Here is a 144179-nt window from a genome sequence, read left to right as displayed (position 1 = left end):
ATTGTCTAACAACAATTTGAATAAGAGGTCGATACGTGACCTCTTTGACCTAAACTTTGACCTTTATGGAAAATTCATATTTTCCAGTCTGTTAGTCCTCTATTTTATTCTCCATGCACTGTTAGAGTGATAAATTAGTTTCAGAACATAGCTCCCTACCATCACGAACAAAAACCATGCAATTTTTGGTCGAGGAATTAAAATTAGAGACATTTTTTCTGAGAGGATTATTTGCCAATGCTTAACAGCATTGATTAAATTCGGATCACTGTACAAATTGTGGACCGATTTTCAAAATTCAGACTTTTTTAGAAACCTTAGATTCATTGGCGAAATATATATTTCCAGATTTTTGAAATTCGACCACACCCCCTCGAAATTAAGGTCACAAGTTCAAAAACTGGATACAAATAAAATTGATACTTACAATGTAATTCCGTAGCAAAAAAATCCTATTACGTGTAGAAAAAATACTTGAACTCCCAGGATACTTAACCGATCTTCGAAATTTTTCGAATTTTCTTAAATATGGGTTGCGACCTATCATTTTTCTCAGCTCGGTGAGCTGATTCCGATTGAATAATTACAATTTAGGAACCACACCCCCAATGGGTGTGGTCCTTAGCGCCTTTTTAGTTTTGATAAAATCATGTCATGTGATATGTCATTTTTCTCAGTTCGATTAAGGGATCACCGCTAACTATTGGTCGGGTGTCAACATGCGTGTTAGTTACTGACTAGTGACCAATAACATTCTCAGAAAGTTTGGTGACTGTGGGCTAATAAGTGGAAAAAGTCATTTTTCATTCATATCCGTCGTATGTATATTACATGACATGGTTTCGTTAAAATCGACAATTTGCTTAGAGCCACACCCACTGGGGGTGTGGTGTCAATATTTTAATGATTCCGTCGAGATCCCCCCGTCGAGCTGAAAAAAATGATATATCATATGACATGGTTTCAGCAAAATCCAAAAGTCGCCGAGGACCACCCCCACAGGGGGTGTGGCAGGTGACTGTTAAAAATTTCCTCGTATAATATATGCTTTAGGTTATTGTTGCACACCAAAATCAAATTTTAATTTCTTCAATTTCGGCTTAAATATATTTTTGGCCAAAATTTATTAAATATGGCCCACTGTGGAATGCGGTGGATTCCTATTTTCTGAGTGACTATGGTCCGTCCAGAAAGTATTGAGCATCGGCCAATGTTAATTATACTCAAAGGCTAAATGGCCGACCTCTCCATAAGCTATAACATGTAAGGTTTCGAAATTAATTGCACGGTCATTTCTTCTTGGATTTTCAAAATGGCACCCGTTTTGGAAACCTTAGACCCTTGGGGAAAATATATATTTCCAGATTTTTCAAATTCGTCCCCACCTCCTCGAGCTCAAGGTCACAATGTCAAAAAACAAGTGACACTTCTCTATTGGATTGTAAAATTCTACGACGGGATTCGACGGACCAGGGCGTAAATTCTTTGCAGCAGTAGTCCGGTTATCATATTCAGTGACTAATAGACCACACCCACTGCTTTGGAGTCATTGTGGGGGTGGTCAAATGTCAAATCAGCAAACTTAATGTAGCAAAAAATTTCCCCCCACCGTAGTTTCCGAAATTCAGCGTCTCTAATACACGTAATCTTACCAAGGCCCCCTGTGTGAACGATATTCCATTGCCGTACACCCAATGGCGACAGGTGGTGTGGTTATCGGCGCTTCTGCCAATACATTACAAATGTACCCCATGCGACATATCATTTTTCTCAGGACGGTAAGGAGATTTCAGTGGCATATTTCAAATTTTAAAATACCACACCCCCTGTGGGTGTGGCTATCGGTATCCAGTCAATCTACCTAAACCTGGTCATGTGACATATCAATTTTCTCAGCTCGCCAAGGGGATTTAAGTGACGTAGTTCAATTTTTAAAAAATTTAAAAAAAAATTCGTGTCACCACGAAAAACGTTCTGTCAAGGCTCTATGGGTGTGACCACGAAAAACGTTCCGTCATAACTCTAAAGGGTGTGACCACGAAAAACGTTCAGTCACGACTCTGAAGGGTGTGACCACGAAAAACGTTCAGTCACGACTCTAAAGGGTGTGACCACCAAAAACGTTCAGTCACGACTCTAAAGGGTGTGACAGCAAAAAACGTTCAGTCACGACGCTAAAGGGTGTGACCACGAAAAACGTTAAGTCACGACTCTAAAGGCTGTGACCACGAAAAACGTTCGGTCACGACTCTTAAGTGTGCCATTGTTCTAACGTTTTAGAAACGTTTACGCATAAAAAGCAAAAGCCCGCCATCTAGCGCTGAAAAACAGCCAACATCCGCTAGGTGGCGCTGGTAGGTAATTAAAATTAGTAAGGCACAGGTCAAGTGTCACCTATACCGTGGGGCACAGAGGTCAAATGTCAAGTCAAGTGGGTGTGTCCAGGTGCAGTTCAAATGTCAAGTCTAATGGGTGTGCCCAGATCACAGGTCAAAGGTCAAGTCTAGTGGGTGTGCCCAGGTCACAGGTCAAATATCAAGTCAAGTGGGTGTGCCCAGGTCACAGGTCAAATGTCAAGTCTAGTGGGTGAGCCCGTTCATTTTATCAAGTCTCGGCAGATCTAAATGGTGTGTTTCGCTGGTCTCGTGTTCGTCAACGTTATGGAAACTTTTCGACACTTTAGCGAAAAACGCCCTCTAGAAACGAACAACATAGTGCCCAAACTGCCGCTAGGTGACATTAGCTTGACAATGTAAGACACGTGTGTAATCAAGCGCCAAGTTCAACTGGTAACACACAGACACACACACACACACCACTGCACAATTCTTGGTTCTGATTCGAGATAGGCTCAACAAGGAAGAACACGTTCATTTCATTAAATATTTTGTTTATATTGTTTAAGTGGGTGATAACCACAGCCACTTCGGATATGGTTTTCAAATCTGATTCATCCTGTACAATTTCAATTTACACTCAAATTGAGATGCGACAAATGTTATTAGGGGTTCCAGTCCCGGGATTTTTCGGGATTTTATTCCCGGGAATTCCCGGGAAACGGGATCCCGAAATCCCGGGATTTCGGGATTTTTCAATTTGTCATTCAGAATTGAAAATTACTTATAATTTAAAATTTTAATAGCAGTTTTAAATAATTATCGGCTATATGATTAGTAAGAAAAAGCTTCGATGATCATAACCAATCAAAATTGATCCTGAACTCGAAAATATAAATTTTAAACAATATTAGTGGCCACATTTAATGTACTCGTACGTTTATCCAAATTTCATAATTTGCAAGTAACATTTATAATACAAGATGGAAGTTAAAATTTTCTAATCTCGATGTCAGATTATAACTTGAAGGAACAAATAAACCTTATTTTCGGTATAATTATAGAATCTGAAATCAGTTATGATCAAAAATGCTAAGATGTTAGAAGTGATTTCGAATTTTAGTCGATGAATTTAAGGCTGTATGAAAGGCTTTTTGAACGTGGTAGCTCATATACATATGTACTTATTTAAACTTGAAATTTTTGAATTACCAACCTCCATGTCCAATTGAAGTTTTTCAATATTAATGTTAATGCAGGTTAGGCCAATTAATATTGATATTTGATAAACGTAAATTTATGCATTTCGGATTAACATGCTGACAAATCCTTGATTAATTATTTAAGCTTTCTGGAATGAAATTATTAAACTCTTTCTTCACACCTCTCCAAAATAGTGAATTTTAACTAAATTGGGCTTCCACAATACATCGAATTTTTAAATTTGCCATAGTAGGCAAAACAATATAATTACTAATTTGTATTGCTACAGTACATAAATATGTATGTATTTTCAAAATATTATTTTGTGTAGGCCAGAAAATAGCATACCTTAAGTACTTCTGCAGGCACAGATCCCAAAAACACAGAAGTAGGTATTATAAATAGTGCTCGGCACGAGACGAGACGAGACGTGATTGCCTTGTCTCGTCTCGTCTCGAAAGTGACTCGAGACGAAGTAATCGAGACGAGACGAGATGACGATTTTGTCATCTCGTCTCGTCTCGGTCGAGACGAGACGAGATGTCTCGACATTCATCCATGTTTTTCAAAATATCTTTTGTATTCTTCAGATAATTACAAAATACAAATACACAAACTGCAAATATTTAGAATATTAATAATTGGCCTTGTATTCCTTATATAGTAAACTACATACTAGTAGTTTACACAAAAAAATAAAGGATAAATCTTAATCGTAAGCTAGTAACGGGACGACAAAATTTTACGACGCTTCCATTGAGTCATTTCACGTCAATTTGCGTTAGTACGTAAACACGTAAACTTACTAACCTTACGAGCTTACGACAAAACGTACCAATATCTCTTGTATATGATTTTTACCCAGTAAGTCAAATTTTTGGTTCGTAAGCTGATCTTCGCAGGCTTATGAACGTAGTTACGAGCTTACGAAGGCTAACATGAAATACCTGAATGACTCGTAACCGTCATAGCTTATGTTACTACATATACATAGAATACTTGGGATATGGATACGAAGGAATCGTTACCCGCAGTATATACAATTTATAATTGGAGTTATATAGTTAGTGTCATATTTGAGTGTCTTTTACGTAAAAATCAGGATATTTGCAAACTGGTTAAAGTTTTGATCATAATTATTCGTTTTATCTATTGTCTCTAAAAAAATTTTTGAAGGATACTGCATTTCCCAAAGCTGCTCGCTCATTGCAGAAGCCTAGAGGACGGAGAATTTGCTGCTAAATTTCTGCATTTTGATGTATCGAGACGTCTCGTCTCGACCGAGATTTGTCGAGACGAGATGCCGTCGATCTCGTCTCGTCCCGAAATCTTTCGAGACGAAAAAGTTGGTCTCGTCTCGTCTCGTATCTCGTCTCGTCTCGTATCTCGTCTCGTCTCGAAATTTTCGAGATAGTCTCGTCTCGCGCCGAGCACTAATTATAAATATGCTCAGTCTCGGTACTTTTGAGAGCCATGTACCTTTTTGTACACCCAAATTTGACTTGACCCAAGTTATAAGGTAATATTTAAATTTCGGGAAAAATTCCCGGGATTTTTCACGGCTAAAACCGGGATTCCCGATTCCCGGGATTTTAAAAATCGTCCGGGATTGAGATCCCTAAATGTTATGTAATGCATTTTTTCCTCAAAGTGGAATTGGATGATATCCTTAAAGTCGAAGATGTATTAAGAGCAGGGTTTCGATTGGTAAAAACCAAATTGACCAGGGCAGCGGGAAAAAGTGGGAAAAAGGCATATTTACCACCCACCCAAAATGGGTGGGAAATGGGAAAAATGGAAGAAATTGGAAAGACTCTGGTTTTGGGGCAATGCGAAACAACTTCTTTAAAACTTAAGATTTTCAAAATTTGACTTCATATTCGTATTCTCCATCAAATTCCGAGAAATTAGTTGGTAATACGGTTAAATTCGAACAATCTCTAAAATTGACATGTATTCATATGGGAAAATTGAAAAAATAATTAAAACTGATCAAAAGGGCCTGTATTACATATCAAAATTTTCAGAAATTTGTGGAGTTCACGAATATGAAGTCCAATTCCGGAAATATTGATTGTCAAAGAAGTTAGCTTTCCCATAACTAAATACATGGGCAGCCATATTTCCCATTTTGGACGGAAAAAACCGTTTTTCCCGGTTTTTACCACTTTTTCCCACCTGCCGTGGTAAAAAATCGTTTTTGACGGGAAAAACGAAACCCTGATTAAGAGACACACCGATTGTGGGTGTTGTATCCAAATACAAGTTTTACGGCCGTCGAGCTGTGAAAAATAGCATCACACGACATCGATTCGTTCAAATGAACAAACCACTGGGAAACACACCCAATGGGAAGGAGTGAACTTAAATGTTGATTAGTTAGCGGTGATCCCTTAATCGAACTGAGAAAAATGACATATCACATGACATGATTTTATCAAAACTAAAAAGGCGCTAAGGACCACACCCATTGGGGGTGTGGTTCCTAAATTGTAATTATTCAATCGGAATCAGCTCACCGAGCTGAGAAAAATGATAGGTCGCAACCCATATTTAAGAAAATTCGAAAAATTTCGAAGATCGGTTAAGTATCCTGGGAGTTCAAGTATTTTTTCTACACGTAATAGGATTTTTTTGCTACGGAATTACATTGTAAGTATCAATTTTATTTGTATCCAGTTTTTGAACTTGTGACCTTAATTTCGAGGGGGTGTGGTCGAATTTCAAAAATCTGGAAATATATATTTCGCCAATGAATCTAAGGTTTCTAAAAAAGTCTGAATTTTGAAAATCGGTCCACAATTTGTACAGTGATCCGAATTTAATCAATGCTGTTAAGCATTGGCAAATAATCCTCTCAGAAAAAATGTCTCTAATTTTAATTCCTCGACCAAAAATTGCATGGTTTTTGTTCGTGATGGTAGGGAGCTATGTTCTGAAACTAATTTATCACTCTAACAGTGCATGGAGAATAAAATAGAGGACTAACAGACTGGAAAATATGAATTTTCCATAAAGGTCAAAGTTTAGGTCAAAGAGGTCACGTATCGACCTCTTATTCAAATTGTTGTTAGACAATATTATGAGGATAAAAAATATCGAAACCCCATGTCAATACGACCTTTGGTTGGCTCACAACGCAGGGATATGTGTAACCGTCCCAAAACGTCCTTTTTCGTCCCTAAGAGGTACCATTGATATGCGGATTTTTTTGAGACGCATTTTTTGCATTGTAATACCGTACTACACTTGCTGAAATCAAAAATTATCAAATTAAAAATACAAATGTTTGGAGGTGGCGATAGCAGAAAAAAATATTTACTTTTCAAAAAAGTAAATACTTTTTTGAAAAGTAAATGCACTTTAAATTCTACGTTAGGTAAACTGTACTAATCGTTATTGAGGCACAGATGCGAAAAATTCAGCAAGTTTTGGACGCCGGAAAATGTTGGGTTGTCCAGCGGAATCAGGACTTTGCAGTGCAGTGCGTTTTCGCGAATTTGCGGCGCTCAAAACTTGCTGAATTTTTTTCATGTGCATCTTATCTCATTCGTTGGTGACGCAGTAAATGTTTATGTATGTATGTGTATAAAGAGTTGTACATGCAAATTGGCATGGTCAAAAATTAATCTGGGCTGAAAATGGTTTACATCTCCATTTTTAACGTTAAAATTCAGAATGCATTTACTTTTCCCAAGGGTAACATGATTTTCAAGATTGTATGTCTACACATAAGCTTTTTCACCATAGCCATTAATTTTCTCAGGGTTATGTGGAAAAAACCAATTAAAGTTGTGTGTAAATACTTATCCAAATAAGTAAAAATTCAAAAAAAATATTGCTACCTTAACCTTCTTTAGGTAAATACATCACAAGACCTTATTCTAATTAGATTTAAGTATTTAATTTAAATTTTGCAAAATCGTAAATAAATAAATAAGAGAACAAAATTCCAGTTAACTTGAACTACTTACCGACACACCTATTGATTAATGTTAAATATGTATTAGCAGTTATTTTTTAAATTAGTAAATAATTTAATTATTAATTACGCATTAATTAACACGAAGAAGCCAATGAGTTTTCAGCTCAATGTTACTAACATTTCCTAGCACTAAACAAATTTAATTTTAGTTGCATACCTACATGCATATGTATGGACTTACATACACATGTCAATAATGAGTGATGGGCACAAAAATATTTCCAAATACATATCTCACAATTTTGGGTCACTATAAAAACAACCTAAATAAGTATATGGTAGGATGGGTAATCTATTTATAACTACTTCGTAAACGGGCTACACATGACACGCAGTTAACCTTTCATAGATATGTAAATTCATAAATATGCATGGGTTACAATTCACGTTAAAGACGGCCTGTATTTATTTTTTGTCTACTTAAGGGACACGTTTTAGAAAAAGGTTGTCTTGCTTGCTCACTCACCTTGCCAAAACTCCTACAAAGCCCTACCCAAGAATATATGTATTCATTATCCATGGTTTATGTAAACGTCATGCTACAATGGAAAATTTTTCAATGTGAAAAATTCGTAAATTTCCATTTAGTTACCGGAATTTTATCTCTAAACTTCAACATTTTAATATTCTTGTAATCAGTGTTAAACCAGTTTTGATACTAATTAATAAAACTCTCAATCTCAAATCTTGTACCTAATGGAGATTTAGGGGCTTTTCCCATAGGAAAAAATTGCCATTGTAGCGTGTGACAGTTAAACCACCCCGTATTTATGTACGTTTAATTTTGATAGAATAATTTTATTACCAAGAAAATTTAGGTTAAAAAGGGCTGAATTATTTTTACCCACTTTTTGTCGTTCACAACAGCATGATTTCATGGATACTTGTACGTTGGGTAAAGGAAGGTGTTCAACTATGCACTAAAAATAAAGGGCTGAATAGACATAAAAACAATAATATTTAATCAAACCATTTCAGTTGTTTTTGCAACATTCGAAACGCTAGGAAGAATTTCTTAGCTAATATTCATTTCACATACTGTTTGGAATGTATTATTCTTGAAGAAGAATCTTTCTGAAAATATATGTATAAATTTTAGAAAAATTGCGAATATGAAATTTTGGAATTTCTGATAATTTAACAAGTTTATATTCTCACAATGTGGAAACGTTTAGTAATCACAGTCCTCCTTTTAAACTTTTTCGTAACGGTGATAGGAAAACAGCATTATTTGGGTATGTAACTTTTCTCAATGTGTAAACAATTCGGTTTAAAATTTGTACGAAATTTTCTAAATTTAAAATTGTGAAATTTTCAAAAAAAGATGGAGACAATTCTCGCAGTCCTTGGTAACTTGTAAAATCCGTGCGTTTTGTAAACAATAATTTTACAAGCTTCTACACAATAAACTTACATCCTTGAACGGGACAAAGTTAAACAAATTTGTAAAATTTGTACAATTTTGTAAAAAGTTGTAAGTTTACAGCATTTACAATGTTACCAAGGACTTCGTGAATTGCCTCAATGTTTGAAGATGATTAATTTTCATAATTTAAAATTTCAAAAATTGCCTCAGTTTCTCCATATATATTAGTAAATAATTTTTCTCTACAGTGAAGTTAATCGAAGGTCTGGACCATAATTCGCTACGGAAAACGACACCCGCATCCAGCCCGATGTCGGTCCAACTTTTACGCAAGGTTATTCACCCAACCCCCATCTCCAGGGAAGTTTCGCTCTCATTCTCAACAAAGAAGGTCATGGTTGCGCTATATTATATGATTTGGTTGCACGGAGGTGCGGTGTTGGTCGCTTGGTATGGGTAATTTTGGCGCTCACCACAAGTCTAGTTATTACGTATGTACTGTTAAAAATCTATTAAGTGTTTAGAAGGAAGATAAGCAAATAAATGTGTTAGCATATTTTGAAAATATTTTTAAACTCATATTTTTGTACATGTATGTGCATAGCTCTCTAGCCATTTTTTCAATCAACAATTTCTTTTTCCGTCATATTTTCTGCTGGTGTGAAACAATGGTTTCCGATTTGACAAAATTATCCGTTGTCAGAAAAAGGTATTTATAAAAGTAATCCCAGCTTACAATGCAAGTCTTTTACGTGTACAACTCATAAGTCAAGTAAGTCATTCTGAAGAGATATGTTTTAGAATTTTTGGATTCGCCCTAAAATTCGAAAATTTCCAGGATTTTTAAAATGCGAGGTTTTGGATGAAAAATGTTTAAAAATTCGCGCCTCGTGCTCAAATTAGCAGATTAGGAAAAATGAAAAAATACAGGTATGCTTATTTTTTGTGGTGAACAAAATAAAATTTGTCCCTACCAGATCTGAGTTGTACACGTAAAAGACTTGCATCGTTAGTAAGGATGAATACACATATGAATGTATACGGCTTAAAAAATTGGATATGTTGGTGAATTTTTGCATGTATGCATTTTTTTTTAATCGTGACTAATAAATATGTATATATGTATTATGTATTATTATATATGTATATACGTATCGGCATTTGTCGTGTAGTAAGCTCTTCGAACCTAATTAGTAACTTGTAGGGAAAATAGTGCTTCGTCAATTGTCACCCATATCTCACTCCTATTCCTCAACAGAAAATTCAAATAAAATCTTTTGCAAACACGGGCGAGATTTTTTCTGGAACAAGTGAAATGACTGTTTCAACTTCTGGGGGCTGTGGGGGAGGCATTTCTAAAAGTAGTGAGTTGAATTTTTTGCACACAACTATCTGAGGATAACATGCTCCTCTGTTCAAAATTTTGACCCGCTACGACAAACCGTTCCGGGGTTGTTCAACGACAAATTCGTTTACACTTACGTAAAGCCCCCTTTTGTACATGCTTAAAATTCCCTTCTGAATGCAAAAAGTTAACTAGATACCTCCTAAAACTCCTTTTTATACTCTACGTTTTATACTCGGACCACTACTATTAGGTATTTGAAGTTGTGCATGGAACTTGGTTTGAACATGGGCAAAATGAGACTCAACTCAATGTTATTGTAGGAGACCCAACTTGACTTTCAATGATTGAGGCATTATGAGATTATTCGTTTTTACATGAATAGTGCGCCCTCTATTGCTACTGTTATGCGATTTATCACGTCATCAATCATCATTGCGTGTGTTAAAACAGTTGGCGGCCGTGCCAGAGGAAGATGCGTTTATCCTTTTTCCAACTCGTGTAAGTGAATCCCTGCGTGCCTTTGTCCCACTGAGCGGGACATTTCGAATACAATTGAAGAATCCCGGCTTTCGTGGTTAAAGCGGAAATCACGTGGTCTACGGACATTGTAAGGTTTGAACTTTCCGACTGACTGAGACTATATTTATGTGTATATTGGGTTGGTCTATTTTATGGGAAACGTACACTTAAAAATTTGGTAGAGTTAAATATATAAATACTCCGCACTGGTATTAATTTGGTAATAACTCCTTACCGAATGGGTGGTAGTTTGGTTCTGAATGGTAAATTTTACATTACCACCGCACTATATTAACCGGTCAGAAATGAGTTAATACCAGCTTTATGAGAGTGTAAGGTTTTAGGGTATATATGCACGACTTTGTTAATTAGAGTTTTCCGTAATTTGGAAAAATTTAATTTTTTGTCTAGGTATTTATTGTGCTTGAGTATATTTTTAGTGCTTCTTTGCTTAGTTATAAATAAATAATTGACCTTATTAATGTTTACTCCATACGTACGTAAGCACAATTGCTTAGGGTAGTACTGTAGAGTAATTTCTTTACGGTTTGAAAATAGGGTCATACATATATACATATACCTAGTCGGGTAAGAAATTCTTTGATAAACGTTTTTTACTGCAGAAAAATAACGGGTAAGAATTTTTAATTAAAATTTTCCACACGGATGCATAATATACCTGTGTATAGTATAAAAATACTAAATATCCAAATTTCCTCTTCTGGAGCACACACACTTACAAAATCTGATGGTAAACTGATCGCCTGGATTACGCACACTTTCCTGTGGAAACTTATCCCAAGCCTTGCGTAAACTTAACAAGGAAAATTAAAGAATTTGCACTAAGCAAAAATCATTCATACCCCTGGCAAATAGAAAACGTCGAAGATCTCATCCCCCTAAGTCTTTGATGGTTTGGATTTGAATTAATCTCCTGGAAAAAGCGAAACCCCGTTTTTCTCTAGAAAGGGTTACAGCGCAAGCCAAGAATTACATTACCAAAGTTGCAAAACTTAGTGTAAAACCTTTGAAGTCCGGTCTATTGAAAAATAGAAACTGAATTTCTTAAAAGGTAACGGCTCAGCCATATTGTGCAAAAATTGTCGAAAATTGACTCTGAGCTCATTTCATCGATTTTATTTGGTCACAAAAATTCCATTGGTAATAGCAGACCTTAATCATCTGGATTATGACTTGCGGCTTAAAATTGAGACCATAGCCTGCTCTAAAACTTCCACTCGTGCAGAAGTTCTCAAATTTTGTTTCTCAACGCTTGTGACCATTTTCCGGTACAAACCGCGCGTGCTCCAAGCGACCGGCCGTCCATCAGATTTCTCTAGCGTGCGTGCTCCAAGAAAGGAAATTTGGAAAGGTAGTATTTTTATATTATACACAGGTATATTATCCATCCATATGGAAAATTTTAATTACAAATTATTACCCGTTACTTTTCTGCAGTAAAAAACGTTTATCAAAGAATTTCCTACCCGACTAGGTACATGTACTTACATAACATAATATGTATGTAGGACAAACTGTTCATGGTTGTATGTATGTATGTACATAGTGGGGTCATAAGTTCTCGTGAATGCATTTCCGGTAATAAATCCCAAAGTATTAGAGCTATCTGTTCGAAATTTTTATGGATTAACAAGGTATTAATATTGTTTAGAAATGATAACTTCTTTGTCAAGATTTCGTCCACGGGCAATTAGACAAGACATAACTCGTGACGGCCACAGGTTGATCATGGTACGCGCCAATTTTCGTGCAAAAAGTATTTCAGACTTTTCACCGTTGGCAAAAAATTTAATAGAAAAAAAGGCCAGATATTTGTTGTACAGAAGTCTGACATCCGTTTAAGTATGCGGAAGTCAATACGAAGTCATCACCGTGGTGTGCATGGGAGCAAGTTGGCTGGAGAAATGAAATCTCTGTTTTTTACCGCAAAGGGTACAAGTTGAAGCCAAGAATTATTTTCAGAGTGTCCTAAAGCCAAACGTTAATAACCTGAACCCTGGACCCTCCGAAAATCGCCATTGGACCTTTCAACAAGACTCTGCTCATGCGCAAGGTGCAAAATTGTCCAAAACTGGCTTCAGACGAATTTTCATGACTTTTTTTCATCCGTAGAACGGTGCTCAGTATCTGCAGACCTTAATCCCCTAAATTATGACTGGTGGTCAAAATTATAGGTACAAGTATGCTCTAAATTTCACCCAAGTGTGGAAGGGCTCAGGTCGCACTTACTGAAGATCTGGCGCTTTTCCCTGGAAATCCGTGCGTGCCGCGATCGAGCAGTTTTCGCCACGACTTATGTCTTGTGTACAAGCCCATGGAGGAAATTGTGAAAACGAAGTTATGATTTCTAAACAAGATTAATACCTTGTTCATCCACAAAAATTTCTATCAGATAGCTCTAATACTTTGGGCTTTATCACCGGAAATGCATTCACGGGAACTTATGGTCGGACTGTGTATGTATGTATTTATGCGAATAAAAATGGAGAGAAATATTATTGCCTTATGTGTCTTAATACTTCTTTGCCGTATTTATTAACATTAGATATGTACATATATACATATTAACTCGTGACAAAATGGGACTTGTTCTAATTAAATTGAAGTATTTAATCTAAATCGTGTCAATTCATAAATAATTAAGTGAACAAATATACAATTAATTTGAACTATTTTTCCACTCACCAATTGGTTAAGGTTACTAGCAGTTTTTTTAAATTTGTAAATAAGTTAATTGTTAATTACGTATTAATTACGTAATGGAAAGAAGCCAATCAGTTTTAAGCTCAATGTTACTACATAGGTACATCAAACTCCATACCACCCTACGTATTTGTTAAATTTTAATAAAAAATTGGCTAATAAGTTATTTAGTTAGCTACATATGTCAGTATGTATTTACGATAATGAGTGATGGCACAAAATATTTCCAATTGTCTCACAATTTTGGATCACCATGAAAAAAGCAACCTAAATATTTGGATGGATGGGAAACATATTTGTACATATTTATATACGTATACACATGTACATATGTTAAAGGGTTAAGAATGAAACACAGCTAACCTTTAATTCGTAAATATCTATGGGTTACAGTTCACGCTACAAATGACATGCATTCATATGTATCTCTAGTTTTTGTATATTTACTTAAAGGTTATACGTTCTACAAAAAGGTTGTCCTGCTTGATCACTCGTAACACCAAAATTGGACAAATTCGTTAATTTCCACTAGTTAGCGAAATTCTCTCTCTGAAATTCAACATTTCAAAAATTTTGTCACACCATGATTTTGTATATACAAATAATTCTATTACCTGGACAGCTTAGGGTTAAAAAGGGTTGAATTATTTTTACACATTTTTTGTCGTCCACAAAGCCTTGATTTCTTTGAAACTTGTGCATACGTTGGGTAGGAAGATGTTCAACTTATGCACATACATATGTACTACATATAAATGTTTCAATATGCGTAAAAACAATAATATTTAATCTAAACCATTTCAGTTGTCTAGCAACATTCGAAACGCAAGGAAGAATTTCTTAGCTAATATTCATTTCCAATGGTTTTTTGGAATATATTATTCCCGAAGAAAAAATATTTTGCTGAAAATATATGTACGTTTTCGATAAATTGCGTGTACGAAATTTTCGAATTTCTGTTAATTTTATAAATAAGTTAGTAATCTCACAATGTGGAAACGATTACTAATCACAGTCCTCATTTTAAACTTTTTTGTAACGGTGATAGGAAAACAGCACTATTTGGGTATGTAACTTTCCTCAAGGTGTATACATTTCGCTTTAAAATATTTAAATACTCAGTTTTTGAGATTTTAAAATTTGAACATTATTAGTTTTCAAAAACAACGAAACAATTCACGCAGTTCTTGGTAACTTGTAAAATCCGTACGTTTTGTATGTAAAATAATTTTACACACTTTTACAAAATAAAGAGACGCCCTTCACTTCAACAAATTTACAAAAATTTGAAAAATAATTTATTTTCGAAATATTTGCAAAAGTTTACAGAATTTACAATGTTACCAAGGACGGCGCAAATTGCCCCAATGTTTGAAGATACATAATTGATTTTCATAATTTCAAAAACTGCCTCAGTTTCTCTACATTAGTAAATCATTTTTTTCTACAGTGAAGCTAAACGAAGGTCTGGATCATAATTCGCTACGGAAAACGACACCCGCATCCAGCCCGATGTCGGTCCAACTTTTACGCAAGGTTATTCACCCAACCCCCATCTCCAGGGAAGCGTCGCTCTCATTCTCAACAAAGAAGGTCGTGGTTGCGCTATATTATATGATTTGTGTTGGTCGCTTGGTATGGGTAATTTTGGCCCTCACCACAAGTTAAATTATTAAGTATGTACTGTTAAAAATCTATTAAAAATAAACCGTTGTAACGTTAGAAATAGCTCGCCCTGAGACATAATTTGAAGATAACTTCGCACCGAAGGTGCAAAACAATCGGACAAATTAGATACATAATTTTGACACAATTTTGCACCAATGGTGCACAACAATTGCCACAAATACATGTATGCATCATATTTATGTATTTATATAATTTGGCACCAATGGTGAAAAATAAGCGGACAAAATAGACCCATAAATTTGACATAATTTCTACTTTTTCTTTCCCTTGCGTGGGAACGTATTCCTACCGGTTATTCTGCACTTTTGGTGCGTATTGCATCAATTCCCCCAATTGCTTGGCACCATTTTGTGTCATCGCTTATTCGGGACGAATGGAGCCATTAATATCCTACAAAATGGACATGGTCCTATTTAATTAGCATCAATTGATGCAAAAAACTCATTAACAGACAGACGGACAGACGGACAGACAGACGGACAGGAGGGACAAATCGTAGTAACGTTAGAAGTAGCTCACCCTGTAATAATGATTTGGTTATAACTTGCCCCAATGGTGCAGAAAAATCCAACAAAGTGGATCAATAATTTTTATGCAATGTTGCACCAATGCTGGTGCAGAAAAATTAAACAAAATAGATCAATAATTATTATGCATCGAGAAGAGTCCAAAAATTGTGCATCACTGGTGCAGAATTACCTACCAACGATCAACGATAATTTTGAAAAATTTATGTCAAAATTGTATGATCATTTCTCCCGGATATTCTGCACTATTGGTGCGTTATGCGTCCCTGCCTCCAATTATTTCGCATCATTTTGTGTTCCCGATTGTTAGATATCAATGGTCCTATTAACTTGTTAAAAAATTTGATTCGGTTTGTTTAGTACCAATGGTGCGCCTAACGTATCCAATAATGGTCAAGGGGCTGTTTAATTAGCATCAATTGATGCAAAAAACTAGTTAACAGACGGACAGACAGACGGACAGACGGACAAGAGGAATTCAATAGCTCTCATGCTACGCAGGGCGAGCTAATAAGCTAAGGATAAGTACTAACAATACATATGGATTCATAGATATATATTTTTTTCTAAATTTCGTCTTACTAAACCCTTAGAAAATTACTTCCTACCTTTCAAATATCCAAGTTCGTCAGTCAAGCAATTCTATGTATTTACTTACTCTCAAATTAAACCAGCGTGCCAGTTAATTTATGCATACACTTGTATGTACATATGCATAATTTGCATATATGTATATGTATACATACTTAACATGGAAAGACGGTAAAGTGTCGAATGAACAATGTGCGATTTATGCAAATGAACTGGCCGGCCAGTTCAGTTTGAGAGTACATAAAAATATATCGAAAGATAATTATAAATGTTAAGTGGAAATTTGCCAATACCAAGTCGTACATTAAATATTAATCTAGACTTGTGCTTACGTACGTACATATTTATAAATACGTATATTAATCCAGATATTCGCTACTTATATAGAAGTAACCATACGGCACATAAAATCCCACATTTCCCAATTCCTCTCCACTACATATGTATTTAGACTTTCCCCATCGTAACACAATTTTTATCAGGTATTCACGTACCTAAAACCTTGCAAAATGTTCCTAAAACTGGCATACCACATTTTAACTCTTTACATCCTCTCCGTTTCCAGTTTAGGAAACTTGAACTTACAAAGTTTAAGGTCACCCCATTGCGATTTTTGGGTACTCCACTGTGGCCTAGAATCACCTTCTTTTCATCCCACGGTACCCCTGAGGCCCTCCCTTTTAGTAAATCTTGCTGCCTGGGCGGAACTAGGTTTTGATCTTTTAGATCTCCAACAAGCCATTTCAGTCGTTAAGATGCGTCCCAATGCGAAATGTGTCATTACGCTGATTCATTGTTCCCCCTTCGTAGAGGAAACGTTCACCCTTCAGAAATTTAAATTCGAGCTTGTCCGCTATTTAAAAGTTCCATTGCTCTACTATAGCTCTTACGGGATCAGAGTCTACACAGAGCACGGAAATATGTACACCGTTCTCCTAACCACTCTCGGTAGGCGGGAATTCATTCAAGTTTTCCCGCCTCAGCAAAACCTTATATATCGAAATAAGAAGTCGTTCGCCATTATTTTGCAAAAGCCTCTATCCAAAATTGAACTTTGCATACAAATCGATTCCATGGTGCCAAATGTACGTAGCATGAAATGTTTTCTTGTCAATACAGAGGGAGGCTTCGATATATTCGTGTTTCTTCAAAAGTACGGAACACCCCCTAAATATTGGGTATTTTCGACTTTTAGTACACAAGAGCCAGATATTTTGACCGCAAAATCAGAAACTTTCGACTATTCGATGGAAAACTTGGTAAAGCAAACATTTTTAAAGTTTAATACCTCGGTTGCCTTCGATTTGTCGAGGATAGATCCCGCTATTTTTGAAAACTACCAAATCGCCAACATAAAAGCTGGTCCTGCATTTGAAACGCTATCCGACTCCACTGTTATAATCACATCATTCAACGGATTCCAATTTCTGACCTGTTATTCCGAAAGTTTCCTAACTTTCAAGTTTTACATTACCCCGTTTTCACCCGCATTATGGGCCACGCTCTTAATTTTTGTTATCCTCCTTGTTTTCATCGTCTATTTTTACTTAATCTATGCAAATTTGTGGGCAACATTTTTTTTCGCCGTGGTTATACGTACTGGCGACAATGTTTGACGAAGCGACCAAAATCCAAAACACCTTAGACGCGAGCACCTTTATCCGATTAGTGCTCGGAAGTTGGTCCTTGATGTCAGTCGTGTTAACGAATTGTTACAACGGATTAGTAATTTCTGAACTGAACGCGCCATTTGAAACGACAAAGTGGGAAACGTTTAAAGACGTGTCCTGTTTAGAGCGGGACGTTCAAAATTTAAATGCTGCCACGGTCGTAGAACATCTTGTTATGGAGGGAGATTTAAATTCAAATCCTTCATTTTCACGAAATCGACATTTAACCGATATTATGTCATCATACGAAAAACTTCGAAGATCTTACCACCCTAGACGCAGGCGAGATGAGCCGTTAAACACTGATAAGGTTGATAAGAAATGTTTCGCTATATACTCACCTCCGATAACAGAGGCGCGCTCGGTATATATACAATTCGAATTTATCCGTTTTCTTATAAACGAATTTGACGAAATTACTTTGAGTTTGAAAAATAATGCCAACTTACTCCCGCCATTTTTAGTCTTGCTTGACCTCCTTCATCCGAAACGAAGACATAAACCGGAGGCTATCACGTGGCGGAAGAAATACAACTCGACCACGTTGCAGGAATTGATTGAGCGGGAAGTTGTAAAGTGTGAAAAATCTTTATTTATCACGAGATCGGACGAAATTTTGGCAGAGTTGGATTTCCTAACGAAAAATTACCCCGGGATCAGGGTTCGGAAAAACCCGGGGTTTTACTCTAAAAACAACTACCCCGGGGTTTTACTGGGTTTTACTGGGTTTTGGGGTTTTACTGGGTTTTACTGGGTTTTACTGTATACTGGGCTTTAAACACTCAAAACCGATAATTTTTACGTAATTTATGTATTTATTAATTTCATGAAAAATAAAGTCACAAAAAATCACATAGTTTCGAAAAATGCTTCCTAATATGTAAACATTCTTAGTAATACTTATAACGGTGGGGAATGAGAGAAAGTTTCTATTCCGAGAGGTCAATATCTTTACCTTCTAATCTACCACAATTAAGTGTTCGATATATCATGCAAAGTTTACTTGCTTTTTCAATTTCTATCCTATTTCTTGTTTTTGAAATTATTATTCCCATTGTGCTGAAACACCGTTCCATCCCACGTGTAGATGCCGGCAGCATCATCAGTTCTTTTGCCAATTTAGCAAATCCAATTGGCAATTTATTTTCCATCTGCGACCCCATTATATCCCACCACTGAGAAGAAGTCAGAGCAAGTTCTCCCCGAAGTATCTCTTTGTTCATTAATCGTTTCACAAAATAATTTGAATCGCCTGCCTCAAGTTTCAACTGAACAGACTCGTATAATGGATTTTTCTTTGCCAGCCACACTTGCCCCCGTTCACGAAAGATAGTAGGTAACCCTTCGCCTAGAATATATACAAATCAAATGTTTAATATATTTTACTTTTTAATTTAACACAAGTATATTGCCTCGGTAATACGGATCGAGTAGATATGCAGCGCAAACAACGGGAGGGAGGGCTTTATCCATCCGTTCCTCAAATTTGCAGTTTGGAATATCGCTAAGTCCACAGTTTTTCGAGATCTTGACCCAGTGTCTAACAGCGTAGGACACATTTGCTTTCTCGTGTTGAAGCTGTAAATTTAAGGGCTAATTTTTATTCACTATTTAAAATGAAAATACTTAGAAATGATAATTATGACTACCTTTGTAATCGCGCATGTTACCGGTGCCATCTTCTTCATTAAGTCTGTGACCCGTTGATAAAAGTAGAGATCTGTCAGAATGTCAGAAATTTCGGGCGGTGTTTTTGCCTTAACATCCTTAGCAGTGTCCAGATAAATCGTGTGATTCTTTGCGAAATTTTCTAAGCAGGAATATTGAGTGTTCCAGCGAGTTTCGTTCGGCAGAACAGTCTGCAATCCTCCCAATTTTCTTAGGGTCTCCCTCGGAAAAGTGAAATCACGAAAAAAGCGTTGAACGGCTTTTACTTTATCCATTATATCATTCCCTGCTATTTCCTTCCCCACGAGATTTACCCAATGGGTGTGACAACCATATGTCGACAAATCAGAATTGGCTGAAAGAATGGATCGCATCGAGTTCATAGTTGTGCAATTATCCGTCACAACTGCACCAATTTCACAGCCAAATTTTTCTTCTGCTTCTTCGATAGCGTCTTTGGCTAGATTAGCACAATATTCAGCGTCCTTGACTTCATTTGTAGTGGAGATTGCATTAACAAAAATAGAATCTCGACCTTCCACATTAATGCAATGTGAAATAACTGGAGCCTGCTTTAGTCCACTCCAGCCATCTTGCATAAGGGTTGCAAATTTTGATTGTGCTTTTTCCTTTGCAGTACTAACGATTTCATTATAAACTTTATCCAGCAACGGTCCTCCTAAAGTTTTGGAGGATGGTGGTTTGTATGATGGATTCAGCATTCGAAGTGCTTTAATAACTTCGGGGTGTTCGATAACGGAAAAAGGTATGTTGCATGCAAAAAACGCTTTTGAAATTTGGGTATCCATTTTATCCTTGAATTTTTCGAGCCCCCGAAACAGCTGAGGAAGTGATGTCTGAGAGTTCGTTTGCTTTACTGCAATAACTTGAATATCCCTTTGTGAGGTGTTAGCAACAGAAGGGGTGAGGAACGTCTTTTTCGATGGAGATTTCATATGGCAAATCGATACATGTGTCCGTAATCTCTCGACCTTATCCCATCCAAATTTCTCTCCACAGTCTTTACATGTAGCGCTCCGTTTCTGTCCGGACTTGGTGATCAGGAATGAATCCCAGATTTTGTCCTCCTTTGGGCGACCACCCCGACCCTAAGTTCAAATTCATAAGAAATTTGAGTCTCATCTTAAGAAACCTTATATAGTATACATGTGAGAGTAAATAATACACTATCACCTTGGTGCCTGGCTTTGGTTTTTTTGTTTTGGGCTCATCAATATCGTCGAAATCATCAACTTGTTCATAACTTGGATCTTTGTGAGTATCATCCGGTGAGGTACTACTTTTATCACAAATGTCTCTAGTCTGTTTTGATCTTGTAATATAATTGAAACGAAGATACTTTTACAAATTCTGGATTACACATAAATAGATATGTAATTCAAAATTTTTAAATTTATTTACCAGGTGTAGTAGGATTGTCTTGATTAACAGAAATTTTGAAATCTCCATTCTCGAATGTAGAAGCCTGACCATCGGAACTATCTTGGCTATCCACCAAAACCAAAGCTGGAAAGGGTTCGTGCGAAGTTGACTCCTCAGTTGTCAAATTATCTGTTAAAAAATATGCAAGTTATGTATTTTGTATTTATTTACTAAATAATAATTTGACTAACAATAATAAGTGTTAATCTCACCGAGTTCGTCCAGTATTTGTGAATTAGTTAATGGCGACAATCTTGACTTCGCTTGTTTTCGACAGTATGCACGTTTACCAGCCATTTTATTTTAACTACCAAGGTCCAAATGCTTAGATTCAAATGTTTATTTGCTTATTTTTTAAACACCTACGTCTTGCAAAAATGATTGCTTATATTTTTAGGTCTACGATATAGTAGAGGCAAATTGTGAAGCCGTGTGAAGAATGTGGATTTCCAAGAATCTCACTGATGATGAATATCGAGGCAGATTTGAGTTAAAAATTAACGCGTACTGCTACTCACTTGATTTAGTCTCTTTTACAGTAAAACCCGAGTAAAACCCAGTAAAACCCCTATAACATAGTAAAACCCGTTGGGTTTTACTCATTTACGACCCAGTAAAACCCAGTAAAACCCCAAAACCCCAACCCAGTAAACCCCGGGGTCGGAATACCCTGCCCGGGATTAAATTTCAATTGGGGAAAGAAATCATGAAACCGGTCCCGTTCGGGGTTAAGTTTATGTTTGGGGGGAAATCGAAAATGCCGAGATATTTTAAGTTTCTGATAGAGTCGGGAATTTGGGGGAAATTGGAGATAATGAGGGTGCAAGGGGTAAATAGAGATAGAAAACCTGCAATCTCTATGGTCACAGATGAAATAACGATAATGGGAATGCGGAGTGGAATAGCGACGATATTTGTGCTTTGTGGCGTTATAATTTTGGGAGGAATTGTCGTTGCTGGTTTGGAATTCAGTTTATTGAAGATTGAAATATTTTGCATTATATTTCAAAAACATTTGAGAGGGGGGAAAGTTGTAGATATGACTTGACGAGCATGAGCAATTACCAGTACGAATATTTGTACAGGTTACGATGTGCATAGCTTGGTTAGGGGACGAACAAGTCGACTCTATGCATGCATATTGCCAATTTATTAAGTGTGTACTCCACAGTGACAAAACTAAGTTTTAATTACCGAACCAGAGAAGATTTAACTATGAAAATTTTATTGTGTAGTGTCATATTAAATATCGTATCGAAATTAAAAGTGTGTTTTCCATTTTCGAAAAGTTAGCAGAGTTTTAAGGATCTGAGGATGGTGGAAAGACCAAACACAAATGCTAAAGTGTGCACTTATTTATGTCAATACAGATAGTGGCCGGGGGTTACTACCAATGGAGGTCTCTCAACGTATGCTCACAGATTTAGACCAAATTAGTGTCAATAATAATAGTAATTATATTTGTTATTTATTGACACTAGTTTGGTCTAAATCTGTGAGCCTACGTTGGGGGACCTCCATTGCCAGTATGTACATTGGAAGTTACCGCACGGCTATGCTTTGAATAAGGCTAAATACTGTGTATATATACGGACAAAGCTACTATTACGTTTTTACGGTATGTCTGAAAAAATGGTTCTCTGCATCTCCCAGTTTTGAGAAAGAAGCCCTTTGTTCTTCTCCATGATAAAGTTAAGGGATACTTTTGGGTCACCTTTTTCTAGTGAGGGGACGTCCATAAATTATGTACATATCTTACGCAAAAATCGCGAATTTCTAAACTCCTCTCCCCCTTTAACGATATCATTGTAGCCTTGGGGTGGATACCCCCCTCCTCCCCCGCCTCGCGTTGCATAATTAATAGATGGTCCCTGAAATGAACAAGGGCTCCTTTCCCTTAAATATAAAGGAAAACAGGGAACAAAATATATTTAGGAAGTTCAACCTTGTACAACCGTCCTTGGCTCAAACTACAAAAGGATTTATTTTATACCACAGAAAATATGTATTATTCCAACCAAAATTAATAACTTCGCCAATCATGACTTGTGCAACCAATTGATTTATTTTACAACAATTTTAATTAAAATTTCCAACGAAATAATTTAATTTTTAACCCGAACCAGGGCGTATGTAATTGTGATGTCCGTCCGTCTGTCTCTCTGTCTTTCAATAATTGTCGAACAAGTTGACCAATTGACTTGAAATTTTTACCATGTATGTATATTGGATAAAGTTAGGAAACGAGTTCTAAGATGGGCCAAATCGGTCAAGTGGTTGATCGGTGGGGGTCATCGAAGTGGGTGGGGTATTATGCACCAAAAATTCAAAATCGCAGAAAGCTGAAATTTGGTACAGAGCTTGCAAATGACTCCTACTGGACGAATGTGAATTCAAATTAGATAAATTATTGCCTGAAGGGACCCGAGGGGTTGACCCATATCGATTTTTAAAAATCGTCACATCGAGCCTAAACTTGACATTGAGCTTGCTAATGGCTTGCAATGAAAGAGGAGATATTGGAGTTTCAAAAAAAATCTTCTGGAACGACCGTATGGGGTGACCTCCACCGATTTTCAGAAATTAACATCGAAAGTCGAAATTTGGACCAGAGATCCTTCCTGCTTTCTCACGAAATAATATGAAGTCAAGTATGAACAAAAATTGGCCAGATAGGCATTAGGGGGTGACCCCTGCCGATTTCTAAAAGTTTATATACCTAATCAGTTGAAATTTAGAATGGAGTCGAAAAATAACTTATGATTAGCATATGGGAGAGTTGAATTTCTGAATTTTTATAGGGGCACCCTCCACTGGTCATGGGAAGTAGTCAAGGGAGGGGACAGTAAATCTTTTTAGAATTTGGAACGCAGTATTTATGTAATACGAATAATTGAGGGGCCGTCCATAAATTACGTAACGCAAGAGGGGGGGAGGGGGGGGTCATGGGAAGCGCGTTACGAATTGTTATGAAGGGGGTGGGGGGTATAAAAAATTTGTTACGTAACACATACACATTTTATAAACTCGACTAAAATACGATACGCCGAGCAGAGCATATTGAATTCATGTCATCCAAAAGGTTTCAGTGCATGCATGTAAATATACATTTTTCATTAGTTTTCCAGGTGTAAATTGAGAAAAGGTTGCATTACAGCGGAGAGTTTTAGGGCAGAACCGGTAAAGGAAGCGGGGGGGGGGGGGTAACGAGTCCATCGTTCATTCTGTTCTGTTACCAAGAAATATACCAAAATTGTTTTTTATTTTTACATAGATATGTACAACCAGATCAATTCATTTGCTTCATTTTGAAATATTTAAGTGCAAAGTTGTCACAAATTTTCTAACTCAATCCAAAAAAGTTTGCGGTCAAACTTTGACATTGAATATCTCAAAATGGAGTAACCGAAATGATCTGGTTGTATAAGTAAAAATAAACTGGATTTTTGGCTTTATTTTGTGGTAACAGAATGAGCGATACCCCCCTTTCCTTTCATCGGTGCCGCCCCAAAATTCCCCACAATGCATTGCGAGTGCAAAGTAAATCACCTGCGGTGAAATCAAATTTATGTTACGTTACGAAGGGGGAGGGGGGTAGTTGAGAAGCGTTACGATGCCGTTACGAGGGGGGAGGGGGGGTCTAAAAAATGACAATTTTTGCGTTACGTAATTTATGGACGGCCCCTGATGATAATTAGTTCCAAGTAGTAGCACACAATTTTATAGAACAGTGGTGATAAACATGGGTTTACTAAGCAATCGCAGTTCGAGCTAAGCAAAGCTGTAATAGATTTCGTAATTGAAATCGTAATTTCCTAATTGCAAAGTGGGCTAATAGGATATGTGTGTAAAACATCTATGATTTGGGTGGATGCTTTTACATTTTCGTTGGAAAGAAAAATTAAACCCGTTGCACATTGCATTATTGGCGATATCATGAATTTTGGTTGGATAAAACTGTATTTTCGTTGGATTGTTTAATTGGCACCCAACTACAAAAGACAAGTTCCTTCAGGGTCCAAGCTGCCTTTTTCTTTTCCACCCTCACCTTCATTCGTTGTCCTACTTGCTAAGGGGCCACATACATATATATAAAAACATATTGAGAATTTTTCCTCTCCAAATTCTACTGGAAATTTTACTGGCGTGAAAATGTGACAAAATCGGATGGAGAAGGTCATCCCTAAACAGTGTTTTTACAAAATAATCATTCTCGTAATTATCTTGACCAACACGATTGGTCTAAAAATCTATAACGGTCACGATGACGGGGACATGAGCTCGATAGAGAAAACGATTTACGAGTCGGTCCGCCTCTGCGCTTATCTACTGGTGATTACTGTGAACGCTGTTATTTTCCTGGCTGTCTACGCGTACCAGGTTTACGAGAAGAATGCAAGTGAACTTTGGGAAGAATTGGAGATGGAGGAAATCCGCGACCTCAAGAATAAGTCAGCTAAGGCCCCCACACATTTAAAGGGTCAATCCCAGGATAAGAATGCTACCCTACCATCGTCCTCAGCTATTCCTAGCCCGACAAAATCTACTCCTGCACAAGGTGATAGCTTTAAAAGTTTAACGAATTATAAAATTTACTTTTAAATATGCAACTAATCTTTTAACAGATGGAGAATTTTGCAACGGTCCGATAAATTCGCCATCTTACATTTCACTCCTTCGCAGTGTAGGAATGAGAAATAACGGTATAGTGCAAAAATTTGGTGACCCCGGTCTCCATCGAAGGAAACATTTCCCGGTATAGCCCCAGACGTACTCCTTTGTACTACGGGACCACCATATCAATGCACCCGTCAAATCTCACTCATACTTTTCTTCCCCACAGCAGGGCTGAGCCATACCCAGTAAGTAAAACTAACTAGGAATTGTGCAGACACATATATATACAGTAGGTTCTCAAAAGTATCGGTGTTCCATTTTGGCCTTGGTACGATGTACTATATTTAAGGATCACCAAAATTTGAAAAATTTGAAAAAAACTCAAGATTTAATTTTCTCTGTCCTTCTCCTTAAAATCGTTATTTTTCTCTGCCTATCTCTATAAACTCGTTTTTTTCTCTTTCCAGACATCAAGATATGGTTGGTGCCAGCATCCCTACGATATTATGGGAACCGTCAAAATTTGTAAAGTGGCAACAAGGCTACTTTTCTCCGCGGTTGAATGGGCACGAAATATTCCATTCTTTTCGGGTAGGCCTGCACTACCAAAATATCCGGAAATTACTTTGAATACATAAAATCATCGCTAGCTATTTAATGACGATGATAATTTATCTAGATTTGCAGGTTACAGACCAAGTGGCTCTCCTGGGGCTAGTTTGGCCGGAATTATTTGTCCTTAACGCATCCCACTGTTCTATTTCACTTGATTTCACCACCCTGGTAGCTGCGGCCGGGTCACATGCAGCGTAAGTTCTTTTTACACTTTAAATTAATTTCTACGTGGCCCAAAATTACCACATTGTTAGCAATCCAGTATTAAAATAATACCAAGCGGTATTCACAATAATTCACATACGACTCTATCAACGGGGTATTGATACAATTGTATGTGAGGCGGTGCAGTCATACATACTTGGCTAGGCATTAATATTTTACCATATCGGTATCAAATTTTTATAAACCGATAAAATTTTAATACGAAGCCGTAGCAACAATAATACCGATACTTCAATACCGGTCTGACTACATAAGATTTCAAACAGTACGCATTAAGTATTTATAGCTTTATACATTCTCGTCGAAAATGCATTCAATATGAATTACGAAGTAGTTTATTAGTTGATCAATTATGCAGGGCCATGGCTGACCGTGTCGTCCATGTAAGTTTACACTCCAGAAATTTACGTATTTTCAATGATATACATATTTACATAAGAGTTTATGTTATGCGTTACATTTTTTTCAGTTACCGGACCACATCAGAATCCTTAAGGAGCAAGTTGATAAACTTAAAGCCCTTGCTCTTGATTCTGGTAAGCCTTTTACACAATTATTTCACTTATCCAGTGATATTTCGATATTTTATGCAGATTTGTAATATAAGTAAAATATACATATTTATTATTTGTACTCGCCATAATTCCCAAGTTCATTCACAGATAAAAGAAAGTAAATACTGTGTTTTTTTTGTTACAGGGGGACATGTTTGTCTCAAAACTATCGTATTGTTCACTTCAGGCAAGCTTAAAGAATTTCGTTGTTATTGCGGAATCATTTGTGCACAAATATATGCAAATGTATGAAAATTAGCAATTGAAAATTACACATGGTATCCATTTAAGCTTTTGCGGATCTATGTGCTTTTTATTTAGGCTAATAAACATTTTGTTTTTACAATTTTACCAGACGCATGTGGACTTTCGGATCAAAGTCATGTAGAAAAACTTCAGGAAAAGGCACAGTGTGCATTAGAAGATCACTGCGGACGTAAATACGGTAGCATGCAGCCTACACGATTCGGAAAGCTGACTGCCATTACTAAGGACCGTATCACCACAGGTTTGTATCAGATACTTTTGTACACTAAAAATAACGTCACTTTTTAAAAGTGAATGCAGTCTTAATTTTATATCTAGTGAACTATGCCAAATCCGGAGTTAGCTTTATACTTTCCCAAGATAAAGTTGCTCTGGATTTAGTACACACATATTTATAATTACTTAATATAGAATTCAGAGCGCATTAAAGTTTGAAAATGATAAATTATTTTTAAGATTGTATGCACACATCCCGGGTGAAAATCGTATGTCGAATTCGACATAATTTTACACAAGTGGCCGGTATAATGGTTCGTACAGAAAGGGTATGAGCGATGCTGCATAAAAGTTCTGACAGATATAAATATTCTGCAGAAAGGTTTCGTTTAGCACCATTATGCATAATTCTGCATATTTTGTGCACAAATTTTTTCGTGATAAATTTTTCTGTGCAGAAAAATTTTACGCACATAAAACCCATCCAATTCTCTGCATAAAACCCAGCCAAATTTCTGTATAAAATCGCTTACACTTTTCACCCGGGATGTCTTTTTTAAGGGTCAGATCAAAGCAATTATTTGCAATAAAAAATAAAAATAAGCTGAGGTTAGCAACAACTTAATTTTTAGCCCGAGTGGGAACTTTTGTGCCCGTTTTATTTATTTTACCTACATACATAACAACCAAGAGGTTTAGTCCGTTGGGGCTGCTCAATGCACCCCCAGTATGACTAATTTCTACTTTCAGATATGTCTGTTTGGTACTTGGGGGTTATGACTATCGCGAGTAATCACTGGAATAATTGGAATATGCAGCCTTTTCCTTCATATGCATTTTAAAACTGAAAAATACATTTGAATTCGAATAATTTTGACATTTTCTTGGTTAGTGAGTGTATCACGAGTAATTTCGAAAAGTTACTGATTACTCGTGGTACCTACACTCATAATGTGTCTAATAAAATTTATACTAATTTTAAAAAGTGTTACATGAGCGCAGGTTGAAGCGCCCAGTAGGACAAGATTTTATGCAGAAAATGCATTGATATTTTGTATGTTTTTTGTTGCTAAGAATGCCTTGATCTGACCCTTAAGAAAAGTAGACAAATGAAGTCGTATTATTCATAAAAACAATATAAGGGACCGTCCATAAATTATGGTACGCGAGAGGGGGGAGGGGGGATCCAAGGTTCAAATGATATCGTGCACATGTGACACATGTTAAAGGCTGGAGGGGTGAGGAGAGTCTAGAAATTCGCGATTTTTACATTACATAATTTATGGATGTGTCCTACAGTCTAAAGTAATTATTAATAATAAATAATTGTATGTATATTTTAGGTGATCGAGAAACTCTTCTTTGCGAGGTAATTCTAGTCTTGATGACATTTATGTACATGCATGCACGTGGAAATATACATATCAATATATGCAAATAGCTCCATGGAGGTACATACATATGTAAATTATAAAATTATTTAGGATTGTTGGAACAACATCGATTGAGGCGATAATCAAAGACATGCTTATTTCGGGAGAAAGCTTCAGTTGGGCTAGGGTAAGTTTTGTTTGTATTGTTTCGCCTGCCTAATTTTACGTACATAAATACGTACGTATGTTTATACATACTATCCTCTTAGATACTTAGGCGTGCATCCTCATTTGAATGCCTACATATGTTTGTTAAATATTTATGTGCTTTGCAGATTTCTAAGCTATGACCGAAATTTACGTCCCATATTGTCCTCGTCCACGTTGCCCAGTACGATGAAGACTATAAATGACAAGTTCTCTACAAACCCTCTGATATATATTGCTCATTAATCAATTATCATGATACGATCAATCACAGCCATTACTTATTTCATGGAAAATTCGCCCATATTTTTCAAAACACGAACATAAGTAGTTCTTTTGTGCAGTCTTGCGTGAAACTAACAATTTTACTGCATAATTGTAAGTAATTATTCGATACCAATTTGTAATAGAATGATAATCATACACATACAGATACATAATTATGCACCTTACCTATTTATAAATTTCTAAAGTCTACCCCGTGCGGAGCTAGACTCGTTGTTGAATAAATGAAGTTATCTTTGCTTATTTAAATATTGTTGGTTTATAATTTTTCGAAACAATTTTTTTTACACAATACCTAGGCATGCTGAAATATTATGTACATAAAAAATTATAAACTCTAATGCCAAAGTCACTCAAGCGCATAGATATGCCAAGTTTATTATTTCCCATTACTTTTCAACATGCGTACATAATTCCTCACATTTGCTAACTTTTAGATCAAAATGCGACCTACATATGTTTTTTTCATAGTACGCAAAAACCATCGATTTTTTACCTTTAAATAAAAAAACGATAATGTTTCTTCCGCTTCCAGCTACCCCTGCGGTTTATCCATTGAGAATACATTTTCCAATTGAATTATATGTACCCTATTTGGGCCAAGAAACGCAGCAATCTGGTAAACTATGAATGGGCACTTAATAAATCTGGCATTGGGTCGAAATTAATTTATCCACACAAGTGTGTTTGGCTTGTGTTACTTTCGTACAGAAAAAAACTCGGTTATCCTGCAATTTATTCGCAATTTTCTAAGATTATGAGTATAGCGCAAGAAAAAAATGTAAACTATGCTAAATTTATTGACACCGTTATCGCTGCTTGTACATACATCTGTTAAGTTTATTTTTATTAAATATTCTGGCCTGCATCTTGCTCTAGCAAAGGTTTACATATTTAATTAAGTGCATATGTATTATATACATTTAAGTGATGAAACGCATTTGGCTAATACCAATAGACCAAGTATGCACCATATATATATATATTATCATGAAAGCTATGCTTCTATGAAGCAGATGATAAGGGCACTGCATTTTTCAAAAGGCAAAGTATGAGAGAAAATTATGTATCAAGCTAGCGGGTAACAAACCGACAACTTTACGTTTAGATCACTACCGCCGACTACCGGCCACCGGGTTTACCACTTTGCCCAGAATGCTAAAGCAAGGGCATCATTCTTACACTTGGCTGACGCATATTTATTAGGCTATACAACTATTACTATTATATATTATTAATAACACTAATACCTGCATATAATTCGACCTAAGAAACATACATATCTATGTATGTACAATATAATTCCAGTGAGCATTTCAAAGCATTTCAAGCTAATGCTGAAATTAACATATATCATATCAGCCGATAATAGTTTAATCATCTGTCCGACTTGTTGCGAAAAGGGTATATGTATTAGATATAGGTTCTTCGAATCTTTAAACACTTAAAATATTGAAAATAAAATCCCACGCTAACTCTTCTATTAAGAATGCATCGGACTTCAAACACGAATGCAGGTAAACTAATTGGTACTGCGGCACCCCAAACAACGAAAAAAGTTGAAAAGGCTCCTCCAAGTCCAATGTGATCCCCCTCTTCAACATCCTTGAATTTTTTTACATTTTCAGGGGCCGCAGGTTTCCTTAATAAGCTTTTTCGAATAACTAATTCTTTCTCGATACGACCTTGAATACCTGTCTCAACCAGGGACTTATAATAATATGGTAGTCTTGAGTTTCCTGCAGATCGGAATGCAACTCCATAGGGAGATTCACTTAACACTTGTGTCCCTTTGTAAAATTTATGCCATGGATAGTTCTTCGAGAGGAAATTGTATTCCACTTCTAGGTTATCTGAACGAGCAACGAAAACGGTCTTTACACATTCAACCACTTCCTTCTCCACATTTCGTCGGAAATGATCCACATTCTTATTTTTTCTGAAATTATAATTCCTTGGGAAATGAGAATGAATTGGTAGAAATAAGTTCAGTGCCAGATTAAACTCTTTCATTAGATAGGTACTGTCAAGCCTATTAATGCTATCCCTCGTTAAAGCTGAGTTATGTAGATAGGCTAGAAATTCAGGATTATCATCAACCAAATCAAACTGCGTTAATGGAGATAGCGAGTAAAGGTTGAAGCAGTTAACACGGTTGTAAGGATTGTCTCTTTGGTTAAATACAGGCCCCAATAAATATGAATCATACCACCTTAATTGGCCTATTATACTCCTAGTGTCTTTGAGTTGATGATCGTAAATCTAAGCGTACATACTATCCGTTTCATTTAAAGATAACCTACTGCAATCCAGATCATTGAAAATCTTGGGTTCAAAAGTTGGGAGTGGAGCATTAAGTGAAGAAATCATTAATCCATTATAGCAATTTGTAAAAATTACAGATATTAAACACCAAGACCCAAACGTAGGACGGAAATACGTATTTCTCTCAATTTTTGGGGGGACGTGACCCACCTCTTCAAATATGGTGGCCAAATCCAAAAGATGAAAATCCATGCACAAAAGGTGGTATCAGACAAATATGTATACATCCATGTTAAAGCAAGCAGTAGAACCAAAGTGGTCAAAAGTGTTACCCACAATTCGGGTTGAAAGGGGACAATATAAATTTCGAATGTTTGGTAACGCTCCCGTTACCAAACACTCCCATGTGACATACTGAAACCCAGTACTACTAGTTATAACTGTAACTAATGGATTCGTGTTGTCAATCCAATCAATACTTCCCATGAGTATAAACACTTCGGTGCCAAGCTTATAACCGACCTCTAAGTGGGGCATCTGTGATTCATTTATCCCAAAAACGGTGTTTTGTGTTGTCACGTTCGCTCTTAACAATTCCAATTGCATCCAGTGCTCCATGGTGTAGCTCTCGTTACGATCGAAAGAATTTATTATTGTATTTGTTGGAGGTACTTCGCATTTATTTCCCCAGAGGCTAATCATCGTGGTAAAACACCATTGGCTGGGCCAAGTAGCCAAGATTTCAATCCGTCGATCCCAGTCAATAATTCGACGACACTGTGCCCAAGTGGAGTTTTTAATGATTGCTTGTGGCATTCCACAAATCTCATTCATATGATTGTCCTTGGCCAGGTAAGACAAGACAAGGGTGTAAGAGTTGTGCAGTGGTGGTAGCGAAAAGAATGGAATTAAGCGACGCACTTCGTCCATCTGCTTGGTTGAGATAACTACTACAAACATGACATCACCATACTGATAAAACCGTTTTTCTATTTCATTTGGCACCCCGTAAGTTACCAATAGTGAATCAATTTCAGTTGACATATGGAACAAATGGTAGCCTACTGCGATTTTAATCCACGATCCTAAATCTAAAGGGTTGTCTGAATAATTTACACGGTTTGGTTCAATTAATAATTTTGGGAGAAAGAGACTCAGTTTATGTTGTGGGCCTCGGAATGACAAGGAATTAATAGCTACAGATGATAAATTGTATAGTCTTGTATTTAAATATGATGGGACCCGAATCACCTTTGTGGGAATGTTGTGATTTCCAAAATCCAATCCGTCGTGCAGGATTTGCAGGTCACAATTGGTTACATTTTTAAGAAGGTAAGTCACACGTGCCGCGCCAAGTGCCATAGAATTCGACTTTCCAATTACTGATGATATCAATATTGTCAGCAATATGGCTTTTGTTAACATTTCGAGCTGATTTTAGATTTATATTGTATCAAAGCACAACACATTTAAAGTGCCTATTTTGCACTGCAGCAAGCAAGAACATAAAGCCGGACTTTGCGAGCGTGACTTTATTAGTTGAATGGAATTTTAAATATCAAACTCGTGTATGGCGTGTCAAACTATGTAGCGACAATATTTTAGAAGTAGTTTATCGTCCATGCACAATACATTCATTGATGACCCTGACATGATACATACTTCAATTAATTGGTTACACCCTTTACTCATGAAAGGTAAGGCAGAAGTTATGACTTGACTATTGCAGTAATGTATTATATCTGCGATGTCTACTTGTGAGTTTTCAGCTGTGGGAATAAACTCCTTACCGACTGACAAAAATATTTGTGATGAAATTAAAGACGACGTCCGCGTCCTTGGTCGTTGAAAAAATGGGCTACATAAATATATAGTGAGCCATTGAATTGTTCAATATAAACAAATTGAATAAAAATCGTCCAAAAAATTCTACGCTCAACAATGCAACAATATGCAACATTGTTGTTCATCAGCCAAAATTTAATAAAATAGGAATCCATATTGTCTCCTGCTGTGAAATTTTTTTACCTGAGATTAATATAATTGCACTATTTTATATGTGCTTAGCTGTACAATTAGCAGATGATAAGTCTTCATAAATATGTATTCATGCATTCATAGGTTTTATATCACTCTCTGTATGGAATAATTTAATGTACAAAATCCTCTAAACTATTAGCAATAATTTAGCACGTAACATTTGTAAAAAATGTAAATGTTGAGAACCTAAAAAACTAGAGCTCTGCCTACTTCCTACATAAATACTTATATTTAGCAGTTACGTAATGGATTGCATTTTTTTAATTTGCAATGCACACAGTTGCATATTTAATCCTAATCTGTCAGGTTTCAGCTACATTGGTTTATGTATGGATGTACATGTAAATACAGTCAGGTGCAAATCTTTAGAGCCACCCTTATTTTCGTCATAAGTTTTGAACGCGTCATCATAAAATTACCAAATTGGGCAATAATGTGTGCAACACCATTCTACAGAAGTGCCAAGAGCCACAAAGTCGAAATACACCGCATACAACTTTTTTCTTACTAAATGCAAAAAATAGGGGGTGCAAAACTTTAGAGCCACCTAGTTTCTATTTCGAATTTATCCTCTGTTTTTTGGTCTGAGAAGGAATTTAATGATTTTGCATTTTTAACTAGTATAGCACGAGTTTCTAAGCCGATCGGCGTGCATTTTGCGATAACTAAATTTTTTTCCGCATTCATGCGAGCATTGGAAGATAATAATGACCATTTCAATATGAAGCTATCGGGATATCGGGTTTGAAGTTATCTAGCACTTTGTCCCACCAGATTTAGTAGAAAATAGATCAAAGTTGTTAGTTTAGGCAAAATTCGCTAACATTGATTGAGGATACTGGTAAAATAGTTGGGGATGGATGCGGTCTAAGCTTGAACCACGGGGATAATTTTTTAATTTGAACGCAGCAATCAACAAGATCGTCTCGCGAGTACAAATTTCAACTTTCTCAATCTAAGAGGATTGCTAGAGGAGTTTCAGAACTAACCCCTTCACTCGAATTAACGAAATCAAGGAAATAAACCTCCAGTAATTAACATGGACGAACCAACGATTTGGAGTGCGCTAATGGGTATAGGGTATCGTCCACCCTGCACTTTACAAAAATATGAAATCATTCCGAATGAATGCTTTCGACAATCTTCTTCCATTTTATCACGATTTTGGTGAGACCCAATTGGTAACTCGTAAAACAAAGCGCTGGAGGATTATGTACTGATTTGAGTGTCGCCGGCTATGCATATGACAAGGAAGGTGAAGCTTTCTTGTGGTACGATGGACCCAGAAGGTGGTCACCAATTATGCCAAGATCAGACTGTGAAGAATCAAGCCAGAATGAGCGAAGGAGACTCGTTTCGCAAGAATGTGGGCCAATATTCTTCATCTAAGAGCAACGAAAAAAAGTTTCGATGACAATAAGGCCCATCTACGGGACAGTCTGAGATCGTCAGCTGACCTCAATTCTGTCCAAATGTATTGTAGGGTATTGAGAAAAAAATATAAACAAAGTTTAACCTAAACCGACACGGATCACAACTTGAAACAAGAATTTTTTTTAAGTTTATAGCGAAAGAAGGGAAAAAATGTGCTGACTTCATCCTGAATAGAATCTGTGGATTAACTTCGAAGAATGGAAGTGTATCGGAGTTCTAGATATCAAAACTGCGTGTTCTAATTGGTCATAAACTGAACAATTGTATTTAATACCAAATTTTCCGGGTGGCTCTAAAGTTTTGCACCCCCTATTTTTTAGATTTAGTAAGAAAAAAATTGTGTGCGGTCCATTTCGACTTCGTGGCTCCTGTCACTTGTGTAGGATAGTGTTGCACACATTATTGCCCAATTTGGTAATTTTATTCTGACGCGATCAAAATTTATGACCAAAATAAGGGTGGCTCTAAAGATTTGCACCTGACTGTATGTGTGTGTTCACATAAATATAAACTACCCATTTGCACATTGTGTATGTATGTATGTATTTACAGAGTGGGCAATTTACTGATCATCTGTGTCAATATTTGCGTAATGACCAAGAAATATGGCGATATTATGCCTAAAATGGTGAATTAGGGTAAGTGCTTCGTCTAAATTTTTTATGCACGTAAGCTGTTCAATTCTTTTTTTTTGCTGATAACATTTAATTTGTTTACATAATTTCCTAAGTACTTAATTTATTAAATGAAATTCAATCTAATCATTCGCCACTCGTTCAATTCCACAAGTGTCTTTTGAGACTAGTGGAATAGAAATCGCCTCAACACTCCAGCTGCTACCAGGGCAAAAAAATGAAGGCTTTATGGGTAACCCCTCCAGACCTACCCCGATTTTTCAACGTTCGACGACTTATTTACCATACGGCTAACCTAAATATTTTAGTTTCTCAAATATTCGGCTATTTTCCCGTCTCGGTAAAATCCACGTCTCACATCCCCCAAATAATCTCCATTGTTATCTCTGTCACCTCTTTAATGTTAGCGTTGTGGGCCTTAATGTCCACTCGTGTGGACACGTCTCACCCATCCGGGACCTTCAAATCTGTCGCAACTGCATGGATGACGTTCATATTTATCATGCAAAGTATTTCTCGGCTAAGTTTACTCGTGCATGGACGAAAATTAAGGGACCTTCTCGATTCTTCCATTTCAACCGTGGAACAGATCATACAATTCCAGGGTTTTCCCGATTTTCCCCAATTTTGCGCAAAATTGCGAAATCGTTCCGTCAAATTAGTTTCTTTCTATGCTCTTTCCGCCATAGTGATTTCGTTACTGCAGCTGCGAAATATATTATGGACCGAAAGTAATAGACGGAGAAATATATTGAGCGACATATTGATGTCGATTATGACGCATGTCAGTCTCTTTTCGTTTTTGAGCTTGGAATTTTTCTGTCAAATCTATAATTACTGCTTGACCTGCGTTACAGCAAGTATTGGAAAGGGCACATTTTCCAAGAAAAACTTGGCGCTTGAGAAATTTAACGATATCAACGTCGTTTTGGACTGTTTCAACGCATTAGCGGATCAAGTTCAACAGTTTAATGCAATTTATGAGGGGAAAATGGTGGTAGATGTCTTCTATTATTTTACCTTATGTATTTTCCGAGGGTACTTTGCAACTCAGCTTGGCTCAGAGTGTTGTAGTGTCACGTCCCTGGTGTACTTTGTAATTCATTTGATGTCGATTTGCATAATGGGATATGGCGTTTGGTCAATCGCATCCTTGTCGACGAAGTTGGGGGAGGGAAGTGGTAGATTTTTTCGGGAATTGGCTAATATTTCGACTGTAGGTGTACTGGATAAAGGTATAATGTTGAAGGTAAGCCAATTATTTAAATTGTCAAAAGAAAGGTTGCGTCAAGTTTAGAATTGATACAATCCTGTATCAAAATGTAGCTCCAGTTAATGACGACACACTTCACCGGAAATCCATTGCAAATAAAGACACGATTGTTTGCGTTCAATTTGTATCTGCCAGTCTCGGTAATTTCTCAATTTTAAGAATGGTTTTATTTTGAAAAAGTTAAATTACTGAGACAAGTATTTATTTGTGTATACATGTATTTTCAGATCATGGGAGCTGTAACAACTTATCTAGTAATAATTGTGCAGTTTCAACAAAGCGAAAAAGTCTAAAGTTCCTTTTATACTAAGAAATGTGTAAACTGACGTGAAAACTACGTGTTTAATTAAATTACGTTTTGAGTCCCTAAATTAAATTTCATTAGGAGACAAATTAACTAGAATCTAGTTAGAATATAATTTTTGCAAGCTCTCTTGAGGCCACCCAATTTAATAACTAGAAATAACGTCGTATCAGTTTTGGTTAGTGAAAACCTGAACTGCATTTACTAAATACTTATGTACTTATCCTTTGTATGCATGATACTATGAACTTGTAGATTTCGAGCTAAAAATTACAATAGCATCATCACACAGATCACATATAGATATTTAAAATTTTATTGGGGTCTTATTTTTGCTTCCTGTTATAAAGTACCAACTTTGTAAAGTAGGTATTCTAGAATTACCTTTTTAGGCATGTACTTCTTATTACTATTTACGTCGTCCAGTTTTGCTGCAAAACTGCGGAAACTGTACGGTGCCCAAATTAAGCAAAAGTAATCAAATAGGCATAGTATGAATCTAACAGTATAATACGTTCAGCAATACATACGTGTATATATTGTCTATTGGTGCGTCAAAACAGGCTCGAACATGTATCAGGTTGTCGTTAAATTTATCTATATATGTAGAAATTTTATGTATATCAAACATACAAATATAAAATTATCCCAGTCCAGGTATTCTTAAGCAATAACCCGGTTAACATGAAACTGGTGGATCTTCTTGTCTCAAGCTAATTTCGTGCGTCATTCCAGATTCTCGATAAAAATATACTTTCTGTATGAAACCTTTCCTGCATAATATTTAATGAGAAAGTATTTCTGATTAATTTTATCGACCCGACAATTGCAAGTTTTTCCATGCCAGAATATATGTACTTGCACTTTTCCATTCGCTGTGTGGACATTATTGAAAAACGCTCCGGCATACGTGACTTCTAGTTTCTCTGAGTATGGGTCGAAATTAGGATTTTTTTGATAATGCCCCATCCAATGGGATGGAAAGCGGGAATGCCTCTGTTACAAATCCTGAAGAGGAAACGTTCCTGTTAAACTGTGGCATTTGAACATGTTCCTCTTCGTGGACGTAATGTCAGGTGGGGTAATTTTGTACAATTTCCTTCAAATTATGCGCTCCACTTCGAAGAATCCTTACGCGTCGTTGCCATAGTCACTAATCTTGGGGTTTCTTGGGGTCACGTTATACTACGGGATTGTGAACCTTGTTATAATCACGTTATACGGAAGGGATGCTGTCAACGGGTTTAATGAAGCTGTTAAACTTGAGGGCCAGCTGGTAGCAAGGATGCCCGGGGGTAAGTCGAGACCTGCATACAGAGGGCATTTTCTTTGTATAGCCGAGTCAGTAACCTTAATATTGTGGGCGAAGTATTCATCTGTGAATGTTTTTGATGTTTTCCACGTGTTCCCAACCGTTTTCTGATACACAACGTCGCCGTCGTTTCGAACCGCTAACTTTAAGGCACATTTGTTGGGTCACTTTCGTCCACTTTTCATCCAAAACTATGCAAAGCCTAATTTTGTAAATTCCAGAAAGCAGCGCGACCACCGAGTCTCACGCAAAACTCGCATCCATTTACAGTCACAATAAATCTTAATTTTTTCGTAGTAAGCACTTGTATCAACTTTCGTTACAAAATTCCTGAGGAATATAGAATGTTGTTAAAATCGTACACACGCCGGTGTAGTGTTACTTTGGATAGACATTTGGATAAATTACCTAGGATGTGATATCTAGTATCTTCCTAACTTTGAAAATTTTCAATTTGTTCACTCATCGTAGTCGATTGCCAATTCCATACCACTTCCAATGCCAAGTCATTCGTTTAGGTACAGGAAATCTCTCGTACCAAGCCCACATTATCTACATATGTACAAATCTTTATTGCACATATGTATATATGTATGAACAAATCCCAAAACCAGAATAATGTGAATTTATTTTCCTCAATTTCCTATTTTGTTATAAGTAAAATACCAAGCGAATACAAAATTATGTGCAAATTAGTTTAAAATCTCTCAAATATGGTTACCTTTGCCCCCCAAAAACTATGGTTAACAAAAACTATAGTACATAACTTGGTTTAATTAATTGTTGTTGCCTATTTCGCATACAGCGATAGCGACACTTAAAACATTATTGGCTGTAATTCTCTTAGATGCCCGATAATGTCTCAAAAAGACTATACGAGATATGTTTTCAATTAATTGCACTACGCTGGTTCGGCATTCTATGATAAATATTGGAATAGTTACACCAATCAAACTACCCACAAGAATAAACACGGTTGGCCACGTTCCCCTAAGGGTTGCAATATTTGTTGGGCTGAAATCCTTATCTTTTTCCATTGCAATGGCTGGGGTGCGATTTCGATTTTGGTTGCTTAAATCCTGTTTTATTGTGCGAGTCAAAATCCCTGTCTCCGTTAAGCGCTTAAAACTTTTAACAACTCGCGATCTCCAAGCGTGTCGGAACGACATACCACTTGTAGAACTTTGCGCTCCTGGGGTACTCATGAAAAATTGTATGTCGGGATAATTTTTTAATAAAAATTCATATTCAGATTTAATATCGGAAGATTTTCCTATGAACACTGTCTTTTCGCATTGCACAACGTCTCTTTCAATTTGTCCACGTAAAACTGAGTAAGTTAAGTGTTCGGTCAAATAGCTGAATCCAGTCGGATAGAACGAATGCTTTGAAGAGAAAAGGTTCAATTCCCTAAACAATGGGTGGTAGCCAGGGAGCTCGAATAGCCGATCGCCAGGTTTAGCAAAACTCCCAAAAATTCTGGCAGAAACCGGTCCTGATTACTTGGGTCAAATGCCGAGAGAAGTCGGTAACATGCAGTATCCAGGTTGGTCGTGTTAATATCAGCTTTTTCTGTTAAAACCGAGTTCAACGGCACTAATGTGGAAAGACTAGATATCTCTGATAAGAAGGAAAAAAACTCAAATGCCCAAATCATCGATTCAGCTTTAATTTGTTCTTTAGTTGACTCAGAAAGATTAATTTCCTTTGCATTGCCATATTTCTGCACGATTTTAAATGTACTGTTGCAATCTAACTGGTTAAAAGATTCTGGGTGAAATTGCCTCCTTGGTGAATTTAATTCAGATATCATAATTCCGTTGTAACCATTCGTCAGAACTACTGACATGATGCCCCATGTTCCTAGCAAGATACGGAAAAAGGTGTGTTTTTCAATTCTACTAGGCATGAAGCCTGTTTCCTCGAAGAGCGAGCCTAAAACATAAATCCATGTTGAGAAAGATTGCTGCTTTAAAAGACTAAAGGAACTTTGAACCAATGTCCCCAACACGATAATTGCACTCACGGTTGTAGCCAACACTACCCATATCTCGGGTTGGAATGGACTCAAGTAGAAGTGTAAAGTAATATAGGGCTCGGCGTAACATGTCAAAAAATGGTATCGCTCAACATCTGTTTGGATTAGTGTAACGTCCAAAACTATGTCCGTATCAGGCTGATTTGCAGCATTGAGTTCCAATTGGACGTGTTTCATCCTTAGGAATGAGCAGTGCAAATGTTTTATAACACTTGTATTCGCCTTCGAGAATATTTGCAAAGCTAACTGATTGAAAGAGGTAGCAATCGTTGTTAATAACAGATCAGTGTTAACTGTAGCTGGTGTGGATTGTGATTCTTTAACATCTAAGGTGCACCATTCTTCCCAGTGCAATGTCTGTTTTTTAACTAAAGAAAGATAGTTCCCTTCACTTAAAGACACTTGATTCATGCAAGCCATAGGCGCCAACGGGACTCCCAGAGTTGTTTTGAGTTGAGGAATACACATCTCCAACTTTTCACTTGGCAATGGAACAATCACCGATAAGTAGTGATACAGTGGCTGTTGAAATGTACTCACTGCCAACTGTGGTAATTCAGATTTATTAATGACTACAGTAATAACAGCGTCTGTGTTCGGTGTGGAATAATCTTTAGTAGGGAATCTCCAAATTTCTTTGTAATCGAAATAATACTTCGATGCAACTTTTATCCAATGTTCTACACGATTTTCGAATGAGTGGATAGGGTTCTTGATTTCCGCGTCCAAAAAGATAAAACTTAATCGACACGTAGAAACGCGTGCTCTTAGAGTGTCGAGAGCGGGAAAGTTATTAACTTTATGCATGGATAAAATTAGAGATTCATACTTTGGCATGAATATCGTCGTAGACACGAGGTTCACATCTCTGAAAGACATTTGGTTATGGTAATCCCTATGATGCATTATTTGTATGTCACAATCATTTAAATTGCTAAGTAGATCACGGAAGCTTAGGAACGCATAGCTCAACTTGATGAAAGCTATGGTTAAGTAGAACTGGCGAATGAGTGAATTATTGAAACACATTTTATGTCTGAAAATAAAAGGCGTTTATCCTTGATAAAGTCTAAAGTACACAATATCAACAATCCTATTCAATACATATAACTACGTAGTCCCTTGTCGACAACTTTTAGAAATTCTGTGTGTGGTTACATTTGGAATGTAAAAGAACAACTATACGATTCCTGTTAAAATAAATTTAATTTAATCCTTCCACTAATTGTTACAAAATTAGTTAGGGAATAATAAAAAATAATTCATTTTACCAGTTTGGACAAAATAGAGAAATCAACGCCTTAAAATCCTAACTACCTTTAACCAGGCAACATCAACTTCTTCCAAATAAGGCTGATCCTAAGATTTGTTGTTCAGTGAAATAGATACGTGATCTAGATAAATTTTTGATTCACGTTTTGCTGTAAAGACTTAACGCCTCAGCCACAATTGGTGGATCCTACATACCAGACTAAAAACTTTACTCAAGTGTGGTAAAATAAAGCGGATTATCAATAAGTTGGTACTAGGGCATGTAATCTAGATATTTCGAGATATCGAAATATCGATATTTCGATGTTGAAATATCGAATTTTCGGTATCGAAATATCGAAATTTCGATATTGTAATATCGAATTTTTACTTGGTCACCAAATAAATCCCACAGTTCCAATAATTGAATTTTTACCTCATAGCACCCCACAAGTTCTCAAAATTTACTTTTGCCTTGGTCACACCCTACCCCCCAACTTTACAAAAATGAATTTTAAGTTGGTTACACCCCCAAATTTACGAAAATTGACTTTCGACTTGGTTCCACACTAAAAATTAAAAAAAATGAAATTAGTCATGATTACACCCCCTATAAGATCTAAAAATTGGAATTGGATTGCAATCCAATTTAAAGTTTGGCAAGTTTGGGGGTGTAACCAATGGATTGGTTACACCAATGGACTTTAAATTTGGCTTGGTTACACCCCCCCCCCAAGTTCCCAACATTGAATTTTAAATTGGTTACACTCCCAAAATTCCCAACATTTAATTTTGAATTGGTTACACCCTCAAAGTTTCCAAAATTGAAATTTGGCTTGGCTACCAAAGTTCCCAAAGTTATATTTTGAATTGGTTACACCCCTAAAGTTCCCAACATTGAAGTTTGACTCTGTTACACCTGTAAAAGTTCCGAAAATTAAATTTTGAATTAGTTAACCCCCAAATTTCCCAAAGTGATTTTTCACCTGGTTACACCCGGTTCTAAAAGTTTCTGAAATTGATATTTGGTTAAGTTACACCCTCAAAGTTGCCAAAATTGAATTCTTGGCACACAAGAAAAGATTAAATTAATTAAAGTAATTCGTAAATTGCAAGATTCCAATTTCGATATTTCAGTATCGAAATTTCGATATTTCGATATTCAAATATTGAAATATAGAAAACGATATCGATATTACATGCCCTAGTTGGTACCAGTAGGCAAAATGCAAAAACATGAATTTTAAATTTATGGGCACGATGATTTACTCATAACTTGTGGTAACAAATGTTCGAAACATACCCGAATATAAACACTATTCAATAATTCCCTGAAGGTTATACTAAACTGTTTGCGTCCTGTCTGGTTGAACGGCAGGCGTGGCTTTATTTTCAAGCCTTTGAAGTAGGTAAATTGACTTTTATACGGAATATATGTACTTATGGAATGATACTGAATTGCTTAACTAGATACTTATATCTATTATTTAGCACTTGGCGAAGCATAAAGATAGTTTTCGTAGCTAGGGAAGACGAAACTAAGGAGTTAATTTATGATAGTGCTCCCTATGTATTGCATAATTAATGTATTTTTACATGAGAAAGAGTATGTAATTATGTTAATCAATTTTCTGCTGAAGAATATTTGCATTATAAATATGCAATGAAGAACACACACGGAGCATGACAATCCTTCGAGAACAAAAGGAAACTAAAATACTTATCGTGTGTAATCGTTGCCACGTATGACCACATTCTTGCTAGAAATTTACTTAACAAATTAAGATCAAAATAATCTAAGATCTACATATGGCAAAGAAATTACTCTTTTAATTAATTAATGCGCTTCAAACCGTCATCACAGGTTTCAATTCTTTCCAAATAATATGTTCGTACGTATTCAATCAATCAGTCAATTTATTAAATGACATATGGCCTTTGGACCTCATCGTGCATATTTACAACGTGTGTTTTGCTTGATCGAATGCTAGAAATCGCTCTAAATGTCTTAGATTATAAATTAATTTAATTTAATGAAATGAAACATATCCAAATACATATTTAACATATATAAATCCAAAATGTACATATGTACATAGCGGGAGATATTGTTTCGCAAAATGGTTAAATAGATCGATAATTTTTGCAAATTAACTCTACTTTCCTTTCTTACAAGTTATTACCGGACTCTGATACTACGTATTCACATTTCCGTTCGACCATTCGATCGTCAGTGTTAAAAATTGTTTCGAAATTTTTCACAAAAATTCATCGATAAGAACATGCATACATAGGTGTGTATATGTATGCCTGAGACATGATTTAATACAACTTTCATAGAAGACACGTACATACATATGTATTCATAGCATTTTATTTTTCTTGTATCTTCCTCTTACTTTGCTACAGTACAGCTGTGTATGTATTATTCATATGTATTACTACATGAATATTTTTAAAATGTTTTCTTCCTTTTGCCTTTCGTCAATTAAATAGCTAAGTATTTTAAAATCTGATAACTGATATTGGTGCCGTTGCTAAAATGGTCTTAAATTATTAATAACTTAGGTTTTCATACCCATATGCATCTATCCGTTATTAGAAAAATACACAGACCAATCAGCCATGAAAAATGTATACGGTACGATTGAACAGTACATATACATATACATTTTCTTTAGGCAAAAAAATAAACCCCTAGCTTATATCGTGATTAGCAAAATAATAAAATTTTGGTTGGACAAAAATTTAATTTACTTGGACGTTATACATAAAACGAAAGCAACTAATTAATACGCAATCCTATTTTCTAATGAAGGCATTTTCTTAGGTGACGCTATGGCTACGCAATAAAACTTAGTGTTTGTTGAATGATACAAGGTGGAAATTTATCACGTACACAGTCGAGAGTTGAAAACTATCGTTTGGCATTGAAGAAAGGCCAGACAGCTCAAATGTCACAATTCCTGACCTAATAACCTAAACTTACTTACGCATAGAAATTTTGCTGTGTTTTCACTTCGATAAAGTTGGGGAAACTCTTCTTGAGATCGTAGCATTATATATGTATCTCATGCTTAGTAACATTCCTAGTTCAACTGTTAGTCGCAAACTCTTATGAGAAGTTATCCCCCAGGTAACTCTGATAGGAAAGGTCGAGACGCCTACTTTCTTCCTTTACGCGGGGTCATAGATAGGATTGAACTCTGGGAAAATCTATATAGCCCCTGCTCAAAAGTCCGTGTGTAACAGACCTTGGACTATTCCAAGTGGTATTTCGCCAGGTTCATCGAGTCGAAGGATAACGGATTATCGAACGTAAGTTCGAATATTTTTCCACGAATCGCACAAGTGCTGAGTTACTAGTTTCGAAATTAGGGACCATCAGAATGGACATCGCTCTTCCCGAAACCTGCAGTCAATTTCACCGGGAAGTTATCCTGCGTGAAGAAGAAGAAGAGGCCATGTGCCAAGTATTTAGATGATACATAATTCATCAGATAATGAAAGTGCATATCTACATTTCTTTATGATAGTGGTTTACATACATAAATAAATAATGTCTTACAACACTCCTATTGTCTATTGTGTATGCTCTTTGGGTCACTCGTCCGTGACAACTCCTGTTATACAGCATAAATCAGCTGAATCAGTGCCATATAAAACTTTGCCGGCATGCGTGTCGGTTACAAATATTTTAATCGTTTCAAGTTTCAAGTCGGTTCTCATGTGTTACGCAGAAATGATCCAAGAATTTTAACAGTTGAACAGTTAATGACCTTTAAGTGCAACTATAATCAGTATCGAAGTTTGAGGTACCTGAAGAGCACTTAATATTCGTGAAAATATGTAGTCTGAAAGAGTATAAAATATTTATATAACTGCATTTGGGACCAAGTCTTTCAGTGGTAAGTTGATACAATTATAAACACATAAGTGTGGCGCTTGGCTGGGTGTACATAATCATTAAATCTAATTGTCCTTTCTCACATAGATCCGGATTTCTTCCAGCTATGGTATTCACATCAAGTTTATTCTTTCTTACACAGATCCGGATTTCTTCCAGCCATGGTATCCACATCAAGTCTATTCTTTCTTACACAGATCCGGATTTCTTCCAGCTATGGTATTCACATCAAGTTTATTCTTTCTTACACAGATCCGGATTTCTTCCAGCCATGGTATCCACATCAAGTCTATTCTTTCTTACACAGATCCGGATTTCTTCCAGCCATGGAATTCACATCAAGTCTATCCATCATCCTTCAAAGCCCCACAATGAAGGTCCTCATCATCTTCTCCCTTTTAAGTATGGATAGCTGGTGCTCCAAATTTGCATGTGAGCAGTGAATAACTAACAAACTGCATTTTTTAACGAATTAAGGACAACGGACTGGCTTGCCTGACCAGGGAGGAGTTCAGGAAAATTCGGCTCTCAAAAATTAACCGAGAAGGTGGTAGGTCTTTGTCATCATCTAGTTTGCAAGCATAATATTAATTCTGTGGCCCCCAGCTGCATATCGCTGAATAATTCGTACACCAAGTTTGATAAAGTTTCACACTTTATAAGAATAGGTATTTATTGTTCAATCACTTCATAAATATTTTACAACTGGATAAGAAACCAACTGGACTTATTTGTCATGATTAAGGAGGAGCGAGATTTTGTATGAATTTCTGATATCATTAGAAAGGCCCGTGAGAAAATTGAGAGGTTAAGTCTCAAGTCCGTACACTTCTGACTTCCTTTTCTCTCTTTTCTCTCCTTAAAATGAATATTTTTAGGAAAAAAGCATTCCAAACGGGGAGAGTTTAAATTAACTAAACTAAATATATCCCATATATTACATAACTCTAACCTACCTCAACTAAAAAATCAAAGACACAATCCTATCAAATTTATTATTGCTGGACCTAGTCCTACTAATGCATTCTTGAGATTTTGTTGGCTTCATGCTTCCCGTAGTGGGTGTGAAAATGTTGTTGACCATTCCCTGGATCGGGTAAGGTGACGGAAAAGGGTAAGGATCTGGCGAGGAACGGAGAGAAGAGGAGAGTGCAATAAAAAGTGCATTTTCTTAAAAAGTATTCTCTTGCTTGTGTTACATAAGACTTCCAGGAAGGAAAGGAAAGGGGTTTTTATCACTGCTAGATATTTTTCCTCTATTTTAAGTTCTTATTTTAAGATTATGTAACACACCGCTTTAATTTTAACTGCAGAACCCTTCAACACTACCGAATCTACTATGCAACCTACAACCCCAACCCGACTCATCCGCCATCAGTTCTTCTGTCACTTTCTCCAAGAATTCCTATTTATATTCCATCAGCATCTTCATCTATAGCTACTCCTCCTCTCACAAAGCCCCATCATTCTCCGTGCTTGAAATTATGATTTCCTCCTCCTGTCGTAAAACCGACTCTTCTTACGGCATCGAGTGTGCTATACAAACTATCTCCTCCTGTGACACCAACGCCGACTCCTCTCCTCCCCCCACCGTGTTCTCTCCTCTTCCGTCACCAAGATCAGCATACAGGCCTCATCCGCCTCCCGTGAAACTTGCATCGACTCTTCTCTCTCTCCAGAATGAACCACCACTTCCGCCCCAGTCGCTTACCAAATTTACTCCACCGCCTCAGTCGCCGCCAACGACGTCCACTGTACAATCCCTCCGCATTCATCTGCTCCTAAAGCTGTTCAAGCTCTTCTATCACCAATGGGTACCCTAGTCAAAAATATTTCAGCCTTCATCAGAGGTCAATCCTGTTTGACCACGTGTTCCGCCCTACCCTTCTTCCTCAGAGAACAGATATTGAATTCGACTCGCGCGATATTGAAAGCAACGCTAAATTCTCCTCCCTCTCTGCTATCAGCATTATCACCTTCTGTGCCACCGGTTGCACCGACCCGATCACAAATTGATGCCTTGCCGACGATCGTTACTCGCAGACATGCTCCCATTGGTCACCTCACCCCCTCCAAAAGTCCATCTCCCTCGGCCACCACCACTGGTAGCAAAGGGCTTATCATTATCCTTATCACGATTCTTCTGGCCAAAAGAATTCGAAAAGACAGCTGGTTTCAAATGCAGGGACAAGATTAGTAGAACGCGTGCACCTTTTAATCGGGTATGCCAATTGCAATATGTAATAAACAAGGTCCCAAAAAATGGGAAATCTTAGTGAGGGAGTGCAATCTCAACTAAGAAATAAAATTAGATTGCAGAATTTTTGAATCACCGCTCTCATCCTCAGAAATATATCCCATTAATAATGGGATGTATTTCTAAAATGTAATGGTCCATTATATTTGATGTCAGTTAATTAAGCACACTTCTCTTTCACCAGTAAAAAAGCATTAAATTCTCAATTAATATTGGAGAATTCGTGCTTATATGCAAAGCAAAATTTACAGTGCATCCAGTGAAGATGATAATGAGATCGGTGATGCAAAGATTCTGCAATCTATTTTATTTCTTAGTTGAGATTGCACTGCCTCACTAAGATTTCCCATTTTTTGGGACCTTGTTTATTTAAAACTTGTAATTGGGTTGTCAACGACATTATTTATATTTGCCCAGAGTAATTTTACTAAATTTTTAGTTTTCAAAATTGAATAGCGTCGTGATTTCTTAACCGATTTCGGTCAACTTGGTCTTAAAATGATCCGAAGGAATCAGTGTAACTTTTTCCAATAATTTAGAATACTGCGATGCTCCAAAACTGAACTGTGGATAAAAATGTGACTCCGAGAGCAAATTTTTGTACCTTCTCGCCCATAACTTGAGTAAAAATCAAGATATCCCTTAGTCGGATCAGAAATCATTTCAATATCCTCTAACAATGATCTGTGCAAAATTTCATGGAAATCGGTTGAGAAATGACCGAGAAATAGAATTATTTCACTTTTTTGGGGTAGGGTAAATGCATACTTAGTAATTTTTTTTCGTTGTTACGTATTTGCCTCACTAAGAAAAATGCATTCGATTACATGTATGAGACAATAAAATTGCCGTTGTAAATATTATACAATAAATCCATAATTAATGATCTTATTTTCAGTTCTGCTTTATTGTACATTTCCGGCGTGTTCCAACCAGGCCCCGATTTTGGGGCGGGCAACCCGGGCAGCTGCCCGGGGCGCCAAATCCCTGGGGGCGCCGGCAGGCGCCCGGGTTTACACTAGATGTAATTGAATTTTCCTGTTGTAAATTTTCAAAATCTTTTGGCTGGAGTTTTTATTTTTTCAAATTTGTACAACTCATTGCTGCAGTTCTGATGTGTCGATGCACCACTGCAATTTTTGAAACAGGAAGTTTCTAGCTTTTCACACTCTAAATAAAGATTAGTAAACCTACTCAAGGTTGAGTAAAGTAAAGGACGACACGATAATTGGGTAAAATTTAAATACTCCACGTTTGCGAAAAATTATCCAACCATTAAATAAATTTCACCCAATTGTCGTGTTAACCCCTATTTTGATCAAAATGCAAATTCTCTAAAACTTAAATTTAAAATAATATGCCTGACAATATATTTAGAGTCTACGCTGGGGAGCAAAATAAATTGTATGATATAAAACTGTTCTAAATATCTCGCATTGGTTGTATTGCATCTTGAGAGTTTGCATGATTGTGGCCCAAAAAACCTGCACCTGCATGGTTGTATGTACATAAATATATCATTCCGATTTTTTAGAAATTGCAAAGAGGACTATGCAGGTCCTTTATGTACAAGTAAAACTCAAATTTCCAGATTTATGTTTTTCACCGCAAAAAATTACCATCACCGTACTTTTGCATTTTTCACAAGGCGCTACTTTGAGCCCTCGATGCGAATTGTAAACTGTTTTCCAGCCGGAACCTCGATTTTTAAAATTGTCGAATTTTAGCGCGAATCCAAAAATTCGAAAACATGTTTTACCAGAATGACTTACCCGACTTATAAAAAATCATTTGCTTTCAAATTTGAAGTTTAGAATACGTTGCCAATATTTGAAATTCATTAAAATTATTAACGCGTTGTAATTTTCAAACAATATGTATTGCATGTGGGTTTTTAATAAATGAAGTAAGGCATTCTGAAGAGACATGTTTTCGAATTTTTTAATTTACACAAAAATTAGAAAATTTGCAGAATTAAAAAAACAGGTTTTGTCTAGAAAACAAGCTAAAACTCACGTTTCGCCCTCAAATTAGTGCATTATGAAGAATGCAAAATGCAAAAAATACGGGGACGCTTTTATTTTTGTGGTGAACAAAATAAAATTGGTGCTATGGAGATCTGTTTTTTACACGTCAGTGACCCGCATTGTCTGTTTTTTGAAGGCATATTTCTAATTGCGTTATCGGTCTTCAATTTTAACGAATCACGAATTACGAATCACGAATTAGAATCACGAATAAATATGTAAAAGAACTATGTCTAACAAGGTAAAATTAAATTTCACCTATTTAGTCGCCATTCAAATGTTTCGTATTGAATCGCTACTTGCTAAGATTTCTAAAGTTTCATTTTTTTTAAATTTAGACTAACAATTTTGAAGCGCTGTAACTTCTTGCCCCCCATTTACGTTTTTCTCGATTTTTTTGAATTTTGATATAACAGAAATACGTATTTATGTATCTAGTTACATACGCAAGTTGATGCGTAATTAACAAGATTAAAAGTAATTAACGGAATACAGAGAGTTATAATTTTGTATAGGCACAGTTGACATCATTAATTTTGTGCCCGAAGTACACATCGGGAATTTTTTTGGCGTTTTCCACGTGTTCCTGATCCTTTTTTGATAAGTAACAAAGGCGTCGTTTCCAATAATTAAAAATTGTAAGGTCCATTTCATAGGTCACTTTCCTACACTCGCCATCCAAAAGTTTGCAAAATGCATAAACAAAATTAGGCACACTTTTCTTTAAAGTGTCGTCCTGAAGTTCCCATTTTGAAAAAACAAAAAAGGTGCATAAGTAGACGTAACTAATACATCTTTGTACAAAATAATTACAATTTCGAGTACTTTAACCACATTGATGAATAGTGGGTGGTGATTCTGACGGTGCAGAGTTGGAAAAAGTTTGTGGGTTCCCCCTATTTTCAATGTCATATCTTTAATTTTTGTCGCAAGACCTAAAAATTAAGTTTTTTATAAAGTAGGGATCGTTTTCTTTCCTGCCCAACTCATTTTGTGCTAAAAAATTATTTTTGTGAGAGCACGATCAATGTATGTCACACGCGTCTGATTTCTCAATTGTTGAGGGTGGAGCGTTTGTTGACTCTGCAAAGCTGAGATTTGTGTTTCTGGTTGATTTTTGGATATAATTGTTTGCATTAGGCCCAATTCTATCAGAAAGTTTCTGACAGAAACCATATTAATTGCATTGATAAATTATGTAGGTACTTTTTTAGGGGTCATTTTAGGTGTGCAAAGTCATTTAACTGTATGGTACACTTGGGGGTCAATTTTCGGACCCAGATTTCGAAATTTTAAAATGGAGTAAATTGAAACTTTGTTCGACTTGAATTATAGTTTTAAAATCGTTTACAACATTTTTAATTTGAGCCGCAGTTTTATATATATGGGCAAATTAGCTACTGTGCCTATACAAAATTATAACCCTCTGTATCCTGTTGTTTATAAAATTCCGAAAGCCCAACGGATTTTGTGTAACGAATCCATCGTGCTAGAATCCCATATCTCCACAAAAACTAGTAGGGAAAATAGTATAATTTTGCAGAACTCAACAAATTACAAAACTAAAGTCAAATATTAGTCCAAAATAAATTTTGTTTATAGTGATATTTGATCTAATTTATGTAGACGATTTTGAGTCAAACATAAGGATTAGTACAATTAACAAAAAATTTGCACATTTTGGCGTGTCTCGAAAATTTGCTATGCGCGCCCCAGATTACCTGTATTACGGAATAGTGATCTGCTCAATATTCCGCTAATTTTAGGCAATTATACATCAAATCTGCAGAAGCTCAAAAATTTTGCTGTCTCATTGTATCTGTCCATTCTAATAAGATATGGTACGAATATGTTGAGCAAATATTTGGTTGAGACAGTAGCCACATGCGAGCGCCGAAGGCGCGAGCGGGTTGGGGCGCCTAATTTCTTTGCCCAGGTAAGATTTTGGGCTAGATCGGGGCCTGCTCGTGCTCCAATTGTTCTATAAAGGTCGTCGTACAGTTTAGCTTATTTACGAATTATTTGGAAGTATTATTTTTCGATATAATATTTCAAAAAAATATCTCAATGTAATCCTTTGAGCTACATAACATGATTGCACCTGTATCTTTCGTCGTTCCGCAGCAGTAGAGTATTTCTATATTATATTAGCATTTATATTACCTATGTAATTATTGTAACTATACAGTAATAAATGTACGCTCTTTGGTACATTTCCATCCGAATTACTCTCATCCTCTTTGTCCTTGTCATCGTCTTCTCTCACATGTTGCAAGAAACACATTAATATACCACTCGCATATAAATATATAAATCTTTGTGTGGTAATTTGACTACACAAGCGACGACGATCGTCCATCCGTTGTCGTTACAAAACCCAATGCATTATTAGAAGACAATAATAATAATAAATATAAATCCCACCTTTCGTTCTGATGGTCCAACCTCAGGGTGCATAAACTTTTGTTATCCGTGGTTTCTCCTTAGGAGAAACCACGGACAACAAAAAAAGTTTATGCACCCTGGTCCAACCTGATCTTCTCTCTGTCCTTCTTCACGGTCCGTCGGTCCGTTTCCGTTGGCTGCAAGATGAATCCACGTCCGATCTTCTGTATCTGTATAAACCACAGCCAAAATGATCATTACGCACTTTATTTACAATGCGCTAATATGTCTTGTCCATTGCATACATTGGCGTAAAGTATTAAATTAAAAACAAAATTCACCTTATTTAAATAATACGCAATTCAGTTATAAATATACTAGCCTATAAACCTGTCCTCAAGACGGGATACATAAAATTTTTTAGCTTGCTAAGCAATTTTTTTGTTTCTGAGGAATTTTTTGACGTTGCCAAGGAAACTTTTTTATGTTGCTAAGGAAATTTGTTTATGTTGTTAACGAAATTTTTTTATGTTGCTAAGCAAATCTATTTATGTTGTTAAAGAAATTTTGTTAACAACATAAACAACAACAGAAACATATATATATGTACATACCTACAGTGGGTTCTCAAAAGTATTGGTGGTCCATTTTGCACTCGGTACCGTGCACTATATTTTCACCAAGAGATAACCATGGACTAATTCTTCAAGCATTGTTTATCGCCCAGCTAATGGCATAGAAAATACTTCAAACAAAATTTTAAATTCTGACCCCGTTAGGGGGGAAATTGAGTAATAAGTGAAAAAAACATTATAAAAAATAACTATTCACTATTACTTCCCCTTACATCGAATCTGGTAATCCCACCAGCGCCACGACCACAGCGTCCGTGACAAAAATTTTCTGTCAACAACCATTTTGCTATTTATCACCATTCTTATTTGTTCATTAAAACTTTGTCAAGTGTCAATAATTATTGTAATTATTTCTGACCATCTGAAGAAGGAAACAGTTGTTTTCCGAAGTGTTAAAATACTATATACACTACACAAGGTCATCAATACGATCTGTCAATTCACCTCTTAATTATAAAAAATCTTACTTTGGCGTGTCACCTCATTTGCATTAATCTCACTATGATAAATTTCGACGATACGGGCTTTCCATGTTCAATAAACTATTATTTATCGCGAATGCGTCAATATATCCAAATGCGGTGACCGTCTATGCAAATTCAACAGTACGTATGCACACATTACCATAGATCGGATATTTTGCGTACTCCGGCCTCCGCGTACTCCGGCCTCCGGCTGGCCACGCGTACTCCGGCCTCCGCGTACTCCGGCCTCCAGAAAAAGTCGCGTACTCCGGCCTCCGGAGGCCGGAGTACGTACTCCAAGCCCGGAATTCTCCTATCTATGCGATCGGAAATTTTGCGTACTCCGGCCTCCGTACTCCGGCCTCCGTACTCCGGCCTCCGGCTGGCCACGTGTACTCCGGCCTCCGCGTACTCCGGCCTCCAGAAAAAGCTGCGTACTCCGGCCTCCGGAGGCCGGAGTACGTACTCCAAGCCCGGAGTACTCCGATCTATGCACATTACCATGGACTTGGAAAATGCCCTCTCTGAACTAAAAGATGCCTCCCAGCGCTGGGATAATTTTAAGCACCTGTCTGACATGCACATGGAGAAGCCATCTGGCAAGGTTGAAAATAAATAATTCTCGATTTTAATCAATCAATTCCTTGATTTACATATGTACACATGCATTTTTGTATGTGTTGCATAGGTTAAATAAAAAATTTCCTTAATTCTATTTACATGTCTATGCTTTATGCACGTGTCTATTAAATATTTATTTCTGTCAAAGTATGGAACACATAATGCTAGTTAAGTATTCGGCACACGCAATTGTGAATCGCAAGGACTTGAGAGAATTTGATTGGACAAAATTGAAGCTTATGTATGTATATACATAATCGAGTCGTAAGGTTGATAACTTTGTAAATTTCCTGTCTTGTCTATTATATCTAATTGAAACTTCTTATTTATTAAATTCAATCTCCTATAGGTTAATACATATGTAATGTTCCTACATATATACATAGTTTAGTTTTTCGGAAATTCCTATGCATGTTCATATCTAAATATACGCACATGCATATGCATGACTTCTTGTTCAATTTGAATTACTTTCAATGTTGGTTTCCCGACGTATGCTCTCAAATTTCGGCAAACCTAACGTAAATCGACAACAAATTTCATTAATTCTCAATTTCTGTAAAAGTTCAAACTTCCGTGGAAGGAGAATATGTAGCCGTGCATACACACATATGTAAATACGTACTTCAATCACGAATGTATATTCCAATCTGACAGATTCATGGCTGCAATTTATTGATAGCACTTTATCATTTTCAGTTTTAATCATCCATGAATACTTTACATTTCTTTCATAAGTTTTTTAGTCTTAAATATTTCCAGTTTGTTCTTGGCAACCAGAGATATTATTTTCCAAACGTGTAAAAAAATATACCCAGGTTAGAATCGGATTTTGCGAAATGTCTTTATAAACTGGACTAACCCTTGTAAAATTTCACACTTAACTATTAAACTACAGAAATATTGTAACACGAATACATTATAAACATCGTTTTTACTAAAGGTATTTATTAAACGAAAATGGCCTGCAATCCTCCACTAGCCGCGGTTGACTTTCATTCTAAAATATTCTCGCCACTTTTTAAACCTCCAATCTACTGGGATTCGTATAAAACGAGGCTCGTTTTTGTCCCATTGTTGAGGAAAGTGCCTATCTGGACTATTATGGTGCTGGGATTTGAAATATTATTTGCGCAAATGGGATGCAATTATCTGCTCCTTTCTCATGTCATGTACCCCCAACGAATGTCTTCATTTCAGCATCTCGTTCAAGGGGTGTTCGTCATCATTAGTTTTGCACAAGGTGTGATAGTCTACGTTTTCTGGACGTACTGGGAAGATTGGAATTTTGGGATGGATCAACACATGTGGCTTTTGAAGAGATTTGAAAAAGGTGAGTAAACAAAAAATATAATACTAAACAATGAAGGTGGCATAATATTGAGGGTACTCATTATTCCTTCTTCGCAAAAATCGTAACCTTAATAATGCGATTTTGGGGACAAAATTTTACTCCGCTTACAAAATCTCGTAACCGTCGTAACTTGTTTTACGATACGAAGAATATGTACTAAGGAATCGCAAAAATAATGAATCTCACAGATTTGCAAATGTAAACTCTTAGCAAAACGGTACATATAGAATTATCACTGGCCGAAGTGCGTATAGGCCTTAACCGGCACGGTAATAACGGGCATTATCGTGTAGTGAAAAAATATACACCGTTCTTATGGTGAAAACTCACCACTCAGAATCAAACTACTACCAACCGGGAGAGAATTTCTCCCAAAATCAATCCATCACGGAATGTTTATCCATCTTCACTGCACTGTTAAGTGTGCAAGTCGTACTTGAGTAATTCACTCTACATTAACCAAACTTTCCCAATATTTCCAGAGTACGGACCTTCTTCTGGAAACAAAGAAGAATGTGCCTTTCTATCATTCATCTTTATTTCTGCCGATATCCTATTCGTTCTCGGCATTTTCTTCTTCGTCCCGATCGGACTACTCCTCAAACTCGATCCCATGCATCACCTGCTCCTCCAATTCGTTCCATACTATTCGAACACCTTCAGTATCCAGGTTTGGGTCGGATTAATCTTCCGGCTTCCATTCTCGATCGTAATCGCCCTTGACGTCGCGCGATGTTGGGTCTACATCGCACTTTTTTTCGTCGTAGGAAGCAAAATCTGGCTGTACTACTTTCATCTGATGGAACAGCCGTACCGGAAGGAGCACTGTTTTGCGCTGGCCACATTTTCAAAATTGACCGAATCTATTTCAAAATATAAAGAGGTGTTAGTCCTCCAGAAAATCTATCATTACCCATTGACGACACTGCCAACGTTGATGATGTTCTTTATCTCTTTGACGGTCGTGTTGACGAACTATTTCGCGGTCAGGATGCACCACTTGATGCCGGGGATAATATTGTACTTTGTGATTCCCGCTTTTCTAGTGGTGTCGCTATGGCTCCCGTTCCATACGCTGCCCGATTGCGGGGAGTTTAATGCTGTATCGGTTCAGCTGGTGAGGAAGTGGAGGTTGCGGGCCAGCTGTGTTTGGGGTAACGTGAGACGCAAGCAAATTGACAGAGCGTTAAGATCCTTGCAAGAGTCGCATTTTCATTTTGGGTTGGGACAATATACCTTTGTGAACATGACACCAAGAACGAAAATTACGTATCACAAGGTTATCATAGAGTATACGATAAGTGCATTATTGTTCAAGTGGAAAGGGTAGTACATAAGTCTTGTGAATTTGAGGGATAGTCGCAATGTATGTAGAAATTTAAATATAATGATATATTAATAAATAAATCTATACCTTAATGTGCATTGACAAGCTCAGTGGCCGCGAAAGTTTGGAATAACTTAACTTATGGTGTCATCCCGTCGCACGTCGATCCAAGATTAAGGCCGCTTTTGGAGGAAAATGGCACGTTATATTTATTAGATCTTGAAAGCTGGGACGAAAAAAGACTGAAAAGCAAGATGCCTCTTTCTCGGTCGGCATCGTGGCTTGGGTAAAATCAACCTTTCATCCCAAAAGGGTGATTTTGTCCGTACAAGAAACTAACGTACTTATACATATACCTATTCTAAGATCATGTACAAACGGCATTAAAATTCGTTTTGCTTAATAAGTTTGAAGAATGAATGAATGAATTTGAAGAACGAACGAATGAATGAATTTGAAGAACAAACGAATGAATGAATGAATTTGAAGAACGAACGAATGAATGAATTTGAAGAACGAACGAATGAATGAATTTGAAGAACGAACGAATGAATGAATGAATTTGAAGAACGAACGAATGAATGAATGAATTTGAAGAACGAACGCATGAATGAATGAATTTGAAGAACGAACGAATGAATGAATGAATTTGAAGAACGAACGAATGAATGAATGAATTTGAAGAACGAACGAATGAATGAATGAATTTGAAGAATCAATGAATGAATGACTTTGAGGATCGAATGAATGAATGAATTTTAAGATCTAATGAACGCATCAGTTTGATAGATATACGAATTACTCATTCAGAATGATTGAATTTGATGAATGAATGAATTTGAAAGGCAGAGACAGGTAAGTACATGAAAATCAATGATTGATGGCTGGGTGACAGAATTAAATATCTATGTAAATATGTATGAACACGTGAATCTCTACTGCATATTTACATTAGTTGACATCATGGAAAACTGTATAAAAGAAATTTACATAAAACGATTTATGCATATTTAATAAGAATAAGAAGGAATGTTTGCATAAATCCGAACGTTGACAAAGCATACTTCTAAAACCTGTTAAGCTTGTGAAAGAAAGATTATGTGGAAAAAATATAATGTTTAAAAAAATGCGATGAATTTAATTCAATGGTTAACTGGAGATGCGACTGGTCAGTCATTTTGAAAACCCGACCCGTCCTATGCCCTGCCCTATTACTTTCTGAACCCGAACTATTTTGGGGGAAGTGTTAATTATGGTTCAAACACTCATTACTGTATGCATCTACAAAGTATGTTAAGTAGCGTATAAAATTAATATGCATATGTAAGGAGACTTGAAAATTTTAATCAATTTTTTCAATAATATGTATTTAGGTCTTTACCAAAATTCGATCATTTCTTTGAAATCGTAAAAAAAAAGATTTATATAAAGTACGAAGTAATAAAAGTCAAATTAAATTCAAGAAATTAAAAAAAAATAGAATCCACCATTCTGAATCAATTCTTTTTAAAAAATTCCACTGATAAACACTTAGTTGAACCTATTTTAAATATTTAAAGTGTTAGAAAATCATTTAAAAGCTCAAGATGAAGAATCGGACGAGAACTTGGTTGGGAAATTAATAAATTCAATGTTGAATGAAATGTGAAAACCGATGACCTGGAGAAGAGAAGCGCAAGAGAAAATCGGAAAGCGGAGAGGCGAACTCCGTATAGTTTCGCATGGTGAAAATGCGCGTTTTTGCCAACTTAAAACCTTCATAACTTCGCGAATTCTGCAGAAGTGCTCAAGTGTCGCACCAATTGTTGTTTGTGTTTAGTTCCTTGATATTTTAGTGGTGGTTTGAAGAAGATCCGTGCGAAACATGTCTGACATGTGCATTGTAAGCTTCACAGTCGAAATCTCTGATCTTGAATTTTTCATGTACAATTTTACACCTGAAGAAGGGGGCAGTTGAACCCTGAAAGCTTGTGAATAAATCACTTCAAAAATGTCATCCATACGATCTGTTAATTCTACCCTAAAATCTCTGATCTTGTAAAATAAAGCTATTTATCATGATACCCGATAAAATTTTCTAAGCACCATTAAACTTTTCCTAAAGATGATTTATAAATGATGAACAGTTACAAAAAATTGTACTTTTTGTGTAACTTACACCGGGATTTTCTAGCTAGTTGCATACTTACATGAAATAAGTGTCATGTGATTCCAAATTTTTGCCTTAATTTTTTTTACATAACTTCCGGTGTAGCTTGAAAAAAGGTTGAATTTATACAACCTTCTTAAGTTCAACTATGTATGTACATATATGTCACGCTAACGGTTGTTTGGAACCTTGGTAACCTCAGTTTTTCTTGCTGCTATCAGAAAATACATAACAAACATGTCTGACATGTGCAGAATTGTCAGAGTTCCCTTCGTCTCATCTTCTCCGTTTTGGAGTTCATCATTCTCATGCAGATCGGTATGGGAGCGGCACACTACATAGCGCTCGTTCTTCTGACTGGCTTTGTCTTTCTGTGGATTGGGTGCGGAACCTTTATTTCAAACCATTCAAGAAATGAAGTCAATCAAATAGGGTTCAGAAAGGTTCAGGTTTTCGAAGAAGTATTGAACGCTTGCACGCGAAAAAGCGCTTTCCTTGAGGCCGCCTTTATTATCCCCGCGTTCCAGATACTCATGCTGTTCGCAACGATTCTGATTTATCATGGAGGTCAAAATTTCATGGCGTTCGTATTCCTATGGACGTACATATTTCATTGCGCTATGCGTAACCCTTGTAGTTTTCTCCGCAGCAGGTCAGGTATACAGGATGAGTGAGAATTGGATAAAAAGTTGTAAATTCAGGACGAGGAAGAGTTGGGAGAGGAAGTTTCATAAGTCTCTGATCCCGCTGAGGCTCCAGTTTGGCAACAACTTTGTCGAAGTATTGACTCCTCTGGCGATTCAGGAATTTTGCGTTCGGCAGGCAATGTCGTTGATATTGGTTACGAAATGAATTACCTATATCGGGTTAGGAAACATAAAAATAACTTCTTGAAGACGGAATGCATAAATCTGTACTGTTTAAATTTGGCGACATTACGGAAAACTCTAAGAAAGCTACTTCAAAAATTTACAATTGATACAAAATAACTAGAAATTAAATATTATACAAGTACCGGGAAATTTGATTTACCGGTATCAAAAAAATTCAACGAATTCAAAACAAATCACAGCATAACTTTCCCCTTACACTCAGAATAAAAAGTAAGCAAATTGTTACCGGGCGGTGTCTATATATGACCTCACCGGTTTGGTAGCGATTTTCTACGGAATTGTAGTAAATTTGCTACCACATTTTGACTAAACGTAAGAGCGGGGTAAGGAAATGCTACAAGAGGGTGGCAAATTTACTACAATTCCGTAGAAAATCGCTACCAAACCGGTGAGGTCATATATAGACACCGCCCGGTAGCAATTTGCTTAGGGTCTCATTTAATGGGCCAGACTTTTAATTGAAATCACATAACTAAATATATTGAAATTCCATAACTTGAATTTCCAGTACTTTATATGCCCTAAAACAACCTCTATAACTGAATCCATCAGACACGGAATTTCATAACTTGTGAATTCATTGATATGCAAAAATCCATCAAAATAGTTACTCTTGAGGTATCCCTTGCTCTTCTAATCAATGGTAAACCATACAATCATAATCTAGGAGTGCACAGTAGTAGAAATCGGAGACACCAAGGAATTTTGCAACCACTTCACTGTCAGAAATCTGGTATACTCGGGCTGGTATTGATTTCTCGGTATTATAAAGTTGCTACCGCTTGGTATTAAAATCATAATTTCCTACCGACATTGTAAAACTTTAATAACGAACTGTGATGTGTTACACCGTATTACTTATCAATACCACTTTGGTAGAATCATACATTTATGATAACCTGATAATGAATACTTGGTATTATTTGGATCTTGGATTTCTAAGGGTGTTCGAAACAAAATTTGTTAACCAGAAGTATGGGGCCTAAGCTCCAGGATTCCCAAGCACAAATCATGTACATAGTTGAATCAATAAATGAAAACACTTTTAGAAAACGAGTCCAGTGGTGAGCCACATAATGGTAAGCCTCAAGCATATGAGCGTTGTTGGACAGGGACTTCGTCTCGTTAGATTGCAAAATAATGCTCTACACCGACATATGACCTCGTTCCAACTTTAAAGAAGCTATCTATGTAGGTTAACTGGAGCATTAACTGGAAACTAGTTCCCTAAAAAGTGAGAAGGGGTGCCGGGGACCGTTGTTTCCTGCGGTCTAGGAATTGCAATAATTTGGAAAGGTTTCAACATCAGAGAGAGGACGCCATGACCGTTCCTGTTGGGACATTGAGCCTTCGGGGTCTGCCCTGCCAAGGCCGGCAGGCCGCCTACTTGTTGACGGAATTTTTTTATAAAAAAATTCAAAGAAATGGCTCATCTTTTCCTAAAATTTCTAAAGGCAAATCTTCGAAATTGAGTAAAATGTATGATTCAGAAAAGTCTGGCAGATTTCAATTTTACAGTTTTTAAATTGAATTAAAGCACTGGAAATTCAAGTTATGCGATTTCAATATATTTAGTTATGTGATTTCAATTAAAAGTCTGGTGGATTAAAAATAACCCATTTGCTTACTTTTTATTCTGAGTGTATATAAAACTTTTGCATGTATTCAATAGGAGTAAGAAAGAGTGTTTAGATCCGGATGTTGACAAACCATTCTTCGAAAATCTTGGATATAATATGTACATAGGTAGGTCTCGGTCTACAAAGTAATCAACTATGCTTTAGTATGTACAAACCCACTTATTCGACACAATCGATGCATAAATGGTTAACTTTGCTCACAATATTTCAACCCTAGTCCGTCCTACTTACATATCTATCTGGTAAAATAGTTATTTATTACGCATAAATATTTCAACCACTATTTACTCAATAATAACAAACTGCATAATTAATTATCTACTTTTGCGAATATGAGAAATACATAAAACATTGCCCAACAATTCAGTATTTTTTCATCCTCAAAATATTTGTTATGTAGGGGTTATAACTTATAAAATAATGAGCGGAATTGCACGACACAGTTCGTGAACGTAGTTTTGGTACACTTTCATTCGGAACTCGACCTCCTATTAAAAAACAATTATGTATATATTTTGGTTCCATAACTTAATGTATATATGAAATGTATATCTATAGTTAACGCATATAAAATCATCATAGCTTACCCCGGAAGGTTGGTATGGTACATTAAAGTTGTACGAAAATGTGTACAATTGCCCAGGAACAACGGGACTATTTGGAACTGGTGTATCTGTCAACTCGACCAGTTCTGTTTCTTTCATTACAATTGCACGAAGGTGTAAATCAAAGTGTTGATCACCTCTGGAAGTAAGAAAACCATTAACAATGCAGGTATTTCGCATAAAATTTGCCCCAAGGAAATTATAGATTTCCTTGGGGCAAATTTTATGTTGTTCCCCGCCAACAAGAAGTGTGCTTGTATTTTTCGATTCTTTACAATACGCTAATTACTGAGTCAATAGAGCGTGAATTTTAAGCTGTAAATATGTATTCCCGTCGAAACCTTTGGTTGCAAAATCTTGTAACTTTTCGAATTTATATATAGCAAGAATTCAACATGTTTCATGATTCTTACAAGTTTAAATTTTTCAATTTTTCACCACTTTATAAATCCATAATATTGAGAAACCCTTGTAAACGTGGTGAATTTGGGGCGATCCATAAATTATGTCACGCAAAAAATCCCGTTTTTTGGACCCTTAACAATAAATTAAAAATTCTCACGTGGTCGAAAATCAATTTGAAGAGCGTATGAATTTCCTCCAGTAACTTGACAGGGGGCATTGGTACAAGAACCGAATCGAATATCCACAATTTGAGCCACACCTAAATACATACTTCAAATGATTAATACTTTCGTACATACATAAATATCCTAATTTCTCAGACTGAAAAGCATACCACAATCCGTAATTCCACTCAAAGCCCATGGAATAATTGGAGCCAAGGACTTATTCGACAATTTAATTGTTGCAGATGAAATAGAATATGCATTCGCACATGCCACAAAAAGGCAGAGACATGAAAAAACTTGCAACTTCAGCATTTTGAAAAACAAGTAATTGGGATAAGACACTAAGTAATTGGGACCTTTTACAAACTGCTTGTCGAGAATGCTACGTGTCCCGTATTTATATAGGCACATCGGTATCTCTTGTTAATTAATGCACGATTGTACGAAGTGATCTCATTGTGTTTTACTTTTACCCACATTCTCCGAATGGAAATGCTTCACATATAGCCATTATTTGTGTCCAGTGACAATAAAAGTTTCCATCAATCCTTACTTATCTCAAGTGATGAGGTACAACACTGAGCAAACAATGAGCAAACCAATTTACTTAATACAATTATGTGTGTATGTAGCTTCATTCGCGCAGTATTATTAATAAACCGCAGTAACGTTAGAAGTAGCTCACCCTGTTATAATTAGTTGTACATAATTTTGCATCAAAGGTGCAAACTAAGCGGATAAAATAGATGTTTAATTTTTACATAATTTTGCACCAATCGTACAGAATAAACGGGAAATAAAAGAAATTTGATATAATATTGCACCAATGGTGCAGCCGAAATGGTTAAAATTGGGACTAAATTTTGACACGATTTCGAAGTTAAGTTATGTCAGCCTAGGCTAACTAGAACTTTCAGTTAATCCTAATCATTGGTGCAGAATACCTCGATTCCTCCAATTATTTCGCACCATTTTGCGTTAACGATTTTTGGATACCGATTGTGCTACAAATTAGGGTTAAAATGGCCGCGGGACTTATTAATTATTTCTGACTTTCATACCACCTCCTGGAATTCAGTCATGTGACGTATTGCGGATTTACATACATATGCATGAGATAAAGTCAACTTTGACCATGCGTTTAATGAGTGCGACTTAAATTCACAGATCTGTTTTTGCCTGCGTCGTATGTTGATTCCGGATAATACTTTTTTACAATGCTTATTTATGTAGATAGTTAGAAAACTGGTATTAAATCATCATTACTGCCAATCACCAAATTTATACAATTATTTACATTAACAAAAGTGTAATTAAATAATCAATACCCTTCTGCCAGATTACAAAAGAAGTTAATCTATCAAAGAACGTTCCATCACCCATTGTCAGTTTCGACGGCTGACACGACCTCATAAAACGTTTCACCCATTTTGTTCCATTCCTCGATTTCATGAACTCGATAAAATCGCAAGATGTTGTGTACGGTTTGGACAGAATGTTGAAGACGACGTGAATGATGATCATACAGTCCAAACAAATAATTGAGAATAAAATCAGAATTAACAAGGGAACCTGGTCATATGAAGTTACCAAGATGTACAAAGAAACAGTGTCGGCAGCAATGACGCCTCCAATCACGACCGGCATGGACGGCAGACACCAAGCATTATTCCGATAGATGGTCAGTAGATTAAGAATTCGGTACAGGTGTAAATGCCTGTTGCCATGGTTCCTGGCACATGTTTCTTTCCTATAAATGAAAATATATCATCTTTACAAAAAAATAAGTGATATTTTCTAACTTTAAAAAATTCCTAGCTGTTTAAACTTCGGATAAATTTTGTTACTAGATTTAATAATTTTACGTCTATCTACTAAATTTGGGAACTAATTATTACCATTCTTTGCTGGACTGCTCAATAATAAATTTGTATTTAATATTGTCAAAACGAAATCAAAAGGTTGGATGGTTGAAATAATTACCATACCAGCCCTATGCATTGAAAATCACGCTTTTCACCCTCACAGCGACGTACTACGCAAAGCCAGATCAGAATTACTTTAAGAAACTAATTAACTGAACTTGACACGTAGTACAATATGAGTCAACGGTTCATAATTGTACACGAGCTTTACTTCCAAAACTTATTTTTTATTATGTCCAAAATTAGAAACTTGATCTCGACCGGATACAACAAGGGGATGTATAGGCCATAGCAAATCGTACCAGTGATGACCGTCCAAGCATAAAACTCCATAATTCCTATTCCAACCTTTACTAATACTCCGGAACTATCATCATCGCCCCAGTCCTTGCAGTCCAGAATCATCATGCTACTCAGCAGGGGAGGCATGCAGGGTGCAACCGAGCTAATGAGTGACACTGCTAATGGAACCGAGACGATCGACGATACGCTTAGGGCGCCTAATGTCACAAAATATCGACGAACGCAATTTATTCCTGAATGAAAAATGTCAAAATTTATACGCCTTCAGCACTATCATGGTTCACGCCCAATTTCAACTAATTTGGTGGAATTTAGATAATACGGTTTACTAGATACCTTCTCGAATCAATTTCAATTCTGTTTCCATACATGAATTTTGCATAATTACGATTTCTTCCCTCATCCTTTCGACGTGTAGTAACGAAACCATAGAAATTCCATGAAGAAAGCCGGAATATCCAACGAGGACTAGTTTCCAGTTTTCCATCGGTGTCACCCCCGGGCTCCACTTGTGTATCCTTAACCAGTTGAGTGTCCCAACAATATGAATCGAAGCGACGAATTGAGAAACCAATAAGGGAAACAATGTCCACCAAGTGCATCTGGCCAGACGGAACTTATTTCTAAGTACATTAATCGAAATTGCCTTAGGGCTATTTCATAATTTATAAATTTTTAAAATCAATGAGACATTAGAAGTGGGGAACAAGTTGAATTTTGCGAACATTTTTAAATACATGGTGAAAGTTATCATTAATTAAAATTATTTCTGATTACAGATTTTATTTATTTTCAATAAACTGATCAGTTATTGTAATTAGTTCGACATTAATGCGCTTTACTGCTTTAAATTTACATTTTTTTACCAATCGTGCAGAGAAAATACAAAAAATAATTAACTATAAAATTTTGATTCTTTACTTTGAGCCTCTTCGTTTCTACAGAATATCCGAAGAGCTGATTACATATCTAGTATTAACTTGGCCCTAATGGTAGACATGTACAAAGTGGATCAAATGTTTGACGTAATTGTGACTTCAAAATCTATTCTTTTTTAATTTTTGTAACTTACACTAAATCGATGCAAAATTTTGAGTACGATCTGCACTATGGCTGAATTATGCACTATTTTCTCCAAGGGGGAATTCTCCTACAGTGAAAAATGAAGAATGAATCCAGTATAATAGAATAATTTAATAGTTTTTACAAAATACTGTATAATGACAAATTCTACATTGTTTCTTCTAAACGTTTTGAGTTTTTTGTATTGTGATAAAATATTAATCAACATTTTTTGTTTAACGCTAGTCTGCCCAAATAATTTTTCCTTTATATGCTCTTGTAATTATGCGTCCCCTTCAACAGACTGATCAGTAGTAATATTTTAAAACCAAAATGTTATTTAAATCAACAAAATTGCATTGGCACAAATTTATTAAGAAACCAGAAGACATTGATAAATTAAATATTTAAGTTAGCAATATTCCAGCTCCAATTTAATACCAAAAGACTTAGAAGTTCCATTTAATCGAAATGAGTAAATGTTCAATTTAAAAGGATGATACAGAGTAGTCATTTCCTCTTCGATTTTAAAAATATGTAAGTCTATACAAGATTACATTTAATTCTTTTTGCATTTTTTTAACCTGTCCGAACCCATACAAGTATTGAAATCGTTTTATCAATCCAATCACTCTACAGATTAATCAAGAAAGTTTCCTTCACAGTTTTATCCCTAACTTGCAACCCAATCGGGAACATTGCCATTCCAAATTTACACTCAACCTTACCTCTGGAGCCAAAAATCTTCGAGATGTCCTTATAAATCTGCATAACCTTGCAAGTATTAGTCCATATTTTTTCCGCGAAGCAAAAAACCAGCCCGCCTGCTACCGATATTATCACAACTAAGGAAGGAAATACTAAATAAATTGGCATCCCAAGCTGATGGTGGAAACGGATTGTTGCTATCATGGATGATACGAATATGCCCATTCCACATGTCACGATTAACCAAAGGGTCCAACGCATCATCTGGTTTACGGTTTACAGTAAAATGTACAGTTTCGTGTACCACAAGCGGAATTGGAATAATTTATTGGTGTCAGTTTTCCTTGAGTGGATACCTAAATCAGTAATCGATAAATACAAATCTATTAATTTTAAACAGTAACTTTCGGACACCGGAATACTTTACTTTTAAACTCACCACGTGTTTTATTAGTTGTATCCAATGCAAAAGCCCCAAAAAAGATATACCAAAATGAGACGTGTCCACATGTTATAATTATATGAAAAGAAACCACGCTTAAGATCAGAGTCCTGCATAGTTTTCCAAATATCGATATTCCCACTTCCGGATATCCAGCAATTTCGAAAAGGTAATATCCAGGGTCAAGTTCACCAATGAGAGGAAAAATTGATACCATCAACGTAGCCAAGTTATAGCTGGAGACTTGCACGCGTAAAATTGTTCTGCAGATATTTACATATTTTCCAATACTCGTATTAATAATTTTAACCTTTGTTTTATAAATCTCGGTGTTTAGATTTTCACCGTAACATTTGAATTTGCTTAATAATTGTATTTCTTCCAAAGTCCAAGCCATCTCTTTCCAGTTCACAGTGGGCCAGATTTGATAAATTTTGGCCGAAAATATATAGAAGCCGAATTTGAAGAAACAAGAATTAGATTTTGGTGTACAACAATAACCTAAAGCATATATTATATGAGGAAATTTTTAATAGTCACCTGACACACCCCCAGTGGGTGTGGCCCTCGGCGACTTTTCGATTTTAATGAAACCATGTCATATGATATATCATTTTTCTCAGCTCGACGAGGGGATCTCAACAGAATCATTAAAATATTGACACCACACCCCCAGTGGGTGTGGCTCTAAGCAAATTGTCGATTTTAATGAAACCATGTCATGTAATATATCATTTTGCTCAGCTCGAAGAGGGGGTTTCGACGGAATATCTAAAACTTGGAAACCGCACTCAAAGTGGGTGGGGTTCTCATAAAACGATTTTAATAAAATCATGCCATGTGTTATATCATTTTTCTCAGCTCGACAAGGGGTTTTCGACGGTATACCTAAAATCAACATTCAGCGACTTTTCGATTTTAATTAAACCATGTCATGTCCTGTAATACATCATTTCTCTTAACTAAATGAGTTACTTTTACAAGATAATTAGAATAGCATTACGTAAATTAAGATAAACCCACTTTCAAAAAATTTAGTTTTTCACAATTCCTTGTTGCATTATTCAAAATTCCGAAATAGCATATAAGGTTTCAAATTTTTAGAAGCATATTTTTATAATTTTATTTTTAGTAATTTTTGAGAAAAAATGTTTTAGTTCTTTCGATTTTGATATAGCGTTAAAATTACAAAAATACAACTTTTTGACAAATTTAAATTTGAGCTGAAAATGTACTCAAAACCGCCACAACCGAGAACACGAGCCTTCATGGAAACACAAACACACAGGTGGTGCTATTTCGGTGTGGGAGAAATTTAAAATCGGAACAAACAACTTTAAGTCGCTGAACGCCACACCCACTGGGGGCATGGTTTCAAAATTCTAATAATTCTGTCGATACCCTATTAGAGCTGACAAAATTCTATATAACGTGACCTGGTTTGTTTAAAATTGAAAAATCGCAGAAAGTGGGTCACGCCCACTGGGGGTGTGGTTTTTTAATTTTAATTATTCTGTCGAAATCCGATCGTCGAGCTGATAAACATGACATAACACATCGCATGGTTTTATTAAAATCGAAAATTTTCCCAATCGAAAATCGAAATCGAGAACCACACCCACTAGGGGAGCGGTTTAACAATTGTAGGTATTCCGTAGAAACCCCCTTATCGAGCTGAGAAAAATGATATATCACATGACATGGTTCCGTTAAAATCGAAAAGTCGCCGAGGGCCACACCCACTGGGGGTGTGGAATATGACCATTTGAACATTGCTCTTAGTGTCCAGGGTGTAGAGGTATTTTTTCGATCTGCAGTTCGATTTTTAGTCTTGGAAATTTGGCGGTATTCATTAATTATATTTTACAATTTCTTTGACCTTGTAACCTTAATTTCGAGGGGGTGTGGTTGAATTGAAAAAAATCTGGAAATATATATTTCGCCAATTGACCTAAGGTTTCCAAAACACTCAAAAATTTGAAAATCGGTCAACAATTTGAAAAGTAATCCGAATTTCAATTGTTAATGTGGTTAAACATGAGGGCCATTAAGCCTCTCAGCAAGAAATGTTTTTAATTAAAAATCCTCTACTAAAGAGGGTGTGGTTTTTAAAGCCAAGATACTTTCCTTCTACCACCTCAGTTTGCTAAGAAAGTCAAATGATTGAGTATACTTAAAGCATACTTGAGTAAAATTAATTCAACTTAAATTTGACTTTTTTAACTTTAATGAATAGAAGTGGGTGTGGTTGGAATAACGCTTGATGGTCGCAGCTGGTCGCAGCAGTGTATCATCCCACCACTATTACCTAATTAATGGCGCCAGTAGTTAGTCATACATGCACGGCGATGGGCAGCAAAGTAAGAAGATGTAAAATCCCTATCTCCGTAATGTATTTGGCATACTTTAACCGCTTCGTTTATCCGATTGGCTTGAACCTGTGCCTTAATATTTTACACCAAGGTCAAGTTGGTTACAAAGGTTAAGATGGTATACTAGTTAAGCCAAATCGTGACACTGCCTTAACGGCCACTTTTTTAAATTCCTGGCCCACTGTGCAGTTGGATAGGATTATTGAATCACACATCAACGCAATCAGACCAAGCATTAAATACAGAAATTGAAAAAGTATTATCCCCATTTCCAGCTTGATTTTAGATTTGTAGACAAGTGTAAGATTGACGAAAATGGCAAAATTGTGGGCAACATTTGCTACATAGGTTAGCTTAAATTTCCAATACTTTCCGAGATAAAGAGATATCCAAGACTTTGTAATTTTTTTCCTTTTGACAATCCCATGAATTGGTGGCATTAGGTAGAAGGAAAGCTTTTGGATCAAGTTTACTGTCATGTAGTAAGCTTCCTCCATTATTGTATCGGTGAGCCATATGCAAGGACTGTACAAGAAAAAAGCATCCAATTTTGTCCATGGGGTGAACGCTCAACCATTTGGATATAAAAAATTGAACAGTTTTCCAGTTTAATCAAGCAAATCCTATAAATTGTATTTATTTATACTCAGGAAGATTAGTCTTTGTTATTTCTCAAAAATTAAAAACGTAATTGTGTCTTCACTTTTCCGGGCATGAAGTTTTTTAAATAACAAAAACAATTTTTTGGCAATGATCCCTTCAAACTAATTATCTTTAGGATCAAATTAAAAGCAATTTATCCAAGCAAAAAAATTGTTTTCAGTTGGAGACAGCGATCACGCATTCGTTGCGTGTATTCATGAGTATAGTTATACATAGATAATTCGCGTTATCCGTAAACCTGTCTGATCCATTTGAAGATTTACAATTTCCAATTAACGGTTGAAATCTTCAAGAATGATCCTATGAAATTAAGCTTTGCCCATATCGATTCCGAAACCTTCAGATTAAGAGCTTCAAATGAACAAAAACTTAGTCGCTTCTGAAGTTGGAAGTCCTCCTGTTTATAGTGGTACCAGGGTTGTTCTTCATCCACCGACAATCGACATATTATTGCTCATCAATCGGTGAAACACCGCGAGATCATGCAACCCTGCTAATATGATTTAGGTGAGAGGATTTGTATGAATAGTAAAATAAAAATTAGGAATATTTGCAATCCGAGCGGTCGCGAGACATTGTACGGTATGGATTTCTTGTATTGTGTACAGCCCATGGTTTGTGCATAGGCACAATATCATTGAGGCCTGAACCCACTCCCCAAGCGTTGCGTAATTTATGAACAAACCCTAAGTGATGGAAATTTAAATTAAAGATCTACTGAGGGTTAGTCTAGATTATAGAACGTGTAGCAATTTTCCCATATACGTTAAACAATGGCGCCAATTCCAAATATTCGAAACTTTTCTGGAAGCTCGGTTCAAGCTGCACCGTGACCAAAAAGCTCAATTGTGAAATTTTAAAGACGGGTCCAAAAATTGACCCCAAAGAGCTCCATGCCGTTAAAATAGTTTGCCAACCAATAATGACGTACAAAACAATACTAAACCAACTCCAGAATGAAAAAATTGTCATTTCTAATGGCCCAATGTCTAAAATAAAGGATTCAGTTGAAAAAAGGAACCAGGCAAGAAATTTGATGGTGCCACACTCGTCTAACGCATGCCCCCCGAACTGTAAGAAACCCGACGCTCGTAAGAAAAATTGATGTGGACAAGGCAAGAATTTTTTTCCCAATTCAAAATCAACTAGCAATGAAGTGTCAGGTCCCTGGACGTACACTGAACTGAATTAATCATCAAGATATGCACAACGTCAGCGAGAATCAGGAGATATGAGGTTGACACGAAACTTTTTTTCTGACAGCGCTCGGATTACCGCCCAGTACGCAGCCATTCTTTTTTTAATATTCGGAATTTAAATTATTTTGCATAGAGATAAACTAGTTACGTCCGGTTATGCGCCTCCAGTGCTTTAATTCTGATTTGAAACTTCAGATCGACACTTTGTTCAAATTGACATAAAATTTTTTTTCTGCATTTTTGGATGAACAGTGGTTCAAAGAAAATCTGCTGCCGGCTTTAAAAGCCGGGATTTTTGCAAATGATAACTTCATTCCTCATGAGAAAAGGATGAGGAATACGATGAAATCATTCAAAATATCCGAGAACGAATATTTCGCCCAAAAATTAATAGTTTTCGACACGTTCTATAATCTTGCCTAACCCTTAGTATCATTGGGTTTTAAAAGTTGATAAAATAATATAATTTATTCTAATGTGCTTTTGTTTATGTATAATAACACAGTTCTAGTACAGTCTAAGTTAGCACATGCACCAAGTACAAGATACAAAATTTTTGGATGTATTACAAATTTACCCCCTCAGTCCATCTGATCAACCTCTTCATAAATCATTTCTCTCTCTTTGCGCCTTTCCTCGTCACGCTTTCGCAATTTGGATACCGCAATTTCTAATCTCTTCTTATTCTTCGTCTCAGCCTCTCTCAATTCGGTTTGCTGTCGATATCTTAACTCTTCCATCGTACGATTGTGTTGAATCCTGCAGACTTGGAAACATTTATTCATATTTTCACAATTTTTGTATGAGACTACCGAGTTGTACTTTGCTTGTGAATGGTGGTTGTTAAATGTAAGCGAGAAGTATTTAAAACCGAAATAGTAACATAATTCAATTGAGAGGAATTGAAATTTTTGAGTTTTTAGGTTCCTTGTTTTCATTTTTTTCTTCATCGTTAGCATAATACTGCATAACAAAATGATTAACAAGACCAGTAGGCCATACCCATGTGTAGTAGCGTCCTGTCAAATGAATAGAAAAACATTATTATCTGGAAATCATTCAAGATCTGAATTATTACTGAATGATCGAGAATACACTCACATTTATACACATCGGTTCCTCTGGTGGATGCAGGGAACATAAGTGTGTCGAATTTAAACAAAGCTTGGCATCCCATTGAAGCCCTTCGTTTGTTGAACTCGCTGATGACGGGCATGTTTGGAAAACATTTATCAAAAATGGGCCATGAATGTTTTCGTTTTTGTTTAGCATCTGAGAAAAGAAAATTGTTATTTAATACAAATGCGGAAGAGTACTGTAAAAAAACATCAGCTATTGTCTTATTTACATCTACATATATGAAAATAATCATAACCCAACAACCATTTTACATACATATGGGTTAAGTTTCAGGGATTCAGTCTGATTTGAACCTGCCTGTTTCTGCACGTGGTTCCTCCCTTTGAAGTTTTGCAATTTTTGCAGAATTAATAGCAAAGTAAAATTAGCAAATTCGGTTAAAAATATTACACAATGTTTCACAATTTTAGACTAATTTTTAAGTTTGCAGAAAGTTGAAACACCAAATACAAATGAAATTTTATACTGTTGGGACATGAACATTGAGAAAGACTGACTCTTGTAAACCAGTCTGAATGTGACTCACACTTGAATAAAGGTAAATTGAAATTGACTGATAAATAACTGACATATTCCATTCACCAGAACGGATTGAGTCGTAGCTACATTAAACATAAATATGTATCTTCTGGCATTATTAATATTTACATTACCTTTGAATTTGTCGCGACATCGATAAGGTAATTTTTCAGCAGACTGAACTCTACTTTTGAGTCTGATTTTCTAATCTCTTAAAATGTATTGTATGCTCCGTGCAAAACAAATAAAATAGTTGTTGTGCCGGCGGTTGTCAACCCTTTTGTTTACATATGTTTTGTAAACACAGATTTCAACAAGGAAATCAAACATATCACAGTAAATAATACTTATGTCGAAAGATACTTCCTGAATCAGGAAGTATCAGGAATCCTGATACTCAGTAAAAGCTTTAAGATCAAATTTTATTACAACATTTACATACTTTATGCAACAAACTTTAGTTATGGAAGCAATAAGATACCTGATACATGTATCTTATTGCTCCCCGTATGTATGCAAATAATATTTGCATACATATGTACATATTTGCCAAATATTTGGAACTGAGTGTACGAGATGTTGATAGCGAAGAAGAAAATCTATATCTGCCATTCGTCGACCCACCATCCCAGAACAAACGTTACTCGCAGCAACGTGGGAAGGGTCAAGAGGAAAATAAAAGAAATCCGTTAAGCTCTGGACTTCAAAATTCTTCTAGACTTTACACTGTTAATAATGTTATGCGTTGAAAAGCTTTTAATATATGCATTCATAAATAAAAATATCTATATTTGGGGTGACTATTATAAAATATTAAACAATAATATGTCTCTTCTGTCGAAGCTTCAGATTTCTTGCTAACTTGGGTCCAAACAAGTTTACAAAGTAAGTTAAACATTCTGGTAAACTGTGGTCAACGTTCAACATAAATAGTTACAGGGAACCTAATATTTTAAAGTTAAGGAAACAGTTTATAGTAAATTTTAATTAATTAGTATAAAATAACGCATCATAATATATACATATTCGGTTTCGTAATACTTGAAGGTGAGGTTACAGTCAATATCTGATAAAATTATTAATCATTGATTTACAATAAGGCAATTTTAATATAGTTTAAGGTACCAGATGTTCATTTATTTGATATATATTTGCAAATTTATATTTCCTCAATCTCTTAAATTCACTCGAAATGTTCATATTTGAATAATATGGTTATACTTTTAATTATGTAAAAATGCTTAGGTACGAAGCCTCATATTTGTTGCTTATGCTTGCATTTATTAGCTGGGCGTGACGCATCTGCATCACACAAACTCGTCTCCGTCGTTTGAGTGCATTTGATAATTTTTGGGAACCCTACCCCACAACGAATTTTGCCCTCATTCATAACTAATATTTACCAGTGTCTATCACTACTTTATAAATAATCTGGTGGCAGGTTACTTCAATATTTTAACTATACGCATTATGCAACAAATTAATTAGCTAATACTAGTACGCTGGTTGACATATTACGTATAATTGCGAAATAAAATATATTTCCCCCGTGGAAATAAATTTACCATCCAGTACAGTACAGTAACATACACATGCATATCGTCGGTTATGGAGTTATCCCTTTCACTTGTAAATAAGTATATCCCGATGAGGCTTTTATAAATAACCAAATGAATTTTTTGGCAATATTCGTATCAAATCAATTACCTTCAACTATAAAGTTAAAATAAATTGACGAAAAGAAAAAATTAGTTTTTCGTTAGAAACAGCGGTCGCCAATTCATTGCTTACATCCATTTTACCATTAGATCATCATTAGAAGTTTGACAATTTTTTGTTAACGTCTCAACTTTTCAAAGAGTTATTCTATAAATTTAGTTTCGCCTATTTATACCAATCCCAAAATGAAAAAATAACAAAAAAATCATAATGTTCATCATATAAGATCATAATGTTAGATGATGTTGCATCACTGCATGTCTTTTTTCATAAAATCTTCAATATTTGCTTAACTTTCAGAATCATAATAATTCCTTCGTCAGGGAACATATGTAAGACTGATAAATATTATCCACTCTTAAAAAACCCGTTGCTAATCGTCACCGAAGGGGGTTCATATGTGTGTGACTTCACCGAGCGGTGATTCTCATCTAGTGGTGCTAAAATTTGCACCCGTCAGTGACAATTTGTCACCATGCGGGCATGATTTATCTCCATTTAGTGAAGTCACATAGATATGCACGGTGGCGATTACCACCAAGCCTTTAAGAGTGCATGAAATAACCTTTATTAACACCACTAAAACAGCGGAATATTACATTCTACTTATAATTTCAAGAAGATTGTCATTAATTTAGAATACATATGTACTTAACATCATCATCAGTTAATACACGCATGGCATTAAATTGTACAAATCTTGGGTATTTTTAACAAATGCTGAACATAAACCACGTGTAATTCAAGGTTTTATTTTATCCCAATAATCTGACAAAATTTGATAGGGGGGATTTTTACAGGCCTTTTAATATTTATAGATATCGACAATGTTGAAATTAACTTCTAATTTATCTCAAAAGTTGGCCCTATAAGCACGTCGTAAATGAGAAGACTTATCTTGCTCAAATTTATAGCGTAACCTATTCCGCAGAAGAATATACAAAATATAGATAGATACGAGTCCCTATTGCAGGTAAACTAATAAAAACAGTTTAATTTTTAAATTTGTCAATCCTAAACGGTTTTCTATTTTACCATCGATTGTCATATTTTAGCTTGTCTAGGCTGTAAGATAGGATCTATTACAACTGCGAGCTTGCCAGGTTGCGATGAATCTGGGATATGTATTTATATAGACCTAAGGAAACATAAAACAAAGGAATAAACGAAAATTTATTACTGAAATACAAGAAAATTCGAAAAGCTAAATTTGTTGCTAAATTGTTTCAAGTCGTTGAACAAAATGGTTCCATGGAGGTAAGTTTGCGAGATAGAGGGTGTTGTGCATACTTATTATTGCTACCTTGAAAATTATTCGGAAACTTTAGCTTATTTTTAACCTTACAAGACTTCTACAAGTTACATATGTACATATTCGTGATACATATTTATGTAGTTAGTTAACATAATATTTCTTGTAGGGACGATTCGACCAGTTGATGGTTTAAACTTTAAACTATTTAAATAAATCTTAGATAACAGCTTTCCTCACACTGTAAAGCATCTGGTAGAGTCACAAATGTATTCCGTACTGGTATTGAATTGGTAATAATTCCATGCCGGGTTGGTTATATTTTGATTCTAAGTGGTAAAGATTTCATTACCATCACATTACTGCGCCGTAATGATCGTTATTACCGATACCGGTAGAGTCATATATGTACTCCGTCCGGTAATGATTCGCAATGATTCAATACCAGTTGCCTAAGAGTGCATTTATTGCTGAAATAATCTTCAAATTTTTATATGCATATCGTCGTTGAAGGATGGAAAAGAGCTATTGCCATTCTGTGTTAAATAAGGAAAGAGCCTTCTCCACTTTGTGTTAAATAAGGAAAGAGCTATTGCCATTCGTCGTCAAATAAAAAAGGGGCCTTCTCCACTTAAGGGGCAATCTGCGATTTTTGAAAATTCAGAATCCTCATGTTCTAATTTATCAGAAAATATATCACACATATTTATTTAAATTAATTATCGACGAGAAAAAAATCGGAAAGTTGATGCATTTGGTGTTTACATATGATTCCGCCCGACTCGAGTCGAGCGAATCTCTTCCAATTCAAGGGAAGTAAATAATCGAGCAGCGTTGTTTATTAAATCATAAGCTGTCATTTAAATTACCAAGTCGCCAACCAGTTATTAGAAGAAAAATATACTTGAGTGAAAATGAGAATAAATGACTTCAATTTATCGCTTGGCTGAAATAAAAACATTGGGGCATAAAAACGGTGAGGAAAACTGAACATATAGAAGAAAAATCAGCAGATGTCAATTGTTAAACCTGATTATAAATTATTAAGTCAAAAGATAATGTTAAGAAAATTTAAAGACCTCCTAAATCTCAAATCAGTGATCCTAAAAAGTTATCATTTATGATAAGTGGCCACATACCTAATTTGTATATACGTCGTGTCATAATTTGAGAAGTATATAATTTGTTAAGAATGATAATAATCAACTCTAGCTAACATAAACTTATTTCGCGATTATTTTCTTTTTTAACAAGTTATATACTTCTCGAAATAAATATTTGTTAGAGTTGATTTCACACTTTCAGATTGCTTGTTGTTTCTCACTCTCCTGGAAAAACTTGGAGTTTGGAGAAGGCCCCTTTTTTATTTGACGACGAATGGAGAAGGCTCTTTCCTTATTTAACACAAAATGGAGATGGCTCTTTCCTTATTTAACACCAAATGGCAATAGCTCTTTTCCATCCTTCAACGACGATATGTAATATTTTTGCATGTTTGTAATGAAAGCATACCACTTGTAAGTTTTAGATATATATGCATGTAGCTTACGCAGGACTTGTAAACATTTAATACAGAGGATGTTTACAGATATAGTGAAGCGACAATTACTTGATAAACTGCGAACGCATGGTCCAACTGATGTTAAATTTGGCTCATACATAGATGCATAAATGTCATTGGTATCGAAATATCTGAAAGCTAGGAATAAGACTAATCCCAATTTAGGAAGACTAGGGAAAATATTGACACGAAAAAAAGTCATGCTCAGAAGTCATGAGTTAGGTAATCCTTTCCACAAACAAGCTGTAAACATAAATACATACTCGATGCGTTCAGTCTGTTCTAAATCCTACGATAAGTATTCTACGAGGAGATATTTCCATACGGAAAAAAATTTAATCCAGTAAAAAAGTAATAAATGATGTAACTCTTAACGGCTTAAGCAAAATCATCGATTCGATATGTTGTATGTAAGTAGAATATGGATTACTACATTTGCATATGGATACTCAAATGAATTGGATAGGTTGATGGAAACCTGTTTTGCTAAATTACTATCTATCCTTTCCAGTTACATTTTTGAATATTCAAATTTCCTGAAGACCTGAATAGTTCGGGCAAGAGTTTCCGTGTTGGATGATTTCAGATTTAAAAAATCTACGGGCGCGAGACATAAATAAACACCGTACGTGATTCATAATTACCATAGCCATGAATTATTTATACAGGTAGCGACCAGTTAATTAAAAGAAAATCGCCCATTTTATCAAGGTCTTGCAATGCCTAAACATTTGTCATAACTTATTTGTTTTAATTTTGACAGGGATTTGATGGAATCCGTTCGTTTTTCCTCCATAAAATCCCGCATGTCACAATATGTCACGGAATACTCCTTCATTTTTCGACCTTCTGATGAAACCTCGTATCTCGGCGGGATCCACGCCCTTCTTAAACTTACCACGTGGACGTACACCTTCCCATTTGGGCACCACCAGCCGTCCCATCCTCGTGACGAAGTAGTTGTCCCGCACGCCACGAGGAAAGCCAAATTTCTCGAGGTGCTCTGCACCTTGAGCAGTTTCGTACACGTGGCCGTCCTCCTGAATTGGTTCGTAACGCGATACTTTGCCCCGAACCCGGTCCCCAACTGGAAGCATGTCATCATGTGGTATCACCTCGTCATATTTATTGCCGTGGGGGTTCTCAGATAGACATGTGGGTCAAGCGGGGTACAAATCTGCCCCTGATCAATGTTTCTATCCAGATGGAGACACTCTGCTTGAGGACAGGTAAGGTTAATTAAAGTGTAAAATTGGTATAGCTAAATTTGTAAAAAAAGTCTAAAATTTGATCAATTTTTGACCTGATCAAAATTAAAGTAGGTAAATGGTTTTACAAGTTATTTAACATTTTATTTTTAGTGTAATAGAAATTTATTAGTACCTGAAAACTCGTAACATGCTTTATCGCCAGTCGCGATAAATTTTTTTACTAAGATTGTTACCCCTTCATGACGTAATATCTCGACGCCCCGTAATAATTTTGTTACACAAAAAGTGTATCCTCCGTATCCTCCGACGAAAAAGAAAGTGTCAAGTTTCGTAAAAATCGAAACGTTAGTAACGCAATTTTTGATGACAAAACCTGACAGCGCTTCAAAATCTTAGAACCGTCGTAACGTATTTTACGATACGAAGGGTACGAAGGAATTATGAATACCTATATAAATATATTACTACTTTTTCAATTCTAATTTTTCAGATGGCGAGAACTACGTGAGCAAGAAGATAGTGAATGTGATGCATCTTGTCGTTACATCTCTCGCTTCAACAGCCATGTCGATGTTTGGCCTAAGTTTGGTCAAGCCCTGCATGCCTCCCCTTGTCAGCATGGCAATTCTCCAATGCGGGGATAAATGGGATAAGGACGACTATAGCTTTTCCGTTGTGGCTCTTTTCAGCGGAATCTATGAGGCCTTCACGTGGTGGGTGGTCTTCAGTGTGGTCAGTATACCGCTCGCTGTTGCATTGATCTATCCCGCGGAAGTTATGAAAATTTGGCTTCAGCAGGTTAAACGGTGAGTTTGAACTGGTATCTTTCAACCAATTATGGAATTATGATGTTCATGTTATTAATTACATTGAAAATTAAGGGTTTGGGCGCTAAATAAATTGTCACGTATGGGTACATAAACGCTAAATTTCTCATTAAAGCTATTGATAAATTTAGCTTTCGTTTAAACAATTAGTATGAAAACTTTCATTCGCAATCTACTTATTGACTTGATCTTCAGAAAGGATGCGAGCTTTATATGATTGTGATTGTAAATATATTATAGGTAATCAATCTACGGTCACAATCACAAAAAATTACTCATGCGCAATCTCTCTAACATCTGATAAAAAATATAATTAAAACTTAACAGGGGAGTCCTTACTGACAAGAATTCCACTCGGATCACCGACTACCGAACGGTCCAATGGCTCTCAAACCTGCGAAACTGCGCCTTTGAATATCCCTCTCTAGTCCAAATGGTTGGTGGGATTATTGTCGGGGAAACTGCGTCACTATATGTACTCCTCACATCCACAAAAATTTTACCTCTCCCCGTCCTCGCCTTCTTCGTCATCGTCGCGGTCGACCTATTTGTCGTCATTCATGTCATATTCCATTCCCTCTCTGATCTTTTCGAAGTCTCGGTCGGTTTCTTGGACGAGATGAAACTCTATCACAAATTCGGAAATAGAAAATGGTTCAAGAAATTTTTGAAGTCATGTCCGCCACTGAAGTTGACGATAGGCGATGGCCAGTACTTTGACAGGATGACGGCATTGGGCATTTGGCAGTACTGTGTGGATCAGCTAATCACACTTTTATACATGTAGGCCTTTTATTCTTATGTATCATTTGTCGTAGCACTGCTGCGATTTTTATTGCAGGTTAATATGAAATGGGTTGACATTAAAATTTTAGGTACTGTTATGAATTTAAACATAGCTTCGTTAGATGACTTTCCTTCAAAAATGAGAAAGTCTTCTCTAAAATTTTTAAAGTTCAGGAAATACATAGTTTTACATACATACATACAAACTTATAAATATGAATAAGTTGTACTTCTTGTGTGATATATTTTTTTTCTTATTACTAAAATATTCAGCTTAATGACAATTCCCTGTATTTTGCTAAATAAATTATTGCCTATCAAAATGTATACTACTTTTGGAGTAAGTTTCTCCTAAAATTATTCATGGATTTGGGAATAACATCGTACCGGATTGGTATTATCTATTTAGGTAGTTTATTCCTGAGGAGGGGAGCTTGCGAGGTTGATAATAACAGATCTTGATGCCCTTTGGATATGTGGTAGTGTCCCATGAGTGTACTAAAACCCTGAAGTGGTTTGACTCCATGGGCACATTTGCGCCCGCCACACCCACTCAAAAATGCCCAAAAAACGCTTTCACTCGAGTTTTCACTCACTCAAATCCACGTCAAAAATCCAATTTTACTCGGATTTTGAAATTTCTTTCACCATTATACTCCCAGATAGTTGCTTTCTTCAATCCAATATCAAACCCAATTTTTTCGAAATTTTTAGTATTTTTAAAATTTGAAATTCTGAATGAGGATTGTTGTAGTAATCAGCAACTCAAATTACGCCTGCGAAATAATTATCAGCAAAATTGAGTTTGATATGGAATTGAAGAAAGCAACTATCTGGGAGCGTAATGGTGAAAGAAATTTCAAAATCCGAGTAAAATTGGATTTCTGGCGTGGATTTGAGTGAGTGAAAACTGGAGTGAAAGCGTTTTTTGGGCATTTTTGAGTGGGTGTGGCGGGCGCAAATGTGCCCATGGAGTCAAACCACTTCAGGGTTTTAGTACACTCATGAGACCCTATCACATATCCAAAGGGCATCGAGATCTGTTATTATCAACCTCGCAAGCTCCCCTCCTGAGTGTTACATTGTTCATTGCCACATTGCTGAACTTTACCGTCCGTTATTACCTTGTCGGTAGAGTCATAAAAATGTTAATACATTTAAACACTCCGCCGAGAAGTAATTTAATACCAGTTTTTTCAAAGTGTATTCAGCACTAATGTATCTAGTTATCTTTATCATAATAAATTGAAAGCGGCAAACATAAAAAGATTTCTTCCATTAAATCATGCACCTGCATATGTACATGACTCACAAAATATTACCAAAATATATATTAACTATGTGCAGAGCTGGGATAATCCTGATTAAGGATTATGGATTTTAATCCCGGATTATGGATTATTAATCCATAATCCCTAATCCGGAAATGTGAGTTTTTTGTAGATTAATCCCAATCCATAATCCCGATTTTTCTGGAATTAGAATTAATCCGGGAATAATCCCACTTGATTTCATTAATCCATAATCGTGATTACGGATTACTAATCCTGATTAATCCCAATCATGATTACTAATCATGATTATTAATCCAGATTAATCCAAATCATGATTACTAATCATGATTACGTATTCATGATTAATTCTCAATCTGGATTACTCAGTTCAATTCCCATAGTTCCATTCATCCCACAGTGTAGCTTGAAGTCTCAAGTTCTCACAATGTTGTTCTGTCAGCTACCATTTGAAGAATCAACATGTTCTCGCTGCATTGTGCTACATACATATATCAATTGAAACTGGCGTCATTTTTATGTGAAACCACGTAGTTGAAATTCTTTGCGCTAGATATGGTGTAAAAATCATTAATCACCAGATTAATCCGGATTATTAATCCATAATCCATAATCCCGAAATTTTCAGAATTTATGGATTAATCCAGATTAATCCTGACATGAATTAATCTCACGGAAATAATTTAATCACAATCCACATTGTTTTGTGGTTAATCATAATCCTTAATCCACCCTCAAAAACCAATAATCACCCAGCTCTGACTATGTGCAGCAAATTATGAACAACAATGGCAGGATTAATACATACATACATAAATATACAAAATTCCACACGGCTCTCGGTATTGTTGAGAGTCAATTTCATTCTTACAACTTTCCAGGTGGTTCGGGTTTTTGATTTTTATTGGATGCACTTACATTGATTGGATTCACTCGTTTACTTTGGATTATTCCATTAAAAGGGTGAAAATACACGCGAATTTGCGCAGGTGCAGGAAGCTTTTTACAAAGCTATTTTTACCTTTTCATATTAGGGGTTGTACAGAAACAATGTGATCGGTTTGAAGGGGGTCAAGGCATCATACCTTTCCCAGGTTAATTAACATGGGCAAACAGGGCACACTGGGGGTAGGGGTCAAAATTTCCTGAGAATCCTTCGCATGCTTTGTGTATGATCCAACCGATGTTAAGAAGGTATTCAACCTTTTTAATTTTTGTCACCTGTAACTCAAATAAATAATATCATCTATATTATAAGCTGGAAATGTCTGTCCAAGGAATTTGTCGTAAACGGAAGTGAAAGTGGAGAAAGTCAAGTTTCGAATGGCGCGAAAATTCAAATTTATATTCTTTATTTAAAAATATAAATTCCCCAGATAACCACTGTCTGACAACCACCCCCAGATCACCACTGTCTGACAACCACCTCCAGATAACCACTGTTTGACAACCACCCCCAGATAACCACTGTCTGACAACCACCCCCAGATAACCACTGTTTGACAACCACCCCCAGATAACCACTGTCTGACAACCACCCCCAGATAACCACTGTCTGACAACCACCCCCAGATAACCACTGTCTGACAACCACCCCCAGATAACCACTGTCTGACAACCACCCCCAGATAACCACTGTCTGACAACCACCCCCAGATAACCACTGTCTTACAACCACCTCCAGATAACCACTGTCTGACAACCACCCTCAGATAACCACTGTTTGACAACTACCCCCAGATAAATACTGTCTGACAACCACCTCCAGATAACCACTGTCTGACAACCACCTCCAGATAACCACTGTCTGACAACCACGTCCAGATAACCACTTTTTGACAACCGCCCCCAGATAACCACTGTTTGACAACCACACCCAGATAACCACCTCCAGATAACCACTACAAATCTGTGAAGTGATCACTTCACAGATTTGTGCAAATGGTGACGAGACACAAAAGTGTGAAGTGATCACCAGTGCACACTTTACCAATTAATTATCTGGGGTGGTTATCTGGGGGTGGTTATCATGGGTGATTATCTGGGGGTGGTTGTCATGCAGTTGTTATCTGGGGGTGGTTGTCATGGGTGGTTATCTGGGGGTAATTATCATGGGGGGTTATCTGGGGGTGGTTATATGGGGGTGGTTATCATGGGGGGTTATCTGGGGGGGGTTATCATGGGGGGTTATCTGGGGGGGGTTATCATGGGGGGTTATCTGGGGGGTTATCATGGGGGTTATCTGGGGGGGGGGGTTATCATGGGAGGTTATCTAGGGGTGGTTATCATGGGTGGTTATCTGGGGGTACTTATCTGGGGGGGGTTATCATGGGGGGTTATCTGTGGGTGGTTATCATGGGGGGTTATCAAGGGGTGGTTATCATGGGTGGTTATCTGGGGGTAGTTATCTGGGGTTGGTTGTCATGGGTGGTTATCTGAGGGTAGTTATCATGGGTGGTTATCTGGGGTTGGTTGTCATGGGTGGTTATCATGAGTGGTTATCTGGGGGTAGTTATCATGGGTGGTTATCTGGGGGTGGTTGTCATGGGTGGTTTTCTGGGGGTAGTTGTCTGGGGGTGGTTGTCATAAGTGGTTGTCACGGGTGGTTATCGTGGGGGGTTATCTGTGGGTGGTAGTCATGGGGGGTTATCTGGGGGTGGTCGTCATGGGTGTTTGTCATGGGTGGTTGTCTGGGGGTGGTTGTCTGGGGGTGGTTGTCATGGGTGGTTATCTGGGGGTAGTTGTCTGGGGGTGGTTGTCATAGGTGGTTATCTTAGGGTGGTCGTCATGGGTGTTTGTCATGGGCGGTTATCATGGGTGGTTTTCTTGGCCACTTTAGTTTAAATTTAAAGTGAAGTGGAATACCCATGACTGATTATGGGTATGCAGGATTCGCCAATTTAGTTTAAAGTAAAGTTAATGTGAAATCGAAGTCAAGGCTACAACCAGCCCAAGATAACTGCCATTAACACTTAATAAGCGCCAGTCCAAACTTGACTTTCTTTGCTTTCACTTCGACTTCCGACAGACTTTTGCATCTTATAATTCTCGCTCGCCCGGCGGGAGACGGGCTTATAAGCTAGTTTAAAATATATGTATGCGAGCATACATATAGTTTGCACATTTTTTGGAATAAGTGGCACTTCTGCTTTACACTTTGCCAAGTAAAGAACCTCTCCGAAGTAAAGAGTCTCTTACTACTTTTTGAAAGCAGCAAAAAAAATTAGAATGTGGAAACTGTTTATTTTATCGGTACTGTTTTCCGCACTGGTAGTATCTCCAATGCCACAGGAGCACTATCGAGGTAATTATTTGGAATATTCAGTATTCTTTGAATCGTAAAATAGTTTACGACAAAAAAATAGGAGTTAAGTTTTATAAAAATCGTAACCTGTGGAACACGATTTTTTATGACGAAATCTTACGACGCTTACAAAAACTCCAAACTGTCGTAACTTATTCTACGATAAGGGTACGAGGGAATCATGAATCCTCTCATTGTCTAATTTAAACCTTAACAAAAAAAACCTTTTTCAAAAAAATGTTGTTAACTTTATTTGGGAAACTGTTAATATTTTATAAATTTTATTTCCAATTTTTCTCCCCAAGTTGAGAATCCCATTCCCCTCTCAGCATTGCGATCGTGGGAGAAGTTTTTTGAAGAGCAATTTGAATCACCGGAAATCACGCCAGAGACAAACATTGCCCCCTCTCCTACTCCAATTTTACCACAACCGGCAATTCCAGCGGCGCCAGTTGTACCTCAAATTGTGGCAGTCGATGTTTCAGCAGGTTTCGAAACTTCGGCGATTCCACTTCATAAAGAAGTCGAAGAGAAAGGAAGAAAAAACGTGACGGAATCATATCCTTCGCCATTGGCCGTTGTGGAAGGTAAGAATGAAATGGGGGGTTTGTAATAATAATGTTAAATTAAAATGTCTCATATTTCCCAGTCATGATTGCTTTACGATTCAGACAGGGGCTCGTATTCATTTTCGGGCTAACTTATTATTTAGGATAAGTCCGGAGAAATGAGGGAAATGGGTGACAGAGGTTCCGACATACATATGTAAAGTTACGAAATTTCCGTTACAAAGTGGTCAATATATATTTACTTGTACATTTTCTCCTTTTTGTCGACATCAAGAGTCATGGTGAAACACACGAATTAACCACTTTCTTACTGCTAACTTTTTAAATAAAATTTCTCCTCGGTATGTACGATACTTTTAATTTGTTTAGTTTTCTGATGAGGGACATTAACTTTTTACAATTGGGCAATCTAGGACAAATTCCAAAATTTTAGACGAAAAATATTTAAAAATCAATTTTTAAAATAGTTTTTATGAAGTAACACTTACTTTTTTATAGACATTTTGATGCCATCGTAATTTATGCAGTATGAAAATTTGTATATTTCGTCGGTAACGGAAAACGTGCCTTTACACAAATCTACATATTTCGTCATCAAAAGGTTAAAATTTCCAACTTTACATACATACTCAATCCCACTTTTTCAGAACAACTGAACCGTCTGAAAACCGAATCTAACAGATTAGCCGTTCAATTCGATTCGGCCATAAATGCTCGTGACAAGTTGAGAAGAATGCAGGAAAGTGGACAAGACGAAATGTGCCCCACCTGGGTACCCGGATCATACGGGGATATTCCCCTGGGGGCGTACGTTTCCGGATATGAGAACAAGGGATTGCACGATGGCAAGAAGGTATTCGTCGCTAGGGCGGTGTTTAATCAATCCTTAATCCCAGGCAAAGTCGTGACCGGACATTTGGCCGCCTATGTTGGATATGGACCGTGGGAAATGAGCTTGTTCAACTATGAGGTAAGTCCTTCAAGGACCGTGTACAAATTGTGTAAAGCTTTTTAACTTATTGTATACCTTAGAATTTTTTACCCCAAAAAATTTCTGCATCTTATACAGGGGGGTTTATGTAAGTGTCAGGTTACAATGGAAAATTTTTCAATGGGAGAAATTCGCAAATCTCCATTAGTTACCGAAATTTTGCCCCCTGAGATTAAATATTTTAAGTACTTTTTCATCAGTGTTCCATAAGTTTTGATAAAAAATAATAACAATCTCAATCCCAAATCCGTTACTAATGGAAATTTACGAATTTTTCCCATTGAAAAATTTTCCACTGTAACCTGACATTTAAACCACCCTGTACATACATAAGTGTCCAGCAATATAGGGGTGCCATACATATGTATATGTACGCATATCTACATCAGTATATTTAACTTACATATTTAAAAGTTCTCTTAAACATTAAGGGTATTCATTCGTATGTTCCATAGCAGCAGCTTAATTTTTTAAATTAATTTTGATCTAAATAAGTATCTTATTTAGGTCCTTGTCTCATCCGCGAACTATTTGGAGTGGATTGGATACAACTTAATGCAAAATAAGAGCCTTTCCAATACCCCCTTAATTGGAGGATGGGACGATAACGGGGATCCCATCCTGATTGGGAGGGCATCCTTTGTAGATCCGGATATTTGGTCGAGTGAACAAAATCTTGAGGTAAATTGCTGACTTTGAGTACAATTTTAATACAAAATTGGAAAATATTTAATACGTAATTGCATGTATGAATACACTTTGAAATCTGATTTCTATTCTACGCTCTTAAAAATAATTTTGCCCTTTTGAAAAATAAATGTAGCCTAGACTCTAAACTATACTAAATCCTGGGTAAAACTTTAACTTTTGATAGACAGTAAAATTACCCTGGATTGAGTATAGTTTGCTTAATTTAAAATTAAAGATTGCACTTACTGTACTGCTCAAAATGGGCACACTAAAAAATCCTGTGCCCATTTTGAGAAGTACAGTGAGTGCAATCTTTTACCAGTGTACTTTTACCATGTACATGTTCTGCATATATTGAAATTTTGAACTACAGTCCTCTAAATAAATTACCCAGGTCGGAGCATTTTACCCGGGCCGGGCAGAATTGGAAATCACCTACAAGTACAGATCCTACATTAAAACTAGCGACATTGAGATTTTAAGCGTGCTCACTAAATTTGGGTGTGGGAAAGACCAATGAAATTTTTTTCAGAAATTAATACTCGTGCCGGGTGGATATCTACATAATAATATGTAGAAATTATTTACATATCTGAAAAACAGGGCACCTTACTGTTTACTGTAGTTTATTCAAGTGTCGCGAATCATCAGTTATACACTGCTTTTCAGATCAAGAAACAATAATAAAAATTTGTAATATTCTACATATGCATGCACCTACTAGATAACTTCACCCATTTGTATTTCTAAGTTACTACGTTCATACATTTTCATTAATTTCTAATTTATTATCTTAAATTTTGTTGAATATTCTATAAGTTATCTTCAAATAAATAACTAATCTAATTCGAAATAATTATTGAGCTCTCTCGCGTCAACCTTCGCATATCTCGCAAAATTGTGCACAGCAAAATAACTTGCGAAGTTTGCGACATTTGCGACATTTCGCGAAACTTTTGCCGCAAAACCATGGTATCTTTTTCGCAAATTTACCCAGGAAATGAGCATGCCCTTATTTCGCAAAATTATTTATGATGTATGTATACATATTTACATGTACATTTGTAAAACTATAGCTCATTGTACTCTTATTGCTCAAACAATTAATGCAAACGATTAAGTTCTGATAATGCATTTTCATCATACGGTTTATACTTATGTATGTACATATGTACAAAAGCTTATTTATATTTTTCTTGTCCCTGTGTGAGTCCAATTGGCCTCTCTTCGCGCGCAGGGCCCGGTACAGGTCGCCATGTCGTCACGTGATGGAATTTTTGGTGATCCTCCCGACAATGAATCACAACCACCGGGGGACACGTCGTCAGCGCCACCACGACCTAAGGGCCGCCACCGAAAATCGCTCATGGACCGCGACTTCTCAGCGATTGGTTCTGTAGAGGAGGAAACTTCTACGAATGAAGTTGTTTCCCCCGTCCCTCAAGTTCATGCAATCGGTTCTACTCCGTTCGACACGTCATCCCTCTCCGTCCCGACTCGCCGCCGAACGTCAGTGTCACCATCTTCCCCTGGTGTGACCAAGAAGGATACATTTCTCTCAGCTCGCCGGTGGATTCAGCAGTCCCTAATCCCAGATACGAACTCGCGAATAAGGAAGGCGGATGTTTTCTCCCGCTATGCAGTTTTTGTTGACGAATCGGGAGAGGGTGGAGTCGCCGAGACCACCCTTGGAAAATATATCAAGGAGTTGTTGCCCGACGTTGTCAGTCGTCGAACAACTGGAGCAGATGCCCACACATTTTATGAAGGCATGCGGTGGGTCGACTCACCACCATCTGGGGAGGCAGTGCCACACGATTGGGGGGAAGTCTTAAGTCGACTCAAAATGACCACACCCACACTGCGACGAGTTCCAAAAGGGGCGAGAATGGAAGTTGCTCGTGCCCTAACGAAGGTTTTGGAGGAGGTGACCACAACCAAAACAAAGACCTTGTCGCCACTGGGCAGGGGGAAGTGGGGAAAAAATTACTTGAGGCTATCGTAAATTTTATAAATGTTGTTCTCAGCGGGAATGTTCCAGTCCCTTTCTGCCCGATTTTCTACGGAGCTTCCCTCACCGCTCTAAAGAAGAAAACTGGCGGGATTCGGCCCGTTGCGGTTGGAAATGTATGGCGCCGCCTTTCCGCTAAAATCGCACTGAAAAGAATGTCCCCCGACCTTGTGGAGTACCTAGCACCCCATCAACTGGGGGTGGGGATAAGGGGGGTGCCGAAGCGGCGGCACATGCGGCCCGCATCTATTGGGGACACGCCCATACGACATCTAAAGCCTTTTTGAAAGTCGACTTTAACAACGCCTTCAACGAGATTCGGCGGGATACAATTCTCTACATTATTCATGAAAGGTTCCCCTCAATGTTCAGTTTTTTATCGCAGGCTTATTCTTTTCCGTCTCAATTATACTATGGCGACACTCCCATCTCCTCCCGCCGCGGGGCCCAACAAGGGGACCCGTTAGGTCCCGCCCTTTTTGCGCTCGTCGTTCAACCCATCATCCTCGCCGTCGAAACGGAGCTAAACCTGTGGTATTTGGACGATGCCACTATAGCGGACACCCAAGAAAAAGTGTTAGTCGCGCTGGACACCATTATCCGCATGGGCGAGGAAGTTGGTCTTCGCCTGAACACCGCCAAGTGTGAAGTGGGTGTGCTAGGGACGGACGAACATTCCCGCCTTGAAATTTTGGAGCGTTTTCGTCGGGCAGCACCGGGAATACAGGAGATTTCCCCCGAAGCCGCCGTACTCCTGGGTGCTCCTCTCACCGACGAGTCGATCGAGGCTGTACTGGGGGCGAAGGCCGAACAATTAGCTACACTTAGGGCCCGACTTCTTCACCTCTCCTCCCCAGTGCCGTTTCTGTCCTTGGTCCGGCCTGGAGAGTAAAATTCTCGTCCGGCCTTTTATGTGCAAAATTGCTAAAATTGATACAGCGAATTTCTATCGCTTATTTCTTATCTACGGCTATGGTCACAAATACAGTCGGTGTCTCATTTGTTCGTGGAAGGGTTTGGCAATTTTTTTACCCCACAGGCGGAATTTTTTAAGGCAAAACTTATTCCATATGACGGCCCTTGTTCTTAACTTCAAGAATGCATCGCTATTTACCCGATAAAAAAACCTCCAAGGACTTTTCTAGGGCATATTTCTTCCAGTCATTATTTTAAGGGTTCCAAAGTACTTGAAAATTCGGGATTCGTAAATCGATTCCGGATTTTCCTGATGAGTTAAGTCTATATTTTTGTAAGAACTGTACCTATCTAATCACAATATCTAATCAAAAATCTATCTAAATCTAAATCTAATCTTTATCTAATCAAAAATATTTTTAATTTCTGATATACACAAATTATGAATTCCGAAAATCTCAAGTTCATATTTAATTTTAATTTTAAATTAAATTATAGCTTGCTACTGTATTGACAAACTTTTTTTTAATTCTAACCAATACAGGGCTTTTAAAAAACGGGTTAGAACCATGTTTCCAAAATGGAAAACCGGGTTACTGAAATGTGCCAAAACTTCTACTACAAACCGGTTTTAAAAATCTCCCGATTTTGGATGCTCCAGAGATGCGACTTGATTGGCAAATTTCGCGAAACAGAAATTATCGAATAAGTTATGTACATTAAGACAGTTTTAGTTATAGTTGAAACCATAATTCAATTTCTCTTTGTCCATTTTTTGATAGATGCGTATTTGCATTTGTAACACCCCACTTTCGTGCATCAAAGCTCCTAGAAAAAAAGTAACGCATGCAATTCAGTTTATCGCTCGGAAATGTTCGAACGCGTTCATAGATCATGACCAAATTAAAGAATAATATGTACCTGGCCATTGTTATGAAAGAATTTGAAGCTAGGTTAGACCAAAAAATATTTGATGAAGTAGGGATCATATATTTAGTGCAAAATATTCGAAATAATCGTGGGAGACTGAAATTTGGCATTGTGGGTCGACACAGATAGAATGCCGAACGTATTTATGCTCGATTGATAGTGTAACGGCCTCTTCAATTACATATGAAAAATTGTTTGATAGGGTTAATAACTCAAACTTGAAAATTTTTCAACTGCAGGACTATTTATCTTATGCTACCTTAACCGATTTACAGAAATCGTCTTGGAAGGCTTAAATTTGAATATTGTTTCATATTGTGAGATCATTGAAACTTTTCAGAAGTGAACAAAATCGAGATTCAATTTATAACTTTGTAAACGCTGCTTAGGAACGTTATGTATAAGTTACATCTGCTACATGTACTTCGGAGGGTCAATTATATCTAGTGTCTGCACCACCCGGCCGGTACGGCCCTTCGGGCCGTCCGGCCTGGAGAGTGCTCTCCACCCAAAACCAGTGCTCCTACCGCCCTGCTCCTCCCACTCCGCCTTTTTCCTTCTTCGAGCTTCGGTCTCTACACCGCGTCTCATTTACTTTTTGCGGTGTGCCCCCACTTGGCGGAGATTTGACTCCCTCACCCTCTACGACGCCAAACTTAAGGAGTCCATGGAGGGGATTCTCAACTGTTTCCTTTCCCCGCAATCTTGGCTTCAGTCCTCCCTTCCGGTCAGTGAAGGTGGCCTGGGGGTCAGGCGTGCTGTAGACGTGGCGATTCCGTGTTTCCTAGCGTCCGCCTACAGCGCCCTGCCCCTCGTTGAGCGCCTACTTCCGCCATACCTACATGGCACCGACACCGCACAGCAGGAAGGAGAAGAGAGGTGGAACCCCATGGGACCGGCGGAACTCCCCCCGCTCGAAGTTAGGGGTATTCAGGCCGCATGGGAGAAGCCTCAACAGGAGGCCGCCATCAAGCACCTCAAGAATAGTGCACCTACACCGGAGGATAAAGCCCGACTCCTTGCTATGGGACAGCCACATGTGGGGGCGTGGCTAAAGGTCATCCCTTCGCCTTCGAGTTAATTTGAACACTTATGTATCTCCAGAAACATCATGAATTATATTTACATGCAAGCTTGATACCGTTACAAATCCTTGCTGTTTTTGTGGAAAAGTGTTTTGAATAAACTGGACAAGATCTTCATCCGTCGTATCGTATGCCAGTAAATATTTTATACATTATTTAATCATTTGCAAATTCTTTTATTTAGTTATAACGACTTGCATTTAAATTTGCATATTTCAAAGCGTGCCAATATTTAAGGAATTTGGTATTTCACGGCACACAATCAATAGGATCCATTAGCGTTACCTCTGTGGAGCCACGATCCCCAAAGTGATACCCAATGTTGTCCGATAGCCCCAAAGCCCACAGTAAATGGACTGAATTTGTCGTAATTGGTGCATCCTGATCAAAGTCTCCAGTATCGAAATTTCTCCAAAACTTAAGCTCAGTGTGTGTCGCATTTTGCTGGGCTTCAGTTAAAAACCAGTCCTGACTATCGTCCCGTACCGGATTTGTGAAGCCAACTCCAGTGTAATCCTGTGTGAGAAAGTATAATATAATTAAAACCAAATTTAAAATATTTGCCAACTTTTTATTTCATACTCCAAAGAACTCTGTCCCATTTTCATAAACTCCTCCAATCGCAATATCCGCAGTAAACATGGTTGCTCCAGCGTATGACAGGCCGAAACCGACGTATCCCGTATTCTGGGCGATCACGTGGAATTCAACCGTCCTAGCTTCCGGATCCACGGTCCATCGTACAATGTATCTGTCACTCAGGATTTCCTCCCTTTCGGGAAGAACAGAACAGCCTGGAAAATGTAGAATTGATGCTAAATACATGTTTCGATTTGCAGAGCCGTGTGAAAATAAGGTGTCGGATGCTCCAATAGCCCAAATGATTGTAGTAAGAGAGTCCTGTATTAAATTGGTAAAATGTTTATCCAAACTTTTATCTAAGCATTTAATTGATTGACCTATTTACTTACATCTATGACGTGGTCGTTCTGAGCATCCATGGTGTCAAATGCGCGATGAAAAGAGAGTTCAGTGTGGGTCCCATTTTCAATCGCGCTATCCAGAAACCAGTCTTGGCTAGGGTCCAATTCGGGTGGGTTAGCGTTATTCGTGGCGAAATAGTCCTAAATTAAAAATAAATTGTGTAAGTATGTAGTTCAGGTTCACGTAATTTGAAGACATACTAATTTACCGCAAAGTAAGCAGTTCCGTTGGGAAAAACGCCACCAATAACGATATCGGACCCCGTCATTCCAGTAAAACGAGAAAGGCCGAATCCCACATAGCCAGTTGTGGCAACTAGCACGCGGAAATGAACCGTTTGGGACGTCTCATCCGCTGTCCAACTTGCGTAATAATCATTATTTCGAAATACTGCCTCTCTCGTTCGAATACAAGCTTTTTCCTGATGTAGGTTTAGATTCGTAGATGCTATGGCTGGAATTACGAAGACAATTGCAATAATTGCGGGGAATAAGATATGAATTTTGTAAAGCATTTTAACTTATGCCGTGTTGCAATGGATCTGTTCGCGAAGTGGAGGTTAAAATTATACTGACCTAAATTATCTTGAGCGATTGGGTAAAAGGTGCTTATCATCACCACAGAGGTTGGGTTGAGTTATCACTCTCATTACATGAGCTAATCACGCTGACCACACTATATATAGGTAAAAAAGTGCTTATCATCTCGTCACATTTACTGTGCTTGATGGATTGACGTTTGCTCTCTTGTCGGGGCCGGTTCTCAGTTATTAGGTTGGTGATATTATACATTGTCTTAATTTTTGTTAGATATATAGGTCGCAATATTTTGAATCTGAAATCTTAAGCCTGATGAAGTCGGTCACACTCAAAGTACCAAAGGACCAGTTGATGCATCTAAATCTATGAAGATGTCCGACATTATGGTTTGTTTCGTAAAATGCGACCCAACTCAAGATTAGTGTGAAAGCAAAAATTGGATCTCATTGTAAAAACAAACCACACGATACTTAAGGATTCTACTTATTATCGCCATGTTGAGAAACATTATTTTTTACCAAGTATAAATGTATGATGCAGATATGGAGATGATTGAGTACCAAAATAATACATATACATATATAAGTATGTATATAAATATATATGTACACATATTAATAATAAATCGAGTTCGAAAAACTTCTAGGTTTCATGATGCATATACATTTTATTTGTATTTGTTGATTTTAAAGGAAATCAATACAAAAGAGCAAAATTTTTAGGATTATTTTTTAGAAATGTTTTCGCCTCAAGTTGTAATTTATTATTGGAATCATGCAATCAATTTATTTATTTTTTATTTAATCTCCGTAGCGGAAGGTACAAAGAGTTCAAAGAAATAAATGCGTTATTTTTCAAAATTTAAAATGGAATCCATATAATGGATATAATGAATATGGACGTTTTAAGCCCCGTTTATAATTCTTGAATGGCTGAAAAAATTCATAGTGTTTAATATTTAATTCATAGTATTCAAAATCTAATAAGTAAAACTAATAAAATGCACTGTTAGAAATCCGGTATAGTCACGCAGGTATTGATTTCTCGGTATTAAAGTTGCTACCGCTTGGTATTAAAATTATACCGGTGAGTAAAAATTTGATACCGATATTGTAAAACTTTAATACCGGGTTATTACCACATGGTATTATTTATCAATACCACGTTGGTAGAGTCATATATGAATACCACCTGGTATTATTTTAATACTGGATTTCTAAGAGTGTGTTAATTCACCTTAGGTACAAATCTGCTCACAATGTTTCCATTATATATTTTTGGTATTCAGATATCATGGGGATCAAAAATGTGATCCTGCACGGAATTTGAAAAACCAGAGAAAGCTGAATTTCGAACATTGGATTCATTACTGAATCTATTTGATAATTTCTTCAGCACGGTCTGGGTTAAGTGACTCTTGCTGATATTCCCAAGTTCGGTGATAAACAATCGACGTAAAAATGAAATTTTTTAGCACTTTTACTGCAATCTTAGCAAACCGGTGCGGTACTGAATCATCACCAAACGGTGACGTTTATAGCATATATGACGTAACTGGAGCGGTGATATCGTACATTACCGTTCGTTTAGTGAAAAATATACACCGCTGTGGTGATGCAAGCACACCACTTAGAATCAAACTATTACCAACCCGGGGAGAAGTTATCACCAAATCAATACCATGACGGAGTGTATTTTTGAATTCACCACATTTTTTACAGTGTGTCCACTTTGGTAACGTCCCTTAACTTTATTCACAGTGTCAACAGAAATTTTCCGTCTCCCATTTTATATAAACGATTACGTCATAAATTTTTAATATGATAAAAACTAAAACAGGGTGCATATTCATAGACATGACAAAGAGTAACCCATTGAAAGGTATTTGATTACTTGGCATGGTATTGTCATCCCATAAGTTTCACCACGCAGTTGTATCGTGATATTATACAACAACCAGTCATATGATGAACGGATGGTGTGCACACCATCCGTTGCCAAACGTGTGGCAAGTCCCGTTTGAATTAATCAAAGTCAAGAATGTTAGAGTGCTTAATTCCTTGTATTCAAACAAGTCTTATCGGTTGATATGAATCACGCAGTGAGATTGTGTAGTGTCTGATGTTTTGGAATTTTTAATTGACATCGACACAATACGCAAAAATAAACGCGTAGGTATGCCAAAATGGGACTTGTTGTGAATACAAACACCATTGCTTATTTATATTATTGATGGTTGATTGATTGACTGATAAGCCTCGTACCATACGGATGTCTGTCACAATTGGATTAATTATTGTTTGAATAACGTGACATAAAGGTGCTAAAATACCAACGAATGAGCATTTATAAAGAAGTATGAGCGCAAAAGCCTACTATTTGCCAACTTGATAATCAACCGAATCGTAGTCAGTCTGTAAAAATGAAGGTTACAGAGGGTACTATATTTTTTGTGGGTGTTGTACTTTTTGCCTTGCATAACTGCCACGCCCACCAATCCATCACTCCAGTCACTCCAATTTGGAGTGATTTTAAAGTGTGCATCGTTAGCAAAGGATCCAATCCTTCAGACATAGTCGAGTACCTGTCTGATGAGTATGCGAAATATACGAAGCTAAATTATCAGTGGAATCTTATACATGAGAGAAAGTATCCTCTGGGATATTTTACTGTAAGGAATGCCGGTGATGTTCAAGCTGCCGTTCGTTGCGCCACGGAACACGTGAGTATTAATATATTTGGAAGCTGTATCATTTTGTGAAATTTAAAAGCAGTTAAATTGCGGAAGTGTCAGCGGTGGTTACAATCATACTTTAATCGGACCAATCTCAATTGTTCGCCACCAAAAATAAGCGTCCTGTATTTTAGCTTTCTCCGCAATGACTGTACTTCAGTGCTATGTGGGATTTTGATACATTCTGCCAGCCACAAATCTGCAATTTGCTTCAACTTTTGGGGAGAATTTAAAAATCCAAAAACATAAAACTTACAAAGCAAGTCTTTTACTAGCAAAACTCAGATCTGAATGGGTCCAATTTTATGTTGTTCACCACAAAAACAAGCATATTACTTTTTTTGCATTTTTTGTAATTCGAGAACATGTCTCTTCAGAATGATTTACCTGACTTATTCAAACTCAAATTCTCTTGAAATTTGAATTTCGTATTTTTGGCCAGTTTTTTTTATATAAAATATAATACGAACTCTTTCAAATTTTCAAATTGTCAAAAAATTTTGCATGTGGATTTTATATAAATCAATTAAGTCATTCTGAAGAGATATGAATTCGAATTTTTGGATTCGCCCTAAAATTCGAAAATTTGCAGAATTTTTAAAAACCGAGGTTTTTGCTGGAAAACAGTTTGAAATTAGCACATCTCGCTGAAATTAACGCATTAGGAAAATTGCAAAAATACGGGTATGCTTATTTTTTGTGGCGAACAAAATAAAATTGGTTCCATTGAGATCTGAGTTTTGCACGTAAAAGACTTGCATTTTTAGTCCTCCTATAATATAAAAATTTTGTACGGAGTTCCCATATTTCGAAAATCAACAGCTGGCTAAAACTTCAAACAAAGAAAAATTGTACGGATTAAAATATGAGCGCCGCTACTATGTAATAATTCCAAATTTGTTGCTGCCTTATATATATTCTTAACTTATTATTATGTTTAGTGGGTGAGGATTGTTGCAAAAGGCGGTGGCCACTCTTATGAAGAATATTCATTTGGAGACAACCGAACATTTATAGTGGATCTACGCCACATGTTTGAAATGTATGTCAGTCCAGATCGTCAATGGTTCACTATTGGTGCAGGAGCCCTTCTTGGACAACTAGCTTACCCACTTCTCGAACAGTACAACCTAATAACACCCCACGGAACGTGCCCTACGGTTGGTATTACTGGGTTGGCAACAGGAGGAGGTTACGGTTACATGTCCAAACTATTTGGTCTTACCACTGATAACATTCTCGAAGTCGAAATGGTGGACGCTGAGGGATCCCTGCTAATTGTCAACGAACAGACCTATCCAGACTTGTTTTGGGCTCTCCGTGGAGCAGGCTGGGGATCATATGGAATCATCACGAAGCTTAAATTCAGGGCATACCAGGCACCAGTCTTGGTCACTGCTGGCGAACTAACGTTTCCATTAAGCCAGTTCGCCCAAGTGTTTATAACGTGGCAACATCTCGTCAGGGATTATCTATCCTCAAGAGACAGTAACACCAAATTAACCATAAAGAACGGTACGGTGATCGTGGAAGTGTTTGACATCCAGGTGTCAGATGACAATGAAGAAGAAGCAATACAACGAGTTCAGCACATTCTTAACAAATTCCCCGTTACGTCACTAAACACTACATCAGTTATTGCCGACAGATATATGGACTTTATGTTCCGCACATCACATCCAAACGATATTGGCATTGAGGATCCAAGCCAGCTCCCGAATGTTACAAGGGAGATGTTTACTAGGCGTAATTTCCATGCAAAGTCTTTCTTTGTTCGGTAAGAAATTTGCAAGATGAAAAATCGTACTGGTCGATTTACGTTTGATAATTTAGAATTTAGTAACCTAATAGAGGTTGAGGACGCTTCGACATTGTATAACCTACTTGTTGAGACACAAGGGGAGATCACGGACATCATCATAGAAATGTATGCCTTTGGGGGTGCAATCAACGACAAGACCCCTCTGGAAACTTCTTTCAACCATAGGAGCGGGGTCGGCTACATGGTCCAAGCTTTCTTCAATGGACAGGCCACTTTGAACCCATATCTACCCTCGTTGGACTGGCTCGCGAGATTTTATGAATTAACCAAAGTTATATTTCGCCACACAGAATCCTACCAGAATTATGTAGATGCAACATTGCCGGATTACTTGGACCGTTACTATGGCTCAGATCTTGAAACGTTAAGACGCATAAAACGAAAATATGACCGCCGAAACATTTTTTATCACCCACAGTCAATTCCAGTACTTTGATGAAAAGACTTTCAACCGATGTTTGGATATATTTAATCACCAGTTGTGACCGTTTTCGCAATTGTTTAATCCTTCATCAGACCTTTTTACAATCACAAAATATTACAAAATTGTTAAAATTAAAATTAAAAATGAGATAAAACGAGATGTAGCCATCAAGAATAGAAATAGTCACAAATTTATACTACCTAGGGTGAAATCAAGTCTTTGATTTTTGTGTACACTTTCAATGCATTTTGTTCGTGGTTTGTACCAGACTGGATAAGAAATTTACTTCTTCATACAATAGTGTGTTAAGGAATTAATTTTCTTAAAAGAGATTACAAAATTGAGGCTGTTAATGATATCACGGTACTGTTTATTTTTACTTATATCCTTCTCTGTATTAATAAACCTTATGATCGTGTGTTTAAACTGATACATATTGCTGTAAAATGGCATAATGATAAAAGTTTTCTGTATGTCTCTATTTTCTCTGAGTTTATAATTTTGATATTTACATATTACGTCTCGGAAATTATTCGTAAGGGAATGTAACACAAGTTTGGTTTTAGGTTATAAAACCTCAAGCCTGTCTTTTATTCTGGCCTTTTCTATAGAATCGTTTATCACCTTAATGGGATATCCTTGGCTTAAAAACTTTTTATGTAAGTTGACATGGATTCATTTGTAACGGGCTGTGACCCCGTCTTACATAAAGTGATTCCATCTTCTTGCACGCATTTTCCTAAAATTATTAATTGCATTTTAATATCTAAAATACACCAGTTGGCACACCAAATACTGGAATTATCTAGGTGATATAAATCAGTCCATCATATCCTTTTTATTTTATTCGACGACATTCTACCTCCATATTTACGTTGATACAAAATTATTATCCTCCTTTATGACTTATAAACAAATTTAGCACAAACATAGATATGTCTGCATATTCATAGTGGTTTGTGAACCATGCCAAAAATTGTGTCACCCGATACAGATGTTCGGAATATTCGCAAGTTAAATTTGTAGTTAATGTCCAAAAAAGTTACGATGATAAATTAAAATAAATTGTTCCATGGTCATACATGTACATCGTCGGATTACTAATAACCTGTCGTACTTTTAAAAATTCGTAAAATGACTAATTATTAACATAAAAATTTAATCCCAGTATTTACACCCATCTGTGTACATTTTAGGATCAATCATTACGCATTAACATTGCGGATATTAAGGATCTAGTGATTATATTTGTTTATTCATTGGAAATAAGTGGATGTAATACATATGTACATGCATATGTATAATATTTTAATTAAATCAATTTAATTCGTTGGATATGCAGAAAATTGAAATTATATCATAAATTCATATCCATCTAAAATCAGGAATTCAAGGTAATTGAATATACCAAATTTTATCATGAATTATCTGATTACTTCCCGGCGAATCACGGGTGTATCCTCCAAAAAAGTAGATCCTGTTATTTGACTCCACCCAAACAGGATTTGTGTTTGATAGATACGTCACATTTTCTGCACTTACTGGAAAATTCTCAACCAGAACAATTTCACTTTGCATTGATTCCGGATCGAATTTCAGGATCGAATCGGGCCGTGGACCGTTCGTCCAGTTTCCATAGCCCCCAACTACCCATGCATTCCTTCCGTCCCAAACAGAGTGAGGAGTGCCTAGTTAGTTTTTTTAAGTGAAGAAATATAAATTTTAGACACCCAAAATTTGAGGTCATTGAGATCACAAAAAGATATTATTGTTCAACCGTATATTAAAAATTCGTTGTACCAAAACTCAACCATTAATGCAATTATTAATAAAATTAATCAGGAGTACTAAAAATCTCAAATAATTTGTGGCTATAAATTAGAAACAATTGTAAACCTTAGAAATCCCAAACTTGTTGAGTAATTAATTAGGCTATATTGACTGTGGATAAGATCAATTACTTAATTTTGATACTGTTAGCAAGCTCATGAAAATAGTTTTGCTTTGTTTTGCATAAATCAATTGGATAATACGTTTTTTACTATTAACCCCGAATTTTTTAACCACTAGTATTACTAAATGAGGATAATAAATGCTTATTATTATTATACATTTACATTTTAATAAAATTTAAAAATCTTTCCACCTGTGAAAGAGAATCCTTCCAATATTGGAACCTCTGCCTCAACTTGGAATGAAGTCATATTAAACTTTACTACGGATGGAATGCCCCCCTCCACATTTACAAATAAATACGCGCTTCCCGCCCCATCGGACACTCCGGCTTGCAAATTATACTCCGTGGGTAGCAAGCCGCCTGCATATACGGAGGTCGAACTCGTCTGGTTGAAGAGGACAATAATTTCTTTATAGAGGGCTCCCCCCAGAATAAAAATATTATTGGGGTTCTCCCAACTGGGAAAGGCGATCGAGTTGAAGTTGTTCCAAGGGATGACGCCAATCGCTCTGACAGGGTTGATGTTTCCAGGAATATATTTGAAAATGCTGTCCCTTCCGTACTGACCGTTTTGGACGCCCCCGTGGTAATAAATGCTTCCCTGGGTGTCAATCGACATCGTCCCGGAAGCCCGGTTGGAGGGGAGCTGTGCCACGACGGCGATTTCGTCCGAGGTGATGGAGTACTTTGAAATCTCGTATTCACCGTAGGGTATCCCGCCGATTATGTAGATGGAGTCGGCACCGTCATATATTGCGGTGGTGGCGTATCTTCCGGAGGCAAAGCGGGCGCCACATTCGGTAGTGAGGAGTTGAGAGGAAGAGAAAGGGAGGAGGAGGAAAAAGAGGAAAAGAGGGAGGAGGTTAAAGGACATTTTTTTGTTGTAGAATGAGGAAGGAATGGGTTTATTAAGCTTGTCGTTCTGGCGAAGAGTGGCCGAATATGAAGATTTTATTTGTTTAAGTATTAAATTAATCATCTTATCAGGGACAGTTCCATTACGCCAGCGTGCTTGACTAATTTAGGTTTTGTGTATGTTTGATAGATAAGTGGACAATTGATTGGAAATAGGTGACACAATAGTTTGACTCACTTTCAATTAAAAGTTACATAAGTTTGTACTTATGCAAGATGTAATAATGATGTATGTCCCCATGGAATGTGGTTTAAATGATGGTAGTAATTCTCAATTGAATACGATAAAATTGTCCAATCTATTTTTACGCTACAATTTAATTTTGAACTTTGCATTCGTTCAAAACCATACTGTGGGTGTCATGGAGTCCAGGGGGCAATGCAATGCATTATGCAGATTTGACTGACGCCAGTACATACCTATTTGTTACAGAACATTCCTCATATATTTTGACGCACGTGAAATTTTGAAGTAATTCATCCCATCGTGGTTGGTTATGCAATAATAAAATCTGCATAATTGCAACCACGCAGATTCGCGAACTCCATTTTCATGAGGATTCCGTCTAATCAAATCGGTTAATTCTCCTACCTTACATTCCACCCAACAATTTGCCAACTAATTAATCCCCCGGAATTTAATTCAATATCACTCGGCTCATCTGCTCAAAATCCTTTTATGATATATGTATGCATTCAAATCCCCATGTATTACTTAAGGTTATGCCTTTCTAAACTTTTGCTTATCACGTCAGCAACACATGCACGTATTAAGTTAGGCAATATAGAACGAATACATACGTAGGTATATAAATTATTCATTCATTATTCAGTAAGGACATGAAGAGTGTATGAATAATTTTTTATATATTTTAAATGATTGATTATTTAATACATATTTATTTATTTCAAATTCATGCAGAACGAGTGAATAATTTTATTCATTTTTACTAATTTTCTTGCTATGCTTAATACATGAGGTATATTGAGAAATGCATCTACTTAATTAAACGAATTTAAGATAAAGTTGATAAAAAACGAATAAAGAATAAATATTTATTTTCAAATATTTATAAAAAAATTAATAATGAATGAATATTTTTTATTTATTTTTTAGATTGAATGCATTTTGAATGAAGAAACATTTCTTGAACAGGTGTATATGCACAGATAAATAAACGAGAGGGAATTGAGCAATACAATTTTAATAGTTAAATTTCAAAATTTGGTCACAATTTAAAATTTCGGATTGTTCAAAATATCTAACTCTAGCCAATATAGCTGGCCCACTCTTGTCTCACGGCGTCAGACATGTCTCTCTTCATCCAGCACTCGTCCGCGGTGGGTAATCTGTCCTCTAGTCGATCTTCCAAGAGGTACGTCTCCCCACCGACCCAGGCTTCTTGGAAAAGGTGAATTTTATTTATGTTCATCGTATTCATGATGTCTTGCTGAGATCTGTAAGACATATTTACATATTTAGGTGGAAATTTTAGGCAAATTTGTTTCCCTATGAGAAATTAAGTCGATAAAATTAATAAATTTAACGTGCCCATTGATATTGGATATTTTTCGCAATATTTTAGCATGGCATCTTAACCTTCAAAATCGTTATCAATTTAAAAAAAGAAAGGAAAACCCTCTAAATCATGAAAATTGTTTTTAGCACAAAATCAATTTCGTCTCCTTTTAACAGAGTCACTCCGTTCTCGTACTAATTTAGCGATACTTCCTACCGAATTGGTAATAGTTTGTTTCTGCGTCGTAAATTTTTACTACTGAACCGTATCACCATGCCGGTAAAGTTATATACATACATAATGGTAACCATTTAATACCGGATTTCTGAGTGTATAAATACATTCAAACACCTAAATTTACCTTGGTAAATATGTCGACCGTTTTCTCTCATCCGCTTCGGACGGGTTATTAGCCTGACTGAGCGTGTTGTTTCCGATCCATCCAACGACCTGCGTCGCACCTTGGGCGTCTTTGTAACAGACAATTTTCCAGTAGTGGTTGGGCACGGTGTAGCCGGTATTCGTGGGTGAGAAGATGGCCTCCTGATCACCGACGCCCGTTATCACATAGCCGGCACGGTTGGCTGCAAATTTAATTTTCATAGTGTGATGTGATTTTACCAAATTTTTCATAATTCCCAGCACAGAATTAAAAAACCTGTGAATCTACCTACATAATTTTCCCAAAGAGTTGATACAATTTTCATAAATTCTTTCAAGGAGCGCCAAAAAATTGTGTCAACAGAAGAAATCTCGCTTCTCCTTAATGTCAGAAAGCATCTCACTTTATCCCCATTCAAAAAAAAGCCTACCATTTTGCCCCGTTCTTCCCATAGAATGTGTATCATGTTGCCCCATTAATTTCAAACTTACTAAAATATGACAGCACCTTTCCCTCCAGAACGTTCCAAGGTCCCTGATTCGTGCTTGGATCCTGTGGCGCAATATTGAAGCAGTAGAATGTCTTATCGTTCGCATTTCGCGAATAGGTAAAGGCATGAGACGGATGCAGATGACCCCGATCGAAGGACGTTTTCCCCGAGTAGGACTAATTAAGGAAACCAATTAATATCACATTTGACGGGCTACACGAAGTCATAAAGCAAGGTACCAACCTGATGATCAGGCGTCATTCGGTACGAGGTCGAGCAGGAGGTCTGATTCAGCCCGGGACAGTCGTACTCTCGGAAGTTATCGACGCGGGAAACGTCATGCTCATTGTTGAGATAATTGTAAACCGCCGTAACTGCCCACGGGATCAGGCGGGTGATTTCGTGTTGGACGAAAAACATGTTGAACGTCCCGATTCGGGAGGTGGAATTGACCGTGAAGGTATAAATTCCGTCCTTCGAGTTCTCCACGGAGCAGGGAAGTTCAACGAGAGATTGACCTATGTAGAAATAAGTCATTATTGCTTATAAACCTCTTTGAAGATGAAAACCATACTTTTTATTTTTCACAGAGGTCAAAATACGGAAATATGAGTACCACATAAATTACCCTGACACTCAAATTTCTAAAAAAGGAGAGCTTTTTGTGGACAACTCGATTCAATCGAGTCGATTCTACATAAATAAATAAAATTGATTCTTAAGATATTTTTCTTCCAAAGTTTTGGGATTTTCACTATGCTGACCAATGTTTATTTTTCGTGTTTTTCGTAAAAAAAACTCAAAAAATTGGAAACTGGTTAAACAAATAGCACATTTTATGAAATCATGAAACTTGTAATGGGTTGCGGTTAGGTGTAATTACAGATATGAAAGAAACACGCCTGAACACACCTTCAAAAATTATTGTTGACTATGAATTTAGTAACTTCAAGTTACAATAAGTTTTGGAAGACTTCTGGGGGTTTTATGAGGGGATTTTTTTTCTTTTTCATTTCTAAATTTTGTGAAAAATATTTTCTCTGTTCGAATTTCATACCCTTTGTAAAATTTCCAAACTTAATGAGCAAGATAAATTTTTAAATATTCTCACCCATCATGACCATCCCGCAAATCACGGCCACCGCAGCAAGGAATTTCCCCATTGTTTAATTATTTATCTGTTAACCAAATTCTGGGCTTTTGCTTCCTCCTGGATGACCACGACCACCTTGACTGACCCCACAATGCCACACCTGTCTCTCTTTTTATTCCCATATTGCTTAAAAATGGGGATTTTTATTCACGATAACATTCCCCTCGGATTAGAAAGTTGCCATTGACCCGACACAAAAGTGATTGATTTGGTTCACATGTTCAGTTCAGTGAAAATGCGGATTCACAGAATTTGTGTGATAATCTGCCGAATTATCCTTGTCAGTCTGGATGCGGGATAATCTTGATGTATTGCCAATATTAATTCGGAGATACAATTCAGTGCACATGCGCCGCGGAAGCGTGGTTAGGCATTAGGGTATGTTACTCTCATAGAGATTTGCAGTGGTAAAGGGACGTGTACATATGTATGCATTGATTCGGTAATAACTTACTACCGGACTGGTAGTACTTGTGATCTGATTGGTAAATTTTTCATTTCCAGAACATTGCTGAACGGTAATGCCCGTTATTACAATGTCGGTAGAGTAATACATATATGTATGTATGTATGTAAATATACTCCAGTCAGTATTGATTTAATACCAGATTTTAGAGAGTGTAACCCTCAAGTTAGCAAGGAACTATCGCCCTATCTTGCCATTTTAATGCCCCATAATTTTCTCAGCTCTGATGCCTTGGTTATGCGTTCCGCGTTTTATGCAAATTTAATACCTACGGACGAATCGGAATGCCAAAATGGTCATATACAAAATCTAATCTAACAATGGAGATCTCCCAACGAATGCTCACAGATTTTTTAAACGGCCATCAATTTAAGTAATATGAAATTTGTAGAAGACCCGGTCACATTTGGCAGATATTTGCACCTGCAGAGGAGAAAATGTGCTGTAAATTTGGAAAGTGTAAAATTTATTAACTTTTGGGGGAATTTTCTCCTCTTCGGATGCAACGATCTCTGCCAAACGTGACCATTGATGGCTCGTGTGTTCTGCAAGCTTCATATTACTTAAATTGACGCTACTTTGTGTCAAAATCTGTGAGCATTCGTTGAGAGATCTCCATCGTAAATCACGAATACATAACATACATACTATAAAATTTTGTTAGCTAATGTTTCATGCACATTATATAACAAAAAATTATTTTAATCTATAGCAAATCGAACTGTAGTTATTATATAAATATTTATTTCATAACAGATAATATTTGCTGAGCATTATCAAGTGCATAAAACAACCCATAAACTATTTACATACGTACATAAATACATAGATAAATCATTCCTCAGTTTATTCACACGTTATGGCCGTAACTGGACATAATTTAACAGGTACAAACTTATTAGATACTCTCCACAAAAACGAAAACCTTAAGTTGTATGTACATACTCCATTCGGAAATTTAATACGAGAGTCTTCTTAAGATAACATTTTTATGAATGTCTTGGTGCACAATGTCCCCCAGCTTCCTCTGCCACTGTTTTCATCATACTAAAGTAGCCTCACTGCATATCCCAATTTGAGTATTTTGCATATTCACCACCCTATCCAGGCCCAATTTCCCAATAAATAACCAAGTCCCTAACACCGATACCACTTTCAAGACAAAACTCCCAATCAGTACGGTTCCCAGGAATTTCGTCCAATAAATGATGGGTGGTAGAAGAATAACAATACTGTTCAGGAGAAGTATTACTATCCATTTTTTTGCCTTCCGAATCGTTTCCTGGGCATCGGTTCCCTTTCAAAGAGAAAAGTCAGATTAAATATGTACTGACAAAAAAATTATTACCAATTTATTTATTGTTCATTACGAATAATGTACTCGTCCAGAACGAATATACCAGAAGAATTTCTGCCATACTTGCAACCATGAGTAACACGCAGGTGAATACGACTGAAATTCAGGAAGTCTTCGTGTTAAATTGCACAGCAAAATGGAAAATGTTGGGAAATTTATGTTTATTAAAAATTCCCGACGTCGCCAATGTTAGAAATCCGGTAGCATTGAATTTTCTGTATTAAACTTGCTACCGCTTGGTATTAAAATTATACCGGTCCGTAAAAATTTGCTACTGATACGCAAAAACTTTAAAACGCAGCTATTTATTACTACCCGGTAATATTTATTAATACCACTTTGGTACATAGAGTCGTGTATGAATACCGTTTGGTATTATTTTAATACTGGATTTCTAAGATTGTATATGCAGCTCATACTTATGCATATTTACATATTTTGTCTTAAAGAAATTAACCCACCAAATAACGAGATAGTCGTCCTGCTCCCGAGATTAAGATCTGTAGGGAGCTGTTCCTTTAATATCGTGTACATCCACCAATTCACAGTAACCGTGGTCAACAGGATTGAGCTGGCATTTAATAGAATTAGCTGGAAAATTAAATAACCATAATTAATTCATATGTAATAAAGTGTGGAGAATTTGCTCGCTATGATTGTTGTTAACCTCTTCTATACTACTGATTTTTTAACCAAACTTCTCTTTGGTACGGTACCAATTAAAATGTTCATGATTTACTACAAAAGACGGAATACATACAGAGCATGAGCCATCCTTACGTAGAAATTTTCAACAATTTTGCTTCCGTACATACATACTTATTTACGTATTATCTTACGTAATATTTACTGAATAATCATAACCAAAATTATTTTTTAGCAAATTTAAAAATATCATACAACTCACAATCATGAGACAAGTTCTAAGGCTGGATTTCCCCACGACGCTGATGCCCTCGCTATTATTATGACTCGTCTGCATCTTTATCACTGCCTCGAATTATATATCCAGATTGTCGCTCAATAATGACCAATTAAAATAAAGTTAAAACTTTTCATATTTTTATGAACTATTTACTCAAGATGAATTAAAGAGATTGTAAAATTTCTGTACGCTTCAGGTTTATGTACATAATGGTTACTGGGATGATTTGAATACATACCAGCTGGACCCACACATATGTACATACCTTGTTACATACATTTACATAGGCATTGCTGGACCCGTATTTAAACAGGTTTCAGGACAAAAAAACACCTTAACCTTCTGACCAGTCCACTTGAGCCAGTGTGTGCATAATAATCAGAGGGGGGTGTACATATGTATGTATCTACATAACAAAAAATCTCGCTTGAGTACAATATTTCATTTAAATTCATGAATGAGAAATGCAATGATTTCATTCGTTCATTTCATTTTGTACTGATTTCATTTTACCTTCACTGCAAACTGCAAAGCATCCGGTAGAGTCACATATATGTGTACTCCGTACTGGTATGGATTTGGTAATAATTCCCTACCGGATTGGTTATGGTTTGATTCTGAGTTGTAAAGACTTCATTACCACCGCATTACAATACAAATATATGTACGCCGTCATGATAGATATTGTCGATGCCGGTAGAGTCATATGTAAATATGTACTCCGGCCAGTAATGATTCAATACCAGTTGCCTAAGAATGTTGTAGGTAGAGTAATCATAATCAAACCAAAATTTTAAGGGACACAAAAAATTCTGATTTTTTCAAAATTTGCACTATTTGTAGAGCCGATTTTTGTTAGTGCAACGCTGCCAATAATTGGGTTCTACTCCGCCCCTCGCCCGAGGGGAAGGGTCCGGAAGACGGAAAAACTGCGGATTTCACGATTAGGTAAAAATATATCGAGATTTTACAAGTATTTAAAGATTCGTCCATGCATAAACCGAATCGAGTGTTTATAGAAATACAAAATTTTGAATTTTTTAAAAATTGCATAACGAAATATTTTTCAACCATTTTCCTATTTTTCTGTTTTTTGATGAAATACATAAAAATCTGCTCTTTAGCATTTGTTGGTATACATATATGTACATATGTATGTATGCAGGGAAGATATCAAAATTCGGGAACGAAAATATCAGAAGAATCGTCTTTTTGCTGTAAAGTTTCCCACAAAATATGTAAGTATGAAAGAAATATTTCTAAGTTTGAAAAATCTGGCCTTTTTTGATAAGTACATGACATGACGCATTTAGTCCTCATGGAACAGTCGTCATCGTCCAGTTGAATTATTTGTGCGTGTCACCTGCTCATTCGAATAAATCTCAGTATGCCCATTTTAAGCGATACAGGCTTTCCATGTTGAATAAACTCGACGTCTCTTGCTAACGCGTCAACATATGCAAATGAGGTGACTAGCACAAAAAACTGCAGTGTGCATCATATCACGAACTTGGTGAAAATGAAGTTCAATGACCATTTGAAATAATCTGTACAATGCATTTTATGATCATATGCAAATGACGTGACATGCATAAATAAGTGCACTGTACATCCCATCACCAATTTGGTGAAAATGAGGTTAAGCATGCGAAAATCGATAAATAGACACACTCCAAACACTTTACACAATTTACATAACCCCCACTTCCAGAAATGTTCATATTTCTTTATTCACCCACATTATTCCTTCTTTTACTTACAAACTTCTTTGTAATTTTTCTGCATGCACTCATTAAAAGCTTGGTATAATCCACACTTGCCGTCCTTCTCGGTCACGTCCAAATCTGCGAAATTCAATCATTAATAAATAAAGCACATTTTAACTACAGTCCTCGTACTCTGCTCTGTCACCTCATTTGCATATTTTAACGCATTCGTGAGAGTCATCAAGTTTACTAAACATGGAAAGCCCGTATCGCCGGAAACGGGCTATTGAGATTTATGCAAATGAGGTGACACGCCTAAATGCGAGGATAGTAAATAAGTTTTCGAAAATGGGGCCAGATTTTGATCATGTGATCCATTTACCCTCGGGCATACACTTATCCAATCCTTTAAGTATTTTCTCCTTGGCGTCCCCATCTCCCATGGTGGTTTTCTTGCCCTCCGTCTTGAACCACGCCTTGCTTAGCTTGCCCCCCTTGACGGCACCGTCAAGCAGTTTAAACACGCAGAGTTGGGCGCACTGAGATTTCAAAGGTTAAAATGATGAATAATCTGGGTTGAACGTGGTTCGCGTCGCTATTTTATAAAATATATTTTTTTTAAAACTTACAAATTCATCTTCAATCGCCCAGCACTGGGGGGCGACAAAGAGTCCTTGTGTGACCGTGTCCGCCGAGAAAACGACGGGTTTACCGTTGCAGGAGGAATATGTGGCGAGCTCTTTGTTCACGTCGATTTTCCCGACCTGGAATTTTATGGACATTTTTTTGTGAAATTTGAATTTTATTTTTGGGATGAAATTTTAAATTTGAGCGTAATTTACCGTTCCCGAAATAGTTACCGCGATGATGAAGGAGACTAGGAAAAGATTCATTTTATATTTGAAGGAATAAAATTTCAGATTTTTTTAAGTTTTAATTGAACAAGGTTTGAAGTAAGACTGGTGCCAAAATGGGAGATAAAAATGATTTTATTGGGGAGGATTTGGAACGTTCATGTATTATGGGGGCAAAAAAACGGAAATTTTTACACGGTCCACCAACCCCTTAAATATGATAAGTATATTTGGCTAAATACAAGTAAGATATGTAATTGCCCTACCAATATATTTAAGATATGCAATTACGCACCCACATTTTTGCTGACATGATATATGAACGTTCCTTGTCTGATATATGAACGTTAAATTATCTGATGCCATTGTGTGGGTCTGGAAATTTTTTTAATGGGCTGGCGATTTCACAAGAAGTTGTGTAAGTGAAACGATTAAATTAGGAATTTGAGGTGTAATATAATAAGAAGGCACGCGTCACAAAAAAACCTTGGAATGGTACGTGCTACGTTAAGTATTATGCGACGTGAGTCACGTCACATGACTGAAGAAAAGGGACGTTTTTAGTCTAATTTCTGTAAAATAATGCTTTTTGGAAGTATGAATGAAATTTTATTAATGAAAATTTTTATGAAAAGTTTTTTGTTTTTTTAAAACAATGTATATAAATTGATACACAAATTTTTGCATACCGTACTACTGATTTTTTAAATAAAATTTTCCTTGGGTACGATATTGATCTAATATGTAATTTCACATGATAAAATCCACGTAAAATATTCATAATTTTATATAAGGGAGGAATATTGATTTCATTTTTTTTAACTTTTTGACGAGAAACACGAAGAATCTGCTTTTCTAATATTAGTCGAAATTGAAAAATTTGAGAATACAAATTTTAAAGTCAACTTTTTATCGTTCATTTTATGTCAACCAGTTTCCAGTTTTTAGTTTCTTGAGGAGAAACGAAAAATCCGTTTTTTTTAATATTAGTCGAAATTGCAAAATTTGAGGAGAATAATATTTTAAAAAATCAACTTTGCAACATTCAGTTTTCCACAAAATGGTACAAAATAATATAATTTTACAATTTTGAAAGGATTTTTATAACCGGATAACGCCGAAATTCTGTCGAAATTAATTTTTTATTCAAGGCTCAAAATTTCCCAAACGTACATATTCTCCATAAATATATATATGCATATGCCAATAAATACGCAATAATTAACCCAGATGAGCATTATAGATAATTTTGAAACAATTTATTTTTCAACAAAGTCATGAATTTTGAAAATAATTAAGATTATTAAAACTTTGCTGGACCAATTTTATTACTTATTTTATTCCGCCTTTGCTCCGCACTCCTGCATTATAAAAAAATATGTTTAAGTCATTTACACATTTTAATACGAGTGAGGGGCGGGGGGCGTAGGCAGCCCCATAAATTTACATACCTTAGACGCCGCATCCTTAATGCACTTATCAAATTTGTGCGCTTCTTCGCAATCATTTTCCAGCACGAAACGTTCTAAAGTTTTATAAATGTTTCCACAATTAGATATCTAATTCATCCCTTTCGGGGACGTTCGTAAACTTCGTAACGCAAAGAGGGGTGGGATCAAGGCCCAAAAATGTCTTGACACATGTTCAAAAGGGGGTCTCCAAAAATAAAAATACAAATTTATGTTCCCAAATTTACGAACCTCTCCCCATGAAAACTTATGCAAATTTCTTCATTTATGCAACTTACGTCCCGGATCAACTCCACACTTTTTAATGGCTGCGACCTGAATTTCGACGATCCACTTCTCATTGTGGACGTTGGGGTCGGTGCTGTTGACACTTTCCCAGAGCTCCTTGGTCGCCTTGTCCAACTGGTAGAGGCGAGTATTCGGGTCAACGAACCCCATCTGCTCCGCGACACAAACGGCGACACACTGAATACAAAGAATAAGATGTTAAGTGGGGTGAGCCGCTTTATGTTGCCGTCTGTCCGTCCATATGTATGTCTGTCCCTAAGCAGGCTATCTCCAGATTGCTTCATATCTATGATGTTTGTCATTTTAAAGGAAATTGCACCACGAAATCAACGACGTCAATATTTTCGACCTCATGACCGAGAGGACGAAGGTCAAAGGTCATACATCATATAATTTTAGAAATGTCGTGTCATTTGAAAGTATGACGCCACTATTTTTATGTACGTTTTGAGCCGTGTAACTCAAAAACTGACCTCTTTAGAAAGCTGCGCCTTTCCGGGGACGGTCAGGGTGCAGATTGGGACGGTACCGAAGCCTTTGTTGATAGTTTCCATGGGAAGATTAATCTTATGGCCCTCGCACTCCCCATAGTAACCCATCTCCTTTTGCAAATCCGCAATTCCAAAGTTAAACTCGGCCGCTACGTGACACACCTGTGCAAAAAAAAATCGGAAAATTTTACATAACATAATGTGGACATCGAGCAATCGTGGCGATATATTGGGCCTTATGTGCAAAAAAATAATTAATACAAAATTTCACAGAAATTTATTTTGCAGGAAATTTTGAAGGATTTATTTTATGGATGAGGGGATGTCCAGAAATTATGTCACTGCGGAGAGGGTAAAACTAATGCGTCAGTCCTATTTGCGCCAAATGTTAAAAAGGGTGTAACCCGTAAGAAGTAGGAAAGGGGGTCTGAAGAATCTGTGACATAATTTATAAACGTTCCTTGTCCCTCTATCCCTACGTTTCCGCGGCCCCTGCTCAAATTATAATTAGGGAAGCTGCGCTTACCAAAAGGGCGATGAAGAGAAGGGACGAGATTCGGAGGAAGGCCATTTTTTCCTAATTTTTTGAGATACGTGGACGACTGGAGGATTGAGGAGGTAAATGTGACGGGGAATCTGCCAGGCCAGCCAAGTTTTATAGCCTCGCTGCCTATATAATTCGTGAGGAAATTCAGAATGGCAACCACAATTGCCCCATTGTTCATAATTTCATAGGGAGGTCAACCTTGATCGTGGAATGTATTGCATAACCGTTACCTTACCAAACTCGTAAGAACGGAGGATATTTTAGTATCGTGCGGGTGACGATGACACTCTTATAAATCCAGTATTAAAATAAGTAATGCCGAGCGTTATTAATATACATACATTGACTTTATCAAAATGATAAGTAACTCGGCATAAAAGTTTTACCATATTCGGTGGAAATTTCTATGATAATTCTAATACCAAGCGGCAGCAAGTTTATTACCGAGAAATCAATACCCACCAGATTTCTAAGAGTGTATTCATATCTACGTGAGCAAGGATGGCCCGATCGGAAAACAATGCTTAATACAATAAATTATTTACGTAGGCAATTAAAAAGGAACTGATGCGTCAAAAGCAGTGCAAATTTTACACAAGAAGAGTCCACACAAATTCCTGCCGGAATTGGCTTAATGTTCTCGTCTTTTACGACCCCAATTTACATACGTTGAGGCAAGGAAATATGTAAAAATGACGTATGTGTAGGTCGGCCGTCTTTGTTAAGTGGAAAGGCACGTGTCTTTATTCCAATTGTGGAAAATAAATAAGTTGTACTTTTCCAATCCTTACGTAGACCGTGTAAAACAAAATTTGTAAGCGTGTCATCCTGTGGCCGCGTAAGCTGTGGGGACACTAACATTGATAAGATGGGGGGGGGGGGGGGTTTGTATAACATGTGAGGAACATCGAATAACCGTAGGGACATTGTTCCTCTGTCCCACGGCAATTGATGCCATCCGTTATCGTCATCATCTATTTTGACTGGATTTATGTACGTAGGAGATGACGTGAACTTTAAAGAAGTATGTTTGTTTGTATGTATGTATCAAGAGTCGTGTAAAAAATTGTGCCTATTTTTACTCGAGTTATTATGAGACGTACCTATTGCTGCGGAAGATAATTTGGGGACATATTTATTTAAATATTTATAAACCGGAATATACATACAATTTTTCTATAAGAAATTTTAAGAAGCATAAATCCTACATGTTAAAACATTTTTTAACATAAGACGCCAGGATAAAGATGTAAAATAGATTTACCTGGATGTTATGCACATACATAAATCATTATATATAAAAATCGAGGTACATGTTGATGTACAGGCTCACAAAATTCGTAATTAAACCATGTAGAAAATTATCATGCAAATTAAAAATTAGGTAAACGTGTCCACTTTTTTACCTAAGAAGAAGTAAATTCATCGTCTGGATCGCGCAAAATTGCTGTATTACCAAAGGTGTCAGTCTATCCATGAAATTACTCCCAAATCTCACCCGTAACGGGGTATAGGATTTTAGCATTTTCCTCTCCTCTTTCCCACGAACCAGGCCCTTCAAACCTTTCAAATAAGTCTCACTTTTCTCATAAACCACACCCGCTGCCGTGCAATAGATCACGTTCAGGACTTCCGTGTCTAGTGAGAGCAACGCTAGAAAAATGAGATGCGTTCCCGCCATCCCGTCGTGATACTTGATGCACACAAAGGTCGCCAAAATTTGCATGGACGGACACGACACTAAGAAAGTGGGGAACACCTTGTCCCGAATTGCGAAATTGAGTACAACCTCTAAAATTTGCAGTTTTCGGTATCTTCTCGTAAACCTGGGGGAGCCCACGATCTTGGCAGATTCTTCCCACAGATGGAGAATTCCCGCGATGACGACGTACATCGCGTAGTGCGATCCATTCACGAGATGGCGGAATATTTGGGCAAATTCCGCTAAAATTAGGGCTGCTTTGACGATTAGAAAGAAGAAGGGGTTTGGTGAGCAGGATGACCTTGTGCAGTCGCATTCGGGCAGGATGACCCATCCGAGAAAGGGTGGTTGGCAAGGGAACAAGATCAAAAGGAAAATCATTGCTGGAGGGAAGATGAAATGGCACGTGATGTCCAAGAGGGTATAAATCAATTTTATTGTTTGTAAGAATATTCTGCTCCGCACGGTCCAGAGACTGAAATGAAATTTCATTAAGTATAAGCAATATTTTAGCAAATGCATACAAAGCGATTAAGATTTCCATAGAGATTAAAACTACCCTGAATATGACCCCTTCCATAAAGGGCTTTTTACCACCTACCAAAATAGGCGAGTACCCTAATTAGCAAAACTGAGAAATTGACTAATCCTGTCGTTAAATATTCCCTATTTTGCATCAGGGTTTGAAGCCAAAATTTGGGCTGGGATTGTAGAAATTTAACACAGGACTCGATGACTCATCAACAAAATCGTAAAAAGAAACACGTTTTTCATTTATTTCTCAAGTAATTATTTTAAAATCTTGAGACAATTTGTAGTAGGAAAGTTGATTAATAACTAAAGGTGAGTTTTTTTTAAAATTAAGGTTTGACGAGTTCAAATTTTTTTGAGGGATTAATAAATTTGAGATCTTTTTAAAAACTGTCAAAATCTGTAGCGCATTTTTTTAAATTGGCGTCTTGCTTTTTAATGATTAATAAATAAAGGCCAGTTTTTTAAAATAAAGGTTCGACGAGTTCAAATTTTTCTGTTTGATTAATAAATTTGAGATCGCTTTAAAAACTGTCAAAATCCGTAGCGTATTTTTCTAAATTGGCATCCTGCTATTTAAATTTGTCGTTCATAATTTTACAATAAAATCCCAGTACCCAGAATAATTTAAAATGTGCAGAATTTGCCGATATATTTTTGATGTGCAAATACATGCGTTAATCAGTATATATTTAGTTAAATTGCAACTCACCTAACTCCTCAGTTCCTCCCGTCTTATAGATCAAATTCATCAATTGTATGCTCGCCATATCTGCACCCCACTCCGCACCTGTCACCGTGCAGATGGCATACATACAAGTCAGCGTGGCAGGGAACACTTTTTCCGATAAGTGTGCAGGTGACGATCGAAGCAGGACGATTTGAAAGATAACGTAGCAGACACTAACGGACAGATAAATCCTAGCACCTAGAGATGCCAGTAAGTCGGCTTATTGAGTTGTGAGTCGAACCAAGCCGAGTCAGAAGTAAGCCGGCTTGGCTCGACTCGACTCATTAAGAAGTAAGTCAAGTTGAGTCAATTGAGTCGAGTCAGTGTGTTACTGCAGCGTGCATTTAATGTTTATAGTCACTTATCTTCAACTAAAATCCTTAATTAATTATTACAATCGAGTTGGTTTAGGTTAAACTTCAATCATATTTTATTGATTTAATTTGTAAATTAACATGGCTAATTAAGGCATTGGACCTTTAATATATTAATTTAGTTTAATCGACTAATTACGTCAAATTTTTTATTGCAATTAATGTATATAAAACATTTAAATTTAAAATTGGTCTTAACTAGAATTTTTTGACAAAAATCAATCACCCTTCTCGACTTTTAATAAAATTAGAAATAAGTGTAACTCAAACCCATGACTAATTGCTTAACTGTACAACCAGCATACATATTTATGTAAAAAGGATGTTTTAACAAATTTTAAATATTATTCTCCTCTCATTTTATCAGCCACCGCGACACAAAGATCCTTTTTAAAAATTTCCTGATAATTTGCCTTTATCCAACCCTTCGTACAAATACACTCTTGGATTGTTGATGGCGACATTTTTTGCCTTTTTGGAGTTAATAGCGTTGATCCTGAGGAAAATAAACGCTCCACAGGAACTCCTGCACCTGCCGCCGTCAGGAAGTCCCTGGCCATTTTTGAGAGTGTTGGGTAGTCGGATTCGTGGTTCTAAAAGTACAAAAACGTGACACTTTGGGGACATGTTTTCAAAAGGTTAATTGTTACCTTCCACCACCCTAATGCACCATTGTTTAGTGCGTTCGGGCTTATCACTGGTTGCGACAGGTATCGAGCAATCTCGTTACCCTTGATATTTTGACTTCTATGAAATTGCAGAAACAAATCGTTGTCCTCGGATTCTTCAAACCGTTCTGGGTTGTCCTCCTCTTCACTAGCGTAGCAGGAATATTCTGCTATAAATTCAAGTTCTAATTTATAAATCGTGATATTTTGATGAATAAGTGACCCATTTAATGAAATTTAAATGCAAGAAGTGTTACGAATCATTTCATCACAAAATATCATTATCTCAAATACTATTAACAATCCATGCATGTGTAAATTACATATTTGAACTATTATTTTTCATACCAAAACGCAATAATTTTTTTGTTTTAATTTTCTTGGGTGAAGTTATGAATTCAAGTTACACTCATAGACAGGGTTCGGAAAAACCCAGGGTTTTAATCAAAAATTATAAAACCCATGGGTTTTAATGGGTTTTACCATGTTAATTGGGTTTTATTTGGGTTTCAATGGGTTTTATTGGGTTTTATTGGGTTTAAATGGGTTTTATTGGGTTTTAATAGTTTTAAGTAATAATTTAACAAAAATTATTCGTAGTTTGTATCTATTCGGAAATTATTTTTGTTTTACAACACTTGAAATCTTGAGTCAATTGTTGCTTTGTTTCGAATTTTCATATATTATGATTGTAATGAAATAAACTGCTTTAGAATGAATTGAGATAACGTCTTCTAACGTATAGGAGATGTATTTAACTTTTAGAATATTGTTTTAAGGTAAAACTCGATTAAAACCCAATAAAACCCATTAAAACCCAAATAAAACCCACTTAACATGGTAAAACCCAGTGGGTTTTACTCATTTACAACCCATTAAAACCCATTAAAACCCAATAAAACCCAACCCATTAAAACCCAGGTCGGAATACCCTGCTCATAGATCAAATGGTAGTTTTTCATAATATCGTTGTCATCCTCATGGTGCAGGTTCGGTGGGGAGAAAGTTGATAGGCTGTCTAGATGAGAAATGGAATAGAAGAAAATTGTAGTGGAACTCGTCCAATAGAGGTCGGCGGAAATCCAGCTAAATTAGGTTGGAAGTCGTTGGGAGGAGTCATCCTTGGAGGTTGATAAGAATCTGTCGATTAGTCCTAGACGTTTGAGTTGGGGAAAGCAGGGAAATCGGATGTGTATTTTTTTTGGTTTTGTGTTTAGCACAAGTGCTGAATTTTGTTTATTATTGTTTATCTATTTTGATCGGTAATTTTTGTCATCTTCGCCCATATTCTTCTTAGGGCCTTTCGGTATTGATCCAAGTCTTCGCGCACATTCTTATCTGCGCCTTTCGGTATTGCTCCATTTAATGTCCATGTAATCGGTCGATTATCCTGATCTGTATATGTTAAAGTCATTTCTTCGCCCAAATTCTTCTTAGGGCCTTTCGGTTATGCTCCAATTCTTCGGGCCCCTTCGCTGCGCGAATCGGTATTTGAAAATTAAATGATAATAAACCGTTGCAAACGAACATCAGAACTAATGGATGCTAGGTTCGATGTGAAGATTGAGCGTCCCCAAAATCCAAATAGTTCCCAGCATGTGACCCTTTGAGCGTCCTCTCGAGGTCAAAGTGTGGTGAGTAGAGCGTCATCGTCGTCGTCACACTTTAAATCCATTACCATGTTTGATGTTTACTTAGTACAGTTGGTATTAAAGTTACAGCAAGTTAACAGCAATATTTTAATCATTAATCATTTAACGATATTAATTACTTAATTATTTATCTTGAAGTGCTAATTTCTCGATAATTAGTGATTAATTAACTATTATTTAAATGTTTACGATGTGATTTAATGGTTATGTATTTATATAGATTTTCAGTTCTTTATTATTAATTTTTATCCGTGGTATAATTCTTTATTTTAATTAAATTGTTTCTTAATTCCTACTTATTTTCTGGATATTGACATGTTGACTAATCGTAACTTATTAACTTTATACTTATTTTAATTCTCTAATCGTACTTATTTACGTATTGGTTTATTGCTTATTTATTTGTATAGTTAGTTCAACGATTTACATAAGTGTATTCATTTCTGTATTTATCTAGGTTACAGATTTGTAGATTTTATTTTACTTAGTATTTATTATTTTTCAATTTAGTAGTTTCTTTGTCTATTTATGTTTTCTAAATTGACATCTTAATTGTTTTTCATTGATTTGAATATTTTCTTGTTCATTTATCGATATATTTTTGATCGATTTATTTATTATTTTCGATGAATCTTTCTTCATTGATTTATTCATCGCTTTGTTCATTGATCGATGTATTTTTCATCGATTTAGTTTTTCATTTACGTATTGATACATTCCTCAACTTATTTATATTTATACTTTTTCTTTAGTTCTGTTCACTTATACGTAATAAAGTGAAAGTAACATTCTCCGTCATTCTCCGTCATTCTCCGTCTTAATTTTAATGTATCTCTTTCGGGAAGTAGGTAATGGCTTATCAAACAGCGTTATAATTATTAATTTAGAGAGGAGTCAATTTACATGACTATTTCAAAGTTACATTAAGTTAGATATCTAATCTAGTTATTATAGCTTATTTTGCATAGAATTTAATTGAGCGAGGAGGTAGATTCATCCATTTTTTTTGCTGGCGAATTTTTTCTAATTTCTTAACTAAAGCCCTAGTAACAAGACATTGATGAAGAGAATTTGTAGTTATTCTTGTTTTTAATTCGATTGTTGTTGTACCAGGGATGTTATTGGTCGTGACTTTGGTGATGTTAGCTCATTCTGATATTTGTGAATAAATTCTTGGGAGAAACAGCCATCTAATCATTGAAAGTCGTAAAATTGAAGTACAGCGGAAAGAATAAGTGTTAAGTTGGTCTGCTAAATAAGTGAATCATTTCTACTAAATTAACTTTCTCTTTCAACTGGAAATGGGTTGAAGCTTAAGTTAGAGCTCAAGTAAAACGATGTGCTTGTTATTTAATTTTATTGCAACAGATAAAGACTTGAATAATGAAGAGAATTCTGATGTGCTGCTTAACTTAATTTTGCTAAGTTACGTTACTAAATAAACGAATAGAAATAGTAGTCAAATTTTATAGTTTTGTTTTTCTAAGAGAAGGAACTTATGTAATTGATGGAGAAAGTAAGATGTAGTAAACGATGATGAATTTTTATGTTTCTGTTGTTCTGTTTGGACCAAATACTTGACAATGAGATTAAATAAAATTTCCAAAGCGAAATTGAGGAAGTTAAAGAAAGATAAGTCGGTATCATAAAAATTGACGAGGAGGACATGTGGAAGATAAAATAGGACGAGTAAGTTGTCCAAGTCAAGTAAAATTAAATTTATTGTTCGTGGTTGGGAAATGTGGATCAATTTATGTTGAGGAACAGGATTCTCTCCATTTGGCTATATTTGTATTCCGACGTAGAATGATGAATAGAATACTTGTTTTTGTCTTGTTTTTCTCAAATCAGTGAAAGTATTGCACCATAAAAGGAGACGGAATCAAAGTAGCAGAGATAAAGTTGAATCAGGTCAATTTTTACGACTGTGTCTAGGGGAGAAAGTAGGAAGAAAGTGAAAGTGCGTGAGTAAGTAGGTTCATCGTACTTGTAAGATGTGAATCTTTGTTGATGAAGGGGATTAGGTTCCGGGTAAAAGTACTTTTGTGTTGCGACAGAATGACTAATAAATTAGATTGCTTTTATCTTATGGCTAGTAAGCCAGTGAGTCAGATGGAAAATCGAATTGAGGGAATGTGCTGCTGTACAATATTCGCCATGCCGTGCTTTTTGAAAAATCCGCCACTTTTGGCAACATTTTTCTCTTATACTATGTATTCTAGTTTGAGAATTTTAGCTATGTTTTAATTTGATTTTATTTCTCATGGGAATTATGTATCGTTTTTTTTATAATTATTTTTCAGTTAGTATATAATTGTAGTACTATGTAGTGGCCATTTAAATTGAAATATCAGGACATCATTTTTCAAATCTGCTCTTTGTTTACGCAAATTTTTTTTTATAAATATTCAATTAATTTCATCGCAATCCCTGCGGAATATTTTAATCATCGCTTTTTGCGGAATTATTTCAATCATCGCTTTTTGCGGAATTATTTCAATCATCGCTTTTTGCGGAATTATTTCAATCATAGCTTTTTGCGGAATTATTTCAATAATCGCTTTTTGCGGAATTAATCATCGCTTTATGCGGAATAAATCATCGCTATTTTTGCGGAATAAATCATCGCTTCGTTGCGGAATAAGTCATCACTTGTCATCGAGCCAAACGTTATTTTACGCTCTCGAGTGGAATTCAAATACAGCCTGGCCAGGGCGAAATCATTTGTATCATCTCACTTTAGAGTTAAACATTTTATACTCAGTGAGGAATTTCAATATTCAATTAGTTAATTTCTCATGCTTTTATTATTTCTTTCTGTTTATACTTTTAATGTTTCCTTTTATTCTTTCAGTTATTCCGTATTTTGTTATACTTTTATTTTTTCTGTTTATTCTTTGAATTTGTGCTGCTCGCGAAGTTACTGCAGTGTGTGTATGTAAATAAAATGTAAAATGTATTTAAACAGAAACCAACCATAAACTAATTATGGTGGGGGCCAATCCGTGGTTCCTTTCGCTACTGCACTTTCAATCGACCGGAGTGAAAGTTGTCGTTGTCCTCTTCACTGTAGAGGAATAGTAGTTGATGCTAGTTTCTATCTTTCTCCTTCAACGTCAGTATAGTTGTTAAGTGAGGGTCAGATGAGACATAAACTGGAATTCTTCTTAGTCGTGTAAAATCTTGACTCGGGTTGAATTGAGACTGGGGTTATGTTAGACGTCATTGCAAAATTTTGAGGCGGAATTTTGCAAACGTGCAAAATTTGAGAAGTGAAGAATTTCGCATTTTTTTGTAGATTTAGGAGGAGATGGAATTTTTGCAATTTTATCGAAGCGATGTGTAGAATTACGTAGTAAAAGTTGTAGAGAGGACCGTAGATCTGTACATGTACAGATTTATAAGGCGGGGCGACGATAGATTCTCCTATCTCAAATTTTTGTGAAGAAAGTGGGTGACTTGTAGAGGTAAAATGGTCGTGGAAAGATGAAATTACGATTTGTTAAATTCTTCCTAGTAGCGGTGAGTTCGTCGTGGACGTCGCGAAGTTTTGTACAGGTACAGAAATGTTATCCGGGCAATGATAGATTCTTCTCGCCAACTTGTATGAAAGGGAGAGGAATTATTTGTTGGCAAAAGTAAAATAGTTGATGGGCGATGAAAGCAGGAGCCAGTTAATTCTTCCTAGTTTCTTCGGGTCAGTAGTGTAGTTTTTGCACAGGTGTAAAATTTTCTTCAATTGGAGATGGGGCGAAGTAATGAAATTCTCCTGGGGAATGTGGGACGAAAATGGGATTTTGAAGAAAGGAATATCCTGAAAATTTTTCGAAGTAAAGCCCGGGGCCTTAGTTTTCGCGATAAGGCACAAGTGCCTCAATTTATCTGGAAATGCCCAGGGACATTTTATTTTGAAGCAATGCACAAGTGCATTGTAAAATCTTGTAAGTTGGAAAAGGATAAGACCGAAAGTAGGGGTCAAAAATTGGGGCGAAATAAAATTGAATAAAACAATGCAGGCATCCGTCATTATGTGGTGAAAATTTGTCACTTTAAGTCCGTTTTTCTCGCGAATTTAACTCTATTACTGCACAATTTGACTAAAATTTCACGTCGCAAGAACTTATCTCGCCGCTGACACCAAATGTCACGGGCGGCTTTTGTGAGTGGCTAAGGCGAGGGCAAGGTGAAGGTGCAGTGAAGTATTATGAGAGATGCTGTTTTGAGCTCCTATCGTGAGGAGAAAGTGGAGTAAATAATTGGGGGAGTTGATACAAGATGTTTGTGACTAGTAGGAAGAGAGATGTTTATTAGGAGAAAGAGACCACGGACTGACACCCAGAAATGACTCTCGTCATTTGTTTTATACTTGCGAGATGGGAGAAAGAAGAACTTTCTCCCAACTCTTACAATAGATTGACACGCATGATCATCCCACAAAACAGAGTGCGACATATTGATGCCTGGCCTCATGTAAGTAATTTAAAGGGGATCATGTGGATTATTTCAGGTAATTCAGTACATAATGTAAACGAAACCCTCGAATTGTATTCAGTTTTAAAATAATTTATCTTGCAAAGTTCGTACATTGTGTACGTTTGCAGAAGAACTCGTCTTAACTTAATTCCTCTCGCTGAATAACAAATCCTATACATAATTTTGCGAAATACTATAATTTATTTTAAATCGATAATCTACAAACCAAACTACTTAAAACAAAATGTATACACAATTCTACGACGTAAAATAATAAATTATGTAACTTATACATATACATCACAAATTAATTCAGAAGTTTCTTCTTGTGGTGTTTCGTACGTATGTACACAACTCTTAAGCAAACACCCAAGAAAGAATGAATGTTTTATTCAATAAAGTAGAGAATTTCTACTGGAGATGTGAATTCACGGATAATGCAGTACATACATATTATAAATTTAAGAACGTCTATATTGCTTATGTACACGTGCCGAGGTACGTACAGTGTCGGACAGATGTCTACGTCCACATAGTCGCGTCAATTTCATTTTCAAATTGTCACTGAACTACTGAACCAATTTTCATCATTGATATATCAAATTCTCACAAATATAACGTAATTTCATAGCACATTATTAGTTTTCCGCTAAAAAATTTATTTTAGGCCAGAGATGTATTTTAATTCAAAATGAAAACAATTGGATGGACAAAAGTCAACGTCCAGTCAGAGAAAACATACAAAAAAAAACTGTAATTTATAAGGAATGTTATAACAATTAATTTTTAATATTTGGTTGGGCCTCCGTTCGCTTTAAGGACGGCTTCAAGGCGTCGAGTCATTGAGTTTACCAAATTCTTGGTCACATCTTCAGAAATGGTTTCCCAAACTTCACGAATTCTGGATTTAAGGCCCGGAATTCCTGAAAAAGATTGTTTTCTTATTTCTCTTTCAATGTGGTCGCACAGATGCTCAATGGGATTCAAGTCTGGAGATTGGGGAGGCCATTCTAGCTTCGGAATTTTTTTTTCTTGAAGTATTCCATGGTGGACTTGGCAGAGTGTTTCGGATCGTTGTCTTGTTGGAAGGCAAATCGTCGTCCAAGTCCAAGTTTTCGAACAGATTCCTGGATATTACGGTCAAGTATTCCCTGGTACTTGTATTGGTCCATAATTCCGTCAATAAATTCCATTTTTCCTGCCCCACTTGAAGCCATGCATCCCCACACCATTACCGACCCGCCGCCGTGCTTAACTGTGGGGTTGAGATTTTTTGGATTCAAAGCTTCTTTTGGGTATCTCCACACTCTACGACGCCCATCTGACCCAAAGACATTGAACTTTGACTCGTCAGTCCATAAAATATGTCCCAGAATGTTTGTGGCTTGGAAATGTGGTCTCTGGCAAACTTCACTCGTTTGGTTGCATTCCTCGGTACAATAAGAGGCTTCCGGACTGCTCTGTGGGATTTCAAATTTCCCTTATTCAGTGTTCTTTGGATGGTCATAGGACTAACCTGTTTGCCGAACATCTCCTTGATCTCGGTAGATAGCTTTGGAGCACTAAGTGAGGGTGTAACGTTGACTTTGTTGAGCACGTGGCGTACTTCTCGGTGAGCCAAAATGGGTTTTCGACCACTTCTGACCTTGTTTTGGACTGAACCATTAGCTTTAAAGTTCTTAATGATTGTCTGGATGGTTGTCCTTGCTAATTTATACTTGGTCCATATTTGTCTCTGCGACAGCCCCCTTTTTGTCCACCCTTCCAGTCCTGAATGACAAGATCTCGAATAGCGATAGAAATTTCCTTGCGTGTCGACGCCATCATATTTTTCTGGAAGAAAATTATTTAAAAATTAATGCGGCATATGTTATTGATAGATTTATTAAGTTACCTGATTTTATAAATTGGAGAGATTTTTGTTGTTGACAATTAAAGTGAAGTGGACGTAGACTTTTGTCCGCTCAAATTTCATCCTCTCTCGCTCTGCACTATGATTCTCAGTTTTCCCAGAATTTTCAGAAATAACTCATATGTTTTATGAAATTACGTTAAATTTGTGAGAATTTGATATATCAATGATGAAAATTGGTTCAGTAGTTCAGTGACAATTTGAAAATGAAATTGACGCGACTATGTGGACGTAGACATCTGTCCGACACTGTATGCAGCTATATATGTAATTTGCAGGCATGCATGCTCGCAAAATTTTTAATTATGTACAGTATCACAAATTGTTTAATAATTAAACGTACCCTACTTTTTTTACTTTAAAAGAAGCAAATTCATCGTCTGTATCGCACAGAATTTTCTGAAATACCAAAGGTGTAAATCTGTCCAGGAAATTACTCCCAAATCTCACCCGTAACGGGGTATAGGATTTTAGCATTTTCCTTTCCTCTTTGCTCCGAACCACGCCCTTCATTCCTTTCAAATAAGTCTCACTTTTGTCATAAATCACTCCCTCTGCCGTGCAATAAATCAGGCCCAGGATTTCCGCTTCAAGTGAAAGCAACACAAGAAAAATAAAATGCGTTCCCCCCATCACGTCGTGAAACTTGATGCACACAAAGGTCGCTAAAATTTGCATTAACGGAAATGAGACTAAGAAAGGGGGTAAGATCTTTTCCCGACAGGCCGCATTTAGTACGCCCTCCAAAATTTGAAGTTTCCTGTATCCTCTAGTAAATCGCGGGAAACCCATTATCTTGGCGGATTCTTCCACAGATATACATAGTATAGATGGTGGATCTGCTATGCAATCACTAAGAAGTCGGTAATGTTTTTGAGGTGGAACTAAACCCTGCCCATGTCCACCAACTCCAAAAACAATAACAAAAAACCTACAGTGTGCAGTGTTTATATAGCCCGAGTCAGGGACAGAGTCCTCTTCCAAATGTTTGTCAAGTGACCGGTACAAACCAACTACTAATAGTAGTTGGTACCGGTCATTATGGGGAAATTTTTGTCGATTGCGAATTATTCGCAATCGTCGCTGCAAAATTGCAGCTTCTTTAACCAATTCCAAAAACCCCACTGGGTCCTCCTGGCAAAAAAATCTTAAAGTTTACTTTACATTTATTAAGCTAATCTAACCCTGCAGGACCACGCCAACTTTTAGTCGTCTACGCCCGTTTTCCAAACCAATGGGGGTGACCAGTGTGTGCAAAAAGTCAGCCTTGTTGCTATTTGTTCCTATTTGCCTATTTGCCTTTTTGCGTGCCTTTTTGAACTGTATAGAAAACGCAATGAATAGCTTTTACTTTAATTTTATTTCTTCTCATCTCGCCAATTCAAGTATGACCAATTTCTCGAATATCAGTTACCATAAATACATAAATACTATATTCATACTCTTTCATTAGACACCATTAGCAACCTCAGTGCCAAATTTCTGCCTTCTATGACAATTTTGAAATTTTGATGCATAATACCCCATCCACCTATATGACCCCCACTGGTCAACCACTTGACCGATTTCGCCCATCTTCGAACTTAACTCCTCATTTGCCCCATACTACATGTGTAGCAAATTTCAAGTCGATAGGATGAGTTTAACGAGAGTTATCGTAAGACGGACGGACGGACGGACATGATGGTTCCATAAGCCCTGACTCGGGCTAAAAATCTCAGCTGATATGTGAATTAAAATTAAACTTGCTAATTTTAATTCAATAAACCTCAGCAGTAAATTTTATTACATTTAAGAAGCCTACATTTGACTTAGGTTTGTATTTAGAAGAGAAAAACTGGAACGAATATGATTATTTTCGTAGTTTTTACGATTTTTAATGGCGTGCCAACGTGCTAATCACTGTTTATATGCAACCGTGCAACCATGCGTTATACCCAAATTATACCCAAATAATTCCCCATGCTAAAACGCTTTTCTCAATGGTTCCTCCATCTATGCTACTATACATCTGTGGATTCTTCCCATAAATGCAGAATTCCCGCGATGACGATATACATCACGTAGTGCTCTCCGCTCACTACGTGACGTAATATTTGGGCAACCTCCCATGAAATCAGGGCTGCTCTGTATGTATGTATGTATTTTGGGAGGAGGGCTCCTCTTGTTGGAGGAGCCCAATGCTCAGATCATCCATCAGATCTATTGCATATCCTCTTACTTACACCGTATGACAGTGGCTATCTAGTTGCTCAGGTATAATCCCCATATCTATTGATGAGATATGGGGATCGAGAAACCATTTAAGGATAGTAAGACAGGAAGAGACGCCGGCTTGCCGTAAGCACCACCACTCACCCCTGCACTTACGGGGCCAGTCCCACTCCGCCTATCCTCTACCCACCACTGCCTATTCAATCTTAATGTATGCCCCTTTGGACGCGAATACTGCCACGGAAAGGCAGCATGCTCAGTCCACTCTACTGAGTGTCCAGCTACAATGTGTGTAACTGGCACCCAGGGAGGGCTGCCCCAGCTGCCGAGATATGAGGGATCGAACCATAGACCTTCCGAGTGCCGAAGGCCACCGGTTCTCACCCCCAGGCCAAACAGCCAGGGCTAGGGCTGCTCTGACGATTAGCAAAAAGTAGGAGGATAATGAGCAGGGTAAGCTCGTGGAGCCGCATTCAGGCAGGATGACCCATCCCAGGAAGGGTGGCTGGCAAGGGAGAAGTATCAGAAGGACAACCATGGCTGGGGGGAAGATGAAATGACACGTGATGTCCACGAGGGCATAAATGGATTTAATTATTTTTAAGAATATCCTGCTCCCGCTCCAGAGATTGAAATTGAATTATGAACCAAGGATAAGCAATATTTGAAGGAAATAATCAATAGCGGAAAGGGTTTCTTTAGGTTAAAACTTCGCTGGATAGGATGCTTTTCAAAATTTTACCCCTCGTCCTCTGTTCCCTCATTTTGTAGTAAAAATACTAACTAACTACTCCCCCTTTTTACCCTTTTCCATTCCTTGAAAATGACGACCAGGGGCTAAAATCCCATCTCTGCTTTCTACCACCCAGCGTAATAGGTGGTTAACGGCCAAAGATTGGAAATGCTACAACCCGGCTGTTATGTACATACATATATCCAGTTTTTTCAAAAGTCAAAAATTTGGACGATAACACTAATTTTCCACTATGTACATAAACTTAATGCATGCTGGACTTCGTCGCCAAAATTGACACATTTTTAGACATTTCTCTGCTCTTAGGATGTAATTTACAATTATTCGTAGTAAATAAGCTGGTCACTGGAACATCACAGCGATGAGTTTTTTTTCTAATTAGCCCAGTTCCGATGAGTCCCATTTTTTCTGAGGGATTCATAAACCTAAGATCTCCTCCTTCAGAGAGGGTCAAAATCTGCCGTGTGTACTTTTAAAAAATTGGCAACTACCAAAAAATTGTTGAAAATGTACTGAATTTGACGATGGATCGTCAAATCCTGAATACATTAATCACTTTTTACCTAGTAGCTCACCTGTTTCCTCACTTCCTCCCGTCTTATAGATCAAATTCATCAATTGTATGCTCGCCATATCTGCGCCCCACTCCGCACCAATCACCGTGCAGATGACATACATACAAGTCAGCGTGGCAGGGAACACTTTTTCCGACAAGGGTGCAGGTGACGATCGAAGCAGGACGATTTGCAAGACGGCGTAGCAGACGCTGACGGGTAGATAAATCCTTGCACCTCTCGTACCACTGGGGGAAGCGGGGATAACTTTGTTGAGACGTGAATCCCACGCGTAGTAGAGGCAAGGGTTAATTTTTCCAAAGAATAAATTCCGCTTGAAAAATGGTAGCAAGATGGACGTCAGCATGTTTTTATATGTGAATATATGAATGTAAGTACGAATTAGGACACACTCTTAAGACTTATGTTACTCTTATGGAAAGTAAACTCTAAATAGAAATGAGTAAAATTTACTCAAGGTTGGGTAAAAAAGAGGATGACAACAAAAACGTAAAACTTGTTCAACTCTATGCAAAATTTGCCCAAAATTTTGTGAAATTTGCCCAACGATGGGTAAATTTTACCTATTGGTTGTGCGATCCTCTATTTTACCCAACCTTGAGTAAATTTTACTCATTTTTACTTAGAGTGTATCTCAATGCACTCTGAATTCGATATTAAGTTAACTATGCTAAATCAAATCCAGAGTATCGTAGAATTCATAAAGAGGAAAGTTTACTCGGAATTTGGTCTAGTTTATTTAATATCGAATTTAATTTGCGTAAGCGTTTGCTTCAAAAGGTTAATCTAAATCCCAGATGGCACAAAATGACGCTCAGATTCTGATTGGAAATATTTGATATTTCGGTCCCATGAAAGTGAAAGATTATCAATTTAAACTGTCAACATGACGCTATTATGCTAGAGTTTGCACATTTTCTTAAAAATTGCTTAAGCTTAATATAAATCAGCAGGATATTTTGAAGGGATTGAACGTTAAGAAAATCGACCCTAATTTGAATTAAGTCCGCAGTAGGAAATATTGGATATGTACGTGGTATTTAATATTTAATAATTCATTATTTAGCTACATAGGTTATTCGTTTATTTACATAGGACGAATGTGTGAATGTATAATTTCAAATTGGTCGTTTTCCGTTAGACTCCGATATACCTCATATTATAAACCTGAAATGGGTGTTATTAACGCTCGTCCTACATACATACTAACAATAAATAACTTATTTAAAATAAGTAAGAAATCCTTAATGTACATAAGTACATATATGTATGTACCAATACATATATATATATATATAAATACATATATTAGTATCCAGCAGTATATAATTTAATATGGATGGTGGCATCGTTTTAAGTATGCAATGCCATTACAGAAGTCGATGTATGTATGTAGCTTCTAAATAAATAATTTATTTTGCAAAGTTCCTACATCGGGTGAGTTTGCATAAGAACTTGTCAGCTTAAATTCATGTCCCTGGCAGAAAATTAAATCGCATAATTGTGCACATACATAATTTTACAAAACAATAATCTAGATTACAGTCAAAATAATATGTATAATTTTGCGATATTAAATTATAAATTACATATTTTAACTTGCATCACAATTTAATTAAGTAATAACTTATTTCGTTTCGTGTAGTACATACATACATAATGCCAAATATCGTCATCTACAAAGACGATATTTAATTTTGCCACTATGCAATCTAAAATAAATCAATTCTTTAAAAAATAGTTCCATAAACATATCATTTAATTTTCATTTTACTCTTCTAGAAAACTTTTTTATTGAATTTTAATCGCGTAATTGCGTAACTTCCAAATTAAACAAAGTTGATCCTTCAATCGCGCCTTTCATCTTCCTGTACTCTCAACTGAAAAGTGTCCCTCTTCGACCTCGGCAGCCTAGGTTTCGTTACACCCAGATCAATCCCATAGGTCCCCTTCAAATGCAGAATTAGCGCCGACTTGACCATGAATCCCTTGCCACAATCGGCCTGGTCACAGATGAAGGGTCGCTCCCCCGTGTGGACTTGGCGGACGTGCGCATTAAGGAAATATGGGTACTGGAATGCCTTTTCGCACTGGGAGCATTTGTACGGCATGGGAGTGACGTATCCCGGAGTGTGAATTCGTTTTACATGCTCATTCCTGGTCATCCTCATGGAATAGCAATCCGTACAAGATCTCTCATATATGCCATATATGAGCGATCTTATGACCCATATATTATATGCGTCATTTTCGTTTTGAAAGCTTTTTCGCAGTGGGGGCACGGAAAGGGACGCTCGTTCGTGTGCCACCTCATGTGATTGTCGTAACTCAGCTTGCGAAGAAATTGGGCGCCGCAAGTCTGTAAGAAGTTGTACAAAATATCTATTATTTAGTCATAAAAATGGGGCAAGCAACTCCTTACAAAGTTTACAATAGTTGAGACACCCAAAAGCTTACTTGGCATTTGTATGGCTTTATTCCGGTGTGGATTTTCTGGTGAAATCGTAGCATTTCCAGGGAACCAAAAGTAGCACCGCTAGAATTTTGGAAGAATAATATTAAAATTTGTTAGGTAACTAAATTAAAGGGATATTTATATACTAAGGCAGTTCACGCAGTCCTTGGTAACCTTGTACAATCCGAAAACTTATAAAATCTTACAAACATTTCTAACGAAAAACAGTTTACAAATTTTTGTAATACTTGCTAAGTTCAAAATCAATTTAGCAAAAGTTTGTAAAATTATTTTACAAGTTACCAATGATTACGTGAATTATGTACCACATACCTTAAAAAATATTTGTGTATACTATATCTTAAATCGCATTTCATGTTATTATTTTTTTGCGACCCTTAATCACCCTGCAAACGCGACAGGAATATCTAAATGCCTGCAAAATTTACCATTCTTCGCAAACCCAAGGGTCCTCCCCGTGCTCCTTGACCAGATGATGTTGGGTAGATAAGGACGCAAACGTTTCGCCACATGTGTCACACGTGAGTCGTAATTTTCCTTCTTGGCGGTCCAAATGAAGCTTGAGATCGTACGGGATTTAGAATCCCATGCCACAAGTGTGACAAATATGAGGCTCCGAGCCGGAGGCGTGAGCTGTCAACGGATTTAATTAATTTTTGTTCGCTCAGTAATTTAGAAATACTTGATTAAAGTGTATAGAAATATGTATATTGATGCCTAGCATCATATAACTAATTAAATGGGGATCATGTGGCTTATTTCAGGTAATACAGTATAGTATGTGCATATATGGTCGATGTACACAATTTGTGTAACACAAAGCCTCCCAAGTACTCAGCTTTTAAATAATTTAAGTATTTTGCGAAGTTCGTACATTGGGTGCGTTTGCACTGCAGAAGAACTCATCTTAAATTCATTTCCATCACTGAACAATAAATCATAATTTTTCAAATCAATAAAATGTACACTCCCAAAATATTTTTAAACAAAATTGTTACCGGCGGAGATACTATACAACTCTACCGCGTGGTAACACTATAGTAACAAATTGTCTTCTGAGGGTAAGGAATTGCCTCCGGTATCGGTAATATTTTTTTTTATTACAAGCGCGTTTACATTGGGGGCTGAGCAGCATTTAGTCTCTGGCATCTAGAGGAAGTAAAGCATGAAATATATGTATTTAGCGTTTCGTTTTTTGCATGGAAGCAGGAATCCAGCCATTCCATACTAAATACTTACTGGTGCACGTTTGAACGCCTTTTGAGGACACATGCACCCAAAACCAAGCCTTCCATACAAAACCCGACCCGACCTCCGCCGGTAACAATATCGACAAAAAATTATTAAGAGTGTAGGCCAAATTACTTAAAAAATATGTACATATGTATGTATGTACAATTCTGAGATGTAAAATAATAAATTATTTAACTTACATTACAATTTCATTAATTAATAAGTTTCTTCTTCTTGCGTTTCGTATGTATGTACATAATTCTTAAGTAAACACGATTTTCGTCACTTTCAAAGAGACGATACATATGTAGATAAATAATTTTGAAACATTGCAATATGGAATAAATTATCTCTTCAAAAAATAATTGTGTACATAAACGTAACAAATCTCATTTCATATCTTTTTTTACACACATACTTTTGGATATTTTTTTTATTTAACTTTTTTTTAATTGCGAAAATTTTGGAATTGCATTACACCAATTTAAAAAATTTAACCCCCTTCTTCTTCCGCTCCCCATCACCTGAAAACTATCCCTCGGCAACCTAGGTGTTTTGACGGGATTTAGATAGTAGGCGACGGGAACTTTGAAGAATTGGATATGTTTATATGTAGAGTCGCGTAAAGAATTATGAAGATTTTTAGACGAATTATTTCAGAGGCTAAGCGAGCCAGGCCCGGCCCTGGGAGTTTCTGAAAAGTCGTCTATATTTTTGGCGCATAATTTAATTGGGCAAATTTTAAAATAAATCTGATGCAAATTTTACAGCAATAATAAGAGTTAGCAACGTGTAAAAACAACGATTTTATTAAAGCTCTCGAAAATATTTTTGAAATAATCTTATTAGAAATTTTTAGAAATATGTATTTTGTTTGTATGTATGTTTTGTTTGTTTGTATGTATTTTGTTTCACCTCAGATAATCTGGATTTTGCGACATTTTTGACTGGCGAAATCATTTATAATTGAATCAAAATCTGTGGTATCTGCTACCTCTCTCTCAATTGAGATCAACCATATTACAAATTATGGCGCAAGTTAACAATTACATGTGCCTTACTTTTTCTACCTCAAAAGGAGTAAATTCATCGTCTGTACAGCGCAGAATTCCTGAATTACCAAAGGTGTCAGTCTGTCCATGAAATTACTCCCATATCTCACCCGTAACGGGGTACACGATTTTAGCATTTTCCTCTCCTCTTTCCCCCGCACCAGGCCCTTCATCCCTTTCAAATAAGTCTCACTTTTCTCATAAATCACACCCGCTGCCGTGCAATAAGTCAGATTCAGGATTTCCGCATCAAATGAGAGCAACCCTACAAAAATGAAATGCGTCCCACCCATCACGTCGTGAAACTTGATGCACACAAATGTCGCCAAAATTTGTATGGACGGACATGACGCCAAGAGAGTGGGGAAGACCTTCTCTCGAATGGCCCCATTTAGTACACCCTCCAAAAGTTGAAGTTTTCTGTATCCCTTCATAAATCGCGGCGAAGATCTTAGAAGATTCTTCCCACAAATGCAGAATTCCCGCGATGACGACGTACATCGCGTCGTGCGACGCGTTCACGAGGTGGCGGAGTATTTGGGCAAACTCCCAAGAAATCATTGCTGCTCTGACGAGTAGAAAAAAGTAGGGGTATGATGAACATGGTGACCTCGTGCAGTCGCATTCGGGCAGAATTACCCATCCGAGGAAGGGTGGCTGGCAAGGGAGCAGCATCAGAAGGAAAACCATGGCTGGTGGGAAAATGAAATGGCACGTGATGTCCACGAGGGTGTAAATAAATTTAATTAGTCTTAAGACTATTTTACTCCCCCACGGTCCAGAGACTGAAATGGAATTATGCAACAAGGATAAACAACATTTGGAAGAAATCGGTATGGGTTTCTCTAAGTTTAATATATGTACGCTGGACAGCATGGTTTCCAACAGTGTCTTTCTGTCAATGGGAAATGGGGAAACAGGCCGATAATCAGGCTTGATGAATCATCGCCAAAGTATTCAAAGATTGACACATTTTAAATCATTTTTCGGCTCTTAGTATTTAATTTAAAATTCTGGACGACAGGTTTGTAGTCAGTAAGTACTGGAGTACCAATAAGTTTTTTTAAAAATTAAGCTAGTTCCATTTTTTGTTAGGGCTTCTTACATACATTAACTCAGGATATTCTCCTGCAAAAAATGTCAAAATCTTGGCTGTATACTATGAAAAAATTGGAAAGTCCCTGCTTTACAAATTTGTGGTCAATAACTTAGAAATTACTAACAATGTAATGATTTCATTAACTCACCTGTTTCCTCACTTTCTCCCGTCTTATAGATCAAATTCATCAATTGTATGCTCGCCATATCTGCACTCCACTCCACACCTGTTACCGTGCATATGACGTACATACAAGTCAGCGTTGCTGGGAACACCCTTTCCGACAAGGGTGCAGGTGACGATCGGATCAGTAAGATTTGCAGGACGACGTAGCAGACACTGACCAATAGATAAATCCTCGTACCTCTCGTACCACTGGGGGATGCCGGAATGACTTTCTTCTTACGTGAATCCCACGCGTAGTACAGACAAGGGTTTAGATTTCCAAAGATTAAATTACGCTTGAAAAATGGTAACAAGATGGAGGCCAACATTTTTTTGGTAAAAAATGTATATTAGAGATGGAACAGTACACTGTTAAAAAACTGATGGATTTGCAAAAATCTGGTCGATTCGAAAAAAATCTGGTATTTATTTAGAAATAATTTCCTACCGGATTGGTAATAGTTTGTTTGAGTGATAATTTTTTAATGCCCACAACATTACCAGACGACAATTCCCGTTATTACCGTAGTGTAATCATTACACCGGTCAGTAATGGTTTAATACCACCTTTCTAACAGTGTAGGGTAACAGGTTTCAATGCAAAGTTGATCAGAACAGCGTCACTTAATGCGAAATGACGCTCATTGTCAGATTCTTGAAAACATTTGACATTTTCGTCCAATGCATTTATTTACACAATTATTTATGTATGTATGTATGTACGCAGAAGATTAGTCATTTGTTGATTTAAATTGTCGATAAGTAGTTATTATGATAATTACATGTTTTCTTCAATAATAATTTAATATAGATTAGCATGAACGTATTAAATTTTATGACAATGGAGGCTGTACCTGAAATAAGTCTGCATGCAGAAAGATTGCCTGGTATTTAATATTTAATTTAATTAATTATTACTCAGTTAATACTTGATTACTTTCTTTCTTACTTTGAATGGCGAATGTTCGAATATTTAATGTCAAGGTTTCCGCTAGATTCCGACATATCTCATGTTCTCTAAAACCTGTAAGCTGTCCACGGGTCTACTTAATACTTGTCTCACTCAGTAATTAAGAAATCCTTAATTATTTCAAGTAATACAGTAATCAATGTATGCAAATATGCACGTACACAAATCCTCCCAATGATACTCAGCTTTTATGTAGTAAATAATTATTTTCCGAAGTCCGTAGATACATTAGGTGCGTTTTCATAAGAACTCAGCTTAAATTTATTTCCCAGGCAGAAAATTTAATCGCATAATTTGCACATCATATTGCAAAGCAACAATCTATGTAGACTTCCATCAAAACCATTTTACAGTATTACAGTACAATTTTGCCATATTAAATCGTACATATTAACTATTTTAACTTACATTTGATTTTAATTAACTAATGGATATCTTCTTGCCGTATTCGTAAATAAGAACACAAATATGCATCATCGTTGACCAATTTAGATACAACGATAAATAATTTTGCAACAATGCAATAAATAATGTATTTAAAACAATGGTGGAAACAAATATGTAAGGAATATAATTTAATTTACTTTTCCCTTTTAAATTTTGGAGAAATCTTTAATAAATTTTAATTGCGTAATTGCGTGTCCCTCTTCGACCTGGATAGCCTAGATTTCGCTATACCCAGATCAATACCATGGGCCCCCTTCAAATGCAGAGTTTGCGCCGATTTGACTACGATCCTTTCCACAATCGGCCTGGTGGCAGACGAAGGGTCGCTCCCCCGTGTGGACGTTAATATCAAAACTATCTACGTATTATTTGATTGTAAAGATTTCTGGAGTATATATGTATGTATGTATGCGACTATTGATTTAATAAAATCAAGATTCAAAAAATATCCTGTTATCCCGTAGATATAGTTATTAATCAAGAAATAAAACAATATAATTCAATTTTTGAAAATTGAGTTCTCTAACCGTAGTAAGCATTATGCATTCATCTACATGTACGTATTACATGTATGTGTGTATATATATATATATATATGTATGTGTGTGTGTATATATGTATGTACATACGTACGTATGTATGCAATTCCAAATTTATATAAATATTTAAAAAGCAATTTACCAAGTGAATCTATCAGAACATCACGCAACAAAAGGTTCAATAATTGAAAAACTATTCTTATATTTCCTTCCTCGCTTAGCGATTTGGGACATATGTATTTTTTTACTTTACAGAATAGCGAAGCATACCACTGACATCCACAGTTTGAAAGCGCAAAGAAATTTCTAAAATGCTTGCTGCCCCGATTTCTGAAGGATTCCTGAATCTTATCAAGCTTTCGACGCGTCTCACCTACGAATCTTGGCGTTCAATTGTGCTTCCTGACTCGAACATTAAAATAGTTACGCGACTCGCAAAAATATACTTCTTCTTCTCCCCATACCCGGCTCATTTCCGGTTTGGGAAGTTCCGGCTAACGGCATCGCTCTGGAGTATTTTGCTGTCAACTTTCACCTGGTCGAACGTACTCTTGCACTTAATCCTAAACATATCCTGGTTCTGTGTGTCGTTTCTCACCCGATTTCCTACGGAAAGGTGGCAACTCGTCGTAATGTTCTATTTCTTGACCGTCTATGTTGTTTTAATGGCTGGCTGTCTGCGATGCATTTGGTTGAAAAGTAATTTAGTTTTTTTGTTCAACTCGTCAATTAGTATGGAAGCAGGAATTTTAAAAGAAGGTAAATACTATTTATAATAAATACGATAGATAGTCCTTCTCATGAATCCGGATTCAGGCGGAGTCGAATCCCAAAATGTGTGATTCAGACTCGGAGTCGGTATGGCAGAATCCTTCAAATTAGGGATGGGGTTCGGACGACTCAGGTCAGGTTTCGAATCCCTGAGTCGAGTGGGCAATTTTGTTTATAAAATTGTGCCTAATTTGGCTTTAGTTAAACTTGTTACTTTAAATAGTTATGTTTCTTATGTACCAATTCAATTGTTTAATTGCACGTAAATTAATTGACTCCATGTGAGATCAGATAATATCACTGACATGATATCAATTGGTCCAACGTGTCATTTACGAAACCCTTCCTAGTTCAATATTCCATGGGTAATATGGGTTTTGAAAATTAAAATGGGGTTTCATCACCTTCATGCTCAGATTCTTAAAATTGAACTCATGTTTTTTCAGGGCACCGCTGCACGTCATGGAGTTATCGATTCTTCGCAGCAAGCAGTGTAGGCTTGCAGATTTCTACAGTTTTGGCTCCCGCGTCCTTATTTGTCATGGCAGTTGTGACACTTTGTATGCCTCCTGCGATCACAGGACTTTTGCACTCGTCTTGCTCATCCTGGTTAGGAGTGGACCACGACATTGGAATTTTAGTCAGGCTAATTTCTGCTGTGCAGATCGCATACACCTGGATGCACATGTGCTGTGGGGTAACAATAACTGGATTGGTTGCTTGGTTCTATCCGGTGCAAGTTATTCGGGAAAAACTAATATTCTTGATAAGGTAATTAGTTACATCTAAAAATATAGCAGGTCGAACTCGAAAAAAGTATCCGATAAGACAGTTGAATTGGTCATTTTGAAATTTTACAACTTTTATTTTAAAACCGCACTGGTCCTGATGCATACATACATCCATATCCATTTGCCAATAATGATCCCATGTATTTTTAATTGTTGGGAAATTTCAACTGATGGCAGTAAATATTGTATATTTTTCAGAACTTTGGTCTCGCGAAACAATCTGCGCTCTATCCCGAGTCACCGTAATTACACAAGCGTCCAGATCTTGAACAATATGTTTAACGAAATTTGGCGTAATTCTGCAATGCCGGCAGTCATCGGGATGCTAATTATGGTAGAAATAATTGCTTGTTATACTCTGATTTCCTCAATGGGCGAACTTCCAACCCCCATCGCTACATTATTCTGTATCGTAGCATTCGATATTTTCGTAGTTATTCAACTCCTACTTAAATTTTGCTCGTATCCGTTTACGAAATCGTGCGAGTTTATCTCGTCACTTCGGGCATATTGGGGACATTCAAAGTTTGTAATGAAATGGGCAGCAGCGTGCCAACCGACAAAAATAGGGATCACATATGACGGTGTCCATACCAAACCTTGAAGCCTTGGCAGCTGGATTTTTTATTTTTGAATTTCCATCCAAAATAGGTCCCAGACCATGAAATTAGTGTAATCGAACAAAAATTTTGAAAAAAAGTTGCTACAACCCCCTGTAATGACCATTTTTGTGATCTAGAGTATGGTTCGTAGTACGGCGATTTTTTCGCCATTGTTTGACCTAGAAAGCTGAAATTTCGGATTCTACACCGTCTTGAGTGTCCCCATGCGGGACTTTTTCGTTTTAAGGTCTAATGTCGAAAATGACCTCAAAACCGGTCACTTTTCGACATGCACATTTTCCTATGGTTTTATACATATGATGTCAAGTCTCACATAACCCCATGAATGGGGTATCGTGAGAAAGGTCTCGGCAAGTGGATTCAGAATATATATACTTTGTGGGGTCTGGGACCACCCCCTGATAAGTTAGAGGGCAATGAGTAAAGTTTAGTTTTCGTCGGTGTACTGCTTTGTTGGCTCTCAATCTGCTCCTGTGTTAAGTTTTGTATCCCAAAACTCTCAACATTTTTTGATTTCTAGAAAATCAGGGGGTGGTCCCAGACCCCACAAAGTATATATATTCTGAATCCACTTGTCGAGACCTTTCCAATGATACCCCATTTATGGGGTTATTTGAGACTTGACATCATATGTATAAAACCATGGGAAAATGTGCATGTCGAAAAGTGACCGGTTCTGAGGTCATTTTCGACATTAGACCTTAAAACGAAAAAGTCCCGCCTGGGGACACTCAAGACGGTGTAGAATCCGAAATTTCAGCTTTCTAGGTCAAACAATGGCGAAAAAATCGCCGTACCACGAACCCTACTCTAGATCACAAAAATGGTCGTTACGTAGGGCTGTAGCAACTTTTTTCAAAATTTTTCTTCTGTTACACTAATTTCATGGTCTGTGACCTATTTTTGATGGAAAGTCAAAAATAAAAAATCCAGCTGCCAAGGCTTCAAGGTTTGGTATGGACACCGTCATATGGTAATTTTTTCGACAGCACGACATCTCTGCAGATCTGGCAGTTTTGTTTGACTCAATTAATTACATTGCTACTCTCATAAATAGGACATGACACAATTTAAGGGGCGTAATAACAATTTTTCATTTTTACTGTTACTTAGAAATTATGGAAGAAATGCATATTTATGTACATAGATACGTACGTCAACTGGCAGCAAGAACCAATACTATGGTACTCAATCTCATCGTCAACAATAAAAAATTTGTTTTGATAGTATCTCTAGCAGATTAATACATATATCCGTATGTATGTACTTAAAATGTTTAAGTACGATTAAGCGAATGAATATTTGATTCAGCAAATTCAATTCTTGGTTTTAAGACTATGTATTTATTACTAGATAGATTACATTCGCTCATTTTACATTGTCTGAATTGGACTTCTTAATATTTTTCTGATATTTGCAACTTACTTCGGAATGCATAAAACAATGTTGAAGTTTATAATGTTATGTACATATGTACATGCATGCATACGGGCTGACATACATTGTGCAAATTAGATAAATACATACGTACCTATGTAATGTAAATATGTATTTATGTGCATAAAACTTTTCAAGATTGAGGAGGCAGTTGCTAAATTAGCTGTACATTATGCATACTAAATACGTAGTAAAAATTGTTTTGCAAAATAATTTGTGAAAAATATATTTGTTTCAGGAATTAACTTCTATTACATATAAATATGTATTTACTTATTTATGCATCGTTAATTTAGTAATGAAGCTGAACTGGGAAATCCTCAATTATCAAACAAACATTTAGCTAAACATGTACGAAGTTTAACTTAAAATCATGTCTACAGCAGCCCTTAAATCGTCCACGATTCCACTAGGCTTCACCGACACGTGATTTTCGTCTACTGCTGCTCGAAATTTTCCCGTTCGGACAAGCACACCTCGCATTCCAGCGTCCATAGCACCTTTTACATCGCCAATGATATCGTCACCAATCATGACAATCTGAAAAAAAGATAATAACAAAATAAGTAAATCAAAATCGTCAAAAAATCTCAATATTGCATTTAATTACTTCGTCTCGCGAAATTCCATCCGACGCCATGGACGCGACGGCCGTGTCGAAAAAGATCTTTGACGGCTTTCCAAATAATTCCGCCTTGATGTTCAAGGAATACTCGAGGGCGGCACAGAACGGGCCGACGTCCAACCAGAGGAGCTGGTCGTGGCTGTAGAATCGTCTGTTGTAAAAATTTAATCATTTAACGTTAATTACAAATTGTTCGTAATTAGAAATTCTGGAAATAATATCCTTACCCCCTCCCCAAAGTGAACAGTTTCGGTTCGAGACCTCTCTTCTGGGTGTCGAGTAATGTTCGGAAGGCTGTATTCATCCCATCGTATGTGAAATGCTCACAGGCATCGCCAATTACGACACATGTCGCCGCCTCATTAGAGTCCAGATCGGGAATGATGGCAAATTCTGGTTTGACCTGGAGGAATGTTCTACATTTTAAATACGCTACCTATTAGAAATCTAACATAGTCAGGCAGGTATTGATTTCTCGGTATTAAAGTTGCTACCGCTTGGTATTAAAATTGTACCAGTTCGTAAAAATTTGCTACCGATATGGCAAACTTTAATACTGAGCTATTACTACACGGTATTACTTATCAATCCCATTTTGGTAGAGTCATACATGAATACATAACATGGTATAAGTTTCATATTGGATTTTTAAGAGTGTAGGAAATTTTACCCTGGGATGAACCAGGAGATGAGGACGGTGACCCTGTCGTACTAATTCTTCCGCTAAAAGTGGCGCCGGGGCGAAAATTTTGTCGAATTGAAGCCCCTGGAATCCAAGCCGGGTCAACTTATCAAGACTGTCTTTCCTCGTGACCTGCGACTCGTTGGTGACGAGGCGTACTTGAATCCCGGACTGGACCAATCTGTCGTACAGTTAATTAATTAATTAACTATTCTAAGAAATAATACCACATTTAACGAACTTATGGAAGGCATCCAGTGAACCGGGAATTGCGGAATTTCCATCCCTTAAAACTCCAGAAATGTCGAGAAGGACGCCTTTAATTGGCTTCCCCTCAGTCACCCAGGACGACGACGACGAGTCCATACTCACTTATCTATATAAGTTTAATTAATTAGTGCGTCAATTAAATTTCAAGATATTATTTACCTGCGAAAATATTAGGATACTTACTTACATACCACTTACAATTACTAAAAGTTGGAATGATAACGACAAAATTCGCCACAAGGACTCTAAAAATCTGCAAATGATTAATTTTGTCAAATCAAATATTAACAGTGATTAAAGTCACCAAAAATCAATTTAAATGTAATGAATGATATAAATGCAAACACATACGTTGAACAGATGATTTGTTGTCCAAGTGCTGAACTGAAGCACACTGTGTCTCACACTGTGTCTCTACTGTAAGTTGAGTTCAACACTTGGACACAACACTTCAACACTAATGATTTGCGTGATGTGGGATGACGATGACGTGATTTTATTGCTTTTCGTCTTTGTTCATGGCTCATGAAATTCGTTTTTCATGGAATTATTTACATGACTAGATGCACAAACGTGACGTTACGATTTATGCTTTGCAACCACTTTATTCAGTATTTGGGGTCATGATTGCTCGAATATTTTCTATATACTAAAGTGCACAGCGACCACGGAAGTGTGGGGGAAAGGGACAATGTCCCTCCGGTTGTTCGATATTCCAATCTTCTGCGGAAGGTGGATATTTTTTTGGGGAAAAAAATCGATGCAAGAAGCGATTCGGATGGAATATTTTGCCAATTTTGTGGTTAGAGTGACAAATAATACGATTAATTTACTACTGACGAGGAAGATATGATTGTAGTTCTGTAAATTGTAGAGTATTTATGAAAAATATGTGCATATGAAAAGTTCTGTTGTACAAATATACGTAATCAAATTTAGAAGATTAATTTTTACGCTAATCTGATCCCATATGTACATAGATCTATGTACATATTTATCATGGTCAATTTAGTGAGAATAGGATATCAATTTAAGCTACATTCACTTTTAAAAACAATGTGATCATTTTGATAGTAAATCCACCTCCACTCAAAATTTTATTCTGTGCATATTATGTAAACTGTAGTATGTAAATCCAGAGCCTATACATGAGTTCACTATTATATAACAAACCAGGTTCCTGGCCAATTAACATATGTACATACGTGCATACTTTTGTAAGCACCTTACAACTCTTTGTTCCACACAATGCTCCTACCAGAGTTAATACGGGAAATAATTTTACGTGCCATTGTACATATGTATGTGAGTTTTGGGTTTATTGGTTGTTGTGTCTCAATTTTCCCTTCTTCCATATCGTCGAACTAATTCTAAAACCACGTAAGTGCACAAAAAACAAAGTAAGTAACCTAACTGCAATCTGCAATTCGAACATAATATGCAGTTAATTTTCATGTTTAAGTTTATAGTATGATCTTGCGTAAATAATTAACTGCATATTATTTTGGAATTGTAATTAGGTTATTTCCCTTGTTTTTGTTGTGCACTTACGTAGTTTTAGAATTAAGATGAGACTGCACTTAGGTAGTTTTAGAATTAGTCCGACGATATATTCAAATGGCTATTTTGAAACCTAGCATCTCCGCAGTTTTGTTTTACAATACGAAGATTTGAGTGCACCCAAAAATCGTAATCTTTTAGGTTTACAAAGTTACAAGGGTAGAATTTTAATTTTTTTCTTCCATGAAAAAATAATAGAAAATAGATAAAAAATAATCAGTAACAATTAAATATTTTCTCATTGAAGAAACAAAGTAAAATTCTACATTCGTAACTTTGTAAACCTTAAAAATATTGATTTTTGGCTATATTAAAATCTTCATATTGCCAAAAACCCACGGAGACGAATATGTTTCAAAATAGTCCTTTGAATATATGGAAGAAGGGAAAGTTAAGGCACAACAATTCAAACTCAAAACCCACATACGATGGCACGTTAATACATATGCACAAAATGGAATTTTTTAGATGTAATACAAATATGGATGTATGTATGCACATATAATAAATATGCATATGTATATAACGCACCCCCTCAT

The 144179-nt window shown here is 36.6% G+C and overlaps 11 protein-coding genes and 1 pseudogene across 15 annotated transcripts; 4 read left to right on the top strand and 8 right to left on the bottom strand.

The window, feature by feature from the left end:
* The first annotated feature begins 24982 nt into the window (after window positions 1-24982).
* LOC110860758 lies at window positions 24983-29649 on the top strand (annotated as a pseudogene).
* A 42251-nt stretch (window positions 29650-71900) lies between these two features.
* Window positions 71901-73194, bottom strand: LOC110860809. Of its 2 annotated transcripts, none has more exons than XM_035860643.1 (3): window positions 72839-73180; window positions 72592-72762; window positions 71901-72509 (listed from the first exon to the last, which is right to left on the bottom strand). In XM_035860643.1, the coding sequence occupies exons 1-3, from the start codon at window positions 72860-72862 to the stop codon at window positions 72072-72074; spliced, it is 633 nt and encodes a 210-aa protein (XP_035716536.1). In that variant the 5' UTR covers window positions 72863-73180; the 3' UTR covers window positions 71901-72071. The 2 variants fall into 2 exon arrangements, 1 of the variants encoding a protein (XP_035716536.1); XR_002548989.2 differs by having other exon boundaries at window positions 71903-72509; window positions 72886-73194.
* Window positions 73195-79416: 6222 nt separating this feature from the next.
* On the top strand, window positions 79417-80674 carry LOC118439372. The gene is made up of 2 exons (XM_035860622.1): window positions 79417-79698; window positions 80047-80674. Exons 1-2 carry the CDS (start codon window positions 79421-79423, stop codon window positions 80504-80506), a joined length of 738 nt encoding a protein of 245 aa, XP_035716515.1. The 5' UTR covers window positions 79417-79420; the 3' UTR covers window positions 80507-80674.
* A 4267-nt stretch (window positions 80675-84941) lies between these two features.
* Window positions 84942-88134, top strand: LOC110860838. Its single transcript, XM_022109954.2, has 5 exons — window positions 84942-85101; window positions 85407-85688; window positions 86318-86640; window positions 87169-87342; window positions 87746-88134. The coding sequence occupies exons 1-5, from the start codon at window positions 85026-85028 to the stop codon at window positions 87869-87871; spliced, it is 981 nt and encodes a 326-aa protein (XP_021965646.2). The 5' UTR covers window positions 84942-85025; the 3' UTR covers window positions 87872-88134.
* Window positions 88135-92447: 4313 nt separating this feature from the next.
* On the bottom strand, window positions 92448-93851 carry LOC110860802. The gene is made up of 4 exons (XM_022109913.2): window positions 93485-93851; window positions 93264-93416; window positions 92875-93192; window positions 92448-92808 (listed from the first exon to the last, which is right to left on the bottom strand). Exons 1-4 carry the CDS (start codon window positions 93788-93790, stop codon window positions 92542-92544), a joined length of 1044 nt encoding a protein of 347 aa, XP_021965605.1. The 5' UTR covers window positions 93791-93851; the 3' UTR covers window positions 92448-92541.
* Window positions 93852-96237: 2386 nt separating this feature from the next.
* Window positions 96238-98807, top strand: LOC110860756 (uncharacterized FAD-linked oxidoreductase YgaK). The gene is made up of 3 exons (XM_022109853.1): window positions 96238-96537; window positions 97491-98295; window positions 98383-98807. Exons 1-3 carry the CDS (start codon window positions 96238-96240, stop codon window positions 98805-98807), a joined length of 1530 nt encoding a protein of 509 aa, XP_021965545.1.
* Window positions 98808-100020: 1213 nt separating this feature from the next.
* On the bottom strand, window positions 100021-101674 carry LOC110860832. The gene is made up of 2 exons (XM_022109948.2): window positions 100942-101674; window positions 100021-100483 (listed from the first exon to the last, which is right to left on the bottom strand). The coding sequence occupies exons 1-2, from the start codon at window positions 101624-101626 to the stop codon at window positions 100185-100187; spliced, it is 984 nt and encodes a 327-aa protein (XP_021965640.1). The 5' UTR covers window positions 101627-101674; the 3' UTR covers window positions 100021-100184.
* A 1182-nt stretch (window positions 101675-102856) lies between these two features.
* LOC110860790 lies at window positions 102857-105309 on the bottom strand. Its single transcript, XM_022109899.2, has 5 exons — window positions 105171-105309; window positions 104303-104577; window positions 104061-104235; window positions 103549-103771; window positions 102857-103125 (listed from the first exon to the last, which is right to left on the bottom strand). The coding sequence occupies exons 1-5, from the start codon at window positions 105220-105222 to the stop codon at window positions 102936-102938; spliced, it is 915 nt and encodes a 304-aa protein (XP_021965591.1). The 5' UTR covers window positions 105223-105309; the 3' UTR covers window positions 102857-102935.
* A 1102-nt stretch (window positions 105310-106411) lies between these two features.
* LOC110860836 lies at window positions 106412-108193 on the bottom strand. The gene is made up of 4 exons (XM_022109952.2): window positions 107943-108193; window positions 107497-107626; window positions 107049-107131; window positions 106412-106975 (listed from the first exon to the last, which is right to left on the bottom strand). Exons 1-4 carry the CDS (start codon window positions 108015-108017, stop codon window positions 106721-106723), a joined length of 543 nt encoding a protein of 180 aa, XP_021965644.2. The 5' UTR covers window positions 108018-108193; the 3' UTR covers window positions 106412-106720.
* A 1471-nt stretch (window positions 108194-109664) lies between these two features.
* LOC110860852 lies at window positions 109665-110619 on the bottom strand. The gene is made up of 4 exons (XM_022109967.2): window positions 110509-110619; window positions 110296-110430; window positions 110049-110205; window positions 109665-109804 (listed from the first exon to the last, which is right to left on the bottom strand). The coding sequence occupies exons 1-4, from the start codon at window positions 110557-110559 to the stop codon at window positions 109713-109715; spliced, it is 435 nt and encodes a 144-aa protein (XP_021965659.1). The 5' UTR covers window positions 110560-110619; the 3' UTR covers window positions 109665-109712.
* A 1172-nt stretch (window positions 110620-111791) lies between these two features.
* Window positions 111792-113397, bottom strand: LOC110860839. Its single transcript, XM_022109955.2, has 5 exons — window positions 113295-113397; window positions 112751-112930; window positions 112268-112454; window positions 111972-112045; window positions 111792-111881 (listed from the first exon to the last, which is right to left on the bottom strand). The coding sequence occupies exons 1-5, from the start codon at window positions 113337-113339 to the stop codon at window positions 111858-111860; spliced, it is 510 nt and encodes a 169-aa protein (XP_021965647.1). The 5' UTR covers window positions 113340-113397; the 3' UTR covers window positions 111792-111857.
* A 26989-nt stretch (window positions 113398-140386) lies between these two features.
* Window positions 140387-142536, bottom strand: LOC110860775 (phospholysine phosphohistidine inorganic pyrophosphate phosphatase). 4 transcript variants are annotated; one of them, XM_022109873.2, is made up of 7 exons: window positions 142432-142536; window positions 142264-142333; window positions 142052-142186; window positions 141799-141991; window positions 141356-141531; window positions 141114-141279; window positions 140387-141043 (listed from the first exon to the last, which is right to left on the bottom strand). In XM_022109873.2, exons 3-7 carry the CDS (start codon window positions 142174-142176, stop codon window positions 140864-140866), a joined length of 840 nt encoding a protein of 279 aa, XP_021965565.1. In that variant the 5' UTR covers window positions 142177-142186; window positions 142264-142333; window positions 142432-142536; the 3' UTR covers window positions 140387-140863. The 4 variants fall into 4 exon arrangements, with proteins under 4 accessions (XP_021965565.1, XP_021965566.1, XP_021965568.1 ...); XM_022109874.2 differs by having other exon boundaries at window positions 142268-142333; XM_022109876.2 differs by having other exon boundaries at window positions 142272-142333.
* Window positions 142537-144179: the final 1643 nt, after the last annotated feature.

This window comes from Folsomia candida, unplaced genomic scaffold, assembly GCF_002217175.1.
Source record: "Folsomia candida strain VU population unplaced genomic scaffold, ASM221717v1 Fcan01_Sc034, whole genome shotgun sequence".
Lineage (NCBI taxonomy): Eukaryota > Metazoa > Arthropoda > Collembola > Entomobryomorpha > Isotomidae > Folsomia > Folsomia candida.
The sequence above is the reverse complement of the archived record's forward strand: the minus strand, read 5'-3'. Positions and strand labels throughout refer to the sequence as shown.

Excerpts from the sequence above, each read along its gene's own strand:
- LOC110860809 (XM_035860643.1), bottom strand. The coding sequence starts at position 72,862 with ATGATTATTTTCATATATGTAGAT. Across the intron at positions 72,763-72,838 it reads TTATTTTCATATATGTAGAT|ATGCTAAACAAAAACGAAAA; the intron begins GTAAATAAGACA and ends TTCTTTTCTCAG. Across the intron at positions 72,510-72,591 it reads AGGAACCGATGTGTATAAAT|GACGCTACTACACATGGGTA; the intron begins GTGAGTGTATTC and ends TTCATTTGACAG.
- LOC118439372 (XM_035860622.1), top strand. The coding sequence starts at position 79,421 with ATGCATCTTGTCGTTACATCTCTCGCTTCAACAGCCATGTCGATGTTT. Across the intron at positions 79,699-80,046 it reads TGGCTTCAGCAGGTTAAACG|GGGAGTCCTTACTGACAAGA; the intron begins GTGAGTTTGAAC and ends AAAACTTAACAG.
- LOC110860838 (XM_022109954.2), top strand. The coding sequence starts at position 85,026 with ATGTGGAAACTGTTTATTTTATCGGTACTGTTTTCCGCACTGGTAGTA. Across the intron at positions 86,641-87,168 it reads TGAGCTTGTTCAACTATGAG|GTCCTTGTCTCATCCGCGAA; the intron begins GTAAGTCCTTCA and ends TATCTTATTTAG. Across the intron at positions 87,343-87,745 it reads CGAGTGAACAAAATCTTGAG|GTCGGAGCATTTTACCCGGG; the intron begins GTAAATTGCTGA and ends TAAATTACCCAG.
- LOC110860802 (XM_022109913.2), bottom strand. The coding sequence starts at position 93,790 with ATGCTTTACAAAATTCATATCTTATTCCCCGCAATTATTGCAATTGTC. Across the intron at positions 93,417-93,484 it reads ACGGAACTGCTTACTTTGCG|GACTATTTCGCCACGAATAA; the intron begins GTAAATTAGTAT and ends TTTTTAATTTAG. Across the intron at positions 93,193-93,263 it reads AGAACGACCACGTCATAGAT|GACTCTCTTACTACAATCAT; the intron begins GTAAGTAAATAG and ends AATTTAATACAG.
- LOC110860756 (XM_022109853.1), top strand. The coding sequence starts at position 96,238 with ATGAAGGTTACAGAGGGTACTATATTTTTTGTGGGTGTTGTACTTTTT. Across the intron at positions 96,538-97,490 it reads TTCGTTGCGCCACGGAACAC|TGGGTGAGGATTGTTGCAAA; the intron begins GTGAGTATTAAT and ends TATTATGTTTAG. Across the intron at positions 98,296-98,382 it reads AAGGGAGATGTTTACTAGGC|AATTTAGTAACCTAATAGAG; the intron begins GTAATTTCCATG and ends TTGATAATTTAG.
- LOC110860832 (XM_022109948.2), bottom strand. The coding sequence starts at position 101,626 with ATGTCCTTTAACCTCCTCCCTCTTTTCCTCTTTTTCCTCCTCCTCCCT. Across the intron at positions 100,484-100,941 it reads GGAAGGATTCTCTTTCACAG|GCACTCCTCACTCTGTTTGG; the intron begins GTGGAAAGATTT and ends AAAACTAACTAG.
- LOC110860790 (XM_022109899.2), bottom strand. The coding sequence starts at position 105,222 with ATGGGGAAATTCCTTGCTGCGGTGGCCGTGATTTGCGGGATGGTCATG. Across the intron at positions 104,578-105,170 it reads TTGCGGGATGGTCATGATGG|GTCAATCTCTCGTTGAACTT; the intron begins GTGAGAATATTT and ends ATTTCTACATAG. Across the intron at positions 103,772-104,060 it reads AAAGGTGCTGTCATATTTTA|CCAACCGTGCCGGCTATGTG; the intron begins GTAAGTTTGAAA and ends TTAAATTTGCAG.
- LOC110860836 (XM_022109952.2), bottom strand. The coding sequence starts at position 108,017 with ATGCAGACGAGTCATAATAATAGCGAGGGCATCAGCGTCGTGGGGAAA. Across the intron at positions 107,627-107,942 it reads TTAGAACTTGTCTCATGATT|CTAATTCTATTAAATGCCAG; the intron begins GTGAGTTGTATG and ends TTAATTTTCCAG. Across the intron at positions 106,976-107,048 it reads TCTGGACGAGTACATTATTC|GGAACCGATGCCCAGGAAAC; the intron begins GTAATGAACAAT and ends TCTCTTTGAAAG.
- LOC110860852 (XM_022109967.2), bottom strand. The coding sequence starts at position 110,559 with ATGAATCTTTTCCTAGTCTCCTTCATCATCGCGGTAACTATTTCGGGA. Across the intron at positions 110,206-110,295 it reads GGGCGATTGAAGATGAATTT|TGCGCCCAACTCTGCGTGTT; the intron begins GTAAGTTTTAAA and ends TTGAAATCTCAG. Across the intron at positions 109,805-110,048 it reads GGATAAGTGTATGCCCGAGG|ATTTGGACGTGACCGAGAAG; the intron begins GTAAATGGATCA and ends TGAATTTCGCAG.
- LOC110860839 (XM_022109955.2), bottom strand. The coding sequence starts at position 113,339 with ATGGCCTTCCTCCGAATCTCGTCCCTTCTCTTCATCGCCCTTTTG. Across the intron at positions 112,455-112,750 it reads AGGCGCAGCTTTCTAAAGAG|TGTGTCGCCGTTTGTGTCGC; the intron begins GTCAGTTTTTGA and ends CTTTGTATTCAG. Across the intron at positions 112,046-112,267 it reads GTGTGGAGTTGATCCGGGAC|AACGTTTCGTGCTGGAAAAT; the intron begins GTAAGTTGCATA and ends ATAAAACTTTAG.
- LOC110860775 (XM_022109873.2), bottom strand. The coding sequence starts at position 142,176 with ATGGACTCGTCGTCGTCGTCCTGGGTGACTGAGGGGAAGCCAATTAAA. Across the intron at positions 141,992-142,051 it reads TCACTGGATGCCTTCCATAA|ATTGGTCCAGTCCGGGATTC; the intron begins GTTCGTTAAATG and ends ACTGTACGACAG. Across the intron at positions 141,044-141,113 it reads ATGGAATTTCGCGAGACGAA|ATTGTCATGATTGGTGACGA; the intron begins GTAATTAAATGC and ends TCTTTTTTTCAG.